Raw genomic sequence first — 116,782 nt, forward strand, 5'->3', positions numbered from 1 at the left:
AAGAGCCTCAGGATCATTCAACCCTGTTTAGGATTTAACAGAAGGTATTAGGAAAGTTACAAGAAGAGATTGTGGTGGCCAAGCATTGATAACCTTCTAATCTACCCATGTCAGCTCTTTTCATCGTTGTGAAGCAGAATTTACAAAGGACTGAATCGTTCACCCACTACCAAGAAAGGTGAGCTGGGTTTCGATTGTTAACGGGTTAGTTGACGGAAGTCATGTAAATACTACAGAGACAGAGAAGTATAGATGATTGCGTTGATAGTGTAAAATGAAAATACCTCTTATGAAGCATAAACATTGGTATGAACTGACACCTATGGAATTAAATTCTACACAATATATAATCACCTCAAAATAATCTGCAGATGCTGTGATCAAAGCAACACTTTCAGTGCACTGGATGAACTCAGCAGGTCGGGCAGCATCAGTCAGAAATGATGAGTCGACGCTTCAAGCTACAAGCATTCTTCAGATCCTTCCCCATCTTTCATTCTTCAGTCCTGACGAAGGGTTCCGGCCCGAAACGTCGACTCATCGTTTCTGACTGATGCTGCCCGACCTGCTGAGTTCATCCAGCGTACTGAAAGTGTTGCTTATAATCACCTCACCATTTCTCCAAGTAGCGACACATAGAACTGCTGTGGTGCCTGTGCAGTTTATCCTCAAGTAAATTGAAAATGATTTTGTTGAATAAAGCTATGCGGTAGAAGAAAAGTGGATTACCAATAAAAGCCATAAAACTATTTTAGCTATACACACAGGTCCAGATTAGGAAGCATTCAACGGTAATTGATTTTTAGAGCAGTTTTGGGTGACACCATTAGTAGAGCTGCTACTTCATAGTTCCAGTGACTGCCATCTGTCTTTGCCCATGTGGACCATGCACATTCTCCTTTCATGGGTTGTGTAGGTAATTGGTAGAACCTGAGGGAGATGATGGTAACATGGGGAGAATTAAATGGGATTAGTGTAGAATTAAAGCAAATAGGTGCTAACAACAGGAATTCTGCAGATGCTGGAAATTCAAGCAACACACATCAAAGTTGCTGGTGAACGCAGCAGGCCAGGCAGCATCTCTAGGAAGAGGTACAGTCGACCTTTCAGGCCGAGACCCTTCGTCAGGACTAACTGAAGGAAGAGTGAGTAAGAGATTTGAAAGTGGGAGGGGGAGGGGGAGATCCAAAATGATAGGAGAAGACAGGAGGGGGAGGGATGGAGCCAAGAGCTGGACAGGTGATAGACAAAAGGGGATATGAGAGGATCGTGGGACAGGAGGTCTGGGAAGAAAGACAGGGGAGGGGGGGGGAACCCAGAGGATGGGCAAGGGGTATATTCAGAGGGACAGAGGGAGAAAAAGGAGAGTGAGAGAAAGAATGTGTGTATAAAAATAAATAAGATGGGGTATGAGGCTCCATCCCTCCCCCACCTGTCTTCTCCTATCATTTTGGATCTCCCCCTCCCCCTCCAACTTTCAAATCTCTTACTCACTCTTCCTTCAGTTAGTCCTGACGAAGGGTCTCGGCCTGAAACGTCGACTGTACCTCTTCCTAGAGATGCTGCCTGGCCTGCTGCGTTCACCAGCAACTTTGATGTGTGTAACTCATCTATATCCTGTTGAATCCTTTGACTCTGTCTACAATAGTATCAATCTTTATATCACCTACAAACTTACAAACCCACCCATCCACATTTTCATCTGTCATTTATAAAACAAACAGCAAAGGTCCCAGTACAGGTCCTTGTGGAAAACCACTAGTCACAGACCTCCAGCCAGAATACGTCTTATCGACAATTACCTTCTGTCTTCTAAGGGTAAGCAAATTCCAAGTCCAAATGGCCAAGTCACTGTGGAACCCATGCATCTCAGGACACACAAAAGGAGACACAACAAAGTCAAAGTCCACTCTGTAGTGAAAACAAACAGCAGTCACAGGTCCATACAGCAGTTGCAGATAGGATTATTCTCTGTTTCCTGGATCACCTGCAGATCAATCTATACCTGGGCTCATGGATGTCATTACAAGGTATCAGATTGATCAAGCTTCACCAAGTCTGTCTTCTGTCAGTGAGATATTGTCACTTCATTGCCCTTCCTGTGGACTGTGGATGGATCTTGAATTGACATGCAGATGACCTGATGCATGCACTCCACATGTGAAACTCGCAAGGGTTTGGCACCTTCTGCTGAAATTGCAGGCAGTTTCCCACAGGGTGATCAATTGCTCACAAAAAAATGGCAAAAAAAATCTCAGGTTTAGCAAACATAAAACTGGCTCAATCATTATTCTCAGCTGGAGTCTATGATGTATAAAGTATTATCAGGTCATGAGCCTGATAGGAAGGCATCTTGTTATTCAAGATTAAAAGTTGTTTTCCACTGGTAACAGTTCCAATTTTGCACCAACTATCTATATCAAGTAAGAATATGAGATGAGATAGCAGAAGTGATCCACATTGCCCAGAGCATCTTTATGAATATCATTTCTTAGGATGGGATGCACAGTAACATTACAACTGCTTCGATGATGCAGTCAAGCTGAATTTGGCGCAAACAAGAGAGGATTTGTATGTTGTGAGCTATAATTCATCCAATACGTTTAAGAAAAATGCAGAATCAGATGCACATTGTATTTCCCTCATAATCAACTGGATGGTATTTTTTAATCTAAGATCATCTGACTTTGCGCCACCTGTTCTCGATCTCAGTTCAATTTGTACTCCAGACTGATTGGTTTGAAAAGCACATTTGAGAAGTTCAGAGAAACAATTCTAAATTACAAACTTACTAAAATCCAGCTTTGCTACTTGGCAAAACAATGCGTATTTTAGATGATGTTTCATTCTTAGAAGGGATGCTTGACTTTTATCCCATATGGGGCCCTTTGAAAAGGGACAGCACTTAGATTGAGGCTTATAGACAAACTGGCTGGAAGATTCTATGACTCCTGTACAAATTAGGTTCTCAACAGATTCTTGTAGATTTCATTTCTACTATGTCATTGGCTTACTACAGTCAACAAATTCTATGTAGGCAGGTGTCTGGTATTCATACCATGTTAATTCCAAGAAAGAAATAAAGGTCATGGAACATTCATCTCTGAATCTATACCGGCCTCAGCAGGGGCTTGTTATATAAATCAAACGCAAGCCACAACACGCTGAGTCTGGAGGTAAGGAGAGGTGTGCTGTGTGTTGATCCATTGTATTCAATCTATCCTTACTGATCTCAGTTTTATTGTCACCCAAATTTATATCATTTGTTAGATGTTTTCTGAAATTTTACATTCCATTATTAATATTTCTCTAATGTTTACTCCTCTTATATCAATGCCTTTCTGAGAAACATCGTCAGTGTTCAATGGCAAAGCTCTGGTGCTGTATTCACGCATATGTTGTCTTTATACAAGCAAAAATGCTCTTGAAAATCTCGGTAACAACAGGAATTCTGCAGATGCTGGAAATTCAAGCAACACACATCAAAGTTGCTGGTGGACGCAGCTGAAAAATAGCATAATCATGCTATATGTTTCTAGTTCACAAGCATGCTACGTGTACCTGAAGAAGGGTCTCGGCCCGAAATGTTGACAGTTTATTCATTTCCATAGATGCTGCCTGACTTGCTGAGTTTGTCCAGTATTTTGTGTGTGTTACTTTGGATTTCCAGCATCTGCAGTCTTTCTCGTGTTTACTAACACCTCCAATTAGGATATTCCTCTGAATCTGAATTCTCTGCAGCAGCATAAAAGAAGAAAATGAAAACAAGGAACAGAGTGAAAAAAAGAAGATAATATTGCCAAAGCAAAGATAATGAGATAATAAGAAGCAGAAGTAACAGAGGGAATTACTAACAGAAAGCTATGCAAAAACCATTTTAACATTTAGATAGAATGATTGAGATATTATAACAAAACATTAAAACCAAGCATCTGAATTCCAGGAACAATGATATTACTGTAATAGATAGAAACCTAGACAACAAATAATCTTTCTGCCTTGATGTCTTGACAACTTCTGACTCTAATGTTGCCAATGTCTGCACCTACTTCAAGTCATCTGCTGCTGAAGTCCTCACTCACGCACTTCTAACCTTCTGAAAATTTTCCAGTGCTTTCTCAGCCGACATCCTAACTGCTAAACCTGAGTTGATACAAATAAAAACTCGGTGACTATTTCTGACCATCTTGGCTCGTCATGTAAAGATTAATGATGGAGAACACCAACTACCTTATAGATAGAGTTATTCTATATAAGCGGTCGTCTTGATTGTGATTAAAATAGACAGCAAATGGAGGTCCTTCCTCTTTGCCTATGACTTTAAGAAAGTTATGTATTTATTTAGAGATACAGCACAGAATAGGCCCTTCTGGCACTTTGAGACGCACCGCCAGCAATTTACCAATTTAACCCTAGCCTAATCATGAGATTATTTACAAAGACTAATGAGCCGACTAACCAGTGTGTCTTTGAACGGTGGGAGGAAGCCGGCGCACCCGGAGGAATCCCACACGGTCATGGGAAGGACATACCAACTCCTTACAGATGGCGCCGGAATTGAACTCTAAACTCTGATGCCCCAAGCTGTAACATTGTCACACTAAACGCTACACTACCATATTACAAGTCTGTTCTTGAACAGCTTTGCAATTATCCTTTAAACATATTACATTTTACATTTTCTTTTGTAGAAAAAAATCTGCCTACTTATTTTGGTAACTGATTTTCAAACATGAGATGAGTCATGGGCATTCATGAGCGATATATTCTTCTTACAATGTTCTCTTTTTCAACTACGGTTTACAATGTAAAGGCCACTCTGAATGTTAAATGATTTTGGTCAGAATTAAATTAATTTACAGCATTTCACTTGGAACTAATATATTTAACATACCACACAATTTTCCCTAGACACAAACCAACGTTCCCCTTGAAATCTTTTCTTTCATTATAATGCAGCACAATCCATCTCAGTATTGTCCATTGTTGTCTAACCTCATCCCTCATTCGGTTAATGTGTCTCACATGCTAATGACGAACAGGCTCAGATGCATGCTCATTAATACAAAGCGTCTTCCATGAAATGAAAAGCGAAATCATGGGAGAATAGGGCTAACCAAAGGCAGATGGTATAATGCCAGAATCAGAAAAGGAGAGGTTGATTTTATGATAAACTTCATTTTCTCTCCATAAAGACGGCATCAGATTTGGAAGAAATGATTTGTATGCTATTTGTCTCCAGAATAAATTTTATCCTATCTTTAAAAGGGTTCAGAATGTAAACAAAAACATAGGAATTAATCTTTATATCAGCCTCCATTGCAAAATGAGGGTGGTTTTCCTCAAACAACCTGGATAAAACAACAGTATGGGCCTGAATTTCAAACGTTTCCATTGGATCTTTGGCTTCTTTCACACAGAATCCTACAACCCAAAAGCAGGAAGGCTACTCAAACTGCACTGACTCTGAATCCAATTAGTTCCAGTCCCTGATCAGGCACTCTAACTCTGCAAATACAGTGCTATGAAAAAGTTTTAAGCACACACACACACATATATATACATGCCTAAAGCTTTTGCAGTGTTGCATTTGTCAATTTGGAGCAGAGAGCGAGTTTGTAAATCTACCAGAGGAGAGGTGTGGAACAGACGGCAGGGAAGGAGTGCCAGGGCAGGAGGGCACAAACACACTCAGCCCTGAGACACCAGGCAAGGTCATTTGATTTGATTCCAAACAATTGGTTTATTGATCATTTCAGACTGTCTCTCTGATATATATAGCGCGCACCTATATATAGCTAGGACGCCTAAGACTTTTGCACTGTACTGTATTTTTTATGAAAGTAACTCCTCAGTCTTTTTGAGGTACCCTTTCAGATAACAAAAACTTAAGGTCTGAAAATTGGTGCAAACACCTTTACTCCTGCCTGGCGATCTCTACTGGCTGCATTACAATTCTCTGGTATTTGGGGCCTTCCTCTCACAAATAGATCAGGTATGTTAGCTTGAAATCACTTGAGATTGTGGAAACAGTTACTTGTGGAGTATAAAGCCAGACTTTAAAAGCAAATGGGGCCTGTTGGCACTTTCTGTAGAGCTTGAGATCGTTCGATTTATTCGGCACTTGGCAAGTCCAAGGAAGTTGGACATAAGCGGAGCAGCCATTCCATGAGCAAGATACAGTTAGAGTGTGGTACTGAGGTTTTGGCTCAAGAGGCTTTAGTAGTGCCTAGCTGGAGTAGAGTGGAAAATACCAAGTCAGGAATGTTTTCCTCATGCAATATGAAAGACATCAGGGAGACCTCCAGTCTCTCTGGTTACTTGAGCTGCAAGAAGTACATCTGAGTGCAAACAGTGTTAGAGAAAAGAAGCTGGAGCTGGATGATCTTTGGTTCATTCAGGAGAAGCTGAGCATGAAATTGACTCCCAGATGATATATTGCCTCCCAGATGCCAGAGTCAGGAATGTCTTATTATGGGTGCACAGCATTCTTAAGAGGGAGGGTAAGCAGCTAGAAGTCGTGGTACATATTGGAACCGATGACTTAAATAGGAATAGGGATGAGGTCCTGAAGAGGGAATAGAGGAAACTGAAATGTAAGGCCTCCAGGGTGTGGTTGAAGAATTGGTGGAGGTGGCAGGCTTTCAGATTGGTGGATCATTGGGATCTCTTCCAGGGAAAGTATGATCTGTACAAAAAGGACGGGTTACACCTGAACTCAAGAGGGGTCAGTATTCTCGTGGGTAGGTTTTCTAGAGCTGTTTAGGAGAATTTAAATTAGTTTGGCAGGGGGGTGAGAACCAGAGTGCTAGGTCAGAGGATGGAGTAGTTGGTGTAAAGGTAGGTGCAGTGTGTGGAGAGACTGTGAGGAAGGATAGGCAGTGAATAGGATATCACTGTATTCAGTTGGATGGGTTGAAATGTATCTATTTTGATGCAAGAAGTATCAGGAACAAAGCTGATGAACTTAGAGCATGGGCCAGTACATGGAACTCCAGCACTGTGGCCAGTACAGAGACTTCATGTTCACAAGGGCAGGGATGGCTGCCAGATATTCCACATTTAGATGTCTCAAAAGGGACAGAGAGGGACGTAAAAGAAGCAGCATTGCTAATCTGAGAGTGTATCACAGCTGCAGAGAGAAGATGTCATGGAGAAATTGTCTACTGAGTCATTGTATGCTGGAAACAATCGCCCTATTGGGAGCCCTCCCTCATCCCTCACCACCCACGTGCCCCCCCACACCACTTTCCCAAATAAAACAGGACACTGAAAAGCATATAAGAAGGCAGATTTTGGAAATGTACAAAAATAACAGGTCAACTCCCAGACATTTAGCATAGCCTTGGACAGGGATAACAGCAGGCGGTATGGGAAAGTATTTAGTGGGAGAGGACAGATTATGATGCTATTTTGCAAGAACTTGGGACAGTAAATTGGGAACAGATGTACTTAGTAAAATGCACGACAGAAATGTGCAAGTTATTTAGGGACCACTTACATAGGCGTCTGGATAGGTTTGGCCCATTGAGGCAAGGAAAGGATGATAGGCTGAAGGAAGCATGGTTGACAAGAGATGTGGAACATATAGTCAAAAGGAAGAAAGGTGTATGTTCTGTTTAGGAAGCAAGGATCCAACATGGCTGTCAAGAGTTAAAAGGCCAGAAGGAGCTTAAGAATGGATTTAGGAGAGCAAGAAGGAAAAAGCCTTGGTGTGTAGGATTAAGAAAATCCCAAAGGCATTCCACACATATCTGAAGAACAGGAGGATGACAAGAGTGAGAGTAGAACAAATAAGAATGAATGAATGATCTCTATTGTCATTATACATAGGTACAATGAAACTCTGTTTGGCTTCCTCTCAGGCAATTAAATAAAGTGGTAGATAAAAACAAGACTGTAATAGAAAAACAGTATTAAATAGATAAGTAGCAGAAAATAAGTTGCAGCAGCACCAGAATATCACAGTAATGCACAAAGTGCCGTTAGTGTAGGTATTTGAGTCCCTGTGTCTATGCATGTGTGTGCTCACAGTTTCAGTCATTGTTCTGTGGGAGTGGTGTGATGGAGGCCGCGGCTCTGGGATAGAAGCTGTTCCTCAGTCTATTTGTTCTGGCTTTTAGTGTCCTGAACCTTTCGCTGGATGGCAGCAGGTCAAACAGGGAGTGGCCGGGGTGTGTGGTGTCTCGGGTTATGCTGACTGCTTTCCTCCTGAGTCTGCTGGAATAGATGGTGTCCAGTCCTGGGAGCTCCATCCTGACAATTCGCTGGGCCGCCTTCTCCACGCGATGCAGGTCTTGTCGCTCAGGGATAGAAGAGGAAACGTGTGCCTGGTGTCAAAGGAGGTAGTAGATGGAGCGTGTTCTGCCTAGAGTTCAGTGACTAGTGGTGTTCCACCGGAATCAGTTCTGAGACTTCTGCTCCTTGTGATTTGTATAAATAACATAGATGAAGAAGTGGAAGGGGGGGGTTAGTAGGTTTCCAGATGACACAGAGGTTAGTGGAGTTACAGATAGTGTTGAAGAGTGGTGTAGGTTACAATGGGACATTGATAGGATGGGATAGTTGGGCTGATAAGAGGCAGGTGGAGTTCAATCTGGAAAAATGTGAAGTGATGCATTTTGGAAGGTAGAGCCAGAAGGCAGAGTACAGGGTTAAAAAGAAAACAATCTCTATTACAGGGTAAAGAAACAAACATTCTCCCTGATGACTACATCTACAGGAAGTGCACCCAACTTCAGCTCCTGACCAACCACGTCAAGGCACTGGAGTGGGAACTGGATGTACTCAGGACCATCTGGGAGGCTGAAAACCTCAAGGTGAGACTTTTACTGAGGTGGTCACACTCAGGATTCGGGATTTAGATAGTAGATGGGTAGATGGGTGACCACCAGGAGAAGTAAGGGGAGTAAACAGTCAGTGCAGCATTATCCTGTGGCTATTCCTCTCAGTAACAAGTATAGCCCTTCGCCTAATACTGGGAGAAGGGGGTTGACCTATCTGGGCAATGCAGCAGTCAAGCCAGTGACACAGGCTCAGCAGGGAAGGGTAAACTCAGGCTGAGCATTAGTGACAGGAGGCTCAATAGGTAGGGGGATGGACACCAGGCTCTGAAGGAGAAGCCAGGATGGTGTGTTACCTCCCAGGTACTAGGGTCCAGTATGTCTCAGAGCAGCTGCAGAAGATTCTCAAGAGGGATTAGTGAACAGCTTGAAGTTGTGGTGCACACTGGCACCAACAACATTGGTAGAAAGGGGGAAGAGGACCCGAGCAGTGAGTGTAGTGAGCTAGGGTTGAAGAGCAGGGCCTCCAAGGTAGTAATCTCTGGATTACACCCAATACCACGTGCTAAACAGGTCAGAAATAGAATGGTAGAACAGATGAATAAGTGGCTGAGGAAGTGGTACAGGGAGCAGGATTTCACAATTTCACAATTCTGGATCATTGGGATCTCTTCAGGGGAAAGTATAACCTGTACAAAAAGAATAGGTTACACCTGAAAACAAGGGGTCCAATATCCTTGCGAGCAGGTTTACTAGAACTGTTGGGGAGGGTTTAAACTATTTGGCAAGGGAAAGGGAAACAAAGTGATAGGGTGGAGGGTGGGGCATTGTCATACAAGTTGATGCATTATGTAGTGAGACTGTGAGGTGACAGGGTAAAATTGCAGTCAGTGAGATGAGTTGAAGTGTAACATGGGGGCAAAACTAAAAAGGGTGATGAATACAGAACTGAAGTTGTTATATTTGAAAGCACACAGTATACAGAATAAGACGATCTTGTAGTGCAGTTAGAAATTAGCAAGTATGAAGTTGCTAATCATTGAGTCATGGCTGAAAGAAGTTCATCGTTGAGAGATTAACATCCAAGGATATACATCGTATCTAAAGGACGAGCAGGCTGGTAGAGGGGTTGGGGTGGCTCTGTTGCTTAAAAAAAAGAAATCAAAGCCTTAGAAAGAGGTGGCATTGGATTAGAAGATGCAGAATCCTGTGGGGTAGAGTTAAGAAACTGCAAGGGTAAAAATACCCTGATGGGAGTATTATACAAGCCTTCAAACAGTAGTCGGGATCTGGGATGCAAATTAGAATGGGGGATACAAAGTGGACATAATAAGGGCAATGTTATGATAGTCAAGGGGGCTTTCAATATGCAGGTAGTTTGGGAAAACTAGGTTGGTGCTCGATCCCAAAAGAAGTAATTGGTAGAATGATTATGAAGTGTTTTTTTAGAGCAGCTTGTGGTTGAGCTCATTGGAAAAAGTCATTCTGGATTGGATGTTGCGTCATGAGCAAGATTTAATTAGTGATCTTAAGGTAAAGGAACCCTGAAGAGGCTGTGATCATAATCTAAAATAATTCATCTTGCAGATTGAGAGAGAGAAGATAAAGTCAGATGTACCAGTATTAGAGTGGAATAAAGAGTATTACAGGGGCATGAGAGAGGAGATAGCCAAACTTGATTGGAAGTGGACACTATCAGGGGTAATGGCAGAACAACAGTGGCTGGAGTCTCTGGGGGCAATTCAGAAGACGCAGGATAGATACATCCCAAAGATGAAGAAGTATTCTAAAAGGAAGATGTGGCAACCGTGGCAGTCAAGGGAAGTCAAAGACAGCATAAAAGCAAAAGAGAGGGCATATAATATGCGAAAAATTACTGGAAAGTTGGAGTACTGTGAAGCTTTTTAAAACCAACAAAAGATAACTATAATAGCCATAGGGAAAGAAAAGATGAAATATGAAGGTGTGAGTGAGTGAGGCCTCCTTTGGTCAGGGTCGACCATGGATGTTCTGTCCTAGCTGTCTAGATATGCAAGCCTGGATAGGACAATATGGAGAGCCCATGTAGCACGCTCCCCTTCACCACGCATCAGATCCACGCATCTGGTGAGCCCAAAGTAAGGGCAGAGACCAACACGGCTAGGTACCAGCAATATTGCAGGAATTGCCAATCAGCGTTGAACTCAATGTAGGAGAGCTTTGGGGGCTCCAGCTCCCGATTTTTCCCTTGGGGTTTACTCCCAAACCATTCCCCATTAGTGGGTATAACCACAAGGCAGCGGAGGTTTGAGATCAGAGCTTTCCTTTTCCTAGATGAGCTACCAACCATGGCTGATGAGCCCCATTGCTTGATGTGACTGGCTTTAAGGTGCCTGTAACCTGCCTTTGCCTCTTCTCCTGTAAGTAGAAATGGTTCCACCAGGCTCAGTAACTAAGCCACATGTGAAGGCCAGGAGCTGGACTTGGTTGTCACAGGCTATTTGAGGCGCACGCCATCGGGACCCTTTAATAGGTAGTGGGAGCTTGTCCCCATTACCACCCCCTGGCTATAACAGCCATCAGGAACTTTAAGGAAATATGAAGGTAAGCTAGCCAAAAAATATCAAAGAGAATACTAAAATGTTTTTCAGATATACTGTATAGAGTAAAGGGGATGCTGGAGAGGTAATAATGGGGAACAATGAAATAGAAGATGAACTTAATAATCAGTTCATTATTAGTCAGCCTTCACTGTGGAAGACATCAGTAATGAAATTCTTTGAGGAAATAACAAGCAGGATAGACAAAAGGAGAGTCAATGGATGTTGCTTACTTGGATTTTTAGGAGGCCTTTGACAAATGAGACTGCTTAACAAGATAAGAGCCCATGATATTACAGGAAAGATACTAGCATGGATGGAAGAGTGGTTGACTGGTAAGGGGCAAAGAGTGGGAGTAAAAGGGACCTATCTAGTTAGCTGTTGTTGACTTGTGGTGTTTAACAAGTGTTAGAATTGGGACCGCTACAGGGGCACAATTGAGAGCATGCTGACCAGCTGTATCACTGCCTGGTATGGGAACTGTACTTACCTCAATCTAGGTCTCTGCAGAGAGTGGTGCAGACAGCCAAGCACATCTGTGGATGTGAACTTCCCAATATTCAGGATATTTACAAAGACAGGTGTGCAAGAAAAAGAGTCCGAAGGACCACTGGGGACCAAAGTCACCCCAACCACAAACTGTTTCAGCTGTTACCATCCAGGAAATGGCACTGCAGCATAAAAGCCAGGATCAACAGACTCCGGGACAGCTTCTTCCACTAGGCCAACAGACTGACTAATTCATGCTGATACAATTGTATTTCTATGTTATATTGACTGTCCTGCTGTACATTCTCTTTACTATAAATTACTATAAATTGCACATTGCACATTTAGACAGAGACATAAAGATTTTTACTCCTCGTGTATATGATGCAAGAAATAAAGTCAATTCAATTCAGTTCAATTGTATTTTCAATTTTGATGATGGAATTGATGGTCCAGTCTTCAGATGAAACAAAGATAGGTGGAGGGGCAGGTAGTGTTGAGGAAGCAGAAACTATAGAGAATTGTGGACACATCTCAGCATATCACAATTGCCAGCCACCATTTTGTAGACTCTATCTATACTTCTTGCTGGACCAGGGAGAATGAAGCATAACCAAGACCCACCTTAGGCATTCTCTCTTCTCCCATTGTGCAGCAGATGCAAAAGTCTGAAAGCAAGTACCACCAAGCACAAGGACAGCTTCGATCTCAGTGTTATCATACTCCTAAACAGTCCTCTTGTATGATAATATGGACTCTTGATCTCACAGTCGACCTTGTTATGATCTGTACTTTATTGTCTATCTGCACTGCACTTTTCCAGTAGTTTTTACAATGTATTCTGCATTGTTATTGTTTTACCTTGCTCTAGGTCAATGCACTGTAATGATTTTGATCTATATGAACAGTATGCAAGACAAGCTTTTCATTGTATATTGATATATGTGACAATAATAAATTAGTACCAATATCTTCCAGTCTTCAGAAACGTCACCACTGGCTGACAATGATACACATATCCCTGCAAGCCACACGAGCTCTTCTCTAGCTCCCTACAAAGTTGGAGGATGTAGTTGGTCAGGCCCTGGGAATTCATCCACCTTAATGTGCTGTGAGGCTACATGTACCTCCTCCCTGGCAATGTGGAGCTTCTCCAAAACCTTTCCACTTGCTTCCTTTCTCTCATGAGCAACCATGACCAACCTTCTCCTCAACATGCAGCAAGGATTATATTTGTTAGAAATCCCGTCTACCTCCTGTGGTTCTACTGATCTCTAAGAGGATCTTTTCTTCCAGTCACCACCCTTTTACACAGCAAATTCATTGAAACTCCTGGGAATTTCCTTAACTTTACCTCACTTTGTCCTCCTGATTTCCCTCGTAAGTGTTTTCTTTTTATAGTCATCAAGGGATTCACTCATCCCCAACCTCCTAAAACCAAAAACTTAAGAGATTCTGCAGATGCTGCAAATTCAAAGCAACACACACAAAATGCCAGAGGAATTCAGCAGGTCAAGCAGCATCTATGAAGATGGCTTTATCCCCTTCTTTTCCAGTCGACTGTTTACTTCTCTCCACATTCTCCACATTCTTGTTAATAAAAAGCAGGTGTTAACTCCATTATGGACAGTCCCAAACCAGGCTGTGAAAGGAGGAGAGTTGAGCATGGGGCTAGCAAACCCATCCCATCATCATGCCAGCAGAAGCTCCAAAGGCCTCATCCTTGGGAGAGGAAGGATCTTCACCTAGGCTTAAAGATGGGCTACACCTGGACTTGAAAGATTGGCCCAGGACAGAAGACTATGGCAAGTTGCTGTCTGCAGTAGAGGTGATAGGCTTTTAAGAAGAAAAAGCAGGTGGCTGTAGTGTAATATCAATCATAAGAGTCAAACAAGCAGAAAGAAGCCCAATGTTCTTTCACCTTTTCTTAAAATAAATTGATTAGTGTCAATCACTTGTTTCTTTTTTTCATAAGCCTTCAATGAAATGCAAGGGATCTAGATATTTTTGGTGAAGGAATATCGATTGATGCCCAGACCAGACTGATGTGCACCTTAAGGGACTCTTAGGTGTTCCTACAGCAATACCTTCCAAGGCCCCAGAGGAATGTCCTACCCGTTACTAACAGGTTTGATGCTTGGCAGTATTTAAGGTTCAAGGTTTCAGGTTCATTTTATTATCAAAGGAAGCATGTAAAACGCATGAGAAATCAAGAATGCAGGAGCAGCATGTTCCTATTAGAGTGAAGGGTAAACCTGGCAAGTTTAGGGAACTTTGGCTGACTAGAACTATTGAGGCTGTTGTCAAAAGAGGAAGTAGGGTTTCTGTTATTTTAAAAAATACTGCCAAAGGATACATCATTTTGCAGTCTCTATATGGCATAACTACATTGAAATTGGGAAAATAATACACACACATACAAAGTTGCATAAACATTAAATTTACTGGCATCCACAAGGTCACTTGTGTCATTCCATTGATCAGAGCAATCAATAAACAAAAAGAATTTGTCAGTAGTCTATAAATCCCTTTTCCAAACATGCCAAGGTAAGTAACTGGTTACTGTAAATTACCCCTCAGTGTACTGTAGCTATATGGCAAAATAATCATAAGGGAAGCTGACAAGTACTTGCAAGAAAATACACCATTTTCAAAACTACAGAGGAATAAGTAGAAGAAATGAGACAAATCAGATTACTCTGCAGTGAGCTGGCATGGACACAATAGCCTCTTTCTGCATCATAGTAAGTAACCTTGTAGTAATTCACATGTGATGTTCTTACAGCAAAGTGGAAGTGCAAGGTTACAATCTATTGCTACCATAGAAAAATATGATTTTTCAGGTTGGCTTTTGAGGATATTTTTGTTTTTATCAGTTCGAATCTGAGTCCTGTCTTTAGTTCAGCAAACACTACATGGCCTTGTTCCTCCTAATCTTGGTATTATGATCAGTTCAAATCACTGCATTCCTCTCATTCTGACCTGCTGTCATCAGATTTCCTTTGGCCTTCCACTGATGGCTATTTTATCGTCCTCCCAGCTCCTATCCTCTGCAAGTCCTCCTGAATCTCTTTGCCTAGACCTCTTCTTTTAATGATTCTTTAAAACCCACCACTTCGATCAAGCTTTTGATTATCTAACCCAACATGTCCTTTGGCTCTGTGACAATTTATTTACATAATTCCTGGGAAGCGATCTATCGTTGTAAAGCTACCACACCAAAAAAAAACAAGTTGCTGCTGTTAATCATTATGTTAGAGCAACAACCAATGATAGAAAAGCAATAGACTATTGTCATGGTATGAACAACTGGAGTAATTTCATTAGTTGCACAGGAGGAAAGAAATGTGAATGTCCTTATATTGTACTAAACAATGACAAAGCACAACATTTGGAACCCCACCTGCTGTTGCAGGAATGATAACAAGTGCATTTACTCCTATCGTTTCTTATGAATCAGGTTTCAAATCAGAGATGGAATCGTCAAGTTACAGCTTAAAGTCAGAATAGGGGATGAAGGCAGAATCAATTCTTCCTGCTCCATGGCATCGTACAAAAACTGGTTTGACAAGAATGATAAAAAACAGAAAGAGGGGAGTAGGTTTTCAACCAGCTCTCTCAGCTGATTCAATGGGATCAGCTGATTAATATGAATATAACAAGGTTTCCTGAAAGCTATTACCCAGCCTCTTGTTTCTACATCTTTCTTCCACTATTGCTGAAGCAAACTTCTCTTATATCGGCTTACTGCTTTGATATTTACTTATTTAAGGGATGTGGAAGCCAGAATTAATTCTTTATATCTAACTGCTCATGAGTAGACTTTGGTGACAAAATTATATATTGACCTAATGATTATACCACCTCAACAGAGTTCCCCGTGTTCTTATCTTCTACCCTACCAACCTTCATATATTTCCTTCATTATTTATGATCCTGCCAGGCACTTTATCCCCACCTTCTGCTTCAGGAAGACTCCCTCTGGATGCTTTGGTTCACTCCCCAATCACTATCAACATGCTTTATACTTTATTGTCGCCAAACAATTGGTACTAGAACGTACAATCATCACAGCAATATTTGATTCTGTGCTTCATTTAATTTCTTCATTTTAATTTCTTAATTTGATTGATTCTTAATTTCTTCTCTGTACCCAAACTCATCATTACCCAAGATACGGCCTACAATTGTTGTGTCATCAGCAAACTTATACATTGAGTTTGATGGAAACTTGGCTACACAATCATGGGTGTACAGTGAGTACAGCAGGGGGCTGAGTACACAGCCTTGTGGGGCACCGGTGCTCAGAGTGATTGTAGAGGAGAGCTTGTCCCCTATTTTTACAGCCTGGGTCCTGTCTGTGAGGAAGTTGAAGATCCAGTTGCAGACCTGAGTGCTAAGGCCCAGGTTCCAGAGCTTAGGAATCAGTTTATATGGAATGATGGTATTAAAGGCAGAGCTGTAGTCAATGAAAAAGAGCCTTACGTATGCGTCTTTATTCTCCAGGTGTTCTAAGGAGGAATGTAGGGCCAGAGAGATGGCATCTGCCGTTGACCTGTTGCTCCGGTAGGCGAATTGCAAAGCGTCGAGGTTGACCGGTAGGCTGTGGTTGATGTGTGCCATAACCAATCTCTCGAAGCACTTCATACCAATTGATGTCAGAGCCACAGGTCGATAGTCATTCAGGCATGCCACCTTGCTCTTCTTCAGCACTGAGATTACCGTTGCCTTCTTAAAGCATGAGGGGACCTTAGACTGAAGCAAGGAGCAGTTGAAGATGTCAGCAAACACTCCAGCTAGCTCGCTTGCACAGGCCCAGAGAACCCGTCCTGGGTCGCCATCTGGGCCTGTCACCTTCCTTGGATTTATCTTCAGGAAGGCCCTTCTAACATCCTCCTCGGTGATGATGAATCTCGATGCCACCAGGTCCGGTTCATCCGGAGGAAGCGAGACACTGCTCTTCTGTTCGAATCTTGCATAGAATACGCTAAGTTCGTCAGGAAGAGAAGCGCCACAGTTATTGATACTCCCAGCCTTTTTTTTGCCCCCAGTGATCTCATTTAGACCCTGCCATAGTCTACAATGCCCCAGACGCTTCCCCGGAGCGACCACCGTAAAGCCCCGTTGGTGGCCATCCACAGCTGCCGGAAGTGCGGCCTCCGCCGCCGACCTCAGAAATCGAGCCCGAGGCTCGACTAGAGCAGAGGCCTCCGCAACTGTGACTCAGCTTAAGAGCTTGTTTCAGCCAGGAGCCCGGCCATCCGGGATTAAGTGTCGGCTTCGGGGCCTGACCCAATCGACAGCCCAGGCCCCCGGCAGCTGGAAGTGGCAGCGGAGCCTCCCCTGTTACTCGGCCCGACCCGGAGCCCACGACGACGCGACCCACCAACATCAAAGCGCTGACAAGAACACACTGCATCGATGGAGACCTGGAAGGATGCACTACTTACCGAGGAAGCGTGGGAAAAGAGCTGGGCTGCTGGTCAGATTGAAGCTGAGGGGCTTCAGGGTCCCTATGCCCACCAACCTACTAGCTAATGTGCAAGCCATAGAGAACAAGGTGAATGATCTTAAAGGGAGACTCACCTACTGCAGGGAGATGCAGAACTGCTGTGTATTCTGTTTCACAGAGACCTGGCTCTCCCCTGCCACCGCCGACTGTGCCATCCGACCGGAGGGATTTTCGATCCATCGGATGGACCGCACGGCGTCTTCGGGCAAGACGAGGGGAGGTGGTGTCTGCCTACTGATCAACACTGCATGGTGCTCGGACACAGTGACACTGACAAGCTCCTACAGCCCGGATCTGGAACACCTGTCGGTGAAATGTCGTCCCTACTATCTGGCACAGGAGTTCACCTCGGTCATAACTTCCCTTTCCCACGGCGAGCTCCTGTGCAGCCACAAGAAATGCAGTATCTGCCCCTTTTCCTCCTCCATTTCCACCATATAGATCCCTACACATGCTTTTCAGGTGAACAAATAATCTAGTTCCATTTCTTTCAATTAAATGTACAAAATCCACTCTTTGCAATATGGCAAATTGGGTAATAGTCCCATTCAGTTCACAAGTGTGACCTCCAAGCTTCATGTCACCTGTCAGCTTAATCCTACCTCCCATAGTTACTATCCGAAGTGCTCAGCATTGTTCTAACAAAGTATAAACATAAGCTCTGAAAAAAGTTCCTCACTGTTTCACTGTGTTCCAGGCATTGATCGCATGGATAGTCAGAGGCTTTTTCCCAGGGCTGTAATGGCTAACACGAGGGGGCATAAGAACATAAGAAATAGGAGCAGGAATAGGCCATCCGGCCCATCAAGCCTGCCCCGCCATTCAATAAGATCATGGCTGATCTGTCCGTAAAAAACTCAGCTCCATCTTCCTGCCTTTTCTCCATAACCCTTAACTCCCTTACTATGTAAAAACTTACCTAACTATTTCTTAAATATATTTAGTGAGGAAGCCTCAACTGCTTCCCTGGGCAGAGAATTCCACAGATTCTCCACTCTCTGGGAAAAACAGTTTCTCCTCATCTCCATCCTAAATCTTCTCCCCTGAATCTTGAGGCAATGTCCCCTGGTTCTAGTCTCACCTACTAATGGAAAGAACTTTCCTACTTTTATCTTACCTATCCCTTTCAAAATTTTGTATGTTTCTATAAGGTCCCCTCTTATTCTTCTGAATTCCAGCGAGTATAGTCCCAGATGACTCAGTCTCACCTCATAGGTTAACCCCTTCATCCCTGGAATCAACCTGGTGAACCTCCTCTGCACTACCTCTAAAACCAGTACTTCCTTCCTCAAGTAAGGAGACCAGAACTGCACACAGTACTCCAGGTGCAGCCTCACCAGTACCCTGTATAGCTGCAGCATGACCTCCCTGCTCTTGAATTCAATCCCTCTAGCAATGAAGGCCAACATTCTGTTCGCCTTCTTAATAACCTGTTATGGAGAAGACTGCTTTTGTTATGGAGAAAACTAGGAACAATCTTCTCCTATCTCTCCCATGGTAAGATACTTGTTGCTGCTTTTGTTTAGGACCTGAGCATAACTTTCCTGGACTCTGATATGCAAATGTTATAAGAACTGAAACTTACTTACTTATTGCCCTTTACACCACTGGCACTTAGGGCAGCAATGAAGATCCTCCATCTCTGTCGGTGTTCAGTGTTTTTTTCATCATGTCAGTAGCTTGCTCTCGGTTTTCACTCCTGTCTGTCATGCAAGTCCAATGTGGAGACTCAGGAATGCCATCACACTCAAATGTAGAAGGCTTTTTCATTGCTGTTTCCATAACAACTTTGTTTTACCAGAGCTGAACCCCTGAACCTGGAGGACCAGTGAACCACTCTTAGCCTAGCTTTTACCCTTTGACCTGTTTGGCATGAGTGACCCTATCAAGAGCCAAATCATAAAGCCCTGACTCCAGCCAACATAGCTCTCCGGCTCATTGAGGAATGTAAACCTCCAAACCATGACAAGGTAGTGGTTCACTAGGAGGCACAACTGAAAACCTACAATATAAAGTAAAGTATGTGACCCAACCACAACTCATGTGCTGAACCACTGGCAAAACACCATCTGATCTCTTGATATACAGATTGATCCAAGCCTAATGCACAAATCATCACAACACTGATCCCTAACTGAAATAAAACATTCTACATTTCCACCTCCCTTCCAATGACAATCCTCCTTATTTCTTTGTGATTTTTTATTACATTTTACCATATTAATGATGCTATAGAAATGTAAGCTGTAACTTCAAAAGCAGATTCAGCTATTTTCATTGAAACAATGTCAGCTCATTGTCCCATGATCCTCTCGTATCCCTTTTGCCTATCACCTGTCCAGCTCTTGGCTCCATCCCTCCCCCTCCTGTCTTCTCCTATCATTTTGGATCTCCCCCTCCCCCTCCAACTTTCAATCTCTTACTCACTCTTCCTTCAGTTAGTCCTGACGAAGGGTCTCGGCTTGAAACGTCGACTGTACCTCTTCCTAGAGATGCTGCCTGGCCTGCTGCGTTCACCAGCAACTTTGATGTGTGTTGCTTGAATTTCCAGCATCTGCAGAATTCCTGTTGTCAGCTCATTAAAACTTCGTACTACAGTCAAGCAGTCTATAACAGCACAAGATAGTTGAAAAATTTAAGCCCAGTAACCACAATATATGCTGTATGTCACATTACAAGAATATGCTGCATTAGAGTTGGCTATCAATTTGATATAATAAAATGTTGGCAACTAAATAGCCTTTATGAATAGGAAAAGTGATACCTGTATGTTATCTAACATGGTTCTGCAACACAAATGTACCTCCCCTAGTGTAAACCTACAACCTCAGAACTAAAACTGGCTTGGAATTGGTGAAACTATTATGTTCAGTTAAACAGAGAAATATTCACATTCCTCAGAACTGGTATTTCTCCTAGTTACATTTATTCTCTCTTATTCATGCCAAATTTCATACATAAAATTCACAACAGTATGAAATTAATTCATTGTGATCTACGGTATGGAAATAAAGCTTCAAAAATAATGGCACTTCATATGAATCAAAGCAGTGCATTGCGAGAGGTGAGATGTAAAAGGAGCACACTTAGAAACAGAATTAACATGCCAATATATTCATTGAAACATATCTGGCCCTTGAGAAATCATGAAAAGAATGATCCCATTATTGTGAAATTATTTAACACAAAAGAAAATGCTGATTTTTTTGGTGGGTTGGACAACAGAATGACTTACATTTACCTCCATCGAAACCAATGAAAATAATGTTTAACTAGTTGGTCATTATAGCCAGAGCATATCCAAAGGTAGAGGCCAAAGTCTGTTCTGTACAAGGAAGTAAGATCTGCTTGGTCATTAATAATAAATTCACAGAGACATAAAGGGCTCTTTGTACAATGACTGACTGGAGCTTTGAGTTTAATCAATGCATGTATCTCCTGGAGAGAATTAACTGTGTTAGAATTATATTTCATATCTTTGGCTGAACATTCTCTCAGTGATGCCATGAGATTTGAAGAGATTGAGGTCAACAGTTCAATTAGTATTCAACATATGAAGGAATTTGCTATTTAATAAATGAATGAGATTTTAGAATGTATTGGTCTAAATTTAGTAAGTCAAGCAGAAAAATTATTCTTATCAGCTACTGAAGTAGTTAGTGGATTCCAATTAATTACATTGACAGTCCTTCTTAAGCCTCCTCCTTTCTTTGGAGTCTTAAATCATTGACATGAAAACACTTTGAATAATATGAAGGGCTGCTTTGCAATTACACCCCTGACAGTTGACATTTAGTGATAAAGAACATGATTTAAAAAATCAGATGAGTTGGCTCCTACTGTCCGGGACATAGTCCTTAAAAATTGGACATGCTAAGAATATATGCATATTAATTTAATCAGAATATCAAACAGTGGTGGTTGCCCATCGTGTCTGCCGATAACAGGAAACATGTGGGGGAGAGTTTTTAATGTGGAAAAGCCATTGCACTGGGCGGTTCCACTCTCTCAACCTCAGGTCCAGTGGTACAAACATGTGTCACAAACTGGGGTCTTACTCAGTGGCAATGGAAGATCACGACCTTTCATGTGCTTTGTCATGCCCTTCGCTCTCTCTGGAGCATTGCAGTACCGCCTTCCTAGCCTATGGATCTCATCTGCCCAGTCCGCCAGAGCTGGCTTCACATGCTAGGGCAGGCAGGTTCCTATCTCCCCTCACCTGGTTTAGCCTGCCTGTCGGTGCAGTGTACCAGGGTGTGTCCACTGTGCCATGCAAACAGCTACTTGAAGCCACACGTTAATATCCATTAGGAGCCAAAGGTGAGTGAGCGGCCCTGGAATGGACACGACAAGCCCCTTCAACAGAGATGCTACCCTTCCATGGGCATCCCACATTGAACAGTAGAGCATAGGGAAAGGCACTTATGCTGAACTTTATAAATTAGTAATCAAATGTCCAATGAAACTAATCCCTTCTGCCTACACTATGTCTATATCCTCCCATTTCCTGTGTGTTCATGAGCCTCTTGAATTCCTCTGTCCTATCTAACTTCACCACCACCCTCAGCACCACCTTCCAAGTACCCAACACTCTCTGCGCAAAAAAACTTGCCCTGTACATTTCCTTTGATCTTTATCGCCTCACAGCTTAATTGCATGCTCTCTCATATTAGACATGTAACCCTGCAAATAAGATACTGGCTGTATACTCTATCAATACCTTTCATAATTTTATAAACCTCTATCAGATTTCCCCTCAGCCTCCAACACCCCAGATAAAACAACCCAGGTTTGCCCAGCCATACTGATTATTCATCATCATGCCTTGACTACCAAGTGATGGTGAAAGCTGTCCTTCAGAATTCCCTCCCATAACTTCCCTACAGCTAAGACAGGCTCCCCAACCTGTAGACCCCCGGCCAGTAGATACTTTCCTTCTTGAAAAATGGAACATTAGCCATTCTGAAAGTTCACCAGTGACTAACAATAAAGCAAATACCTCTGCCACAGACTCCGTGATTTCTTCCTTGGCCTCCCAAAAGATCTGAGGTATATTTGATCAGGCTCTGGGGATTTGCCCTCATTAATGTGCTTCAGGGATGCAAATACCTCCTTCCTCAAAATATGCACGTGATCCAGGATCTCACTACTTATTACCCTAATTTATTTGCCAGCCATAATATTCTCCTTCATAAATACCAAGGAGAAATAGATATTAAAAATCTCAGCCATCTCCTGCAGCTCTACACATAGGCGGCCCCGATGGACTTCAAGAGGACCTAGTCTCCCTTTTGCTGTTATTAGAACTGAAAAACCTCTCGGAATTATCTTAAATCCCGCCTGCAAATCTCATATCTTTTTATTTGCTCACCTGATTTCCCTTATAAGCCTTGTGTTAAATATTTGAGACTTATCAAGCGATTCATTTGAACCCAGCTGCCTAGATGTGATGTACACTCAATTTAATTTTCTGGACAAGCCTTCAATGAGGGACCTTGTCAAATACTTTTTTAAAATTCATGTAGATAACATCCACAGTTCTACTACTATCATTTCCTCAAAAGAGCCTTGCACACAAAGCTATGTTGGTGGTCGCTAATTAGACCATGGTTTGCCAGATGCTCGTAATTAGTTAGTATCCCTAATAATCCCAACACTGAGCGTCATAGGAAGTCATTCCTGGCTGTGGCCATCAAACTTTACAACTCCTCCCTTGGAGGGTCAGACACCCTGAGCCAATAGGCTGGTTCTGGACTTATTTCCTGGCATAATTTACATATTACTATTTAATTATTTATCGTTTTATATTGATATATTTATACTCCGTTCTTAGTTGGGGCAACTATAACGAAAATCAATTTCACTCGGGATCAATAAAGTATGACTATGACTACGACTAATCCTCTCCAGTAATTTCCCTACCACTGGCTTGAGACTCACTGGTCTATAGTTTCCAGGAATATCTCCATCACCCTTGTTAAATAATGGAAAAACGTTAGCCAGTCCTCTATTACTCTGCCTGTGGCTAGAGCTGACATGAAGATATTAATCAAAGTCCCAAAAAATCTTACTTGTTTCCTCTCTTCAATAATCTGGGTTTATCCCATCAGGCCCTGGGGACTTGTTCACTTAAGTGTTCCTTAAGAGACCTAACACTACCTCTTTTTTATCTTCAAATGACTGAGCGTATTAGCACACTCCACACTTGATGTCCCTATCCTCCACCTTCTTTTCTTTGGTAGCTGTTATCCAACAAAACTCTTATATTTACCTGGAGCATTTAATGTAGCAAAACCTCCAAACGAGTTTAATATCATTATCTATCAAGACATGACATTGAACTACCTGTGGAGTTATTAAGGTAATTAACTAAAAATCTAACAGTTTGGTTAAAAATCTGCTGATTTTTATATAATGAATTAAAAAGAAAGGAGAGATAGAGAAGCAATGCCATCAGGGATGAAATTGTAGTGTTTAAGAAAAGAGATTAACTCTAAGGGGATTAGAATTCACAGAACCAAGCAGCTTGGAAAGCTGTGGGGCCGGAGGAATTTACAGTTGTTACGGGGTGAGCAAGGGAAAACTACGGGAGTGACTTAGAACAAGGATGAGAATTTTGAAATGTAAATTTCAAGCACAAGGATGATGGGTAAATGGGACTTTACAGAAGTTAGAGCATTACCAGCTGAGACTTGAAAACCTTTAGTTTACAGTAACGTTATTAGTTGACCAGAGTGCATTGGATCAGGCAAGATTGGAGGTAACTGATACAGGGATCAGGGTTTCAACATCAGATGAGCAGTCAGAACTAGATTTAGACAATGTTACGAACAAAAAAACAGCCTTTGGCCAAACAAAAAATCACGCAAGGTGAAGAAGGGTAGCACTGAAACAGAAATGGGCATTATCAGAAATGACACGGAAAGTAAAGCTGACTCTTTGGATGTTGACACTCAGAGAAAGCAATGTGATAAGAAGTAGAAAGGGCCAGGAGTAGATTATTGGGAAACACCAGTGGTAATGCCATTGAAGCAATAAAACAAGAGATTCTAGGGGATTCACCGTCTAAGGACAAAAGGGAAGAGTAGTCCATCCAGTAACAAAGGCAGTAGATGATAATGGTATAGTTAGCAAGTTCAAAGCTACAGAGAAGAAATATGAGGAGATTTGGATTGCTTTTCCAATTGACACATACTGTACATCTTCATTCCTTGGGAATCATTTTGCTATTGTGGGAAAGACAGAGATCTGATTAGAGCAAGTCAGATTAGGTCAGAGCAACATTGTGAGTCAAAGGACCTGTTCCAGTGCTGTATTGTTCAATGTTCTATGCTCAAAACTGAAGCAGGATACTCTGGGAAAATATTTTATGAATTTGGAAAGGTATGGCACACCAGGACTGAAGAGGGAGAGAGATATTGGAGATGAGGTGTCAGTTTACTGGAACAGAAAGGTCTGTTTTATGAAGGATGGGTTCTGTGATGGCAGGTACATTACCTGAAGAGAAAGAAGTGATCACAATGTCAAGTGGGTGAGGACAGGCAATTGCATCCCTCAACACAGAAAATGCTGGCGGAAATCAGTGGGTGGAAAAGGAACCGGCAGCATTTCAGGCCATAGCTATTCATTTTCTTCCATTGTTGCTGCTTGACTGGCTGAGTTCTCCCAGCATGCAGTATGTGTTGATTACCAGCATCTGCAGTCACTGTTGTACCTCTGTTATATTCCTCATTCCTGAAGAGATGTAAGGCAGAGAAAACTGTGTGTTGCAATAAATGTAGACATAATAATTTCTAGTGTGAAAAGACTAATTTTAACAGCACTTTTGTGTGCAGTAGACTGCTACTTTAAATACAGTAAGTTTCTAAAGACTTTGAAATATAGTTTTGCCTTACATATTAACATTGCTGGACTTGCAAAACTGCATTTCATTGTAACATTTCTTCAAAATTTCCAAGGTTTTAAAATTAAGTGTCATAAAACAGGTAAATAATTGTTGACAGCTCACTAAATATACACCTATGTAGAACCATTTAAAGACGAAGCAATAAACCTGGGCTAATCTTTGAAGGCTACCGTATTGCAGACTCTAATTTCCCCTCAAAATAATAACTCTAAGTACTCTTCACTTTTCAATTGTAAAACTATCCCAGCACATTCTAGGCATTTATCTTTAGATAGCATCAACATGATCAAAATGCATCCAAAGACTTGGTTGGGGGAAGACAGAACCCTCAGAAAATGGATGATCGTTCCGACAGCAAAGTCACACCAGTATTGGGAATTATCCAACAAAACTCCCTTGACTTCATAAACAGAAACAGAGATGACAATGACGATCACAATGGTGATATGCATGAACTGCAGCTTTCCTCTGAACTAAAGATAATATGCAGAAAGAACTGGAAATTCCTCAATCACCTTCACCTTTAGTTGAATGCCATGGTTACTCCAAGCTCAGACACTGAGCTGCACATGATGCTTGTATCCATTAACTGAGTCTGAGCTGGAAGTCATCTAACTCATTCACCTAAACATTGAGGAGAAAGGGCCTTTTGTTAAACATTCTTTGAGACAAGGATCCTCTATGAAACCATCCTTGCTGCATAACACAACCCCCTACGGTAGCTGTCCACAACAAAATGTAAGAGTGGATCACATTGAAAGGCATGGAAGTCACTTCTCAGCAAAGGCAGACATCAATGAGGAAATTCGCCACCACTCCAAGTGCGCCTTCAGACATTTGAGAAGGTTGTTTGAAGATCAAGACCTCAATCCAAGCATTAAGCGCACAGTCCAGCATGGGGGAAAGCTTCTCATTTTCCTGCATGCTACCAAGGAATTCATTATCAACAGCAAGCATTGGAAGTGTATCACCAATCATTTGTCTACAAAAGCCTCTAAACTTTTGACTCACAGGCCAATAGTAAGGCAACATCCCTGGTGCTTGGATTCCCATCGTTCTCAGCTCAGTCCAATAGGGAAGATATAATGTATTGTAGAAACCAGTCTCCCAAAGTTAGTATTCTACTCTGCTCAATGATGTCAGAGAAATCGTTTCAAAGATGCTCCCAAACTTCCCTAAGCATATTTAACATTGTCACTAACGTGAAGCTAATCATAATGGAGAATAATCACTCACTCTCAGAGAGCCGACAATGGCCAACAGGCCATTTCACATGCTGTAAAGACTCCAAGAAAACCACGGATTATGCCAAAGTAATAGCAATTGTACATACATATTGAGCTGTCCGTTGTCAGGGTCACAATAATGGTGTAAAGCTGGGGCTATCAGGAACAAAATCATAGATTTAAATGCTGTAAAGTTATTGTACTCACAGAAAAAAAAACAATGAAAGAAGAAGAAACTATAAACAGCTTCTACAATTTTGCCCAGAAAAGTGAACAGCTGAGTATTTCCATTTTAAATCTTTTTATTAATTATTATTGAAAATCAACAAAAAAATACATTAAAGTAATCAAGTCAACATATCAATATGTACAATAAGAGTTAAACTATCAACCAAGCTAAACAATATATCAATAACAATAAGAAAAAACAAAATGTTAAAGCTTTTTTTTGGAAAAAAGAAAGAAGGAAAAAGAACCCCTACTAATTAAAACAATAAAAAACCCCTACTAACAAAAAAAACGAAAAATAAAACCCATTTGGAGCGCAAACCCAGAGCTATCCGCCATACAAGCTTCCATGAAAGAAAGGTTTCAATCCACCAACCAAATCCATTTTCCCAAGAATCAGAAGGGGACCAGCTTAATTAACTCAAATCGAATGATAGTAGCGGGCAAAACAGCCCACCTTTTCTCAAAATCAATTCGAGGATCAAAAGTTTGACTTCTGATTTTCTCCAAACTAAGACATAACATCACCTGAGAGAACCACTGTATCAAAGTGGGAGCAGAAGCATCTTTCCATTTTAATAAAATAGCCCTTCTGGCCAATATGTGAGAAATGCAATTACATGTTGGTTTGATATAGAAACACTGTGAATATATTGAGGGATTATACCGAACAAAACTGTCAATTTATTAGGTTGTAAATTAATTTTTAAGGCTTTAGAAAATAGATTTCGAAAACTGTTTCAATACAGAACACAACCAAAACATATGTGTCAATGTAGCTGTCTCAGTTTTACATGTATCACACTGACTATTAACATTAGGAAATATTTTAAACAGTCTCTCCTTTGTCAAATAATAACGATGTACAATTTTAAATTGAATTAGAGAGTGACTGGCACAAATCAAAGAAGAGTTAACCAACTTCAAAATTCGCAACCAATCCTCTGTTATCAAGGTCATGTTTAGTTCTCTTTCCCAATCTTGCTTAACCTTAAGTAAAGGATAATTATCCTGTTGTAATAGTAAATTATAAATTTTCCCAATGAAACCTTTCACTGAAGGATTCATTTTTAAAATAATGTCTAACAGGTCAGAATCTTGTATATATGGAAAATTACTGAAATATTCTTGTAAGAAATGCCTGACCTGAAGATATTGCAAGAAGTGTGAGTATGAGAGAGAATATTTAGTTACTAATTTCTCAAAGGACATCAATTGGCCTTCTTGAAACAGATCCATGAAGGAATAAATTCCTTTATTCCTCCAAAGAGAAAAGGTAGGATCACTAAGTGAAGGTTTAAATAAATCATTTCGATAAATTAAACTAAGAAGGTTACATTTTTTAAGATTAAAAAACTTACGAAACTGATACCAAATTCGTAATGACTGCTTAAACATAGGATATTTATTTAGAATAGAAATTTTGGCTAATTGTACAAGTAAAGAGGCTCCTAATAACGAAGTTAAGTAAAATTGTTTCACAGCTTTCAATTCCAGATCAACCCATGGTGGTCATTCATTTTTATCAGTCCAATATAACCAAGAACACGCATAACGTATATTAACCGCCCAATAATACATTCTTAAATTGGGCAAAGCAAGACCTCCACCCTTTTTTAATTTTTGTAAATGATATTTTCCAATTCTTGGTCTTTTATTATTCCAAACAAAAGATGAAATAATAGAATCAATCTGATCAAAAAACTTCTTAGTTAAAAAAACAGGAATATTTTGAAATACATATAAAAATTTCAGTAAAATTTAATTTCAGTAAAATCATCATTTTAACTGCATGAATTCAACCAGCTAACGAAAGTGTGAGTGGATTCCATCTAGAAAATAATTGCTTCATAAAATCCACCGAGGGAACTAAATTAGCTCTATAAAGGTCTTCATCATTTTTAAAGATGATAATATCTAAATATTTGAAAGAATCCGTAACTTTAAAAGGAATGTCATCATACATAGAAGCAGAATCATTTAGAGGAAATAATGCAGCTGAGTATCTCCAAAATAATCATTAAGTTTGACTGACAGGCTGATTATACTATCATTGCAATGCTGAGAGACAGTAGATGATGCAACTGGATCCAGTTTTTCTGGGAAAGATGGATTGCAATACAAATAGCAGCATATTATTCTTGCAATTACGTACATGATATACTGCATAATAGTTTAAGCTATCAGTTGGGACATGAGATATGCTGCATATTTTTACAAAAATTTTTCTTTGTCCGAATTACAGTGATTTATTATGTTACAGCTACACTTTCAGTTGCCTGAAGCAAAACAACAATATAGCAGACGAAATATAATAAAGGGAACTCGGAAGAGAAGCATTTTGGTGTCAAGAATAAGAAGAGGAACTGGGTATTAAATTACTCAGTTCTATAAGGCAGTGGTCCCCAACCTCTGGGCCGCGGACCCAAACCGGGCTGCGAAGCATGCAGGGGTGCAGTGGTAGCCAGAACACACTCAGCACATCTTTAAGAAGAAAAACCTAAATAAACAAGCTAATTAATTAGGTGCCGCCCGGGAAGATAGTGGCACGACACAGCTCGCAGTGGCCACTCCGGTGGTGATATCTGTTATTTGTCAAGTAGGGTGCCGTGCACAATCCTGATTTGACGGAGACAGACGTGAGAGCATGGAGGAACATCTGGAGAAACTTCTGAAATGCCTGCTTTGCTGCTGCTGCTACTGTGTGGTCCAGAATCTCCGGAGGAGAAGGCTCCGAGTCCTCGGCTTTGCTTGTTGCTCGGCAGCCGGGGCGGGGTCAAAGCGCTCGGCAGAAGATGGTGCTCGGAGAGGCTGTGTTGGAGGGGCCGGTCGTAGGCCCGAAGTTTTTGGACGGACTCAGAGTCCGCTGCAGTCGGGTGCTTCCAATGGTGCTGCATCGGCAAGTTGGCAACACTTGGCAGTTCATGGCGGGGAGAGTTCCTTCCTTCTGCCACCTGTGTGAGATGATGAGTCTATCGGGACTTTGACACTTTTTTTTTACCATGCCCATGGTCTGCTCTTTATCAAATTATGGTATTGCTTTGCACTGTTGTAACTATATGTTACAATTATGTGGTTTTGTCAGTTTTAGTCTTGGTTTGTCCTGTGTTTTCTTGTGATATCATTCTGGAGGAACGTTGTATCATTTTTTAATGCATACATTTCTAAATGACAATAAATGAGGACCGAGTGTCCTCATAATCTAATCTAATCTAAATGTCAGCCCAGATCACAACAGACTCTGGAGTTTACAAAGAATGGTGCCAAAAACAAAAATAAAAATCCAGCGAGTGGCTGTTCTGTGAGCAAAAACATCTCGTTAAATCCACTCGCTGGATTTTTTTTTGTTTTTGGCACTATTCTTTGTAAACTCCAGAGTCTGTTGAGCGTAAAATTCCCAGGATATCAGCAGTTTCTGAGATACTCAAATCACCCTAGGTGGCACCTGGTTAATTAGCTTGTTTATTTCAGCTTTTTTCTTAAAAATGTGCCGGACGTGCTCCGGCTAGCACTGCACCCCTGCTGACAAGGGTAGACAAAGAGAGCAGAAAAGCAAAAGAGAGGGTATATAATACAGCAAAAAATAATTGGAAGCCAGAGCATGAGGAAGTTTTTAAAAATCAACAACTAAAAAAGCGATAAGGAGAGAAAAGATGAAATATGAAGGTAAACTAGCCAATAATATAAAAGAAGATACCAGAAGATATTTCAAATATATAAAGGGTAAAAGAGATGTGCTATAGGTATTAGACTGCTGGAAAATGATTCTGGAGAGCTAGTAATGGGGGACAAAGAAATGGCAGATGATCTCAAGAAGCATTTTGCATCAGTCTTCACTGTGGAAGACATCAGCAATGGAATTCTTTGAGGAAATAACAGGCAGGACAGACAAAGAAGAGTCAGTGTATGTTAACAACAGGAATTCTGCAGATGCTGGAAATTCAAGCAACACACATAAAAGTTGCTGGTGAACGCAGCAGGCCAGGCAGCATCTCTAGGAAGAGGTGCAGTCGACGTTTCAGGCCGAGACCCTTCGTCAGGAAGTCCTGACGAAGGGTCTCGGCCTGAAACGTCGACTGCACCTCTTCCTAGAGATGCTGCCTGGCCTGCTGTGTTCACCAGCAACTCTTATGTGTGTTGTCAGTGTATGTTGTTTACTTGGATTTTCAGAAGGCTTTTGACCAGGTGCCACACAGGAGGTTGCTAAACAGTCTTAGAACACACTGTATTACAGAAAAGATACTAGTATAGATAGAAGATTGACTGACTGACAGGAGCAACAGTGGGAATAAAGGCAGCCTTTTCTGGTTGGCTGCCAGTGACTAGTGGTGTTCCGCAGGGGTCAGTATTGGGACCTATAGTGGGGGAGTTTAGGATCAGAGGGCACAGCCTCAGAATAGAAGAATGTCCCTTTAGAACAGAGATGAGGAGCAATTTCCTTAGCCAGAGGGTTGTGAATATATGGAATCCATTGCCACAGCTGTCTGTTGGGGCCAAGCTGTTTGGTATATTTAAAGCAGAGGTACTAGTTTAGTAAGGGCATCAAAGGTTACGGGGCGAAGGCAGGAGAATGGGGTTGAGAAGCATAATAAATCAGCCATGTTGGAATGGCAGAGCAGACTTGATGGGCTGAATTATCTAATTATGCTTCTACGACTTATAGTCTTATGGTTTAGGTACACAAGTATAGAAGAGTTGAAAAACCACTTGAGAAGGCTATTTAAAAGGAATATGGACTCCCTCGTAATATGAAGAAAGGCATTGAATACTAAAGGTTAATATTTATACTAAATATTTAATAAAATGCAGTTTACACCCTCGCTCTTGATAAAAGTCAAAACTGGCCACAGTACTTTAGGCAAAATGTATGTCAAGGTTAAAAATGTATTGGCAAGATTACTGGAACGGTAATAGGATGCTTTATATAGAGGAACTCAGAATGTTCTTCTTAGCCCAGAGATCATAATTTGCTGCCTGTTCATAATCCTGAGACCTTTTGATAGGTTAGATCAGGAGAATTTATTTACAGTGACTAAGAGCCAGAGATCACACGAGGAATCATTTTTTTACATGAGTTGTGATCTGTGATGAACAGCCTGAAGCAGATTCAGTAAAATCTTTCCAAGCAGAGGAGAATAAACACAGTAAGTGAGGACTCACAGAGATAAGAGGAAAGAGCTAGTAAAGGTATGACGGACAGAACCTCCATGCGCATTGCATCATTCTATATCATATTATCTGGTTTTCCAGTAAGTTTCAGATGGATTGTTTTGAAAACAAGTCATTCCCTGCCTTAAAAATGTACTGGATGTTACTAAAAGTGAGGGGAGATTGCCAATAGACCCACAGCACACCAAGCAATTCAGCTTTGAATGGAGTACCATAGTTTGGCTATAAGAATGAAATACAGACATATTTTTTTGCTCAGTTCCTGGGAGAATTCCAACATGCCCACAAACACGTCTGTAATTCATTCCCTAGCTATCTGCAGTTCTTTATCATCAAGGATTCAATGTTTTGCACTGTTATGAAACCAGTCACCAAAATGAACTCTGCAACAAAAGTGGCATCATTGTTGAATATAGCACGGGTATGTGTCAAGATAATTCAATATGTCAAGGCCTTTTAGATGAATACTTTAGATGCCTGAATGGAATCTTTACCTTCCCATGCCAGTGGATGTTTGCATAATGATTAAATGTAGCAGTTGACATTTTGCTTCATTTGGTGCATAGACTAATTTATAATCCTGTCAAACCAAATATGTGCTTCCTTTTCATTCTACCTCATCCGGAATATACACATTCAATTTTAACCCTTGACCTGATTGATAGATATGCATTTTTATACTGATTATTCATCACTGGTACACTTTATGCACTCCACAAGCCACATATGACTCTTGTCAGAGCTCTGTCACCGATCTTCAAAGTTCAAAGTACATTTATTATCAAGTATGCATACATCATACAACCTTGAGATTCATCTCCTTACTGGCAGCCACGAAGCAAATAAACCTCAAAAGAATGCATTAAAAAAAAGACTGTCGTATACCCAGTGCGCAGAGAAAGAAAAAAAAAATGTGCAAATAATAAAAGTAGGCTAATAGCTTCAGAACTGAAGTTTTATGAAAGATACGAAGCCAGGCGTCACTGCAGTCAGAGTAGGCCCCAGCCTCAGTTCATCACAAAGGTTGTTTGGCTTATCAAAGATGCTAAACAAACACAATGTAATTGATTCAATCTGGAGCTAAGTTATCCTACAATGTCCAGCAACCTTGATTACAAATTTCAACCTCAATAACAGAAGCTTTCATTCTCAAAAAGAAGTATTCAAGAGAACATAATCTACTCAGTTACAATGTCAGGAACAGATGCTGAGATGAGTAAAGATCTGCATGTCTTCTGATAATCAAGCGGTTCAGGGAAGTTACATAACTAACAGAATATCTCTTGCCACATCCAGAGCACAGTTTTGCACCCTTACCTAAGAAATTACAGGGCCTTGTTTAAATATTTAGCCCCAAATCCTTTGTTCACATAATTGAGTATTGCAACCAGGGATTTTGATTAATTTAACAGAATTTTTATTTGTAATTTGCATGTTCCTTGTTTCACATAGATCTCAAAAACAGGGAAAATTGTGAAGTATGACATCTAAAACTTGAAAAACTGAAACATCAGCAGGTCAAAAATATCCATCCCCTTTGCTCAGTCCTTAATGGAACCACCTCCTGCAGCTATTACAACCAGTAGTCTTTTGTGCTGAATCTCTGTTGGCTTTGCGCAACATGATGGAACATGATTTGCCCATTCCTCCTTGCAAAATTGCTCAAGTTCTGCCAGGTTAGTTGGGGAGCGGCAGAGGACAGCAATCTTGAGGTCTCGCCCGAGAAGTTCAATCGGACCAAGGTCAGGATTCTGACTGGGCCACTCAGGGGCATCAGTTTTCTTCATTTAAAGCCACTCCATGGTTGTTCTAGCAGTGTGCTTTGGGTCACTGACCTGCTGAAAGATGAACTTTCTCCCCAGTTTAAGCTTTCTGGCAGAGGCTAACAGGTTTTTAATCCAGGATCTCTCTGAGTTTAGCAGCATTCATCTTCCCGTCAATCCTGACCAGATTTACAGTCCCTGCTGGTGGAAAGCATCCCCATAGCATGATGCTGCCTCCAGTATACTTTACAGTAGGAATGGTGTTACCCGGCTAATGTGCAGTGTTAGATTTATGCCACATGTACCACTTAGTGTTGAAGCCAAAAACATTCCATTTTAGTCTCATCCAACCACAAGACCTTCTTCCACATCTTTACAATACATGTATCTTCTAAGGGGCTCTTTGCAAAGTCTTTAAAGGCAAGGATACATTTTTATTTTTAGCCATTGCTTCTTCCTTACCACTTCCATAAATATCTTTTAGTGCAAGGCCTTAGAGATTGTGGAGCCATGAACTTCATCTCCAGTTGCAGGCACTGACTTCTGCAGCTCACTCAGAGTGACTGTTGGTATCACAGTAGCCACTCTTACAAGTGCCATTCTTCTCCGGCAACTAAGCTTATAGGGGCACCCTGACCTAGGCAATGTCGCTGTGTTTTCATATTTTTCTACTTTTACGTGTTGGACTGCAATGAGGTCCGAGGTATGTTCAGTGCTTTTGAGATAGCCTTGTACCCTTCCCTAGATCTGTGCTTCTCTATTATCATTTCCCTGATTACCTTGAATGTTCATTTTGTTTGTTCTACTGAAAATCTACCATACTGTTGGACGTTACAGAGAGGGGGAGTATTTATTTTGGTGATCATTCAATTTTCTACATCAGCAAATTGGATGAGTTGGTAAGCTAATATACAGCATTGCAACTGAGGAAAGTTTGCATAGTAATTACAAAGGGGATAAATACTTTTTCAGCCTCACTGTTTAGTTTTTTTTATCTTTAGTAAATTGTGGACAGGTTCTGGATTACTTTCTTTTGATTTGACATGATGCACAATATTTTGTAGATTAGCTCAAAAAATCCTACTTCAATATATTTTAAATTTAGAAAATGGGACAGTAAAATGTGAAAATAGTTGTGGGGACTGAATAACTTTTCAAGGCACTGTGTATAATGGCATTGGATGTAATCCAAAAAAAGATTCACTAGACCACTTGCTGGAATGAGAGAGGTGTCCTATCCAGAGTGACTGAAGAAAGTAGATTTACATTCTCAGGATTTTTGCAGAATATGCAGTTATTTCATTGGAACGTACCTTGAGGGTATGGCAGGGTAGAGGGTCAGTCTGTTTCCACTAGTGGCGGAATCACGATTGAGGTGACAGAGTTACTAGATTAGGGGTCAATCAATTAAAACTGGCTTGTGTAAGAACTTCTCCTAGAGGGTGTTGAATCTGTGGAATTTTTAACTTAGAAATTTGTAAAGACTGGATAATCGGGGTACTTAGAGGAAGTAGGTACATTTTTAAAATGTAAGGTAATTGGAAAACTGACACAGATGAAGAGGTGGAGCTTGGGGCAGATTAGCCATGGTCATATTGAAAGGTAGACCGTGCTATTGGAGAATGAACAGCAGAATAATATTAGAAATACAGCAGGAAAACCTGCCACATTTGATACAAGCAGAGAAAGTAAGCTTCTTTAAGTTATTACATTGAAATTGTTGAATGTGATATTGGTTGCCGAAGACATCGATGCAGTAGACAAGGAGCTGTTCCTCAAGCCCTGTTGTAACAGGACAGGAGGCCACAGACAGGTAGGACAGCATGGCAGATATCCCACCTCTCCCGGAAGTTCCGAGAGTCTCCCGCATATTGATAACGGCTCCCTGACGCCCGCAAATTATATACAATATCCCAGAAATCGATTTTTTGAGAGCGAGCGCTCACAAGAGAGCCCAATACATCTCATGTGTGAAAGAGAGAGAGAGAGAGAGAGAGAGAGAGAGAGAGAGAGAGAGAGAAAGAAAGAGAAAAACACACCATGGCAGAGTGTTCCAAAAAAAGAAAATATAAAACCTACTTCACCCCAAACTACACTAAAGTGTACCCCTGCCTAATAGGGATCAAAAATAATGACAGTGTTGCTCGCTGCACTGTTTGCAACGGTGACTTTTCTATTGCCCACGGTGGGTTAAATGACTGTAAAAGACAAGTTGAGGTGAGTTTAACAGGTGTCATTCGTTTATTAGCACAGCTAACGTTATTTAAACTAGCTGGCTAGCTGCTAAGGAGCTACTCTATTGCAGACATCCCACCTCTCCGGGAAGTTCTGGGGGTCTCCCGGAAATTGATGGTGCTACCTCCCTGAAATGAGTTTTTGCAGGGTGGGATGAATTATTAAGTGATAGGAAAGGGGAAGTGTTGCCACTGTAGACTGAATGCAGGTGTTTGACAAAGCATTCAGCCGGTCTATGATTTTTTTTCCAAATGTTGGATATCACACCATGAGCACTGAATGCAGTACACTAGACTAGAAGGATTTCAAATGAATTGGTTATTAAAATGTTAAAGAAATTGAGCATACATTAACAGCCAATTCACAAGATGAGAGGGCACTTTGCTTCACTTCAGCAGTACAGAAGTCCAAGCATTGGGATGTGAGCCAGTTCACAAGGCGCATTCTATCAGAGTTACAAGAAGCGTGCTCAGGCACATACCTCTCTACTTATTCTGATCCACCTGGCTCAGTACCAAGACGTGTACTGTACTACACTGAACTTCTCAAATTGTATAGCTGAAATTTTTGGCTTAAGGAAAAAAATGGCTAGTATATACCTCTACAGATTGAATTTATGGTACTAATGCAAAATGAAAGATTGAATGCCAAGACTTTACAGAATTCAAACATACCTTTGAATTTTAAAAATCCAGTCCCAATTGGATGACAACTAATATGCACTTGATTTACATTTTAAAATCATGTTTAATCCATATTTTACCTTCTTCTTAAGCAGTGCTTCACGGTAGAGAATTCTGAGGTGACAAATTAATTAAGCATCCACATAGGCTGCCTCCTATTGGGGATGTATGGTGGGGAGTGGGTGGTTCGACTTAGGCATTCCTCCTGCTGTTTCCGCTCGGAGCCTAGACCTGCCTTCTTTGTGAAGACTCACAATGTGTTGTGTCTTCCCAGGGCTTCTCTAACAATTTGAATGGTCAGGCCAGAATCCTGTTGAGTCGGTCAGCGATAATGCATATTTTCCAAGGAGGCTTTGAGGACAACCTTGTTATGTTTCGTTTGTCCGATGGAAATCTTTTGCAGTATTGCAGCTCAGTGTGAAGTACCCATTCATGTAGTTAGATAGTAAGTGGGTGATTGGTTTACCTGGGCACATTGAAGCCAGTGAGCGAGACCAGACCTTGAAGCTGAACGCATTGACCCGAGGGAGGACACTGACATTGATTGCCCAATTTGCCTATGTATTTGGAGGAATGAATGGGGATAGTACCGATGATAAATGTCTACTGCTTAGATTGTACACGTCTCTGAAGATTACAGGGGGACGGGATCACGGCTGTTCTTTTGATTATGCGCTAGTTTGGCTTGCAGTCTGACACTTTTCTTCAGATTCCTGCATGGTGTTTTGGTGAACTAGAAGCCGTATTATTTCTGTTCAATAAACCGGATTAATGTTGCAACTCCCACCAATGACCTAATTGCAGTAACTGGATTGAATTTACCTCTGCTGTTAACATGCAGGAAAGTAGAGTGACAGATCCGAGTCGAGAAAAATATGGCTGAGACTATTATGTCAGTGCAGTGGGGTTCGTGACCTTTGCTAAAGATTCTTCCAGCATGAAAGCTTCGTTGCACTTTAATCTGTGCCATGACGCGATCAATTGTCCTTTATTTCTAAGGTAAATCCCTTGCTGTTGTGTAAATACTGCAGCTTGCAGTCGAAAACACATACTGTTCGGGGCCCACAAAGTACATTTTAAGAGTAAATAAGCAGTTAATGCAGACCCGGTGTACGGAATGTAAATGCCCCGGTTAACTTGTACTTTTGTTACCGACTCCGTCGGTGCCTTGATCGGGAGTTTGCCATGAAACGTGCCCACGTCAATCAGCAGAGATCCCGGCCAATGGTGCAGCTGGTTGCCAATTGCTTTGTGGGTGGGAGGAAGAGGCGGAGGCGGGGCTGGTGTGAAACTGACAACAGCTGAATCACGCGGAGTGGTGGCAGTGCACAGAGAGAGCGGTGGTGTCCGAATCCTTCCCTGGGAACGGGACTTATTGTGTCCACATCGAGGAAAGGGGCTGGGCAGAAGGAATACTTAACAGGGCAGCAGATACAATGCCCCCACACTTTCTCCTGCAGTCCAGGCAGACCCTGATGTTTAAGTGTTTGGGGAGAGGAGCCCGCTCCTGGGCAGTCGGCGCAGCTGTCAGGGAAGGAGCTTGCACCGCCAGAGGGGATCACAACAGCCGGCGAGCCCGCACCCTGACACCGGGCTATGCAGTCACGGACAGATGGTCGGAAGCTCGCTTCGGTGCATTGAGAGGACTGTGCACGGTGAGAAAAGCGGTCATAATCCTTGCAAAGCTCTCGCTATCACAACTCCACTGTCTGTGTTCTAGGCAGTGGTCTGCTGGCCACTAAACATAGCGAAGGGTGTCAAACACTGCTTAACGTGTGAGAACCCTCGGGTGGGAAGTTTGTTATTTTTATTTTGTAAACGCGGCGGGATTGATCTTTTGAGTTGCAGTCAGACATGTGCTTCCAACAATTTTCGGTTTGCTTCGAGCTTGTCTTTTGGCTGCTTTAAAAATAGTATTAAAGCAACAAAAGGCAAAAAGGAACATATGAAAATAGTCCGGCTGAGTTCTTGGTGTGGTATTTATTAGTTGTAAAATGCTGCGCATTAGCTCGTCCAAGATCAGCAGGGAAATAGTGAGTTATATGTTCCTAGCGATTTGAAAGAGGCGCACGGATGTCTCTGGACACCCCTCAGGTCCGTCCACAGTCTGTCAGTTACGAAGCCTGAAGGAAAGCGGAATAGGGAGGTGAGCTGAGAGGAGTGCTTGTTTGTAAATTAAGGTGTGGTTTAGTTCACTGTGCCTCATTGTTTCAAAATAGAACCAAACTTTTACCAACTAATACCCAGACATTGTTTGCATCGCATTGAAAAACAGTAGCACTGCACGTCATAAAATGTTTGGGTATGGAATTTGTATATACTGTAGTTTAGTATCTAGAATTTCAGATGTTTTCAGGTCTTCTGAAATAAGTATCAGCTGTAACTGACTATATAGTCTATAGTCCATCTATTTATGAAAATCATAGCAGAAACCTGACGAGTATTTTCTTCTCAACCACCGTCTGATTATGGGGAACTTTTTACTTAATGAAATATACTTTTGTGAAATATACTGCTTTGGCACAGAAGTTATCTGAAACTCATTTAAGATCCGAGAGTTTACAGATAATACAGTAAGAAAGGAATACACCGAACAAGATGGTAATAGATTCATTACTGAAGGTTGGCAGATGTGACGTGTTCCTTGTCCCTGGGTAAAAATGAGCGAGGTGACAGCACAACGATTATTAAAGGAATTAAAGCACATAACTACTTAGTTTTCTCAAAACAGTATGATTCATTCTTGACAGAGTCATTGCTTTTTCTTCATCTGATAATAAGCAATTCATAAAACTCTTTAATTTGGCCTGTGAAAGTTACTAATTTGTGTCACGTTATTACGAAAAGGAAAATTTGTGCTCCGGTGACAAAATAACACAATGAGTTCATAGACCTATTGCCACAATAGGTCTACAGCAGATCAATCTCACTGGCGGTGCACGGGCCTTGGATCACCTGGACAATAGTAATACTTAGGTAAGGCTGCCATTTACTGATTACAGTTCAGCGTTCAATTCTTCAGTTCTGTACAAAAAGCTCCAAAACCTGGGCCTCTGTTCCTCTCTGCAACTGGACCTTTGACTTCCTCACCAGAAAACTACAGATCGGAAATAACATCACTGACAGTCAACACTGGTGCACCTCAAGAATGCATACTTTGCCCACTGCTCTACTCTCTCTACACCCACAACTGTGTGTCTAGGGACAGCCCAAATGCCATCTATAAATTTGTCTATGACACAACTATTGTTGGCAGAATTTCAGATGGTGACAAGGAGGATCAGCTGTTTGAGTGGTGTAGTAACAACAACATAGCTCTCAATAGTAAGACCACAGAATTGATTGTGGACTTCAGGAAGGGGAAGTTGAAGGAACACACACCACAGTCCTCATTGAGGGATCAACAGTGAGCAGTTTCATGTTCCTGTGTGTCAGCATCTCTGAAGATCTATCTTGGGCCCAAGGTATTGAAGCAGTTACAAAGAAGGCACAACGGTTGGTGTATTTCATTAGGAGTATGTCACTAAAGGCATTGGCAAATTTCTACAGATGTACTGTGGAGAGCATTCTAACTGGTCGCGTCGCTACCAGATATGGAAGGGCCACCACACCAGGATCAGAAAATAACTCAGCCAGCTCCATCATGGGCACTAGCTTCTCCAGCATTGAGGACACCTTCAAAAGGCAATGCCTCAAAAAGATGGCATCCATCATTAAGGTCTCCATCACCAAGACATACCTCTTCTCTTTGCTATCATCAAAGAGGAGGTACAGGAGCCCGAGGAGAGACACTCACATGTCAGCAGCAGCCTCTTGCCCTCTGCCCAGATTCCTGAACGGACAATGAACCCATGAACACTACCTCACTACTCTTTCCTCTCTTTTTGCACTACTTATTTAATTTATATAGTATATTTATTTATTGCAATTTATAGCTTTTTTATTATATATTGCAATGTACTGCTGCCACAAAACAACATATTTTATGATATATGTCAGTGATACTAAACCTGAATCTGATTATGATTTTTCTCTTCTGCTGAAAACACTGATGGCCTTTTGCTCCTGTTTATATAACTTGCTCATTTATTTTTGCTGTCCCAGATTTTCCAAGTCTTTGCATTGATAATTCTGAATGAAATTATTTAACCAAGGGCTGGTAGTTCTATGTGAAACTTGTGACCCATGAAATTGATTTCCCTTGTCACATGAAAATTATGGTCAGGGGATGGGTCTCAAACAGAAACAGTTAGTCAACTGTGGTGTGCTGCATCTTGGTAAATCAGAGCAGAGTACTCCAAGTTGAAACCGGCTACAGTTCAGGATGAACTAGGTCCTTTAAAAGAGATGCCTGCAAGACACTGGAGGCTAAGTACAGGATGTAAGCATCAGCAAAGTGGAAGCAAGGATCACACCCTGCAGCCCTTCATGCCTTGTACTATGGGATTGCTGTCGCTGAGTTTAGTGTCTGTTAGGGCTAGGGCAGAGTGAAAATTTGAATCCTGACTTCAGGTCACCATTTGGTCATAGCTCCTAATACAGACTGCAATCATAGAATGCTAATACTGATCCCACAGTATTGGTGATGCCCGATGTAGATTGGGGAACCACTTTGAGCATCTTCGCTCTGTCTGCCATAACAAGCGGGATTTCCTGGTGGCCACCCATTTTAATTATACTTCCCATTCCCATTCTGACATGTCGGTTTATAGCCTCTTCTATTGCTATGATGAGACCACTCTCAAGTTAGTAGAGCAACACCTCATATTCTACGTAGGTAGCTTCCATTGATTTCTCTAACTTCCTGAAATTTCTCCTCCTCCACTTTTTTTCCATTCCCCACTCCAGCTCCCCTTTTACCCCTTTTCTCCTCACCTGCCCATCGCCTCCCTCTAGTGACCCTCCTTACCTTTGTCCCATGGTTCATTCTCCTCTCTTATCAGATTGCTGCTTCTTCAGCCCTTTACCCTTTCAGCTTCTCACTTAATCACCCTCCCCTTTACCTGATCTCACCTATCTACTTCCAGGTTTTGCTACTTTCCTTACCCAACCTTTCTATTCTGGCTTCTTCCCTCTTCCTTTCCAGTCCTGATGAAGGGTCTTGGCCCAATACTTTGAGAATGTATTGCCCTCCATAGATGCTGACTGACCTACTGAGCTCATTCAGAAATTAGTGTGTGTACTCTGGATTTCCACCATGTGCAGAATCTGTTGTGTTTATAATCCTACAGTAATGTTCTTTTTTTCCTCTCCGTATTTCATCAACTTCCTTCAGTTTTACCTTTCTCCTACACACAAGGGCCTATTTACAGTGGCCAATTAATCTGTCAGCAAGCTCCATGTAGTACCAGAGGTCAGGATTGAATCCAGTCTCTGAAACCGTGAGGCAGCAATTCTTAACTGCTGTGTCACTGTGCTGCCCTGATCTGATCTTGTCCTGACCTGATATCTCAGTACAGTACATGCTTAGGCAGTGGATCATGGCAGGACAAACAACATGACATATTTCTCAAATGATGGCTGCATTGAGTAAGGTAGCTCTGCTATTCTTTTGACAATGATGTACCCTACCTAGGATAGAAGCATAGCAAAATTGCAAACTTTTTTTTTTCCAAACCTTTGGACTCTGATGCTGGAGGAGCTCGGCAAGTCAGGCAGCATCTGTGGGTGTCTGTATCTGCAGAATCTCTTATGTTTTGGGCACCACGGTAGTGTAGCAGTTAGCACAATGCTATTACAACTCGGCTGCTCTGCATTTCGAAGTTCAATTCCAGCGCTGTTCTGTAAAGTCTCTGCATGTCCTCACCTTGGATCACATGGATTTTCTCTGGGTCATCTGGTTTCCTCCCACAGTCCAAACACATACTAGGTAGATTAATTGTCCCGTATTTAGGTTAGGGTTAATTGGGGTTGCTGGACGGTGTGTCTCGAAGGGCCAGAAGAGACTACCCTGTGCTGTATTGCTAAATAAATATAATGATGAATCAATCTATTCACATACAGGCATTTTTCCCACATTCTGTCACCGACTCAGGAGTAGCTTTGTGTATTTATGATGGCTGAAGCAAAAACACAGTAAGACAGAGTGGGACATTTGTTCCGGAATGAGGGGCTTCTCATGCACCGATGCAGAAAACGAGTTAGCTGGCAGGTTATGTTTGGTCGCTGTTTTATTATAGTATGTAACTCCCACTACCAATGTAGCATTCCACACTACATCAAATACTAAACTATTTGATAAACAGAGTGCTGACTAATGTGTAGTGAATGTTCTTCCATGAGAAAAGTTGTGTCTTGCTGTATTCAGCTAAACCTGACTTTTTTTTAATAGAGCATTTATAGAGATGTCAAATAAATATCTTACACGCAACACACATAAAAGTTGCTGGTGAACGCAACAGATAAATATCTTAAATGAAATGACTCAAAAGCAGGCAATTATATCAGAATGTGTGTAATTATTTTGTGAAATGCTCCATTTAAAGTTAATATTTCCTTACATAGGCACTTCTGTTTCAATGCTGTCGTTGTGAAGTTCCCTTTTTTCTTTATAGCTGGAGTGATATGCTTGATTTGCATTGAGTTTGTTATGCCTGTATATCTTGATGTAGCTCAGTATGTGGTCACTTTGAGATAAGAAAGCTAGTCAGGAGTCTTTATTCTTCTATGCTGATTCCACCTCCCCCCCACAGTGGAAAAGTGCCCTTGTTTCATAAGTTTCTTTTCTATAGTGAGAGTTGCCATTGGTGCTTGATAATAAAGCAGTTTCGCAGGATGTCAGCCACTATTTGGGTGCTCCACTTTTGCCAGAGTCAAAGGTGATAAGGACCAAAAACATAACTGGGCTGGTACACTGGGCTTTTGGATTAAACATTAAATTCTACATCTGATATGTGGGTAGATCCTATGATCCTATCCTCAGAGAAATGGGGTGCTCTGTGAGATTTATTGGGTCTCTTGACTATGAGTTGGAAACTGCAATGGGTTGGTGACGTAATTTTTTATGTTAGTGCTTGTTAGATGCAAATTGTCTGTTATGCTGCATTAAAACTGTAACTTGGTGGATGGAACTGGGACTTGCTTAGCTATAAAGTGCTTTTGGACATCCTGAGGCTGTGAAATGAACAATATAAATGGAAGTGTTCTGATGTCAGAAAGAAATGTGTGCACACGTTGCTGTGAAGATTGAATTGCCATGAAAATCTATTTCTTGCATGATGTAGCTGGAGTAGTTGGGTATAGGTACGATGTTTACCCTTGAGTAAACACAGAAACTGGGTATAGTTGAATCATAAAAGGCCTACATTGAGGATGGAGATTGGTATGAACTGTCCAACTGATTCATTCTTAGCTATGTGAGAATTGCAACAATTCTACTTCTTTATTTGCAACCAGTCGTAGATAAGATCACAAATCCACAGAAATTCTGCAGCATCTTTCTAAAGAATTTGGTCTGTTTTCATCTCTCAACCAATTTGACATAAAATAAGATTACAGATTATGTGTGGGGTGGGCGGGTTATCACATTGGTCAAGGGGTTTTTATTGCACACAAAACCAGATTTTTGTGTTTCGTATGTTAATTTAACTAAATTTCAAAAGGGTATAGAGAGAGTGAGCAAGGGTTCAGCACACGTGTTTCTGAGACAGCATGTGTGGGGAGATTGAGTCATCTTGATCTCCTATTGTATAGTGTTGAGAAGAATGAGAGCTGACTTCATTGAAAGGTTAAACAAAATTCTGATAAGGCTTTATAGGGTAGATACAAGGACAATGTTTCCTTTGCCGGGTGGTTTAAAAGTGAATGAACAACTTCATGACATGAAGTGGCCCATTTAAGGAATAGCTTCATTCACAAGGCAATGAATTTGCTACTCACTGGGTACTAGAGGTTCAGTTATTGATTGCATACAAAATGTGTAGATCAGTGGGTATTAGAGGATTCAAGGGCACAAAAATGGTGTTATGAGGGATAGTCAACATGGTATCACGAGGTCATGCCTCAAGAGCCTGATTAACTGTTTGAGGAACAAGAAATCATATTGATGAAGGCAGAGCAGTGGATGTGGTGTACAGGTTTCCCCCACCATCCGAAGGTAGAGCGTTCCTATGAAACGGTTCGTAAGCCGAAATGTCGTAAAGCGAAGAAGAAATTACCATTTATTTATATGGGAAAATTTTGTGAGCGTCCGCAGACCCAAAAATAACCAACCAAATCATGCCAAATAACACACAAAACCTAAAACAACAATAACATATTGTAAAAGCAGGAATGATATGATAAATACCTAGCCTATATAAAGTAGAAATACTTTTCCACAATCATTACTGCACTGTTCTCCGTACCGAAAATCTCACGCAAGCGCCGTCAGCAGAAAATCTCATGCAAGCGCTGTTGGCAAAAACACGGCGCAAGTGCTCTCCAGTAACCTTTAAGCTATGAAGCTGCCAAATCATACCAAATAACACGTAAAAATACACAGCCTATATAAAGTAGAAATAATATATGTACAGTGTAGTATCACTTACCGGAATTGGTTCAGCGCCGAGCACACTGATGGTGTGTTAGACTGAATCATCGCAGGTTGGGTGGTGCAGTGGCCCCCATCCTCCAGGCCGCCGAGCGATACATTGCCGCGAAGCATGCAGGGTGCAGTGGTAGCCGGGAGGCACACAGCACATCTTTAAGAAAAAAGCCGAAACAAGCATGCTAATTAATTAGGTGCCACCGACACGTAATTATCGGCCCAGATCAGTGCCGATTTCCGATTGCGTCGTCTCTGATCTAGGTCGACAATTATGTGTCGGGCGGCACCTAATTAATTAGCATGTTTATTTCGGCTTTTTTCTTAAAGATGTGCTGTGTGCCTCCCAGCCACTGCTGCATTCTCCGCGAATCGGTACAGTATCTGTCCGCGGCCTGGGTGTTGGGGTGGTGGGACACTGAGAGGTCATCTCGTCATCGTCTGTTTCCATTAGGGCAGGCAGCTCATCTTCTCCTATGACTGCCCGCCTCGATATTGAAGGTCGAGGTTCGTCGTCTGCTGTGGCAGGATTCTCAGCAGTGTGGAAGAACGGGGAATTTGGGGCACATGTTCAGAGATCCCTCAAAGTTACTGCACAATTTGTTAGGGTTGATAACGAGTACAGTTTGTTGGCCATCATTTGTCAGGGAGGGGGAGGTAGGGGGTGTTGAATGCAAGAGTTGCAAAGTAATATTGCAGCTCTGTAAAATTTTGGTTAGACCTCACTTAAGAGTATTGAGTTCAGTTTTGCTCGGCTCATTGTAGGAAGGATGCGGATGCTTTAGAGAGCGCAGAGAAGATTTGCCAGGGTGCTGCCCGGATTACAGAGCATGTCCTATGACGATAGGTTGAGCGAGCTAGGGCTTCTCTCTTTGGAGAGGAGGAGAATGAGAGGTGACTTGATAGAGGGGTACAAGATGATAAAAGGCTCAGAGAGTGAACTGCTAGAGATTTTCCCCCAGGGTATAAGTGGCTAATATGAAATTGCAGAACTTTTAAGTTTTGGAGGAAAGTATAAGGGGAGGTCAGAGGTAGGCTTTTTACACTGAGTGGTAGGTGCATGGAACAGGCTGCCAGGGTGGCGGCAGAGGTAGGTACATTAAGGACATTTATGTAACTCTTAAATAGGCACATGGATGAAAGGAAAATGGAGGGCTCTGTGAGAGGAAAGGATCACATCTTGTAGATCCAAGACAACACACACAAAATGCTGGAGGAACTCAGCAGGTCATGCAGCATATAAGGAAATGAATAAACAGTAGACTTTTGGGGCTAAGACTCTTCTTCAGGTCTGAAAAGGAAGAGGTGAAGTCAGAGTGAGAAGGTGGGGGGGAGGGAAGGAAGAAGTACAAGGTGGCAGATGGAAGGTGAAGCTGGGTGAGGGGGAGGGGTGAAGTAAAGAGCTGGAAGTTGACTGGTGAAAGAGAGAAAGGGTTGGACTGGAGGGAATCTGATAGGAGAGGGTGGATGACCATGGAAGAAAGGGAAAGGGGAAGAGCGCCAGAGGGAGGTGATGGGCAGGGAATGTGGTAAAGTGAGAGAGGGAAATAGGAATGGGGAATGGTGAAGGAGAGGCAGAGTGGGGGCTGTTACTGGAAGTTTGATAAATTGATGCTCATGTCATCAGGTTGGAGGCTATCCAGACGGAATACGAGGTATGGATCCTCCAACCTGAGTGTGGCCTCTTTGCAGCAGTAGAGGAGGCCACAGACTGTTATGTCAGAATGGGACTGGGAAGTGGAATTGAAATGGATAGCTACAGGAAGATCCAGCTTCTGGCGGATGAAGCACAGGTGCTTGATGACGCAGTCTCCTAATCTACTTCGGGTCTCACCGAAATACAGAAGGCCTCACAGGGAGCACCGGACACAGTATATGAGCCCAACAGACTCGGAGGTGAAGTGTCGCCTCACCTGGAAGGACTCTTTGGGGCCCTGAATGGTAATGAGGGAGGAGGTGTTCTGCTTGCCAGGTTCAGTACCAGGAGGGAGATCAGTGGGGTGGGACAGTGGACAAGGGAGTTGCGAAGAGAGTGATCCATGCAGAAAGTGGGGGGAGCAAACCTGACACTGCGATTGAGAAAAGAGAGGAATATCAGTAGATAGACTGTCTCCCTCTCTGGAGATAGATGGCATTTTTACAAGTGACAGAGTGGGAAGAAGTATAGTCCAGGTAGTTGTGAGAGTCAGTGGATTGCACGCACAAAATGCTGGAGGAGCTCAGCAGGCCAGGCGGCACCTATGGAGAACGTACTGCTGAAGGGTCTCAGCCCGAGACGATGACTGTACGTTTTTCCATAGGTGCCGCCTGGCCTGCTGAGCTCCTCCATCATTTTGTGTGTGTGTAATCCACTGACTCTCACAACTACCTGTACTATACCTCTTCCCACTCTGTCACTTGTAAAAATGCCATCCCCATTTGTCAGTTCCTCCTTCTCCGCTGCTTTTGCTCTCAGGATGAGGCTTTCCATTCCAAAACCAATGAGATGCCTTTCTTCAAAGAAAAGGGCTTCTTTCCTTCCACAATCAATTCTGCCCTCACCGGCATCTCTTCCATTTCACGCTTGCAGCTGTGAACCTTTCCTCTCACAAGGCCCTCCATTTTTCTTTCATCCATGTGCCTATTTAAGAGTCACATAAATATCCTCCTCTGCCACACCAGGGATAGGGTTGTCCTCACCTACCACCAAGAACACAACTTTCCTACCCCCACGTTCTGCTTTTCATAGGGGTCACTCCCTATGTGACTCCCTTGTTCATTTGCCCCTCCCCACTGACCTCCCTCCTGGTGCTTACCCTTGCAAGCGGATCACGTGCCATACCTGCTCCTACACCTCCTCCCTCACTACAATTCAGGACCCCAAGCAGTCCTTCCAGGTGAGGAGATACTTCACCTCTGAGGCTGTTGGGATCATCTCCTATATCCACTGCTCCCTGTGTGGCCTTCTGTATATCAGTGAAATATGACGTAGATTGGGAGACCACTTCGTAGAGCACCTATACAGCATCCAGCAGAAAAAGTGGGATCTCCCTGTAGGCACCCATTTCAATTTCACTTCCTACTCCCATTCCAACAAGTCAGTCCATGGCCTCTTCTACTACCGTGATGAGGCAACACCTTATATTCTGGGTACCCTCTAACTTAATGGCAAGAACATTGATTTATCGAACTTTCAGTAATAGCACCCCCCCCCACCTCTCCTTCACCATTGCCCATTCCTGTTTCCCTCTCTCACCTTGCCTCATTCCCTGCCCATCACCTCCCTCTGGTGCTCCTTCCCCCTCTCTTTCTTCCATGGTCTTCTATCCTCTCCTGTCAGATCCCCCCTCCTCCAGCCCTTTATCTCTTTCACCAATCAACTTCCCAACTCCTTACACCCGCTCTCCTGGTTTCAGCTATCATCTGCCACCTTGTGCTTCTTCCACTCCTCCCCCCCTGCCCCGCCCCCAACCTTCTTACTCTGCCTTCTCTTCCTTTCCATTCCTGAAGAAAGGTCGCCACCTGAAACATTGACTGTTTAGTCTTTTTCATAGATGTTGCCTGGCCTGTTGAGTTCCTCCAAAATTTTGTGAGGGTTAGATTGACCTTGGAGTAGAATGAAGGCTTGGCACAATGCAGGTGCCGAAGGGCCTGTGCTGTGCTGTGTAGGAACGCTTTTTCATTTGGCTTTATTAGTAATGTACAGTTGAATGACAATTAAACTTGTCCTTGTTCTGTATTCTGCAAATTGTTTGGAAGCCTGAGGACATGAATGTTGCTAAATAAATGCAAGCATTCTTTTTAAGGGAGCAGCGTAGGAGAGAACATTAGCTTTGGGTGGGAAATAATCACGATGTCAGTTGAAATGTATTTCTGCAAATGTGTCCAAACTTGGGTTGTACAACAGCTTTCATAACCTCGATTGTTCTTAAATTTGATTGAATGATGATAGATCCATGGGAATGCCTAAAAAGTATTAACTTGGGATTTAAGACAAAATGACCAGTTTGTGAACAAAAACTGTGGCTGTGTAGTGAAAATGGGGGAGAAAAAGATGCTAGATGAGTTCTTGTACGTTTGGCAAGGAAATCTCCTTGCTGTTGTGTATGACCTGATTCGATACCACTGGGACCCTGTACAAAACGTCATGGAATAAGTTTGAGAATGAGCCTGCTTTGGATTCTGGCAAAGAGCAGTTTGTGACACAGCATTTGGGAGTACTCATCTGTAAACAGAGAATCTGGGTTTGTGTGTAGTTTGCGATATGTTACTACAGTTTGCAATTGATGACAGTGCAGTTGCTGTGCTTATATGTTCAATATGACTTAACCTTGTCCATCATCATAACAAATGTGTTAACCCATTTTAAGATAATTGTCTGAATTATAATTAAAGATCATATTTATGCCAACACAGATCTATTACCAGCGGGGAATTGTGTAGTATCTGCAGTGCTAGGAAATCATAATTAAAGGAAGTAGTAGTTCTAATCTTGAAGCTGCCATAGCTAAGATGTTTGGATAGGAAACCGTGGCTTCATTGGATAGCAAAAGGATCACACTTCACTTGTTTCATCATGAAGCACTAAGTCTGATTGTCGTCATTGTTGGTGGTACTTTCAGGGGCTGCTTTTCTCATGAATATATTTTCCTTGCGTGACATCTTCCTTTAGCTTCTTGCAGCTGTGTTTATGGGTGATTGAGCAAACAGTTTATCAGGAAACTGTGTTTGCTTGGCTACCCATACAATGTCACGTTCCCATATGCGGAGGTTCCTGCATTCTTTTTCGTAGAATTTTGACATGTTTGATGTAAAATGAGACAATGAAGTTCATTATCCATACCTGCTGGCTAAACGTTTAGGCTCATAAGATCAGAATGTAGTGCCAAAGACAGTTATCATTGGCTCGTAATCATCAGCACTGATGAACTGATTATTTATATTATTACCTTGGGAGTCATACTGGACAAATATAAAAGTCCTTTGTCCTGACCAATTCTCTCCCCGTTCACATCAACTTCCAACATGTTTTAGCAGTCACCTACACAGCAGGGGCAATTTACAATGCCCAGCTAACCAACCAGCCCGCACATCTTTGGGATGTGAAAGGACCGGAGTACCTGGGGAAAAACCCCTGTGGTCACAGGGGGAATGAGCACTGAAGATCATGACTTGAGCCCTGGTCATTAGAGACGCAGGGGATTCTGCAGATGCTGGAAACCTTCAACAGCGCACACAAAATGCTGGAGGAACTCAGCAGGTCAGGCAACATCTATAGAAGAAAATAACCAGTTGTTGTTTCATGAGTCTTGATGAAAAGTCTGTGCCTGAAACATCGACTGTTTATTTCCTTCCATAGATGCTGCTTGACAAGATGAATACTTCCAGCAATTTTTTTTGTCCTGGTCACCGGCGCTGTGAGGCAGCATCACTGCACTGCTGTGTTGCCCTTCTTATTCTATATATGATGGAAGGTCACCACAGTGTTTCAGCATGATATAATGATGTCCTCAGATTTTCCTTATATGCATTTCCCTACACAGCCTAGACCAATCTATCATGGTAAAATTCTGCACTGGCACGCTTAATGACTGGAGTTCAAGACGTTAAAGTTCAGATTATAAATTGTTTTCTGGCACTTAATAACGTATAGTCATTTTTAATGGAACTGGGTTATGAAATTTAATATCAGATGCATTCCATTTCCTATCTAATTTATAAGTCTAATGTACAGAAAAAAAGTTGATAGCAGCACAGGATGTATATGAATAGTGGTGGAACAAAGGAAGAATATCAGCAGTTCACGGTAGTTCACTGTAAGCATTCTGTTTTATGAAGCCCATTTTTTATTACAATGCAGCACAATAATTAGTCAGTCAAGAAAAGCTTGTCATAACATTCAAGGCTTTGTTGGACTAAGAGATCTGGCAAGCTGAAGTCAGGCCTTTCACACTTGGCTGTCCGAATAATAGAGTTAGAATTACCGTTAGGTTAATGAGCAGTGTGGATGAATTCCTCTTCATTGTCCTATGATTAGATGCCCTGGAAACATGTGGGGGACAAAAAAAAATTCTTTTATATTACTAACTGATTGATACCAACAGTGGATCCCAATAAAGATGGCAGTAACTGAAGAAGCTATTCTTCTGTATAGTTTTTGAAATGTAAGGATGTAATTGCTCCTGTTAAGGGCCATAAACTTGATACACACTGCAGACTGTAAAGAAAAATGTGCAGGAACAGTATGGAATCAGAGAACAGAAAAAAAAACGTGCTGATAATCACATACTGTAATACCAACAATGAATTCTTCTCATGAACAATTAGCCTTGTAAACCAGTACTTCAAGAAAGTTTGGTGATACAAATACCAAAACTAGTTTTGTAAGAGCAATCATAATTGGCACTAATAAGCAGCCTATAGTAACATAGAATACCCCAGAGCTGTTAATGGCAAAAAATCAAATCGGGTACTGTAACAAGCAGGAATTTCAAAAATATCATGTCACAGCCATTGTGATGATTAGCCAGGTGCTGACAGTCAACCGGGTATCTTAGCATAAATATTCTATGATGAATAGGGCCAGAACTGTACAAACTGCTTTTGTTTTACAGTGAGAGGGCACTTCCTGGTTCTGTAATGTCCTTATAAACACCACCTCTCACCTGCCTAGGGAATTACATTGAATATTTTTCAAAAATGTAGTCTGTTATTTTGTATTTCTAGTGCCCCTTTTAAAAGTAACCATGCATTTTATTTCAGTGGAGTTATTATTATCAAGGGCTCAAAGTGAGATTGGCTACACCTGTTTCATACCACAAAACAAGTTACAACAAGATGGTTTAAAAATTAAGCTTTATCAAAATGGGCCAAGAGTAGTTTGGGTGATTTATGTTGGTTGATTCCACCGCTGACAATTTAGGGACCTGCTCAGTGATTGCTTGGTGTGAAAGTGTGTTGCATTGGTAATTTGAAGGAAACTGTGCTTAGTGACGAAGCTATCATGGCTGACGTGGAAGTAATTTATCATTCTCCTCTCAATTAAGTTTGGCAAGTTGACATAGGCGGTTAAAATCTTTTATGTATATTATTAGCTATTCTTTACTTTCCTCATCTGTGTAAAGATGTAGCCTTTTAATGACTTACAATGTTTGCTGTGTGAGTTAATGTTTGACGTGAATTGTATGCATAATCCCTTTCAGTGTAGAGACTTTGATGTGTGTTGCTTGAATTTCCAGCATCTGCAGAATTCCCCTTGTCAGTGTAGAGATTGGTGGGTTTTGTGAATAAAGAAATACCAATTTTTCAAGGCAAATTTTAGGTGGGGAGAAGAAGCGTCATTTGATTGCTGATTTTGATGAGGCATAAATAACAACCTAAGCCCAAATTTATCTTTCAATACTACAATAACAGAGAGTCTAAATGAGGCCACAATTTGAGAATCGTGTATAGTTTTGGTGTCCTTACCTTCAAAAAGAGGTGCTTTCATTCGAGGAAAGTGCATTCAAGTTTCAGCAAATTGATTCCTGAGATAACAATCTCAGCAGAAATTGGGGTTAGAGGAGTGAATGGAGATGAAATGCACAAAGTTCATACGGAGCTTGAGGTTCTGGAACTAAGGATTGTAGTCGTAGAATGTGGGGTAAAATATTTAGGGCTGAGATTGGGATTATAGTGAGGGATATGTGATCAGTCAATGATTGTATTGAATGGTGCAATGGGCTCCTTTATACCTTCCTGAGAGGAAGGCAGGTCTCTAATGTCTCAGCTGACAGATCTTGCCTCTGACAGTGCAGCATTCCCTTAGAAACATTACCCTAGTTCAAGTTACAATTTCTGAAACTGGGATTTAAAGCCCTCTTTTGAGAAAGCAAGGTCATTAGAAGTAACCTCATCTCAATGGACTTGGTTCATGTGTTCTCAGAAGCTTGAACTTCCTTTCATCATCCAATATATTCAGGAAAAGAAAACTCTTTGTGGACTATTTTAATGAATATGAATAAATTGCTGAATAGCATCTTGGCATGGCTTTGATAAAAAGTGAAAAGTAAATTATTGCTTATCGTGCATGATTTTTATTTTAATGCCCATTTATAGTGAATAGAACTGTTTGCTTCTAAGGAAATGGTCTTCACACGTAGTTACTCCTGGATGAGGTAAAGGCATGGAATTAGCACTGCTGAATGCAGAGATCTATTTGGGAGTCACTCTGGAGACTAACAGAGAATGTTAATTGAATAAGCTTGAAATTAGTGGCATTGCAATACTCAAAGATTTAGTGGATCTATTTGCAGTGATAGGTATGGCATGCTGTACCTTGGAGGGTGGCTCGTCCTACGTATAGAAGAGATTCTAAAAACAGTCTGAATGTAATTGCTATAACTGCTTGCCTAATGGCTGCAATTAGTGCAGGTTCTCTGTATTATGCTATTGGAATCTGTAGGATTTTAAAAGGAAGATTGAATTGAATTGACTTTATTTCTTACATCCTTCATATACATGAGTAAAAATCTTTTGTTACATCTCCATCTAAATGTGCAATTTATAAAAGCATAATTTGATACTGTCAGTCATAGTATGTACGAATTTTTGAATATTTTCCAGGATTTTATGCTTCTTAAATCAGTACAATGTAGGGCATCCTAACTGAATAAGCCTACCTTCAGAAGAAAGAACATTTCTATATTTAAGATATTTCCATTGAGTTTTCCATTGAAAACAATTACCTTTATCTTAATCTTTTATTTTTAATTATCTTAACATTCTGATCTGTCTGCCCTTATTTAAGTCTGCATCATCAGTTCCGTGAGTAATTAATCATATGGAACAAATGAAGTACTTGTTCACAGTAGAATTACTGTTTGTACCCTTGTTAAATGTCTCTGAAACTGTTGGTTAAAGACAACATGGCTAATCAAAAGTCACCAGTGCTAAAAGTGAAAACTGGGGATTGGAATTTCAGTTGCAGGGAGTTACTTCCTTTTCCTCCTTAAACAGTGAAGAATTTGAAGTGACCTAGATCTTGCAGCTAATTGATAGAAGTTTTTAGTATATCAAAGAGATAATTGTGTGGAACATATACCAAAACTTGAAATTTCAAATCAAGTAGATTGTGAGAATGTTACCATCCTTAAGAGAAATACAGTTGTGACCACTTTGTTCATCAAGGAAGGTCAATAAAGGTGACATTAAAAATGGATTCAGGGGAGAACGTCACTGAATTACTGAAGGCAGGCAGATATGTTGCACTGAACTATCATCAAGGATTTGTTTTTGCAACAATAGAAAATGTGAGCGATTAAGAACTTTGATCCAGAATTAGAATTTTTAGTATCACAAAGATGAATTAAAATCTCTGTTTAATTCACAAGGATAACATGAAGGTAGGTGAGTTTCCAATAGTATTTTCATAAGTTACAATGGGACAATGAGGGATGCAGGGCTAAGAAATGGCAGATGGAGTTAAACTCAAAGAACTGTGAAGTGATTCACTTTGGAAGGTCGAATTTGAAGGCAGAATATGGGATTACTGGCAGGATTCTTAGTGGTGTGAAGGAACAGAGAGATCTTGCGTTTCACATCCATAGATCCCTCAAGGTTGACAGGGTGGTTAAGGAGGTGTATAGTGTGTTGGCCTTCATCAGTCAGGGGATTGCGTTCAAGAGCTGCGAGGTAATGTTGTACCTGTGAGGGGTCTTGATAGAGATGTACGGGATGATAAGAGGCATAGACAGAGTGGATAGCTAGAGACTTTATCTCATGGTGGAAATGGCTGAGATAACTTGAAGGTGTTGGGAGGAAAGTATAAGGAGGATGTCAGAGAGTGATGAGTGTGTGGAATGCCCTGTCAGTGATGGTGATACATTAGGAACATTCAAGAGATCCTTAGATGGGCATATGGATGGCAGAAGAGTGAAGATCTATGTATTAGGGATGGGTTAGATTGATCTTAGATAGGTTAAAAGGTCGGCACAACATTGTGGGCCAAAAGGCCTGTTTTGTACTATAGTGTACTATGCTCTAAGGAAAACCAGAGGGGGAAAAATGAGTCTGTTTCAGAACATGGATGCCTAAAAATTTACCCCAGCAGCTAATAGACTACTGGGTTCTTTGTATGGAAGACAGCTTCTCTGAGATCAGAGCTGCTAACAGATTCTATGATGGATCGTGGGCGCAGCTAAACCTCTATACTCATCTGTGTGGGTAGGTGCTGGTTGGTGTCGGGGGGGGGCGTTTGCCTTCCCCTTTAGAAGGTGAGGCAAGACTGAGGAGGAGAATATGTGTGGGCTTTGGAAATATATGACACATTTCTGTGGGGGTGTAGAATTGTAAGGCAGTTATATATGTCTGGGGTGGTTTATGTGTGTGGGCATGGAATGGGGGGAGGCTGTTACATACCTGATTAGCTCATCGATCATGTATCTTGTAACAGAAGTTAATCTGTCACTAGGAACGGTGAAGGGCAGAAACAATGAAGCCACTTAGGGAAATCAGATACATAGGTAGGAAACTTAATTTTTTTAAAAACACAAATAAAAAGCTACACTATCCAGCTGTCTTTCTGCGGTGAAGGTATAGTATAGCTGCATAATATCAAAGTTTTTGTTGTTGTTGTGATGTGGTTATGTATCACGTAATAAAACCAAAACTGCTGGCCTGTCTTTTAAGATTGAGGTTGTGATAAGGCTTAACAAAACCTTTTCTCCTATGGCTCTGCCCACCTGTGAAAGAGGCAGTGTTCTTTTTCAGGGGTGTGTACTAGCGCCAGTGCTCTTTAACATCTTCCTCTTGTGTGTCACCAAGCTTCTCCAAAACGAAATTGAAGACAGCAGCGGTGTGGCAGTGGACGTCAGATTAGATGGCAACCTCTTTGATATCAGGAGGCTCCGCGCAACCACCAAACTCCATAGAGAGCGGGTCTTGGAGCTGTGGTATGCAGACGACTGTGCTCTTGTGGTCCATAGTCTGGAGGACCTTCAGACTGTCCATGTTGTGGCGCTGAGAGCGTACAGCAGGATGGGGCTGACTGTTAATACCACCAAGACAGAAGTGGTTTGCCAATGGAATACCAGTGTCTCACCCACTCTACCCGCCTTCACTGCTGGTGATGAAAAGCTGTCAGTAGTGCCATCTTTCAAATATCTGGGGAGCATTCTCTTGAGGATAGCGGCATTGACAACAACATCCAGAGCCGCATTAAACAGGCATCAGCTGCCTTTGGGAGACTTCGGCGCAGAGTCTTTCAGAACGGGAGCCTTCGTCCCTCCACAAAGGTCGCCGTATACCAAGCGGTCTGTGTCACCACCCTCCTTTATAGCTGTGAAGCTTGGGTAACCTACAGCTGTCACATCAAGTCCTTGGAACACTTCCACATAAGCTGCCTCCAGCGCATCCTGGGAATTACCTGGCGTGAGCAGATGCCTCACACTGAAATACTTGTAAAGACCATCTGCAGGAGTATTGAAGCCACGATCACCCAGCGTCAGCTGCAGTGGCTGGGACACGTGATAAGGATGCCCCAACATTGGCTACCCTGCAGAGTGTTATATGGCCAGCTACATCATGGTCGACGCTCAGCTGGAAGGCCGAAGAAGCACTATAAGGATCAGACGAAGAATGCTTTAAGAAAGTGCAAGATCAGACCCGAGGACATGGAGGATGTTGCCGCTGACTGTACCACTTGGCAACAGCTGTGTAGGGACGGAGTTCGTATTCTGGAGATGGAAAGAACAACCAGAAGACATCAAAAGAGAGCCAGGAGAAATGTACCCATGGTTGCCACCGCTACCACATATACATGTCCCACCTGCAATAGAGCTTGTGGGTCCAGGATAGAACTGTATAGTCATCAAAGATCTCACCATTAAAGGAGTGGACGTCATCATTGGATTTCGATGGACAACCGAAAAAGTTCTTTTTGTTTGAGCTTCCTGGTACCAGTTCTTCCCAGCTGGCTGAAGAAAGTCCAAACCCTTAAGCAACCAGTAAACAGAAATTTAGAAAGCAACAGGTCATTTAAACAACACAATAAAAGTTGCTGGTGAACAGCAACTTTTATGTGTGTTGCTTGAATTTCCAGCATCTGCAGAATTCCTGTTGTTTGAGGTCATTTAAACAATTTGTTTTGCACTTGATTGGTGTTGGGACATTTTGTTGTTTGCCTTGTACACCTTGAATGAGAATCACACAATGCTGGAGCAACTCAGTGGGTCAGGCAGCATCTATGGAGCAGAATAAACCATTGATGTTTCAGGTCAAGCCTGACCTGCTGAGTTCCTCCAGCATTTTGTGTGTGTTGCTTTGGATTCCAGCAACTGCAGAATTTCTCTTGTTTATGTAGTATAGTTAAGTTGCTGATGACACAATTGTTGGGGATGCCAATGAGGAGGATTGTTGCTGAAGGACCAGAGGGACGTAGATCAGCTGGAAAGTTGGCAGAGTCCTGGCAGGTGGAATTCAGTCCAGACTAGTAGGAGGTAATGCATTTTGAGTTGTCTAATATTGGCTGGACAGGTGTAGTAATCAATGTGGACTTTAGAAGCATTGATGTACAGGGGGAATTCGGGGTCCAAGTTGAACGTGGAGTCACAGGTGAATAGAGTCTAAAACTAGAGGACAGCTTTAAAGCAAGAATGGAAAGATTCATGGAAGATCTGAGGGTTAAGTTTGTCCACCGCAAGAGGGTGCTGGGTGTATGGAACAAGCTGCCAGAGGAGGTGATAGAGGTAGGTGCAGCCACTACTTTAAAATCCATTTGGATTTTTTTAAAAAAAGAGCAGAGGGATATTGGGCAAATGCAGGAAAATGGGATTAATGTAGATAGGAATCTTAGTCACAGTGGACAAGTCAGACTGATGAGTCTGTTTCAAATCTGTACGTCCCTGCCTCTAACTTATCTAGGAGAAAAGTATTTAATCTTTATAATGGCACAGGTTTGTTTGTATGTGTGTGGAGTGGTTGTTATGTAGAGAGCAGGGAGGGTGGAGTGAAGGAAAGGGAAAACCAAATGTAGAGTCACTCGGTGTGGAAAAAAGGCCCTTGGGGGGGCCCCCGGAGCCCACAGCCATATACATTAGTTTGTTCATTATGTGCTGTGTCGTATGACGTGGGTGATCATGGTCCTTCCAGGACCATGATTATCCTTGGCCTGTTTTTCTACAGACGTGGTATGCAATTGCCTTCTTCCAGGCAGTGTCTTTACAAAATGGGTGACCCCAGTCATTATCAATACTCTTCAGTGATATACATCAAAGTTGCTGGTGAACGCAGCAGGCCAAGCAGCATCTATAGGAAGAGGCGCAGTCAACGTTTCAGGCCGAGACCCTTCGTCAGGACTAACTGAAGGAAGAGTGAGTAAGGGATTTGAAAGCTGGAGGGGGAGGGGGAGATGCAAAATGATAGGAGAAGACAGGAGGGGGAGGGATAGAGCCGAGAGCTGGACAGGTGATGGGCAAAAGGGGATACGAGAGGATCATGGGACAGGAGGTCTGGGAAGAAAGACAAGGGGAAGGGGTGACCCAGAGGATGGGCAAGGGGTATATTCAGAGGGACAGAGGGAGAAAAAGGAGAGTGAGAGAAAGAATGTGTGCATAAAAATGAGTAACAGATGGGGTACGAGGGGGAGGTGGGGCCTTAGCGGAAGTTAGAGAAGTCGATGTTCATGCCATCAGGTTGGAGGCTACCCACACGGAATATAAGGTGTTGTTCCTCCAACCTGAGTGTGGCTTCATCTTTACAGTAGAGGAGGCCGTGGATAGACATGTCAGAATGGGAATGGGATGTGGAATTAAAATGTGTGGCCACTGGGAGATCCTGCTTTCTCTGGCGGGCAGAGCGTAGATGTTCAGCAAAGCGGTCTCCCAGTCTGCGTCGGGTCTCACCAATACATGAAAGGCCACGTCGGGAGCACCGGACGCAGTATATCACCCCAGTCGACTCACAGGTGAAGTGATGCCTCACCTGGAAGGACTGTTTGGGGCCCTGAATGGTGGTAAGGGAGGAAGTGCAGGCCCTTGCACTTCCTCCCTTACCACCATTCAGGGCCCCAAACAGTCCTTCCAGGTGAGGCATCACTTCACCTGTGAGTCGACTGGGGTGATATACTGCGTCCGGTGCTCCCGACGTGGCCTTTCATGTATTGGTGAGACCCGACGCAGACTGGGAGACCGCTTTGCTGAACATCTACGCTCTGCCCGCCAGAGAAAGCAGGATCTCCCAGTGGCCACACATTTTAATTCCACATCCCATTCCCATTCTGACATGTCTATCCACGGCCTCCTCTACTGTAAAGATGAAGCCACACTCAGGTTGGAGGAACAACACCTTATATTCCGTGTGGGTAGCCTCCAACCTGATGGCATGAACATCGACTTCTCTAACTTCCGCTAAGGCCCCACCTCCCCCTCGTACCCCATCTGTTACTCATTTTTATGCACACATTCTTTCTCTCACTCTCCTTTTTCTCCCTCTGTCCCTCTGAATATACCCCTTGCCCATCCTCTGGGTCACCCCTTCCCCTTGTCTTTCTTCCCAGACCTCCTGTCCCATGATCCTCTCGTATCCCCTTTTGCCCATCACCTGTCCAGCTCTCGGCTCTATCCCTCCCCCTCCTGTCTTCTCCTATCATTTTGCATCTCCCCCTCCCCCTCCAGCTTTCAAATCCCTTACTCACTCTTCCTTCAGTTAGTCCTGACGAAGGGTCTCGGCCTGAAACGTTGACTGCGCCTCTTCCTATAGATGCTGCTTGGCCTGCTGCGTTCACCAGCAACTTTGATGTATGTTGCTTGAATTTCCAGCATCTGCAGAATTCCTGTTGTTTGCTCTTCAGTGATAATCTGCCTGGCGCTAATAGTCGCATAACCAGGACCTGTGATATGCAAACATGAGAAAATCTGCAGATACTGGAAATCCAAACAATACACACAAAATGCTGGAGGAACTCTGCAGGACAGGCAGCATCTATGGAAAAGAGTAATCTATGTCCCCATCCAAATGGATTTTAAAAACAGTGATTGCACCTGCCTCTACCATCTATGGAAAAGAGTCCTGATGAAGGGTCTCAGCCCGAAACATCGACTGTTTACTCTTTTCCAGAGATGCTGCCTGGCCTGCTGAGTTCCTCCAGCACTTTGTGTGTGTTGCTTGTGATATGCTCATAGGACCATCCTGCTCCCATGGTCTCATGTGATCTTGATTGGGGAGGCCAAGCAGATGCTACACCTTGCCCAAAGGGTGACCTGCAGGCTGGCGGAGGGAAGCAGCATCTTACACTCCCTTTCGTAGAGACATACCTCCACCCCGCCACCCACATTTACATGAATCCTATATAAATTCCAATTTATTCTCTGCACATTTCCATTTGCTCCCTTGTTATCCACCTACATACAGTAGACAATTTACAGAAGCCAATTAATCTTTCAGCCTGCATAAGTTTGCACATGGGAGGAAACTGGTCACATGGAGAGTGTGCTAATTCCACGCAGACAGTGTCGGAGGTCAGGATTGAGCCCAGCCTCCAGAGGTGTGGGGGCAGCAGCTCTGTTAGCTCTACTGCTGTGCCGACCTTCCCCCCTCTGCAAAGGTGCGCGGCTAGAAATGGTACATCCTGGTGAATCTCTTCTGCAATCTTTAAAGTGCTGCCACAGGTTGTTCAAAATAGTGTTTGTCTTTACTTATGATTTTTAATTTTGTTTTGTATTTTTATGATTATATTAATTTATTTTTGCAATCTATGTAAAGCACTTTGAGCCTGCACCTTAATGTATGATAGGTGTTGTATAAATAAAGATTATTATTAGTAAGTCGATATTCTCCTTTCTATAGTGTGGCGACTAGAACCACACACGATATTCAAAGTGTGACTAACCGATGTCACGATGTGCCAACTCTTGTACTTGGTCCTGCCTGTGAAGTAAGCAAACACCGCCTTCACTACCCTATCCACCCATTTTTGTGAAGCCATGAATTTACACCCCAAAGACAAGCACCAAGCAAATTTTGTTTTGGTCCACAATGAGGTTATGTTCAAGCCGTAGACAAAAGCAAACAAGAACCCAGACAGTGTCTGATAACAGGTTCTGCACTATTAGTTCTGAAGTCTTTGAAAATGCTAATTGGCACAGGGCAGTTCAGAAAGCAAAGGAATGGGGTGTGGTGACAAATACTTGCTGGAGGCAGACAACGCAGGGGAATATTTGAGGGCTGAGCAATATGAGAGCAGCATGTGGAATACGTACTAAGCATATGAACGACCCTCGTTTCTTTGTCCTCACCAATATTACATTCCAACCTGATTGCTAAAACAGATGTAAAGCTTTCAGGGACAGGGTTCTTTTGATCATGTTCCAGCATACAAGTTCTTATTTATTTTAAGTATAGGTTACACGTCCTTAAAGGTTGTCTGTCAAGTAAGAATAGCATGTTAAACTATATAGAAGTAAATTTGTTATTCTACAAGCAACACACATAAAAGTTGCTGGTGAACGCAGCAGGCCAGGCAGCATCTCTAAGAAGAGGTACAGTCGACGTTTCGGGCCGAGACCCTTCGTCAGACCTGACCTTTCTCAGCCAGGGAAACATCCTCGGTGCATTTGTCTTGGAATTTTGTACACTTCTATAAAATCACCTCACATTTTTCTGAAGTCCAATGAACAAAGGCTTTGTTTATTAGACTTCTAGATCTAAAGGCATAAGGGACTGCAGATGCTGGGATTTGCAACAAAAAAAGACACCTGCTGAAAGAATTTAGCTGGCTAGGCAGCATCTGTGGAGGGAAGTTGACATTTTGGGTTGAGAGATTTTACAGGACTGGATTGGGTGAAGGGCCTCGACCTGAAATGGAAACTGTCCATTTCCTGCCATATATGCTGACTGATCACTTGAGTTCCTCCAGCAGCTTGTTTTCATCCCAAAGATCTGTCTGGTCAACATCTGTGGCACTCACTCCACAGCAAATAAATCATTTCCAAGGATCACAGGGAATTTCCTAGGTTGACTTCCTTATTTTGCCATGGTTTAAGTACATTGCTGCTTTTCTTAATGATCTTTCTTATAATAAATGAATCGCCTTTATATGCAAGATGACCTTTCAATGAGAATATTTTTGTCTTCAGGCCCTGAATACATACACCTCTCAATTGCTGCTACCCCTCACTATTTCGACACCCCACTCTCACTCTCTCCCTCCCTCTCAGGCTCAATTTGTCCTCTCTCTCTCTCTCTCTCTCTCTCTCTCTCCCTCTGTATTACCCCCTCTCTGTATTACTTTCTCTATCTATTCCTCCCCAAATATTTGCAATGATTGCAGCCCACCAAAAAGTTCTGAAAGGCCCTGAGCTGTTCTTAAAATACACACTCTCTCTTCCTGCCCCCACTTCTCCCACCCCCCAACCAGCTCTTCCTCCCAATTAGTATTTGTCATAATTCTGAGGATCTTTATAATTATCAATTATTGCAAATATCCTCAGAATTATTACTCCTTTTACTGTATTTCTCTTTTACTGTTTCCTCATTTTACAGTTTCCTTTTTGCTCTCCCCATGTTTCCATTGTCTACGTCCTGCTCTCCCTTCTGACTGGGAGTGTTTGGTCAATTTTCCTGCAGCCTCTCTTCCAGCCTCAAGGTTGCTGAAAACACTTCTTGACTGGTGACTATATTTTAACAACACTCCTCAATACTCTTACCATAAAGTTGGCACTGTAACTAATTTTTTGTCAAACATGTCAAAGGCAATCTATGTACATGGCAGACTATGGGAGGTGAAGATTTGTCACTAGTTTTTGCTGGGATTACCTGCTGACACAACAGACCAAGTTAAATTATATCCCTCTGGTTTATAGATAAACCTTATAATGTGCAGAGAAGGTTCATTATGTCCAGTGTGTATGTATTGGGATCCCAAATGTACCTGCTTTTGTGTGGTCCATTTTTGTACCCTTTCAGTTAATGAAACACCCCTCTACTTTGTTTAGCTATTTTTCATTTTAGTAATCTTGGAAGTATGTTCAAATGTAAGGTTTTTGTTTTGTTAATGCATTTAACTGTTCTACCTTTCTGCCTCAACCTCGGATATCTTGCTGATTTTTGCTATAAATCTGTAGCAAATGAGGCCTCAAATTCACTCTGCCGGCTCCTTTTTTTTCTGGTTGATTTTGGACCTGATATTTTTAATGTTGCCTGTATTGTCTCTTTCCTCTCTCCAGCTGCCCAGTATTAAAATTCCATCTAGATTGCTTTGAGTAGTGTCTCAACGGACTCTCAGAGAGTCTCATTATTCTTGGAATACTACTAAAGTACATATTAAGATTCAAGAATGTTTAATGTTATTTCCAGTATAGAAGTGTAAAGAAGAACCTGTGTGCCTACAGCTTTCTTTCTTTCTAAAGCCTTCAACTTCCACTGGAGTTGCTTGTGATCTGCCACCAATCATGGTCTCTGTTACAGTGCTGGAATAATCCACTTAATCAGGCGAGAGGAGAGAGAGCAGCGCGCCTGCGTGTGTGCATCCCTCCGGTGAAAAATGATATCATATCTGTTAAATAGAGGCCGTGGACAATTCTGATTTGATGGAGAATGGACATGAAAGCACAGAGGAACATCTGGCGAAATTTCTGAAACGCTCGTTTGCTGCTGTCGTTACTGCGTGGTCGGGAATCTTTCGGAGGGTGGGCCTCAAAATCCCCGGCTTTGCCTACTGTTGACGACCGAGGTTGAGGTCGAATCATTCGGACAGAGATGGCGCTCAGTACTCGGTATCGGAGAGCTGATCAGAGCTCGAAGTTTTCCGATGACTCAGAGTCGGACTGTGGTCGGCATGGCAGGGAAAGTTTTTCTTCCTTCTCCCGTCTGTGTGAGATGTGGGACATTTGAGAGACTTTGAACTTTTACTGTGCTCATGGACTTCTTCATCAAGTTATGGTATTGTTGCACTGTTGTAACTATATGTTATAATTACGTGATTTTGTCAGTTTTTTCAGTCTTGGTCTGTCCTGTGTTTTGTGATATAACACTGGAGGAAATATTGTATAATTTCTTAATGCATGCATAACTAAATGACAATAAAAGAGGACTACGTGTCTTCATAATCTAATGTCAGACTATGTCCAGTCCATCTCTCCTGAGACTGTAGAAGTATGAACACTGAGGTCAGGGAGCTGATTGTTCTGTGGGTAATACCTTCTCAAGAATTATAGTTTGGCTATATTCTGCACCACTTGATTACTATGTAGGTCCCACCTATTCAACCATCAACCATAGTTCAGACAGTATTTATTCAATGGATCCCCTTGAAACCAGCTCACCCTTGTCTCTCTGAGAACACTAAGGTCGATTGAGAATAGAACACAAACACAAAGTTTTATTCAGATTCCAGCATTCAGTTGATTGCTGAATGTTGCCCAGTACAGTCATTATGCACCAATTCACCAGTGGTGTTGGAGTATTTTTGAGCTGCACCTCTACATGATGACCTACCATGTCGAGGCATGGTAATGTCCTGTGGCAACAAGTATCTGTTTTTTTCCTTAGAACTCTTCTAGCAACTGTGGTATCAGGTTTCTTTGTTTATTAGAGCTCTGTCTTCGATCACATAGACTCAGTGGCCACTTTATTAGGTATACCTGCATACCTCATTAATCCTTGTATCTAATTAGCCAATCATGTGACAGCAACTCAATGCAAGATTCAGAAATAGTGGACAGCGAGGAAAATGATCAAAGCTCGCAGGTTCTGAACCAACTGGAAAATTTTGTTTAAAAATGGCAGATGGAATTTAATGCAGACAAGTGCAAGTTGTTGCATTTTGGAAGGACAAACCAGGGCAGGGCTTACATGGTGAGCGGTGGGGCTCTGAAAAGTGATGGAACACAATGATCCAGAATACACATCCATAAATTCTTTGAAAGTGGCACCACTGATAAGGTCGTAAAGAAAGTTTTTGGCACATTGCATTCATAAATCAAAGTATTGAGTACTGAAGTTGGATGTTCTGCTCAAGTGGTATAAGACATTAGTAAGGTCTAATCTGGAGTATTGAGTGCAGTTTTGGTCACCTACCTACAGGAAAGATGTCAAATGGATTGAAAGAGTACAGGGAAAATTTACAAGGATGTTACCAGGGCTTGAGGATCTGAGTTATAGGGAGAGGTTGAATAGGTGAGGACTTTATTCCCTAGAGCGTAGGAGAAGGAGAGGAGATTTGAAAGAGGTGTACAAAATTATGAGGGGTATAGGTAGGGTAAAAGGAAGCAGGCTTTTTCCACTGTGGTTTTGTGAGACTAGAACTAGGTCATGGGTTAATGGTGAAAGGTGTCATGTTTAATGTGAACATGAGGGGGAACTTACTCATTCAGAGGGCAGTGAGAATGTGAAATGAGCTTCCAGCGGAATTGGTAGATATGGGTTCGATTTCAACATTAAAGAGAACTTTGGATAGGCACATGGATGGAAGGGATATGGTGTAGGTGCAAGTCAATGAGACTAGGCAGATTAATAGTCCAGCATGGACTAGATGGGTTAAAGGGCCTGTTTCTGTGCAGTGTTCGATGACTCTATAAATTCAATGCCATCTTCAACTGTCCATTTGGTTTTGTAACACCAACAATCAGCTTTGTGTTTTGTCTGGTTCAGTGCTCACAAAGATGCAGGATTTAGGTTCAGGGAAAGCTCACAGGAACAGTAAGCACAGAAGGAGGCCATTCAGCCAATGTGACTGTTCAGCTAGAATACGTGACCTTGATGACACTCTTGTCAGTCCTGACTCACTGTGTGAATTATCATTGTTGAGAGCAGAACAGGCCAAAGATGACATGTGGCAAATGATTATCTTTTCATGCTAACCTTCTCTAGCTATGACAAGTTCTGTCCAGGATTGTTCTCCCACAGAGCAGAGGTGGTCTAAATGCTGAGCTCAGCAAGTAAGAAAGCCATTGCTTGGGTCAAGAGACAGATAAGTAATTATCGACATGTGTAACCAATGTGCACATGAAGTTAATACACAAATGTAACTTGATTTTGTTGCTGATTTTAAGTTCAGAGTTGGTTCTTAATGTTCCAGCTCATTCTTACTATGGATTTTCAAAACTCTTGTGTGTGTTGTGAAGAATTTGGCTGTTTTTTTCCCCGCCCCCCCCGGTGCCATCTTGATGATATGTTTTCCATATCTGCTCTAAGGCGGTTTACGTGAAGGCTGTGAGAGTAGATAAGGATGCTTGCTATTTTCCAGTGCAAAAATGGAACAAGATAAGAGAGCAAATGGCAGTCTATGTTAACTTCAGTGCAATACAATGCATTGTCGCTTCATCCAGGCTGTGAGGGTGATGCAGAAAACCACAGTATGAAACGTATGCGACCCAGAACAATTTAGAGAGGAAGACAAGAGTTGCATTAAATTAATAACAAGGAAACCACATCAAGTTCCATACAATGATTTCTGTTTTTAAGGAAATGAAATGAGGTTTTCTGATATTTTGTTTAATTTAAAATATATTTTCTGATTGCTTTTGATGGACCCCAACAGTGCTGATATAAGCCATCACACCCCTAACAGCCCAGTGTCCCACTAGAGCATTCAGTCTCCATATAGTTGTTCCATTTCACAAATCTCAGTAAAATTGTCCCAGATTATAACAGATATCCAGTTGTTTTAGATATCAGTTTGGTTGGGATACTGAACAGCATGTGAGAAGGGTTTTGATGTGGGTCTTATAAATGAGAAACAAGTAACAGAGTCCAGGACATCCAAGAATATGGGATATTGTGTGAATTGTTTTGTGTTTCTATTCCCAAGTGGTGAGAAATCAAACTCTTAAAATTTGGAGTCAAGCATATCAAAAGCTGAAAGTTTTCCATTACTCTATTATTTGGCTAACTTAGATCAATGTTACACCAGTAGCAGTTAGTGCTGCCGTCTCACAGCTCTGGGGACTTGGCTTCAATATGCTGCAATCTGTGTGGAATTTCCATGTTTTCTCTGTAGCTATTCAAGTTTCTGCAGGTGGTCAGTTTTCCTCCCACAAGTTTAAAGATGTGAAGTGGATTAGTCAGCAGCAGCACATAACCTTTTTAAAGTAGGCAAGTAGCAGAAAAATCAAAGAGGAGTTGATAGGCACATGAAACAGTTGTAGAATTACAGGGGGAAAGGAAAATGGGACAGACAGAATTGCTCTGATGGTTGCCAGCATGGTCCCATTAGGATGAATGGCCTCCTGTGCCTTTCAAAATGAAGTATTCCCAGAAGAGTCATTTATAACTAATTTGATATTGGGAACTTGACTTCATTCACAAAGTACATACTATCAATATTTTAAGGAATTGCTTGATTGACCCATGTGTCAAACCAGTTTTAAGTACACATTTTTGTTTAAAGCCACAAAAATGATGGACTGAATGGCCTCATTCTGCTGTAGTCTCAGATTCTATTATCTCTAGGATTTAATCAATAGGATTAAGTACAGTACCTAGGATTTAATCAAACTGCATCATTGCAACCTGTAATTTCTATTGCCTGTACATACCCTGGTGCAGACAGCAGTTTTGAGTTTGTTTGATTAAGAAAACCTTTTCAAGGTAGATTATGTTCCAGTTTTAGAGCAGTTGCGTCACTTGGTGCCTTTTGGGATGGTGAGACATGGATGCCCTGCTGATTCTCAGATTACACTATGTCAGGGAGGACCTTTGCATAATCCTGTTCTATCCTATCGACGGTCTGCTCATTTCTTCACCCCGTTCTGGCAGCAGCTGGTACTCTTGGCTGAGCAGCTCTTGTTATGAGAAATTGCAAAGAAGCAACGTTGCCAGGTATGGAGTAGAGCACATACGGGCAACTGGGTCACCTGCCGTTCACTGCTAATGGCAGCAGCACTGATCTGATTCTGCACTTCCAGTGTAAACTGCTGACAGAAGTCAAACACAATTTGCAGTTATTGTTACCAACTAACTTGGTAAAATCTTTTATCTATGAACAAAATCCTGCAGATGATTTCATTTGTAATCTGCATAATTCTCCCTGCTTTCAAATGTCAGCTCAGTGATACTTTTACTAGCATTCACAAAGTGTACTTAAGGTAAAGTTGGATAAATATTTCAGGGAATATTTCAAGGAGATCAGCCATGATCTTATTGACTGGCGGTGCAGGCTCGATGGGCCAGATGGCCTACTCCTGTTCCTATTTCTTATGTTCTTATGTAAGAATTGAGAATTATGGGGAATGGATATGGAAGAAATCCAGGATAGACTAACCATGATCTTGTTGAATGGTGAGGTGGGTTTGAGGGGCTTAGTGGTCCAATGCTTCTCCTTTTCTCTTCTGTTAACAGGTTCTAACATGGAGACATGTGCTGTGCAGCTTAAAACAGCCATAGATGAAGACTTTGTGGTGTTTGTGATGGGCCAGTTTATGTTCTGCACTGTGAAGTTTAACCACTTAACCAGTGTTTTTGTCAATGTAGATGGGTGGGTTGGTTGCGAATAATACTAAGATAGGTGGAGTTGTGGATATTGTAGAGGAATGGCAAATAATACGGCACAGTATAGATCAGTTGCAGATGGGGGCTGAGAAATGGCAGATTGAGTTTAATCCAGACAAATGTGAGGTGTTACACCTTGGTAGGGCAAATGCAAGGAGACAAGTGTACTATTAAGAGCAAGGTCCTTAACAATGTTGCTGAGCAGAGAGATCTTGGGATCCAAGTTCATAGTTCCTTGAAAGTGGCTACACTGTTCAATAAGGTAGTTCAGAAGGCTTATGGAAGGCTTGCTTTTATTAGTCAAGGCATCAAGTTCAAAAGTTTGGAGATTATGTTGCAACATTATAAAACTTTGGTTAGACCATAGCTGGAGCATTGTGTACAGTTCTGGTTGCCACACTATAGGAAGGCTTTGGAGAGGATGCAGAAGAGCTTTACCAGGATATTATCTGATTTAGCGGGCATGTGCTATAAGGAGAGACTGGATAAACTTGGGTTGTCTTCTCTTGAGTGCCGGAGGCTTTGGGGAGATGTGATAGAGGTTTACGAGATTATGAGAGGCATAGATAGGTGGACAGAGAGTATCTATTTCCCAGGGTTGAGATGCCTGATACCAGAGAGCATGCATTGAAGGTGAGAGGGGTCAGGTTCAAAGGGGGTGTGAGGGGTAAGTATTTTACTCAAGGGTGGTGGATGCCTGGAATGTGCTGCCTTGTATGGTGGTGGAGGTAAATACATTAAAAGCTTATAAGAGCCATTTGGATAGGTACATGGCTGTAAGGAAGATGGAAGGATATGGACATGGTGTAGGTAGGAGGGATTAATGTTTGGGTGTTTTTGGTTTGCCTTTTAGCAGGTTCAGCACAACATTCTGGGCCAAATGGCCAGTTCCTGTGTTGCACTGTTCTATGTTCTATGAATCATGTCACTGATCGCCCACCAATCTTCACTGGTGTCTGGTATACCAAGGAACAGGTGAAGCTTGGTGGGCAGGAGTAAGCAGCTCAGCCTCTTTAAGCCTGCACCACCGTTCAATATTGTTGTGGCTGACCCACCCAAGATTCATGATTTGTGTTTGAAATCCTTCTCTTCACATTTAGATCACATTGCGGTCCCTTTTCCCTTTCCTTCTTAATCTATTTCATTTGTTCTTCTAACCCTGGCCCTTTGGAGTATTTGGTTGGTGTGTGTGTGTGTGTGAGAGAGAGAGAGATTTTGGCTGCTTAAAATCTCAGCTTAAAAATCCTCTGCATTTTCTTTTAAGATATTCCTTAAAGTCTTCCTCACATGCCATGATTTTAATCAAGGCATTCTTGAGTTTGGATGTCAGTTTGGACTGATACTCATTCACTCCTGTGCAGAGCCTTGTGTGTGTTTGCCAGATCATTCCAGATGGTTGATCAATAACTAAACTAGGTGCATGCAGGAAAATACATGTTAATCAAATACATGAAAACTGATACTACGGAAAGTTGGTGGTGAATGCTGTCTTCAATTTCTTAGTTGTGGAGAAAGAAGAATTAACTTGAATTGGACTCTTTGAAGTAAAAATCCAATAAGGGAACACATCTTAAATAGAGTATGCAATTAAAGTGTAAATTGGGTATCAAAATGATTGACATGTTTCAGCATGCATTGTGGATAATGAGATGTTAGAAGCTGTTAGTGCAAGAAAGTAGGAACAGGAAGGGATCACCTGGCTCCTTAAGCCTGCCTTGCTATTCAGTATGTTCACAGCTAGTCTACTCCAAATTTCTCTTCCGGGTCACCTCCCTATCACCCTAAATTCCTTGAAGTACAGTATATAAAGATAGATAAATCCCTGGAACCTGACCAAGTGTATCCTAGGACATTATAGGAAACAAGGGAAAAAATTTGTCAGGGCCCTGGCAGAAAATTGTTGTACCTTCCTTAGACATGGTGAAATACTGGAGGATGTCATAGAGTCACAGAGCAATAGAACATGGATTTAGGCTCATTGGCCCAACAAGACCATGCCAACCTTAGTGCCCACCCAGTCAGTCCAACTGTCTTGTATTTGTCCGATATACTTCTAAAACCCATCCCTTCATGTATCTATCGAAGTGCTGCTTAAATGATACTATTGTACCTGTCTTAATTATATCATCTGGCAGCTTGTTCCATGTACTCAGCAGCCTCAGTGTGAAAAATCACTGCTTCTAAATGCTTTTTTTCACCATCCTGTCAACCTCTAACACTGCTTTCAGCAAACTGTGGACTTGTACTCAGAGGTCCTGCTGCTCCATTACACTCCCCAGTGTCCCACCATTCATAGCACAAGACCTATACTGGCTTGGCTTTCCAAAGTAAATCACCTCACACTTATCGGTAATGAAATCCATTCACTACTCCTCAGCCCATTTCCTTAACAGATCAAGATCCCCTGTAATCTACAGTAATCTTCTTCACTTATCAAAACATTTCCTGGTCATTGACAAAATTACTGATCAAGCTTTGGACATTCACACCAAATCATTTAGAAGTTTCGAAGTTCAAAGTAAATTTATTATCAAAGAACTGAGAAGTAGATGCCCTCAGTGAATTCTTGATGTCCAGTGCAGTATGTATATCTTGGTACATGAGACATGAGAAGTTCCCACAAAATGTATGTCATTCATTTAAGGCTTGTCATAGATTTCCTCAGACTCGCATTGAATACATTTGCAACCAGACAGCAATTAGTCATATGAAATTATCCTTAAAAGGAGGTCAGCCTTGAAGTAGCAATCATTGTTCAGAACCAAGTTTCCAGATGCCATGTATGCTTTGAATGTTGTGCCTGTGGGAAATTGGTATCACCAGTGGAAATGGGTCTGGTGGTACTGTATGTTATTTTGTCGTCTGTTTCTATAAACTGTTCAGTTTTAAAGGTTGCATCTTTAAAAAAGCTGGAACTAGTCTTTGTACATTCGACTGAGGATCAGATGTTAAATATGTTATCCACCCTTTTTAGATTATGTGTGTTAAATTTTGTAACTCCAGAAAATGATCAAAAAGAGAAACACGGGAGCCTGGGATAACTTGTGTACTTTGATTTTTTTTAGTGAGACACTCAAATATGACATGGTATCTTATGGTGTATGTCATTCCTGTGCTTCTTACAGATGACCCATAATAAATTATGTAAACAACAAAGAATGCTTAATCAAGCAATATATTGAGAATATTACTCAAATATTATTAAAATATTAAATACACAACACTCCTCCCTGCTCAGCTATAAACTCCAACTCAACTCAATATGAAATGTATTGTTCTCTAGACAATAGTATATATTACAACTACTATACAGACATCCACAGCATAGTAAATTTTAAATTGTCCCACTCGGGCCTAAAGATTTAAACACTGTGGAGGATTTCTTACTCTTGTGGGATAACGTTTTTCCTGACAAAGGGGGAATCACTTTGCTTGGCAGGTGAGACTTGTGAATGTGAAACTATCTCAGATACTGGGGCTTCCTCTGTGGTGGTTGTTGGAGATGACGCTGGGACAGCAGAACGTGTTTCTAACAGCTTTCTTCTGGACATGACGGGATCCCGACCAATGCATGGGAAGCTGCTCGATCTGCTGATTTATCCAGGCCACAGGGCAAAGCCTTAAGCCAATGCTTTCATATTGATCATGCCTAGATGATTGGCATATAGCACCTCCAACACTTTAGCTCTCAGCTTGGATGGTACATCAACTCTCAATCCCCACGTAAGGCAACCCCCACCAAGGGACGGTTCATTCCAGTCCTGGTAAAAATGGGGAAACTGAAATTTCTGCTGCATATTCCAGCCAATTTAGGTGGTCATGTAGACCTGAGAGTGTGCTGTCTTTTCTGGTTTCCCTTTGGATCATCTTTGCCGCATTAGGGAGATTTTTGATTTGCATTAGTGAGAATATGTCAAGAAGAGTGTCCACTTAAACGGGGCAATCCATCAGCATTTCCATCATTAATTATCCTCTTGAATTTGATCTTGTAATTGTGTCCTTCACAAAACAGAGCTGCTGTTCACGCTGCTGCTGTTAGTGGAACAACCTTCTGTGGATTGAAAATGGACACCGGTGGTTGATGATCAGTAATCAGGGTAAGTTCCCTCCCATACAAGTACTGGTTGAAACCGTTTACAAGCTCTTTCAGTCTTTTCCGATGCCTTAGAACTCATCTTGCAAACGGCTGCTCACAGGCACATGTTTAAGCAATGCCGGCGAGATTGCAGTTCTAGGGGAGAGCGGCTGCTCGGGGTGCGTGGCGCGCTGCTTTTTTTCGCATGCTGCTTTTTTTCGTAACAGTGAAAACACCTTCTGTTAGTGAAAACAGGGAACTAGTGTAGGTCTTTTGTAACACTGAGGTTTCATAAAGCGAATGTTCAAAAAGCGGGGGGACACCTGTATATGAACCTGTGAATTTCATTGTTTTTCTGCCTTTTTTAACTCTACCATCTCTCTCCCCTTCAGAAATGACACATGCTGTACTTTTTTTGTAAACTCAAACTTCTTCCCCTTCCCAAGAAAAAATGTTTATCCTTTAGTAAGGTGATTGTATATAATGTGGTGTAATGATGTATGCCATTCATGTACTTCTTACCTATAACGCATAATGAATTATGTAAACAAAGAATGCTTTATCAGACACTATACTGTATTTACAATATTACTGTAAAATTATAAAATGATTACTATACATTGTGCAATTTTATGTATTGACCCAGGCTTGATGCAAATAGATTTATACCTATTTATATAGTCTCTCCCACTACATGAATGGCTCCAGTCTTCCCTCAGAAAGCCATTCCTTCTGATATAGAAAGCCATTTCATCCATTGAGTCTATGCTAGTTTGTATACAGTACTCTTAAACTCAATTTAAACTCTTCACTACATTAACAAAGAAGGTGAGAATAAACATTTTCTAAAAATCTTACATGAAACAAATAAATAACTTCCTTGTCTTCAGGGTGCCTAGTGTGCATCACCATCAGTGACAGATTTATTAAAAGCAGTACAGCTGAAGATCTTCAGTTTGAAAGCATGCAAGTTTTATGAAACAGGTGATTCTTCAGGAAATATTTATGAATATTAGCAAGTCAAAATACATTTACTGTATTTAGTTTTTGGAAATGTGGATATAGTTTCACTGCTTATTTGTTTAAAATGCAAATAGCATTTAAAAATAGCACAGCTATTAAAATTGTCATACGTAATAATCCAATTAACTGACAATCCCTAACTAAATTGCATGGAGCTATTCTACTATATATGGTTTGTAGGATCTGTTACTAATGCACAACAATGTTAACTTGTTTTAGTAGCTGAATATTATAAGCATGCAGATGCTGGAAATCTGAAGTAAATACTGAGTGTTTACAGCACACTCTGCTGGTGAGACTGCATTTATGGAGGGAGAACAGATATATTATTTCAGGTTAATGACCTATGACCTCTGTTTCCTTCTGCATAATTGCTGCCACACCTCATGAGTATTTCTAATAATTTCAGATTTTATTTCTATTTTACAAGTGGTTGGGGAGTTAATATTAGCCATGAAAGTGACAGGACTTTTCTGCTTAAAAAGACATCCTGGTTGGTAGTACAGGTTGACCTTCACTAATCTGACTACCTGTAATCCGGTTCCTTCGGTAATCTGGCACTGATTTCAAATTTCCCGGGCCACCGTACCAGTCTGCTGCACATTGCTTTGGTTGCACTAGATCTGTTCACGTGTTGGCGTGCTGTTGTAAGCACAGACAGGCAATTCCTGCTTGCTTTCCTGCATTTATTAATATAATTTGCTTGAGGCGCGGCTGCCCAGTACCTGCCCGTCTCACCCGCCAGTGGCGGGTTGCTGGTGTGCGCTGGGCCGGTTCGCCTGCCGGCAGTCGCACACTGCTCTCTGGCGTCACCCGGCCGGCGCTCCGTTCTCTTCTGCCTACGACCTCAGATCAGACATGGCGACCCGCTGAATTTAAGCATATTACTAAGCAGAGGAAAAGAAACTAATGAGGATTCCCTCAGTAACTGCAAGTGAAGAAGGAAGAGCCCAGCGCCGAATCCCCAGCCGCTTGGTGGTCGCGTGAAATGTGGCGTATAGAAGACCTCCTTTCTCCGACTTCTGCTTCTGCTCACCCAGATGTGCTGCCACCAACATCAACAGTTTTTGAAGAAACTGTTGTGTCAGTTTCAGCACCAGTTCCTGATGCTTCACTCATTTTTCAAGATGAAGATGTTGATGATCCTGACAACCCCACACTTGCAGACATGTAACTTTGCCTGAAGGTATATTAAATGTCTCACTTTAGAAGCAGAAATGCTCAACTGTTCTATATAAATTAATTCCTGTACATTTACCTGTACCTTTTATTTTATCTGTGCCTGTACTGTATATAACTTTATTAAAATTTCACTTGCTACTCATTTAATATTTCTGTTTCATTATTATCTAACTTGTACTGATTTACATGATATTTTAAAGGTATGATGAGGTGGTTAGTTATTGCTTAATGTGATCCTTCTGTAATTCAGCATTTTCACTAATCCGGCATTCCTCAGGTCCCAATGGTGCCAGATTAAGAAGGTCGACCTGTACTAACCATGTTATGCAGTAGCAACTGTGTATTCTACTTCTCTACCAAAATTCAATTCCCTGGACGTGATTAAAGCCTAATTTTGACAGTGGTATACAATGTGGCTACAGGGTAGGAATGAATTGCCATGCACTCTGCTTCTTTTGAACAACATGAAACAGAATTGTACAGCACAGGAACACACTCTTTGGTCCATAATGTTGTACTGACCTAATTAAACTAGTAATTAAAAGTCTAATTAACTCATCCCTTTTGCCTGCAGAAATATTACCTTGCCATTGTCATATTGCCAGAGGGTGGTGAATTTGTGGAATTTGTTCCCACAGGCAGCTGTGGAGGCCAGGTCATTGGGTATATTTAAGGCAGAGCTTGATAGGTTCTTGATTGGCCATGGTATCAAAGGTTACGGGAAGAAGGTCGGGGAGTGGGGTTGAGCAGCGGAAAAAAGGATCAACTATGATTGAATGGCAAAGCAGACTCAATGGGCACAATGGCCTAATTCTTCTCCTATGACTTATCGTCTTATTGGCTTATATTCGTGTGATTCCCTAGAGCCTTTAAACAAGTCATATCATATTTGTTTCCACTACTACACCTGGCAGCTTATTCCAAGTACCAACTAGTTTCTGTGTAATAAATAAATAAATAAAACTTTGCCTTGCATAACTCCTTGGATTTGCCTCTTCTTATCTAGAATGCATGCCTCTAGTTTTAGACATTTCCATGGAAAATAGATATTGGCTGTCTATCTATACCCTTCATAATCTTATAAACTTCTGTCAGGTGTCTCCTCAGCTTCTGCCTCTACACAGAAAACAATGCAACCTTGTCCATTTTCTCTTCCTGGCACATGACCTCTGATATAGGCAAAATCCTGGTAATTTCCTTTGCACCATCTCCAATGCCTCTATGTCCGTCCTATAATGGGGTGACCAGAATTAAATGCAGTACTAACCAGAGTTTTATGAAGCTGCAGTGTAACTTCCTGACTCTTCAGCTCAGTGCCTGGACTAATAAATGCAAGGAAGCTGTATGCTTCTTTACTACCTTATCAACTTGTGCAATCACTTCAGGGAATTATGAACTTGACCACAAGATCCCTCTATACATCATGCTGTTCAGGGTCCATGTACTGTCCGACATACAAAATGATGGCAGAGCATTTTCCATCACTATCTAAGGGAAGACAGGATTTTGGTTAGTTCCTCATTTGAAAGAGGGCACCTCCAACAGTGTAGAGTTGCTCTCAGACTGAATTCAGAAATATTTGACTGTCCTTCATGGCCAAATAGCAAAAGAAAACCTTAAAGTTGACCAAGTTAATTCTGGCAATTTATCTCCATCAAAATTTGTTCAAAGCAGTCATTAAAACAGTGCAGGGCATTTTCTAAAGTCTGACTTTTGCCCTTATAAAGAAACATGCAGAAGTGTTCATGATGCCACTGTGAGAATACTGGTCTCTTGGTCATTAATGATTTGGCTTGATCTGCTTTTCTGCTCCAGGGATCAGCAGCATGAAGTCACTGTAGGCAGCCTGCACTGCTCTCTAATGCATGCAAGAGCACTTATCCATGGGTGAGATCTCCCCAAGGCCATTTTAGGATTTTTACATAGCCCCTTGTGGAGCAGTTTAAATGGGGTGTTTGCAGGAGGTACTGTGGAGAGGAATAACAACAAATGTATTGGATTTTATTGTCTTCAAATCTTCTAAGTTAAAAGTTGTCTTCCCATCTTAGAAGTTGGGCATCACACATAACAGGGATCATGAGCTTTAATAATGTTGAAACCATTTAGCTATAAGATTCCAAAGGAAAATTAAAGGTTAAGTATAGACTCAGCACTCTGCGTACTTTGACCTTCTGTTAGCTGTCTCAGGAGTCCCAACACAGGCTCAGTTCTGTATAAACATTATTCTCAAAATACCATTGGGTATTTATGGGAGGGGAAATTTTTTTGGCATGTCTGAATAAGTAGGGCTCTTAGGTGTGGGGCTTGATGGATTTGTAAAGACCAACTTCAGTTTTTAAGTAACAAATGTGGAAATTACAAAGATATTTGGATTCCAAATGATTAATTTGGTTCATTTGGGTGAGGGGGGAGTCACTCTCAGTTTCTTGTATGTTCGTTTTCTTGTTTTATTAAAACAGGAAATGTAGGAAATATTAAGCTAAGTAGATCAGAACTGCTGAGAGAGACATTTTTTGACAATGATCTTTTAGTAATATTTCACATTTGCTGTAAATTTCTTGAAATTGCAATATTTTTGTTTGTGTTGGATTCTGAGATGGGGAATACAGGATACTTTTATTTGACTTTGCATTTAATTGGGTGCTTTGCAGGACCTGTGGAGTGTTACCAACTTCTTGTTTCATTATTCTCCCTGTCCTCACTAATGCTAGACCTTGAAAGACAGTGCCACTGTGTGGAAATTAAAGCGATCTTAACTGTTAACAGTTTCCTGTGGTTTAAAGATTCACTAAAAGCGGTAAGTTACACAATGGCATCACTGTGCTAACCTACCTCAGTTAAACTCTGAAACCACAGAAATAATTTTAACTCCGTGTTTTCAAACAGATGTTGGGGTTTGTAAAATAGGATTGATTTGTAATGAGACAGATCCCATACAAGCCTCTAGTCACCCTCTTGAGTCAGATATAGTCAGATCAGCCATGATCTCATGCGATGGAATAATAACTCCACCTTCCTGTTGCTGACAAGAATCTATCAGATTTTGCCTTGAAAATTTTTGACTCTCTTCCTATTGCCCTTTGATAAGAGATTTTCCCCATCATTTTTTTACAAGACAAAAAAAATCGTGTCAGCTTTGTCTAAAGTGAGTGACCCCTGATGTATAAGTAGTAACCCCTAGTTCTAGGTTCTGCCACAAGAGGAAACAAACTTTTCCCCAAAATTTAAAATTGGGCTTGAACAATCCTCCACAGCAGTAAAACAGGATGTAATTATGTTTATAATGTACTAGAATAACACTGAGGTCTATTAAGTTGTACTGTGATATTCTGTTCTCTAACTTTCAAGGGAACTATAGGGTCTTTTCATACACAAACTGTCTTATTACTTACCCGTGAAAGGTAAAGCAGGATCTGTCGTATTGCATGTAGCCGATTAGACATCTCCTTACTTTGGAGTAGCAAGAGCAACATCTATGTAAGAGCAGAAACCAGTGAGAATAAAGTAGGTCTATTGTGTGTGAGTTTCACTTGGGCCGATAAAAAGAAGTGAGCTTCAAGCATAGCAGCCTTTTTGGTAGTGGATAGAGTTAGTGTGGGGAACTGAGGCTTTGGTGCAGGGGGTTTTGGCAAGAGGAGGTGGAGTCAAGGCCCTGGAAGCAATGTTTGGATCGGCCATTATATGAGTTGACCAGTGTAGGAGTCTCTATCTTTGAATCGAGAAGCTTCGGCAAAGAGGCATAGGTGAGTAGCAGGTAAGTACAGGTAAGTTTTTTTTCGTAGTTGTGAGCTAAAAATGTACCAAATCACAGCAAATGAAATAAAATAGGGATTCAGAACTGGATGATGTGTGTAGCTGCATGATATGGGAGCTAGTGGACCCCATTGTGATTCCTGGTGACCATGCTGTCCAAGGAACTCAAGCTCAAAGCTGGGGACAGGAATCTGAGTTTCAAACACTGCAATGTGTCAGGGAGGAGGCGAACTACCGAGTCACTTTGTTTCAGGAGATAGTCACACTGATTAGATTCAAATTCAGTCTGTGGCCAGGGACAAGAGGGTGTGAAGTATAGGGATCCAAAAGGTAGTAATGGAGGAGGAGCCTCAGCTCTTGATTACCCAACAGGTCTGAGATTCTCATCTTCACAGTGAGGAGCAATGGAGTTGAAGGAAGGATAAGCAACTGAACCATGGTTCACATAGCTATTTTAAGTGTGGGGGGGGGAAGAGAAATGTAGTTATAATTGGTGATAGTTTAGTCAGGGGATAGACACAACGTAGGGAAGTGTGTGGTCGTGCATGCTGGTAGAAGAAATAAAGGCATAGACTATTTTTGAAACAGCGAATCAAGAAATTGGAGGTGCAAAAGGACTGGGGAGTCGTAGTGTAGGAATGCCCAACTTCTAGCTTGCAGGTTATGTTGATAGGCAAATGCAATGTTAGCATTCATTTTAGGAGGACTAGAGTACAAAAATGATTATGTAATGCTGAGACTTTATAAGACAACGGTCAGACTGCATTTGGAATATGGTGAACTGTTTTGGAGCCCTATAACTATGAAAGGATGTGCCAGCATTGATGAGGGTTCAGAGGAGGTTTGAGAATTATCCTAGGAATGAAATAGTTAAGCTTTGAGCAGTGTTTGATGGCTCTGGGCCTGTACTCACTGGGGTTTTTAAGATTGAGGGGATCTCATGAAAACCTAACAAATATTGAAAGGTCTGGATAGAGTGGATACGGAGAGGATGTTTCCTATAGGGGGAGAGTCCAGGACCAGAGGACACAGCTTCAGAATAGAAAGTCATCTCTGTAGAAACAAGACAGGGATGAATTTCTTTAGTGAGGGGCGGTGGATCTATGAAATTTGACACAGATGGTCATGGAGGCATGTGATTGGGTGTATTTATAGCAGAGGTAGATAGGTTCTTGATTAGTAAGGGAGTCAAAGGTTATAGCCAGAGGGCAGGAGAATGGGTTAGAGGTGGAAAATAAAGCGGCAATGATCAAATGGCAAAGCAGACTCGATGGACTGAACGACTGAATTCTGCTGCTATGTCTTTTGGGCTATGCTTTCAAATTAGGTTGAAGTGTTGACATTAGGTAGCTGACAGGCTGATCAATGTCTTAATAACTTAATTCAATGAGATGTCAGTGCTCTTTAACCCAGCATTAATGAAGCAGTCATGATTTTGTGTGACAGGTTCTATTAAGCTACTCTGCTTTGTTCAACGGTAGGAAACCCGTACCGTGGCAGAAGCGCAATCCTCCAGTCATTGACAGCTTTCAAATGCAACTCACTTCCGAACTTCTACCTGCAGTGTTCCAATCTTTAGAATTTTCCACCTGTAAAATTCACTTAGCTTAAATCTCTGCAGTGAATCAGAATTGGGTTTGTTATCACTGACATACATTGTGAAATTAGTTGTTTAGTGACAGCCGTACAATGCAATACATAAGATCATACTACAAGTTACAATAAGAAAGAGTACAAAAGAAGTAAGTAGTGTAAAAAGAGCAAAATAGTGAAGTAGTGTACATGGATTCATTGACTATTCAGTAATCTGATGGCAGAGGGGAAGAAATTATTCCTAAAGCATTGAGTGTGTGATTTCAAGCTCCTGTACCTCCTCTCTAGTAGTAATGAGAAGAGGGCATGTCCTGTGTTGTAGGTGTCCTTATTGTTGGATGCCACCTTTCTGAGGCATTGTCTTTTGAAGATGCTGAGAAGTCTAATGTCCATGAGGGAGCTGGCTGAGTTTACAACCCTCTACAGCTTTTCCCAATCCTGTGCATTGGCGCCGTCATACCAGACGGTGATGCAAACAGTTAGGATGCTGTCTACATATGTAGAAATTTGCTAGTGTCTTTGTGACATACCAGATCTCCTCAGACTCCTAATGAAATATAGGTATGTCATGCCTTCTTCGTAATTACATCAGCATGTTTGGCCCAGGATAGATCTTCAGAGATTTTGACACCCAGGAACATGAAACAGCTCACTCCTGAAGCTTGAAGTGTATCAGACATCTGCTTCACATTCAAAGATGATTGCTTCTCATCTGCAAATTTGGTTGAACCATTTGTGAACAGAGAACCAATAGCTGTCCTGTTACAAAAAGAACTTCTACTTCCTTGCAACACAGGAGGTAATTCAGCCCATTGTGTATACAGTAGTTCAAGATATAGACCTTTCCATTGCCTGTCTTGTTATGTACTCTTCCTGTCATACTCATCAACTTCTCACTGGGGAAATGCGTGCATTAGTGTCACTATGTTTATTTTATTCAAATGAGGCAGCAGCAGGAATTGAACCTGGGTCACTGGTACTGTAAAGCATTGTGCTATCCATTATGCTACACACCACCCAATTAATGTTTTCCTTTTAAAAGTGTAACTTTCATAATGTATTTACCCTGCTATCCATCTACTCTAAAGAAAAAAATTACAGTGGCCAGTTAATCTTCCATCATATTTAAGAGGAAACTGGAGCACCCAAGGGATACCCACCTGTTTCCAGGAAGATTGTGCGGCCTCCACACAGACTGTACTTAAGATCGGCATGGGATCTATGCCACTGGAGTGCTGAGGCAGTTATAACACCACAACTAACCGTACTAATTAAGCATGTTTACATATTCCCCTAAATTAATCCAGAATCTTCTTAAAGAACTTAGTGTAAGTATCCTCCACTGTCCTCGCTAGGGTCTTTAGAGCCTCCAACTTCCTCTCACCCCACCTTACCTGAACATCCTAACCCTCTGCCCTCCTCTGACACCTCCAGTTCTCCTCCCCCCGCCCCCCAACTCAATCCCAGCTGTAATCTCTGCTGTGTCTTCACCATTCTGCCACTGAACTTGTGTCCTCATACCTTGACTGTATTCTTTCCCCTTTGGTTCAGCTCCTAGCCACCTATATCCACAACACTTCTCATACTCTCACTCTCCTTAGTAACTTCCAATTCCCTGGCCCTGACTGCTTCATTTTCACCATGGATGTCCAGACCCCATACAATTCTATCCCCCATCAAGAAGGCCTTGAAGCTCTCCACTTATTTCTTAATGAAAGAACCAACCAGTTGCTTTTCACCACCACCCCTTCTCCGTCTGGCAGAACTGGTCCTCACTCTTAGCAATTTTTCTTCCAGTTCCTCGCACTTTCTCCAGACTCGAGGTGTAGCCATGGGCGCCTGCATGGGCCCTAGCTATGCTTGCCTTCTTGTTGGCTATGTAGAACAGTCACTGTTCCAAGCCTTCCCTGGTAATGCTCCCCAACTGTCCCTCCGCTATATTGATGACCACTTGGTACTACTTCGTGCACCTACGTTGAGCTCGACAATTCCATCCTGCCTTCAAATTCACAATCTCTGTCTCTACCTCTGGAAACAGTTGACCAAAATCTTTTATAAACTTACCGATTCCCATGGCTATCTTGACTATACCTCTTCCCACTCTGTTTCCTGTAAAGAATGCTATTCCCTTTTCTCAGTTCCTTCGTCTCCACCACATTTGTTCCTGGAATGAAGATTTTCTTTCCAGGACATCAAAGGTGTCCACCTTCTTCAAAGAGCAGGTTTCCTTTCCTCCACTATTCATGCAGCCCTCAGCCACATCTCCTCCGTTTCCTGAACATCCATATTTATCCCATCTTCCTACCACCTTTAACATGGATAGAGTTTCTCTTGTCCTCGACTACCACCCCAGGAACCTCTGCATCCAACACATCATTCTCCACAACTTCCACCATCTCCAAAGGGATGTTATCGTCAAATACTACCTTCCCCCCCCCCCAGCCCCACTATTAGCTTTCATGATCACTCCCTACATGATGTACTTGTCCATTCATTCCTCCCCACTGATCTCCCTCCTACCACTCATCTCTGTAAGTGGCCAAAATGCTATGCCTGTCCGTTCACTTCCTCCCTCATCTCCATTCAGGACTCCAAACAGTCCTTCCATGTGAAGCAACACTTCACCTGTCAATCTGCTGAGGTTGACGTTTGTATCTGCTGCTCCTGGTGTGGTCTCCTTTACATTGGTGAGACCCATCATATACTAGGGGACCGTTTTGTTGAGCTCCTCTACCCTAGCCACCTAAAGGGAAACTTTTTAATTCCAATTTCCCTTGCTATTCTGACATGTTGGTGGTTTCCTCTTGTGCCACAATGAGGACACCTCAGGGTGGAGGAGCAACATCTTATATTCCATCTGGGTAGCCTCCAACCTAATGGCATGAATATCGATTTCTCTTTCTTGTTTTTAAAAAAATGTTTCCCTTTCCCTTCATCTTCTTCTACTCTTTATTCTGGGCTCTTACCCCTTCTCACCTGCTATCACCTCTGCCTAGTGCCCCTCCTCCTTCCCTTTCTCCTGTGGTCCACTCTCTTCTCCTATTAGATTTCTTCCTCCCTAGTCCTTTACTATTCACATCCACTGGCTTCATCTATCACCTTCCAGCTACCCTCCTTCCCTCCCCCCCCACCCACCTTTTTATTCTGGCATCATCCCCCTTCCTTCCCAGTCCTGATGAAGAGTCTTGACCAAAAATGTCAATTGTTTATTCATTTCCATAGATGCTGCCTGAGCTGTTGAGTTCCTCCACCCTTTTGTGTATGTTGCTTTGCATTTCCAGCATCTGCAGAATTTCTTGAGTTAATGCAAGTTTTCCACAACCATTATTGCTGGTGAAATTACAGTGGTTCTTCTGATCTTGAGTACAGATTAACTAGACTGATGTAGGAGTTAAAGCTGAATCCCTTACGGTACTGTTAACAAGCAGCAGTATCTATTGCAGCAGTGCATGCTTCCTGGCTTATGGCCTACTCGTACTGAGTACGTTTCCAATAATAAATCTTCAGAATCTTGCAGTAATTTCCTGGTTTGAAGTCCAGTGGTCTCTGTATATTACTGAAATGTTGTCTAACAAGAGAACATACACTAAATGTCTTCCCCTCATAGCCTTTGACAGATAAACACATTTATATATTATTACCTTATTAAAGACTGATATCTCCCACTCTTTCTATCATTGTGCTGGGGCTGCACATGCAGCACTACCTCTTGTGGTTTTAACAAGTTAAATTGTAACTTTGACCACTCACGGGGAGATTTTGTAGCCCATGTGGTAATCCTTTCTCCCCTCTGCCCTCTCTCAATAAGGGAGCTGCTGTCACCCACTGGACTTTATCTGAAAGGATTGTACTGACAGCCTGTTCCTCTGGGGCTAATTGCAGTATATATGCATGACTACTTTCTAGCATTATTTGATTGTGAAGTAAATCTGTGTTCTTCCATTGCCCCAGGTTGATTGAGTGAGTATTGTGCATCCATTATGTTAATCCAGTTTAATAAATTGTTCAGCATGTTGTATGTCACCCTGATATTACACATTACCTGATTTCCTTGCTCTCTCAAATCTAAATTTTGCATTGGATTTGCTGTGCTTATTTTTCTTCACTGGCATTAAAGTTGCTTGCTTTTTCTGTGTTCCTTTGATGCCTTGCCAGTGCATTTGAGCATGTGCACTCCAGTTGGTCTCCTTTGTTGCACAAGATTTCATGCGTATGGTTACTTGCAATAGTTGATAAATTGAGAGTCAAGGTGGTGATTGATGTGCAGCATGCTAACTTGTGACTTGTGGAGGCATTTCTAGTTAATACAGCTTTGTACAGTTTGGTTAGAACTTCCTCTTTGTCAATGCATATTTTCCATGTATAATCGTATACTGATGGTGTGAGCCAGTTTTCTTTTAACCTTGCCTTTACATGGAGATTTCACTCCCTACATGATGTACTTGCCCATTCATTCCTCCCCACTGATCTCCCTCCTACCACTCATCTCTGCAAGTGGCCAAAATGCTATGCCTGTCCGTTCACTTCCTCCCTCATCTCCATTCAGGACTCCAAACTGCTGTTCATCATCCATGTTTATTTTCGGAAATGCCTTGAGGCATTTTGCTAGATTGAAACACAATACAAATACAAGTTATTTAAAAAGTCCCAATTTCTGTTTTCAAAAAAGATTATTTTTAAATAATTCACAAACACAACAAAAAGTATATGGCAGTGTTGTACAGTATTTTTGGAGGTAGGTTATGTTCTTAGTGTTTTATTCCAAGATGAGGAATAAGTTTCTTACTCTTAAAGTTTTTTCCTGCTACTTTGATCCTAATGGTGGTGAAAATGTTTAAATGTATGTCTACTGCCCTCACTGTGCATTTGTACACAGATATGCAGTGAGCTAAACAACTTTGCAAAAATCACCCAAGACAGAAGCTTTCTTCAGGGTTTTTAATGACATTTCTTTTCTGCGAAACTTCAGAGTTAAATAAAATACATATTAAATTCAATACAGATTCTTTACATGCCTGAAAATTCTAATACTGTTAATTATTCTCATAGCAAGTGTTAACCAAGGTAGTATTTGCAGCCCTCCATAACTATGCAGTGTGAACAAGAATAAATTTGTGGCACAACAATAAACTTAATTGTAATACTTCAAAATATTTTTAATGTTTACCAACATGACCAAAAACTTAATACTCACAGATATTGCTGCTTCAAGGGCAAGTAAAGAATGAATGGAGATGTATGCCTTTCCACCATATGCTTTAAATAGAATAAAAACTAACCCACACAGGAATTGATAGAAAAAAAAACAGCTTATGAATAGAAAGTAAAGTTCAGACAAAATGAACTACTCCTCTAGAAGCCAGAACAGTACGTATTTTTTCCAGCAGCAGTTTTGCCTCAAAGCATTGACTTCTTCTGATAGATCTGCAGCTAAAAAGTACGTAGGCTGAAGGAGGGGGAAGAACCAGGAATTCAAAAGTACCAGGAAGAGCAGTCCACCGTTTTGAAGATGGGTTGGTGAACAGTGCTCAAAGAACAGATACCTTTCTTATTAAGGCAGGTTACTCTCACTTGTCTGCACATTACATGTATGGAGTCTGATTAGGAATGGCTCTGAATAGATAAAGTTGTTTACAAAGTAGAATTACATTTATAAGGTCTTGCTGAAAGTTGCAGATATGTTTATTTGAACTCTGGTGATACTGAGTGATTTATTTTTCTGTCCCAGTTACTTGTTTCAAATGTTTGTGCTCTCCGTGGTTCTGTGTTCTTATTAGGTGGTAGATGATTGCTTGCGATTAGGGACGATTCCTATGTTGAGAGCTCAAAGCTGTCCAATGAAGTCACTGTGACATGGTCTCCTTCACAGATAGGGCAGGTGGGTGGGTAACTTGTCCTGCGGAGGCACACCCCTCTTGCTGCTGATGGCCCGGTCTTTGTGTGCTCCTTAGGAATGACCTCAAGATTCTCAGTAGCATTCCCAGTGCTCCTTCTGGTACCTCATGTGCCAAGATGTGGCACTGCGATTTGATCTGGTGTATCTGAAGACTAGACAGGAAGTTGTATTTAAAGTGGCTCATTTTAAAATTCTATTCTCATATTTCTTGAACATCTGACTATCTGATCAGGTTTTCAATCGAGTACAAATTCCCTAGAGCCAAACAAATTCCATGGTACAAACACAAGAGCACCAGTAATGAAAACAGTGAATGTGGGACATAAATAGCTTACTTGTCCATCCCCAGAGGGAGAAGTGTCAGGTAACCAGGTTTTGAAGATTCTTTTTTGTAATCAGCTTGAAATGTATGGGTACAAATTTCTCTGCAGGGTGCTTCTGTCACATTCTGCTTTTCAATCATCTAACAGTACAGAGTGAAATCCTTTGTCCAATTAGATCTATGCCACCTCCTGGAAATGCAGTTCCATGTTGCGATCAAACCCAAGCTCCAGAAGCAGTGACTGTTGGATGTCTTGGCCTCTCCTTGCGTGTCACATCACTTTCATTTTTCTCTGTCCCTTTCTGAGTTGGTGATTGATGTCTGCACCGAGCCAGCAAATCCTGAACCAGAATGCTTGAGTCCAAAATATGTTGAGAAGAAAATCTTCTGGCCATTTGAAGTACTGTTTTGATATAGGTTGAACCTACACAAGGCTTTCTTCCAATTTCTGAAATCAGGATGTGATTCCTTATTATGTCTTTTTGTTATTCCCCACAAGAAAAGCTTCTTTCATTTATGGTGTAATGACTTAATGACTAAATTTGTCTGAGGGAATCTCATTTTAGGTGTGGATCCTTGTTGCTTTCTTTCTCTGTTCCAGCAATAACCTTCATTCTCACTCTGTCTCTCCCCCAGACAGTTTGCAGAAACGGAACAAGTGGGAATGAAGTCAGAAGATCTGAGAGCGGTGATTGTAAAAAGCTCAACAAATCCCAGCAGCTGAAACAAGTCTTCAAAGAATACGGAGCTGTAGGAGTGGTATTTCACACTGGGATATCACTGGCTTCACTTGGCATCTTCTATCTAGCTGTTTCAAGGTGAGTCTTAAAAAGATCATCAGATTCTAGTGAGTTAAGATCATCTGTGAGGGAGACTTCCCACGGCCACACCATGCTAACCTTCAAGTGACCATTTACATTAGTCCTACTCCTCACTTTATTCTTCATGCATTTACCCCACCCCTAATTATTTTCACATACCTACATAAGGAGCAATTTACAGAGGCGTGTTAATTTAACACACACATCTTTGGGACGTGGGGAATCCAGGGGATCTGGGAGGAATCCACAGGGAGAATTGTGCAAATTCCACACTGATAGCCCCAAGAGTCAGAAACGAAGCCAGGTTGCTGGAGCTTTGAGTGGCAGTGCTGCCACCCGTTAGGCTCCACTGCCTTTGACACTGTGTGTCTGCTGGAAGCTCCTCTTCCCAATACAGGCAACACTTCAGAAGTGGACATGGATATCTCGGGGGTTCTTGTCTTATTTTCTACACCGCACGCATTGGCCTACCAGAGAGAGCTTCAACCCTGATGTGCTCAATTGATGTTCAAAGCTTCATGTTAAAGTTGAGATTCTAAATTATTGTCTTGCACTTTCTGGTAATTGTTAACTGAAGTGGGACTAGGGATTTGATATCAGATGCATTTTTTGACCTATCCAATTCAATGTTCCATTGTTTATGTGTTGATAACAACACGGTGTATGAGTGTTCGTGGTACAGAGGAAAAGTTCATACTGACTATTATGAAGCTGTGAGGCAGCTGTGCCATGGGGAATAAATTCTGGATTTCCCCTATGCGACTCAGATATTCTTGATATCTTTCCATATGTTCCCCTCGCTCCCTTCTCCAACGGGCACTGGTTTGCTGTGGCACTGATGCCAAATAGCTTGGGTAGCCATGCATAAGCTCCTTCAGGCTGCATGTTTGAATATTGTGTAAACTGAAGTTGAAACTGATCCGACCCTCACCACCGATTACATGGCGGGATACACTAGGCAGTAATCTTAGCTGTGTTTAGATAACGTAGCTAAGGTAACGGTCTTGTTTTGGTAGTTGTGGTACAACTAGCTGCAGACAGCACCTGCTTGCATACACGGACACTAGGAAAAGCCAGGAGCTGGCTCAAGTTTGTTGCAGAGACTGGAGCTTCATTTGCAATTGTAGAATGGGGAGGTGACAAACAGAGATTTGGAGCAAGATGGGATGAGATTCAGTCTGTGAGTTGAGAAAATAAGGGGAAGTGGAGCCTTCGGGAGAGGTTCAGAAAGGTGACCTAAAGTGACTTGAGGGTAAGGATTTATGGAAGAGGTGATGTAAGGGCTGTATCCAGGGCAGTCAGATAGTGCAGAGAGTTGGATCAGCAGGATTACACCTGAACCTGAGAAGCACCAATATCCTTGCAGACAGGTTTGCTGGAGCCGTTGGGGAGGCTTTAAGCTAATTTGACGTGGGAATGGGAACTGGAGTTATTGGGCAGTTGGTATACAAGTAGAATGCAGTGTGTAGTGAGACTGTGAGGAAGGACAAGCAGATGAAGGGGCAAAACTGCAGTTAGTGAGGTGAGTTGAAGTGTAACGTGGGGGCAAAATCGAAAAGTGTCATGCAAACAGGACTGTGGGTGTTATATTTGAATGCACGCAGTTTACTGAATAACTTTCATGATCTTGTAGCACATTTAGAGATTGACAATTATGACACTGTGGGTTTCACTGAGTCATGGCTAAAAGATCATAGTTGGCAGGTCAACATCCAAGGATACACATTGTATCGAAAGCGCAGATAGGCAGGTAGGGGTGAGGTGGCTCTGTTGGCAAAAAAACTAAATTTAAAAAAAAAGAAGTGATATTGGATCAAAAGATGTAGAATCATTGTGGGTAGAGTTAAGAAACTGCAAGGGTAAAAAGACCCTGATCGAAGTTATATACAGGCCATAATACAAGCCAGAAGTTATATACAGTACAGTAGCCAGGATGTGGGATACAAATTGAGAGGTACAAAAGGCATGTAACAAATACAATGTCAGTGATGGTCATGGGGGATTTCAATATGCAGGAAGATTGGGAAAATCAGACTGGTGCTGGATCCCAAGAGATGGAATTTGTAGAATGCATACAGGATGGCTTTTTAGTGTAGCTTGTAGTGAAGCTCACCAGAGGAAAGACAATTTGGGATTGAACCAGATTTGATTGGGGAGTTTAGGAGATGGTGATTGGAAGATGTTAGAATCCATTAATAAGGATGAGGTTTTTGGAGGCACATGATAAATTAGGCCAAAGTCAGCCGGACAGATCTGTTGGAATTCTTTGATGAAATAACAGGCTGGATAGACAAAGGAGAATTGATAGATATTGTTGACTTGGATTTTCAGAAGCCCTTTGACAAGGTGCTGCACATGAGGATGCAAAATAAGATTAGAGCCCATGATATTACAGGAAAGATAATAGCATGGATAGAAGATTGGCAATCTGGCAGGAGGTAAAAAGTGGGAATAAAGATGGCCGCTGACTACTGGTGATCTGCTGGGGTGGGAGTTGGGACCGCTTCTTTTCACGCTATAAGTCAGCAATTTGGATGATGGAAAGCAAAGTTTGAAGATAATACAAAGATAGGTGGAGTGGCAGGTAGAGATGAGGAAGCTTTTCCCAATAGTACCATAGTTTCTCATGGCCCCCTTAGATAATGTACCCTTTCATTGTTTGAATTCAGTCTCCATGCCCAGTAGCGGTAGGACCTTAGACTGTCCTCTTTTGCACAGAACCTTTGCATTAGCTGCATTCGGCTTCAGTGCATTTATCAGCGTATACTCCTGCAGCTCCGTATGTGCTGTATGGCAGCATTCCCTTATGGACATCTTGCAGTCTTGAAAACCTGCAAACTTTAGGCAGACCAAAGACTGTCTTTCACTGAGTTAACGATCTAGAAGCACTTGACGTCTGCCTTAGTGTGTCCATCTATGCTTACTGTCTCTATAGTAAAATTATCAGTTCACTAGCTTGTTTTGGCACAACAATAATTGTAAAACAAGCTCCAAAAGTCTGTACTGCAGAGGGAGGGTTAACTTGAAAAGATGCATATTAGTTGTTCCAAAGAATGCAGATCTATTTACCAAACTGGTGATTTTTTTTTCCCACCTTCTTTCTTGTTGAGTCTATCAGTGCAGTTTTGCTGAGCAGAATTTCAGGAAACTGGTGGCCATTTTTGGTGGGGTGAGGATGGTAATTGTCGCTTTCCTATCCTGCTTAAAAATAATGTATGTTGTTGTCTTCACTCAGGTAGTGGAAGGATAAAGTTTGCCTCCTCAGTCAATTGTGCTTCTGTGTCTTACAGTTTATTTTCTTAAGAGTGGTCAATTCATTGTGTCTGTCCTTTTTGGACTTTTTAACTGCTATTTTAACTTTGATTTTATAATATCTTCCATTTGGCAGACAATGGTTGTTTCACTCCTATCTGTTTACTCCTGTTAAAACAAATGAGGGTTGGTTCAGGTAGGAACATATGTAGTCAGTATCGTGATGCTGTGAAATTCTGCTGTTTCTGCTGTTTTGCAGGAAGCCTGATTTCAATCAGAGGAAGATTTGTATTGTTCCTGGCCATTGTGCAATTACTGTACTTTTTTCACCCCGGTCTAATTTACATGAGTTTTGACTTTAAGAGTGCTGCGTGTAGTTTTTGTAGGTACAGTAAATAGCACTAGAGTGAATCTAATTAGGGATCATACCTTTCTGAAGAATTGCCACTTCTTATAGATTTTAGGTCTCAAAGTATCAAAAATTATTTAATTGGAACAGCATGGTTGCTTATTTTGCCGCCTTAATTTTCGGCTTGAGAACATTTCTGTCAATCCTCTGCATTGTTCCTCTCTGTTACCAGACCATGAGGGTGGTGCTTGGGAATCATTGCCAGGTGCTTGTCAAAGAGCAAAGATTGCTCCCCCTACATTGATGATCCAATTCACACTGTTTTGAGTGAGTTCAGGTTTAAAAACTATATAATCACAAGGCAAACTAAACCCATGTCTATGTGTCTTCTATAGCTTGGGGTCCCAAATCCCATGCTGTCCCAGGTCCATGGCTATCCAGTGATGACTGAAATAAAAGATGTTCATGCTTAGTAGGACCACTCAAGGATAAAGGGGAGAACATCTATCTAGATATGGGTGAGGTCCTTACGGAATACTTTACATTGACATTTACCAAGGAGAAGGATGTGAAGGATAGGGAGATCAGTGCTGAGCGCTAGGGCATTTGAGGTAAAGAAGGAGGTAGTGTTGGGTCTCTTAATGATCATTTAAAGTAGATAAAATCCCAGAAGCTGTTGGGATATACCCACGTTATTTACAGAGGCAAGAGAAGAGATTACTGGGGCCTTAACCAATGTTCTCTCTAGCCACAGGTGAGGTCAGACTGGGGAGTAGCTAATGTTGTTCCATTATTCATGCAAAGAACCAGCGATAATCCTAGAAACTATAGACTGGTGAGTTTTCTGTCAGTGATAGGGAAATTACTGGAGCTTAGGGGTAGGATTTAAAAGCATTTGAAAAACCATGGCCTAATAAGGGAGAGCCAGCATAACTTTGTGTAAGGCAAGTCATGTCTTATTAACTTGATTGACTTTTTGGCGAGATGATAAAGGTGATTGGTGAAGGCTATATGCCTCCATGGACTTTAGTAAGGCAATTGACAAGGTCCCTCATGGGAGGCTCATCCAGAAGATTAGATGTATGGGATCGATGATGAATTAGCCATTTGATTCAGAATTAGCTTGCCCATAGAAGATAAAGCGTAATGGTTGAAGGGACTGGAGGTTTTTGATTACTGATATTTTGCAGAGATCTGTACTGGAGACTCTGTAATGTATACAAATGATCTGGATGAAAATGTAGATGAATGGATTAGTAAATTTGCAGATGATATGAAGGTTTGTGGTGTTCTGGATAGCGTAGAAGACTGGCAATGAATACAGCAGGGTATAGATCATTTGCAGATATGGTGGAGAAATGGCAGATGGAATTTAATCTGGACAAATATGAAGTGTTGCACCTTAGTTAATGTAAAGAGACAGGACTGTTAAGGGCAAGACCTTTCAGTGTTGAAGAGTGTAGCGATCGTGGGGTGCAAGTTCATAGCTCTCTGAAAGTGCCTACATAGGTTCATAGGGTGGTTAAGAAGGCACATTGCCTGCTTGCCTTTATTTGTCAAGGCACTGAGTTCAAAAGTCAGGAAGTTATATTGAACCTTTAAAAAACTAGTTCGGCTGCATCTGGAATACTGCATACAGTTCTGTTTGTCCCATTATAGGAAGGATGTCAAAACTTTGGAGGGGGTGGAGAATAGTTTACCAGGTTTCTGCGTGGATTAAAGGGTCTGTGCTATAACAAGAGGTTGGACAAACTTGAGTTTTCCCTGGCGCACCGGAGGCTGAGGAGAGATCTGATAGATGTTTATAAGATTATGAGAGGCCTAGATAGAACAGACAGACAGTACCTTTTTCTTAGGGTTGAAATGTCTAATAGCTGAGGGCATGCATTTAAGGTGAGAAGGGGTAAGTTCAAAGGTGACGTGAGGGGCAAGTTTTTTTACACAGTGATGTGTGCCTGGAGTGCACTCTCTGAGTAGAGGCAGATACGTTGGGGACTTTTAAGATATGTGTAGATAAGCACATGAATGTGAGAAAAAAGGAAGGGTGTGGGCATTGTGTGGACAGAAGAGATTAGTCTAATTGGCCATTTGATAACTAATTTAATTGATTCGTCACAACATTGTGGGCCAAAGGGCCTATTCCTGAGCTGTACTGCTCTGTGTTCTAATTAACGCCAGTAGGGTTGGTTAGTACCATCTAAGGGAATAATGCTCATACTGTAGTAATTTTTGGCAATGTATACATCTCTAGAGTTAGAAAATATGTGATAGCATTGCACCAGTGGTCGTACTACCCTAAAATAAACATTTCTGAAAAGTGGCCAATATAAAGTATAACCTAGTGGTATTTTGTCATCAGTGATCCCGCAACATTGAAATTTGTCACAATGATAGCTGAGTTCAAACACTTATCATCAAATGTTGTTATAAAATTCTACATTGAAAACTATGCCATTGGTGGCACTCGCAGTACAGTGCCCAATTTCAGTAGAGTGACTCATTTCATTTTTAGAAAAATATTTGTCTGTTGCTTATTTTGGACAAGTCAATAAAAACCCTAGGACACACATAATCACATGGGTTTGTAGAGAATTTATTCAGAAATTCAAATAAGTAATCACTTTTTGTATATATTCCATATTAACATCAGTACAGCAGAAAATGTTACCCCCCCCCCCCCCCAAAAGGTTAAAAAACCTCATTTGGAGAGATTTCTGGAGTTTTATCAATGTCATGATATTTTCCATATTGTATCAAATCAAAACAATCTTAAGCTTTTGTCATAGCATAGAGAATTACGGTACAATAAGTCCCAAGGCAGTGGGCAACGTTCCACATCCACATCTCAAAAGTTGAGTCAACGTATTGGGTAGGTCATGACAGCTGAGATCGGCCCCTGTGGCACGTGGGAAATCAGGGATACTTCCAGTGTCCCTGACGACTCTGTTTGCAGGAAATGTGTCCAGCTGCAGCTTCTGGCAGACCGCATTGAGCAGCTGGAGCTGTGATCGGATTCATATTGGAGCATCCGCGATGCTGAGAAAGTTCAGTGAGTTGGCCACACTGCAGGTAAAGGCTACACAGGCAGAAAGGGAATGGGTGGCCACTAAACAGCGTAGCAGTAGGCAGGTAGTGCAGGAGTCCCCTGGGGTCGTCTCCCTCCTAAACAGATACACTGTTTTGGATACTGTTGGGGGAGATGTCTCATCAGGGGAAGGCAGCAGCAGCCAAGTTCATGGCACCATGGGTGGCCCTGCGGCACAGGAGGGAAGAATATAGAACATAGAATATTACAGCACAGTACAGACCCTTCGGCCCACAATGTTTTGCCGACCCTCAAACCCTGCCTCCCATATAAGCCCCCACCTTAAATTCCTCCATGTACCTGTCTAGTAGTCTCTTAAACTTCACTAGTGTATCTGCCTCCACCACTGACTCAGGCAGTGCATTCCACGCACCAACCACTCTGAGTAAAAAACCTTCCTCTAATATCCCCTTTGAACTTCCCACCCCTTACCTTAAAGCTGTGTCCTCTTGTATTGAGCAGTGGTGCCCTGGGGAAGAGGCGCTGGCTATCCACTCTTATCTATTCCTCTTATTATCTTGTACACCCCTATCATGTCTCCTCTCATCATCCTCCTCTCCAAAGAGTAAAGCCCCAGCTCCCTTAATCTCTGATCATAATGCATACTCTCTAAACCAGGCAGCATCCTGGTAAATCTCCTCTGTACCCTTTCCAATGCTTCCACATCCTTCCTATAGGAAAAGGAGTGGGAGAGCTATAGTGATAGGGGATTCGATTGTAAGGGGAATAGATAGACGTTTCTGCGGCCGCAAACGAGACTTCAGGATGGTATGTTGCCTCTCTGGTGCAAGGGTCAAGGATGTCTCTGAGTGGCAGCAGGACATTCTGGAGTGGGAGGGTGAACAGCCAGTGGTCGTGGTGCACATAGGTACCAACGATATAGGTAAAAAACGGGATGAGGTCCTATAAGCTGAATTTAGGGAGTATGGAGATAAACTAAAAAGTAGGACCACAAAGGTAATAATCCCTAGATTACTACCAGTGCCACGTGCTAGTCAGAGTAGAAATCAGAGGATATTTCAGATGAATACGTGACTTGAAAAATGGTGCAAGGAGGAGAGATTCAAAATTCTGGGGCATTGGAACCAGTTCTGGAGGAGGTGGGACCGGTACAAACAGTCTGCACCTAGGGGGAGCATTTGCTACTGCTGTTCAGGAGGATTTAAACTCATGTGGCAGGGGGATGGGAACAAGTGCAGAGTGACAGAGGGGTATAAAATGCGGGTAGAAGCAAAAAGTAGTAAGGTGAAAAGTAAAAGTGGCAGGCAGACAAATCCAGGGCAAAAATTAAAAAGGGCCACTTTTCAACATAATTGCATAAGGGCTAAGAGCGTTGTAAAAACAAGCCTGAAGGCTTTGTGTGTCAATACAAGGAGCATTCGTAACAAGGTGGATGAATTAAAGGTGCGGATTGTTATTAATGAATATGATATAGTTGGGATCACAGAGACATGGCTCCAGGGTGACCAAGGATGGGAGCTCAACATTCAGGGATATTCAATAGTCAGTGGGATAGACATGAAAGAAAAGGAGGTGGGGTAGCATTGCTGGTTAGAGAGGAGATTAACGCAATAGAAAGGAAGGACATTAGCCGGGAGGATGTGGAATCGATATGGGTAGAGCTGCATAACACTAAGGGTCAGAAAATGCTGGTGGGAGTTGTGTACAGGCCACCTAACAGTAGTAGTGAGGTTGGGGATGGCATTAAACAGGAAATTAGAAATGCATGCAATAAAGGAACAGCAGTTATAATGGGTGACTTCAATCTACATATAAATTGGGTGAACCAAATTGGTAAGGATGCTGAGGAAGAGGATTTCTTGGAATGTATGCAGGATGGTTTTTTGAACCAACATGTCGAGGAACCAACTAGAGAACAGGCCATTCTAGACTGGGTATTGAGCAATGAGGAAGGGTTAGTTAGCAATCTTGTCGTGTGAGGCCCCTTGGGTAGGAGTGACCGTAATATGGTGGAATTCTTCATTAAGATGGAGAGTGACATAGTTAATTCAGAAACAAAGGTTCTGAACTTAAAGAAGGGTAACTTTGAAGGTATGAGACGTGAATTAGCTAAGATAGACTGGCAAATGACACTTAAAGGATTGACGGTGGATATGCAATGGAAAGCATTTAAAGGTCGCATGGATGAACTACAACAATTGTTCATCCCAGTTTGGCAAAAGAATAAACCAGGGAAGGTAGTGCATCCGTGGCTGACAAGGGAAATTAGGGATAGTATCAATTCCAAAGAAGAAACATACAAATTAGCCAGAAACAGCGGCACACCTGAGGACTGGGAGAAATTCAGAGTCCAGCAGAGGAGGACAAAGGGCATAATTAGGAAAGGGAAAAAAGATTATGAGAGAAAGCTGGCAGGGAACATAAAAACTGACTGTAAAAGCTTTTATAGTTATGTGAAAAGAAAAAGATTGGTTAAGACAAATGTAGGTCCCTTACAGTCAGAAACAGGTGAATTGATCATGGGGAACAAGGACATGGCAGACTAATTGAATAAATATTTTGGTTCTGTCTTCACTAAGGAGGACATAAATAATCTTCTGGAAATAGTAGGGGACTGAGGGTCTAGTGAGATGGAGGAACTGAGGGAAATACATGTTAGAAGGGAAGTGGTGTTAGGTAAATTGAAGGGATTAAAGGCAAATAAATCCCCGGGGCCAGATGGTCTGCATCCCAGAGTGCTTAAGGAAGTAGCCCAAGAAATAATGGATGCATTAGTGATAATTTTTCAAAACTCTTTAGATTCTGGATTAGTTCCTGAGGATTGGAGGGTGGCTAATGTAACCCCGCTTTTTAAAAAAAGGAGGGAGAGAGAAAAACCAGGGAGTTATAGACTGCTTAGCCTGACATTGGTGGTGGGGAAAATGCTAGAGTCAGTTATCAAAGATGTGATAACAGCACATTTGGAAAGCGGTGAAATCATCGGACAAAGTCAGCATGGACTTGTGAAAGGAAAATCATGTCTGACGAATCTTATAGAATTTTTTGAGAATGTAACTAGTAGAGTGGATAGGGGAGAACCAGAGGATGTGGTATATTTAGATTTTCAAAAGGCTTTTGACAAGTTCCCACACAGGAGATTAGTGTGCAAACTTAAAGCACACTGTATTGGGGGTATGGTATTGATGTGGAGATTGGCAGACAGGAAGCAAAGAGTGGGAATAAACGGGACCTTTTCAGAATGGCAGGCGGTGACTAGTGGGGTACCGCAAGGCTCAATGCTGGGACCCCAGTTGTTTACAATATATATTAATGATTTAGACAAGGGAATTAAATGCAGCATCTCCAAGTTTGCGGATGACACGAAGCTGGGCGGCAGTGTTAGCTGTGAGGAGGATGCTAAGAGGATGCAGGGTGACTTGGATAGGTTAGGTGAGTGGGCAAATTCACGGCAGATGCAACTTAATGTGGATAAATGTGAGGTTATCCACTTTGGTGGCAAAAACAGGAAAACAGATTATTATCTGAATGGTGGCCGATTAGGAAAAGGGGAGGTGCAACGAGACCTGGGTGTCAGTATACACCAGTCATTGAAAGTGGGCATGCAGGTACAGCAGGCGGTGAAAAAGGCGAATGGTATGCTGGCATTCATAGCAAGAGGATTCAAGTACAGGAGCAGGGAGGTTCTACTGCAGTTGTACAAGGCCTTGGTGAGACCACACCTGGAGTGTTGTGTGCAGTTTTGGTCCCCTAATCTGAGGAAAGACATTCTTGCCAGAGAGGGAGTACAAAGAAGGTTCACCAGATTGATTCCTGGGATGGCAGGACTTTCATATGAAGAAAGACTGGATCGACTAGGCTTATACTCGCTGGAATTTAGAAGATTGAGGGGGGATCTGATTGAAACATATAAAATCCTAAAGGGATTGGACAGGCTAGATGCAGGAAGATTGTTCCCAATGTTGGGGAAGTCCAGAACGAGGGGTCACAGTTTAAGGATAAAGGGGAAGCCTTTTAGGACCGAGATGAGAAAAATCTTCTTCACACAGAGAGTGGTGAATCTGTGGAATTCTCTGCCACAGGAAACAGTTGAGGCCAGCTCATTGGCTATATTTAAGAGGGAGTTAGATATGGCCCTTGTGACTAAAGGGATCGGGGGTATGGAGAGAAAACAGGTACAGGGTTCTGAGTTGGATGATCAGCCATGATCATACTGAATGGCGGTGCAGGCTCGAAGGGCCGAATGGCTTACTCCTGCACCGATTTTTATATGTTTCTATGTTTCTATAATTCAAATGTGGGGTTCCACACGGCCATGACCTAGGCCCCATTTGGTTGTAAGATGAATATATTTAATCAAAGACTGCTTTCCATACTTTGTTTTCCATACTTTCATAACCTATTAATAATCATAATAATTTTCCAAGTCTTCCATTTCTTCATCTGAACTTTACACACTCTCTGAGGTGGATGCCTGGTTCTTACAGTCTGCCAGACTACACATGTCAGTACACCTGAGGCCATTTGCAACACACATACATCTTGGGAGTGAACAGTTTGTTGGATAGTTACAGGCCAGTAGATCCAGCTTCCTCCTCTCTCTCCATCTTCCATCCTCTGCCAGCAGGGCTTGGCACTTGTGGGTCCTTCTCTAAACATCTTCTCCACATACCAGCCTGGTAGTTGGCTCGCTGTGCATGTTTTGTTAAGCTGTACTTGAATGGTGGGAGTTGATGACTTTTGATTTCACCTTTGTTTGGCACAGAAAAGATAATATCTGAACTCATTGACCTTAGTGGTCGATGCTTTTGGGGCATACAGGAGACATGTAAATGCCTCCAGTTTGTCCATCAGTTCTGGGGAGAGGTCCCATTCCTGACCCAACTCTAAGAATGTGTCCCGAGTTTCCCTGTTGCTGGTTAGAAGTTTTAGATTAGATTATGAGGACACACAGTCCTCTTTTATTGTCATTTAGTAATGCATGCATTAAGAAATGATACATTATTCCTCCGGTGTGATATCACAAAACATAGGACAGACCAAGACTGAAAAAACTAACAAAACCACATAATTATAATATACAGTTACAACAGTGCAACAATACCATAACTTGATGAAGAACAGGCCATGGCACAGTAAAACCGTTCAAAGTCTCTCGAATGTCCCACATCTCACGCAGACGGGAGAAGGAAGAAAACTCTCCCTGCCATGCCCGACCACAGTCCGACTCTGTCGTTCGAAAACTTCGAGCCTCCGATGAGCCCTCCGACACCAAGTACTGAGCACCATCTCTATCCGAACAATTCAACCTCAGTCTCGGTTACCAGCAGCAGGCAAAGCCGGGGATTTTGAGGCCTTCCCTCCGGAAGATTCTCGATCGCCCAGTAACAGCGGCAGCAAACCAGCATTTCAGAAATTTCTCCAGATGTTCCTCTGTGCTTTTACGTCTGTCTGTATCAAATCAGAATTGTCTACGGCCCCTATTTAACGGATACAATATCATTTTCACCGGAGAGCTGCGCGCGCATGGCGCGCTGCTATCTTCTCCTCCCGCCTTTTTTAGGGCACTTGTCTTCCCTTTGCCTGCAAAAGCGCTTATGCTGTCACATCCTGTATATGCGTGCAACCCAATGAGAGCCCTACAAACCTCTATGCCAACAGTGGCAACAACCTTCCTGATGTCTGCAAGCCTTGCACGGGTTCTAGTTCCACACTTCTGGGACAATGGGGCCTCAATCTTGTCACAGAATGCTAAAGCCATGATAAAGACATCTGTGTCTTCTGAGCAGATCACTACAGATTGGTATCCCTCTCTTGTGGCATGGGCAGCATGGAGAAGTAGACGGCCATCTGCTTCTTGTTGACACTGAAGAGCTGACACCTCCTCATTGTCTTGAGATGTGATTCTGTAACATTTGTCATTCACAGTTGCATGTTGAATCTTCTCCTGTAGCTTTGCTCTGTACTCCACCTTCCTCCATTCATCTCCCTTAACTGTCCCAGGAATGCACTGCGGTTCTCAGCTGTTATGTAGTAACACTTGATAGCTCCAGCATTCAGCCTGAACCGTAATGTGCCTCCAGGAGTCTGTGTGTCTTTGTTTACTGTGGCTTCAATAGCCTGGTCCACAGGGATCTGCCCAAAGGGGTTGTTACTTGACAGCTGCACTGAGAATTGGCCTGTCTTGAAGACCTTATACACAGGATCCTTCTCCGGGAGGTTCATCATCTGAGCAAAGTAAGGGGACAGGTACCTGGCATAATTCATCTTATCATAGGCAAAGCACCATGGGATCATGGTTCTTATAGCATGGAGGTGCAACTCCCAGTCCCCTCACAGAAAGCTACCACCGCTGCAATGCTATCACATATTTTCTAGCACTAGGGGTGTATACCTTGCCAAAAATCACTATAAGAATTATTCCCCCCAGATGGTACCGGTGGCCGACATTGGGGGGCTCACAGACTAAGTATTGGCAAAGCATTTTATGTGATTAATTGATGTAAAGTGGAATTGGTTGGTTCTTGTATCAGAGAATTCCCATAACATGCTCCTATCAGCCTCTTTCAGTTCTATGTTTTTCTCATGTTCTCGCGCATTCTTGTTGCCAATTGGCGGACTGGGCGTTTGGGTGATCTATTAGTTTTTATACAAGGGAGTTGTTGGGGATGTTTGGTGCTTGCAAGCTTTCGTTCCTTTTTCTTTTCCTGCTGGGCTCAATTCCCACCACTGCCTGTAAGGAGTTTGTACATTCTCCCCATGACTGTGTGGGTTTCCTTCGGCTGCTCTGGTTTCCTCCCACAATCCAAAGACGTATTGGTTGGTAGGTTAATTGTCCATTGCAAATTGTCCCGTGACTAGGCTTGGATTAAAATCGGGGGATTGATGGGTGGCGCGTCTGGAAGAGCCAGTTTCATGCTGTATGTCGATAAATAAATAACTACACACAAAGACTGTCAAAACAACCAATGTATAAAAGACAAACTGTGCAAATACTTAAAATATAACAACAAATAAATAATGTTGAGAATATGACTTGTAGATTCCTTGAAAGTGAATCCATGGGTTCAGGAATGTGTTCGGTGTTGAGGTGAGTGACGTTATCCACGCTGGTTCAGGAACTTGATGATACGGTCTGGAAGGCTGGAGTTAATGTGTACCATGACCAGCCCTTTGAAGCACTTCACGGTAATGGATGTCAGAGCCACCGGGTGGAAGTCATTGAAGCATGTTTCCTTGTTTTTAAGTACTAAAATGATAATGATAGTTTTAAAACAGATGGTAACTTCAGATTGAAGTGAACAGAGCCTATAAAGGTCTGCAAATACCCCTGCCAGCTGATCTGTGCAGAATCGAAGGGCACGGCCAGGGACACCATCTGGGCCAGTTGCTTTTCAGTTCACTCTCCAAAGATTGATCTTGCATTTGGAACAATGACTGTGGTTTCAGGTGCATTTGAGGCTGTTGGGGTGGGTGACATTCCAATCCCCTTCTGCTCAAAACACCCATACAATAAAAGAAGCCTATTGGGGAGGAGTGGACTGTTGCTGATGCTGCCTTACTGTATTTTGTGGCCCATTGTAGCACATGCTTGCCAGCTGGTCTGGTACTCTAGTTTGCACTGGTATTGTCTTTTGATATCTTTGAGAGCTTTACAGAGGTGGTATCTCATTTTCTTGTAAAGCTTGGGGGTCACTTGATTTGAACACTGCAGTAGGGCGTGGATGACAGCAGAACAGCAGTGGCTGGTGTTTCTGTGGAAAATTTGGAAGGCACAAAAAAGATACATCCCAAAGATGAAGAAGTATTCTAAAGAGAGGATAAGGCAACTGTGGCTGAGAAGGCAACCTAAAAGCAAAAGAGAAGACATATAATCAAGCAAAAATTAGTGGGAAGTTAAAGGATTAAGAAGCTTTTTTAAAGACAACAGAAGGCAACTAAGAAAGGCATAAGGAGAGAAAAGATGAAGTATGAAGCTAAGTTAGCCGATAACATAAGTGGATACCAATTTTTTTCCCAAATATATAAAGAGTAAAAGAGAATGGATATCGTACTACTGGAAAATGATGCTGGAGAGGTGGTATGGGGAGGAGAGACAAAAGCAGATGAACTTAAGTACTTTGCATCAGTTTTCACTTCTGGTATTCTACTAGGGTGAATCCCCAAAGTGCAAGAGTGTCAGGGGGCAGACATGAGTGTTGCTATTACTAAGAACATGCTTGGGAAGATGACAAGTTTGAAGGTAGCTAAGTCACCTAGAAAAGATGGACCAAACCCCAGGGTTCAAAAAGAGGTAACTGAAGAGATTGTGGAGGCATTGGAGGAAGATCTTTCAAGAATCACTAGATTCTGAAATCGTTCTGGAAGGCTGGAAAATTGCAAATGTCACACCACTCTTCAAGAAGGGAGGGAGTCAGATGAAAGGAAATTAGAGGCCAGTGGTTGAAAAGATGTTGGAGCCTATTATTAAGGATGAGATTTTGGGACACTTGGAGGCACATGATAAAATTGGCCAAAGTCAGCATGGTTTCCTCAAGGGGAAATCTTGCGTGACAAATCCTTTGGAATTCTTTGAGGAAATAACAAGCAGGATAGACAAAGGAGAGTCAATGGATATTGTTCATTTGAATTTTCAGAAGGCCTTTGACAAGATGCCACACAAGAAACTGCCTAAGAAGAGCCCATGGTATTACAGGAAAGGTACTAGCTTGGACAGAAGATTGGTTGACTGGCAAGAGACAGAGTGGGAATAAAGTGGCCCTTTCCTGGTTGACTGCCGGTGACTAGTGGTGTTCCGCAGGGATCAGTGTTGGGAGCCCTTCTTTTCATATTATACATCAATGATATGGATAAAGAATGAAGGCTTTGTGGACAATACAAAGATAAGTGGAGGGGCAAGTATTGTTGAGGAAGCAGGGAATCTGCAAAAGACTTAAACAGATTGGGAAAATGAGGAAAGAAATGGCAGGTGGAATATAACGTAGGAAAGTGCATGGTTATGCACTTTGACAGGAGGAATAAAGTTATGAACTATTTTCTAAATGGGGGAAAAAATTCAAAAATCAGAGGTACAGGGAGGCTTGGGTGTCCTCATGCAGGATTCCCTTAAAAGTTAACTTGCAGGTTGAGTCAGTGGTAAGGAAAGCAAATGCAATGTTAGCATTCATCTTGAGAGGGCTAGAATACAAAGCAAAGATGTAATGCAGAAGCCTTTAGGGCATTGGTCAGACCGCAATATGGAGTATTATGAGCAGTTTTGGGCTTGCTATCTAAGAGAAGATGTGCTGGCATTGGAGATGGTCCAGAAGAGGTTCATGAGAATGATCCAGGGAACGAAAAGAGTAACAAATGAGAAGTGCTGGATAGCTCCAGCCTGAACTTACTGGAGCTAAAAGAATGAGGGGGAACCTCATTGAAACCTATCGAATATAGAAAGGAACACATATAAAAGTTGCTGGTGAACGCAGCAGGCCAGGCAGCATCTCTAGGAAGAGGTACAGTCGACGTTTCAGGCCGAGACCCTTCGTCAGGACTAACTGAAGGAAGAGATAGTAAGAGATTTGAAAGTGGGGGGGGAGGGGGAGATCCAAAATGATAGGAGAAGACAGGAGGGGGAGGGATAGAGCCAAGAGCTGGACAGGTGATTGGCAAAAGGGATACGAGAGGATCATGGGACAGGAGGCCTAGGGAGAAAGAAAAGGGGGAGGGGGGGAAACCAGAGGATGGGCAAGGGGTATAGTGATAGGGACAGAGGGAGAAAAAGGAGAGAGAGAAAGAATGTGTGTATATAAATAAATAACGGATGGGGTATGAGAGGGAGGTGGGGCATTAGCGGAAGTTTGAGAAGTCAATGTTCATGCCATCAGATTGGAGGCTACCCAGACGGAATATAAGCTGCTGTTCCTCCAACCTGAGTGTGGCTTCATCTTTACAGTAGAAGAGGCCGTGGATAGACATGTCAGAATGGGAATGGGATGTGGAATTAAAATGTGTGGCCACTGGAAGATCCTGCTTTCTCTGGCGGACGGAGCGTAGGCGTTCAGCGAAGCGATCTCCCAGTCTGCGTTGGGTCTCGCCAATATATAGAAGGCCACATCGGGAGCACCGGACGCAGTATATCACCCCAGCCGAATCACAGGTGCAGTGTCGCCTCACCTGGCAGGACTGTCTAGGGCCCTGAATGGTAGTGAGGGAGGAAGTGTAAGGGCATATGTAGCACTTGTTCCGCTTACAAGGATAAGTGCCAGGAGGGAGATCGGTGGGGAGGGATGAGGGGGGATGAATGGACAAGGGAGTCGCGTAGGGAACGATTCTGGCGGAAAGCAGAGAGAGATGGGGAGGGAAAGATGTGCATAGTGGTGGGATCCCGTTGGAGGTGGCGGAAGTTACGGAGAATTATATGTTGGACCTGGAGGCTGGTGGGGTGGTAGGTGAGGACAAGGGGAACCCTATTCCTAGTGGGGTGGCGGGAGGATGGAGTGACAGCAGATGTGCGTGAAATGGGGGAGATGTGTTTGAGAGCAGAGTTGATGGTGGAGGAAGGGAAGCCCCCTTTCTTTAAAAAAGGAGGACATCTTCTTCGTCCTGGAATGAAAAGCCTCATCCTGAGAGCAGATGCGGCGGAGACGGAGGAATTACGAGAAGGGAATGGCATTTTTGCAAGAGACAGGGTGAGAAGAGGAAAAGTCCAGATAGCTGTGAGAGTCAGTAGGCTTATAGTAGACATCAGTAGATAAGCTGTCTCCAGAGATAGAGACAGAAAGATCTAGAAAGGGGAGGGAGGTGTCAGAAATGGACCAGGTAAACTTCAGGGCAGGGTGAAAGTTGGAGGCAAAGTTAATGAAGTCAACGAGCTCAGCGTGCGTGCAGGAAGCAGTGCCAATGCAGTTGTCGATGTAGCGAAGGAGAAGTGGGGGACAGATACCAGAATAGGTTTGGAACATAGATTGTTCCACAGATCCAACAAAAAGGCAGGCATAGCTAAGACTCATACGGGTGCCCATGGCTACCATTTCACACACATCTGCTCTCACTTCATCCTCCCGCCACCCCACTAGGAATAGGGCTCCCCTTGTCCTCACCTACACCCCACCAGCCTGCAGGTCCAACATATAATTCTCCGTAACTTCCGCCACCTCCAATGGGATCCCAATCTCTCAAATCTCTTACTAGCTCTTCTTTCAGTTAGTCCTGACGAAGGGTCTCGGCCAAAAACGTCGACTGTACCGCTTCCTAGAGGTGCTGCCTGGCCTGCTGTGTTCACCAGCAACTTTTATGTGTGTTGCTTGAAATTCCAGCATCTGCAGATTTCCTCATGTTTGCGAATATTGAAAGGTCTGGATAAAGTGCATGTAGAGAAGATAGTTCCTATAGTAGGGGAGTCTAGGGCTAAAGGGCAACACTCAGAATTGAGTGGTTAATTTAGAATAGAGAATAGGAAAATTTTCTTGAGGCAGAGGGTGATGAATCCATGGAATTCATTGCCACAGACAACTGTGCAGACCAAGTCATTGTGTATATTTAAAGAGGAGGTTGATAAGTTCTTGGTTAATCAGGGTGGCAAAAGTTATGGTGAGAAGGCAGGAGAATAGGGTTGACAGGGATAATAAATCAGCCATGATGGAATGACAGAGATGACTCTGGGCTGAATGGCATAATTCTGCTCCTATGTCTTATGGTCTTATAAAAGATCCTTTAATCTGTTTGAGAAACTATACACTAAATTTCAGACCTTTTGGCTATTGTATTCAGAGAAATAAAAACAATGTTCTATCTGATGTGTTGTTTTCTCTCAATGATATTTTAATGATTTCTATGGATGATGTGTTTCCTTGGCATTCTGTTTATAATTTTACTCCATTTTAAAAGTTATTTAATTTGTACTTAATCTCAAGCTGGGTAGTGGCACCCTAACATCCATTTAATATTTACCTTTTCCTCTCTCTCTCTATTACAACTTCCAGAAAGTAAGCTTGAGTTTACACCACTTATCAGGAGCCTGTCAGCTACTTTTGAATATGTGGGCCTTTATTACTCAATTGGAGGTCTGTGCAGGATTTTGTGGACATACAAGCGCCGTTCCATGATTTCAGCATAACCCAGACTGCAATGCAATAATGAGGGAGTGCCCCTGTAACTGAGAAGCTGTCTCAGGGGAGTGGTTCATCTCATTACAAGCAGAGGTCTGACAGCAATGTTTAACTTTCAGATCTTATAAGTACTGCATTAATCACTGCCGTGCAAAAATTGGCGCTGAGATTTTCTTGTCACATCTAAGTTGAGGCTGAAAAGGTTAATTAAACATCCAGATAATAAAGCTTGCATAAAGGGTAGAACGCTTTGATCAGTGGCCCACGAAGCTGGTAAGCAGAATAAATTAGCTCCAATTCAGATTAATTTAAAGTCTATAATGAAAGTATTTGATACTTAATCTTTGTCATAGATGATTACTGTAGTCCACTGCTTTCAAGCTATTTGATAATCATCCTCTTATTTCATTTCAGTGGTGTGGATATGACTGCAATCCTTTACAAGATGGGATTTAACGAAACAGTGGTGCAGTCCAGGATGGCAGCTGGTACCAGTACCTTTGTAATAGCATATGCTGTTCACAAAGTCTTTGCCCCACTACGGATAAGCATTACTTTGGTTTCTGTGCCTCTTATTGTGAGGTACTTTCGCAAAATGGGGCTTTTTAAAACTTATCCATCAAAACCATGAAGAAGTACTAAGGATCCTCCTTTAAGAACCCAAGGAGAGAGATGAAATATGAGTACAGTACAGTGAAACCTGAGAGCTGCTGGTTGATTGAAGCTTGCTGGCATTAAATGCTGAAATTGTCTTAATTTCCACACGGTGCAGAAGGTGCTTTGCAGCAGAACAGTATGCCTAACTTCCAGCAGCAGCTGGATAAATTTATTCCTATTGACATTTTTTTTGTGCTGCAATTTTCAGATTATGCTCACAGGGCAATATGGTTTGAGAGCCTATTTTTAAAGTTAAACAAAAGACACTGTAATGATTACAAATGGCAAAAAGATAATCTTAATGGAGAGAACCAAATTGCTTGCTTTGTCATGATTCTTGAAAGCTAAGGAAATCACATTTTGTTGGGCATGTCAATTATAACTTTTTAATTCATATTTATTCACATACGCACTAATTGGGGTTAGTTAATACAAAACCATATTACTCATTTGTCCAATAGTAGTTTATCTACTCAAGTACCTCTTACTGATGAGCCAAGTTCATGGTAAACATGCATTTGGACAAATGGTTGTGGCTTTTCCTCGTAATTTTCCTACAGCAAGTTGTTCATGTATCTATGGTACTTAAGGGAAATTAAATGAAGTGGTGTAATTTTCTGAATATCAGGATATCTAGATGTGTCAGGCTGTTTAAAATTCCCAGTTATGTATGGGCAAAATTATGTTTGTTGGGTCAAAATACTAGGGAGCATGGGGGAAATTAAAAATCTAATGTTCTCTATAGTGTTATCTAGAGATATACAGTATAATCATGTTCAATAACCTTTGATTCCAAAAAAATAATGAAGGGTTAAATGCTGCTGCTAGCATGAGCAAGCTTTGTACCATGTCATAGTTTGATTACATTACAGCTTTCTGTTTCTTAAATGCTCCAAGGAGAATTTTCCGGAAAAGATTCAGCTCTCCGATGCAAACAAACTTGAGTAAATAAGTTACTTCCTTTCTGTTCAGCTTTGGCATAATGGCACTCTTTGTAATTCCATTGTAGGGCAGGTTAAATATGAGAAGTTAATTTTAAAGTTCAATCACAATGCCAAATGAGAATGCAGTTGGGCAAAATATGAAATCTTGGAGTACTACATAGTAAAGCGCCAATTGAAATAAATACATTTCCATGACGAATCCACACAGGCTCCTCACCCAGGTTCCTGTATATGCATCTGTTTTGATTTTTTGAATAATCTGAAAGATCTGTAGATGATTGAGATTTGTCAGAAAACTGTAGATGACTTATGGAATTGTGTGTACAGAATGAGTTAAATTAGCATAACTGAAAATGATGTTTTATGTAATTGTTAACATTAATTAGTTTCACCACAATTTGGTGGTCTGGAAAAGATTTAATATGTTACAAATTTCTGACCCATATGCACATTTTACTACTGTATATTTGTTTATCCATTGATGTAGGAGAGCAACTGATTCGTTTTATAAATCAGTACCAAAAATAAAATCAAACAGTCAAATACAAATATACTACTTGATTGAGCTATTCTTAAAATAGATGTCTGTTTAAATTACGGGATTAGCACCCACTATTCTGAACTACTGATCCAGAAATACATAAATACAGACAGGGCTGCTGTTCAGGGAAAGAAACACCTGCTTTGGTCTATATGCAAATTCAAGACCGTCCAGATGGTTGACTCTATCTTTCTCTCAGTTCAGGGGCAATTAGTGATGGATAACATTGCATCACCTGAACAAAATGTGCCCAATTATTTTAAGGAAGATTAAGAAAGGTACTACAATTGCCACCCTCGAGGTACAAGTCTTTCAGCTATTAATATAAAACCACTGATCTTCTGAAATTTCCCCAAGCTAGACTTCATCTGTTTTATGCTTTACCACTCCTAAATATGGAAATATGCCAAGAGAAATTTACAAGGTTGAACGTAATGCTGGTTAATAGTACATTTATGCTAAATCTTCCTTGTGGGTACCAGCCTGACAAACATATAACAAACAAGTGGCAGCAGTTACCATGTTAATACTCAAATATTTAACAGACCACAACTAAATCTGCAACATTTCAGATATTGACCTTGAATTTGCTTTCACTGCTTGCTATTGCATGACATTACTGAAGTTCATACTTGCTGAACATTTCTTCCCCAGGGAAGATGTAGAAAGAAAACTCCACAAAGCAACAGAGCCATGAAGTCAGAAAAAGCCTTGCCAAGCTATATTGAACCTTAACATATTTAATGTCTAAAGGTAATAATGTTTAATCTTAAATACAAATGAGCAAAAATGTAGCAAAGTCCCTTCAAGTCATTTCCCACCATTAAAATCAATAAAGTAACCCTAACCTGGCAGTTGGTTCCAGCATCTAATGGTAAACAGTCCATTCACACTCCCTCACTTTACTATTGCAAACAGCCAACTGCACTAAAGTTCCAAAGTTACAATGCAAATGTTAGCAGTTCAGTGGAGAAACTCGAGAACCCAGAAAACTTTCTGTCGGCAGCTAATGCATGTATTTAACAGGAATGGTGTTCTGGCTTCAAGTTTTAATAGGGACTCATTCAGCAGCAGACTGTTCAGATCTTGGACCCTCTAAAACCCTTTAAGAACTGTGCATAATTTTAAAAGATCTTTACATCTCAATTGAATTAATGCCAAAAAAAGTACGAGTCAGTACATAAGGAGTTTGCCTTCATTCTTTGAAAGAATTCTCATCATTTAATTAACTAACCAGCTCATATAAAGTTTCAATTGATTTGAAGGACAATTTTTTATTCCCCTCCCCAACCAGCTTCTCAGCTGAATATCCAGATGCTCAGGATTTGGTCCTATCATTGCTGCTCACCTCAAATATAATTTCAGCCCACACTACACTAAAGCAAACATTCACAATAAAAAATATGTATCATGGGATAAGAAACTGAAAGATTCCATGCTAATATTTGTAGGTCTAAAGCAGCACTAATCTCCAAGTTATTAAATAATGTCATAACATCTAAACTGATTTAATTCCATGAAAATATTCAAAGGATTTAATTGTATATTTCAAATAAATTTAGTGTTATGAAACTTCCAAATTAGGGTGGCTAGCCGTTGAAGAATTTTATTAAGTTTGGCATGTTAAATGCTTAGAGCAATAGTTACAAACCATTGGAACCACATTTCTCACCTACCACCCCATTAAACATAGAAACATAGAAAATAGGTGCAGGAGTAGGCCATTCGACCCTTCGAGCCTGCACCGCCATTTATTATGATCATGGCTGATCATCCAACTCAGAACCCAGCCTTCCCTCCATACCCCCTGACCCCTGTAGCCACAAGGGCCATATCTAACTTCCTTTTAAACATAGCTAATGAACTGGCCTCAACAGTTTGCTGTGGCAGAGAATTCCACAGATTCACCACTCTCTGTGTGAAGAAGTTTTTCCTAACCTCGGTCCTATAAGGCTTCCCCTCTATCCTCAAACTGTGACCCCTCGTTCTAGACCTCCCCAACATCGGGAACAATCTTCCCGCATCTAGCCTGTCCAATCCCTTTAGGATCTTATACGTTTCAATCAGATCCCCCCTCAATCTTCTAAATTCCAACGAGTACAAGCCCAGTTCATCCAGTCTTTCTTCATATGAAAGACCTGCCATCCCATTAGTTTCCACATCCAACACATCAACCTCTGTAACTTCCGCCATCTTCAATGAGGGCATACCACCAAACACGTTTTTACCCGCCCCTTCCGCATGGATCTCTCCCTCTGTGATTTCCCCTGTCCATTTATCCCTCCCCACTTACCTCCCATCTTGCACTTATCCCTGCAAGTGGTAGTCTGACTTCCATTCATGGCCCCAAACAATCCTTCCAAGTGAGGCATCACTTCACCTGCAAATCAGTTGTGGTCACCTTACTGTATCTGGTGCTCCCCAATTTGTACCTCTTTTACATTGGTGAAAGCCCACAAAGATTGGAGGACTATTTTGTTGAAAACCTCCACTCCGTCTGCAAAAAGTGAGATTTCCCAGTGGCCAAACATTTTAAATCTAATCCTCATTCTGACACATTGGCCCATGCCCTTTTTCTTCTGCCGTGATGAGGCCACTGAAAGTTCAAAGTAAATTTATTATCTAAGTACAGACATGTCACCACATACAACCCTGAGATTCAATTTCTTGCAGGTATGCACAATAAATCGATAATAGAATCAACGAACGACCGCACCAACTAGGGGGTTCAACCAGTGTGCAAAAGACAACAAACTGTGCAAATACAAAATTTTTTAAAATAGTAATAGTAAATAAGCAATAAATAGAGAACAGGAGATGAAGGGTCCTTGAAAGTGAGCCCATAAATTGTGGGAACATTTCAATAAGAGGGCAAGTGAAGTTATCCACTTTGGTTCAAGATCCTGATGGTTGAGGGGTATAACTGTTCCTGAACATAGTGGTGTGAGTTCTGATGCTCCTGTACCTGATGACAGCAGTGTGAAAGAGAGCTTGTCCTGTGTGGTGGTGGTCCTGATTATGGATGTTGATCCCCTGCTACAGTGTTTCATGTAGATGTGCTCAACAGTGAGGAGGGCTTCACCTGCGATGGACTGAGCTGCATCCACTACTTTTTGCTTGATTTTCCATTCAAAGGCATTGGTGTTTCCATACCAGGCTGTGATCCAGCCAGTCAATATACTCTCCACTACTTATCTATATAGAAGTTTTGGGTGTCGTGTCAAACCTTCGCAAACTCCTAAGGAAGTAGAGGCGCTGCTGTGCTTTCTTCGTAATTGCACTTATGTGCTGGGCCCAAGACAGGTCCTCTTGACCTTGAGGAATTTAAAGTTGCTAATCCTCTCCACCTCTGATCTTCCGATGAGGACTGGCGCATGGACCTGATTTCCTCCTCCTCCTCCTGAAGTCAATAATCAGCTCCTTGGACTTGTTGACATTGAGTGAAAGGCTGTTGTGACACCACTTAGATTTTCAATTTCCCTCCTACATGCCAATTCATCACTATCTTGGATCTGGCCTACCACAGTGGTGACATCAACAAATTTGAATAGAGCATTGGAGCTGTGCTTTGCCAGACAGTCATAATTGTACAGACTCGGGTTGCCGGAACTGCACCTCATATTCCACCTCGGTAGCCTCAGACCTGATAGCATGTACATTGATTGTGGTTTTCTGCTCCCCCTTCCCTCTTCTTCAATTCCCTACTCGAGCCTCTCATCTCTTCTCAGCTGCCTCCTCCTTGTGCCCCTCTTCCTTCCCTTTCTCCCATGCTCCATTCTCCTGTCGAATTAGATTCCTCCTTCTCCAGCCCTTTACCTTTTCCATCTATCACCTTCCAGATTCTTACTTCAACACCCCCCGCCCCCACCAACTTGAATTCACCTATCACCTTCTAGCTTTTCCTCCTTTGCCTTCCCCTCCCACCCACCCACCCACCTTATTATGTCCAGTCCTTTTGAAGAGTATTAGCTCAAAACGTCAACTGTTTATTCATTTCCATAGATGCTGCCTGACTTGTGGAACTCCTCCAGCATTTTGTACAAGTCATAAACCATTGTTTATAAATTTCTTGACTGAATTGGCATCCAGTGAAGCTGTTTATATTTTAAAAAATGAAGACAAAAATGCTGTGTTACTCAAATCAGAGTTTTTTCCCCAAAACTTGACTGATTTAAAATAAAATTAACTTATGTCCAGCAAGTTTATATCGGGAACTGTACAAGTCTGAAACAAATTGATTACCTGAAAATAAAATTATCTGTTCTTCTTCATGAAATAATGATTAGCTAAAGTTGATCTGATAATAAATCCTTATCAACTGAGGAAAGGTTCTGCTTTAGTCAAGGTGGTTCAGTCATTTAGCATTCAGGATGAGGTAGTAATTGGATTAGACACTGGTTTTTGGTGCTATATGATTGCTTCTCTGCCTAGAGGCCCGTGACTAGTGGTGCACTGCTGGGATTGGTGCTGGGTCCATTGTTGTTTGTCATTTGTATCAACAATCTGGATCAGCAAATTTTCTGATGACACCACAGTTGGGGGCATAGTGGATACATAATCAAAGCTTGCACTGGCATCTGTATCTACTGAAAAACAGATGGAATTTAATGCTCACCAAGTAAGTCTCCCAAGCTGAGAGGTAAGGCCCTAAGGAGTGTGGTTAAAAAAAAGAGGGACCTGGGAATATAGATCCATAATTCCTTGATAGAGGCATCATATGTAGGTAAGGTCATAAAGAGCTTCTGGCACATACAACATAGAAATTTACAGCACATTACAGGCCCTTCGGCCCACAATCTGCTGACCATATAACCCACTCTGGAGTCTGCCTAAAATTTCCTTAGCACATAGTCCTCTATTTATGAATCAAAGAATTGAATATAGGAATTGGGATGTCATATTAAAGTTTTATAAGACTATGAAGTTTCCTACAGGAAAGTCATCAATAAGGTTGAAAAAGAGTGCAGAGAAAATTCACAAGGATTTTGCCAGGAATGAGGATCCAAGTTGGTTGAATACATAGAAACATAGAAAACCCACGGCACAATACAGGCCCTTCGGCCCACAAAGCTGTGCCAAACATGTCCTTACTTGAGGAATTACCAAGGGTTACCCATAGCCCTCTATTTTTCTGAGCTCCATGTACCTGTCCAGGAGTCTCTTAAAAGACCCTATTGTATCCTACTCCACCACTGTCGCCGGCAGCCCGTTCCACGCACTCACCACTCTGCATAAAAAACTTACCTCTGTACATACTTCCAAGCACCTTAAAACTGTGCCCTTTCGTGCTAGCCATTTCAGCCCTGGGAAAAAGCCTCTGACTATCCACACAATCAATGCCTCACATCATCTTACACACCTCTATCAGGTCACCTCTCATCCTCCGCCGCTCCAAGGAGAAAAGGCCGAGTTCACTCAACATATTCTCATAAGGCATGCTCCCCAATCCAAGCAACATCCTTGTAAATCTCCTCTGCACCCTTTCGATGGTTTCCACATCCTAACTGAAGTGAGGCGATCAGAACTGAGCACAGTACTCCAGCTGGGGCCTGACCAGAGTTCCATATAGCTGCAACATTACTTCTCAACTCCTAAACTCAATCCCATGATTGATGAAGACCAATGCACCATATGCTTTCTTAACCGCAGAGTCAACCTGCGCAGCAACTTTGAGTGTCCTATGGACTTGGACCCCAATATCCCTCTGATCCTCCACACTGCCAAAAATCTTACCATTAATACTATATTCTGCCATCATACATGACCTACCAAAATGAACCACCTCATCCTTATCTGGGTTGAACGCCATCTGTCTCTTCTCAGCCCAGTTTTGCATTCTATCAATGCCCCTCAGTAACCTTTGACAGCACTCCACACTATCCTCAACACCAACAACCTTTGTGTCATCAACAAATTTACTAACCCATCCCTCCACTTTCTCATCCAGGTCATTTATAAAAATCACGAAGAGCAGCAATCCCAGAACAGATCCTTGAGGCAGACCACTGGTGACCAATCTCCATGCAGAATATAACCCATCTGTAACCATTCTTGGCCTTCTGTGGGCAAGCCAGCTCTGGATCCACAAAGCAATGTCCCCTTGGATCCCATGCCTCCTTACTTTCACAATAAGCCTTGCATGGGGTACCTTAACAAATGCCTTGCTGAAATTCGACTACTACTCTCATCAATGTGTTTAGTCACTTCCTCAAAAAATTCAATCAAGCTCCTAAGGCATGATCTGCCTTTCACAAAGCTATGCTGACTATTCCTAATCATATTATGCCTCTCCAAAAGTCCATAAATCCTGCCTCTCAGGATCTTCTCAATCAACTTACCAACCACATAAGGAAGACTCACTGGTCTATATTTTCCTGGGCTATCCCTACTCCCTTCCTTGAATAATGGAACAACATCCGCAACCCTCCAATCCTCGGGAACCTCTCCCATCCCCATTGATGATTCAAAGATCATTGCCAGAGGCTCAGCAATCTCCTTCCTTGCCTCCCACATTGGCCTGGGGTACACCTTGTCCAGTCTTGGTGACCTAACCAACTTGATGCTTTCCAAAATCTCCAGCACATCCTCTTTCTTAATATCCACATGCACAAGCTTTTCAGTCTGCTGTAAGTCATCCCTACAATCACCAAGATCCTTTTCCATGGTGAATACTGAAGCAAAGTACTCATTAAGTAACTCTGCTATCTCCTCCGATTCCATACACACTTTTCCACTGTCCCTCGATTGGTCCTATTTTCTCACATCTTATCCTCTTGCTCTTCACATATTTGTAGAATGCCTTGGGGTTTTCTTTAAGCCTGTTCGCCAAGGTCTTCGTGGCCCCTTCTGGATCTCCTAATTTCTTTAAGCTCCTTCCTACTAGCTTTATAATCTTCTAGATCTCTATTATTACCTGTTTTTTTTTAACCTTGACTAGATTTACAACAGTCTTTGTACGTGGTTCCTGTACCCTACCATCCTTTGTCTCATTTGAACATACCTATGCAGAACTCCATGCAAATATCCCCTGAACATTTGCCACATTTCTTCTGAGATTTCCGAGAACATCTGTTCCCAATTTATGCTTCCAAGTTCCTGCCCAATAGCCTCATATTTACCCCTTACTCCAATTAAACACTTTCTTAACTTGTCTATTCCTATCCCTCTCCAAGGCTATGGTAAAGAAGATAGAATTGTGATCACCATCTCCAAAATGCTCTCCCACTGAGATCTGACACCTGACCAGGTTCATTTCCCAATACCAGATCAAGTCCAGCCTCTCCTCTTGTAAGCTTACCAACATATTGTGTCAAGAAACCTGCTTGAACACACCTAACAAACTCCACCCCATCTAAACCCCTCACTCTAGGGAGATAATTGATATTTGAGAATTTAAAATCTCCCACTATGACCCTGTTATTACACCTTTGCAGAATCTGTCTCCCTGCTGCAACTGGGTGGTCTTTATATTGAAAAAAAGACTCAGTAGGTCCTAACTTCCCAGTAGGTTCCTGTTCCTAACTTCCACCTACAGAGACTCCATAGACAATCCCTCCACATCTTCCTCCTTTTCTATGGCCATAACACTATCTCTGATCAACAGTGCCACATCACCACCCCTTTTATCTCCCTTCCTGTCCTTTCTGAAATATCTGAAACCTGGCACTCAAACTAACCATTCCTACCCCTGAGCCATCCAAGTCTCTGTAATGGTGACAACATCTTAGCTCCAAGTACTGATCCACACACTAAGCTCATCCGCTTTGTTCATAATACTCCTTGCATTAAAATAGACACATCTCAAACCATCTGTCTGAGTGCATCCCTTCTCTATCATCTGACTATCCTCTCTCTCACACTGTCTCCAAGCTTTCTCTATTTGTGAGCCAACTACCTCTTCCTCTGTCTCTTCAGTTTGGTCTGCACCACCCCCCAGCAATCCTAGTTTAAACTCTCCCCAAGTCATATCAAACCTTCCCAACAGGATATTGTTCCCCCTTGGATTCAAGTGCAACCTGTCCTTTTTGTAGAGGTCACTCCTGCCCAAAAAGAGGTCCCAACGATCCAGAAATCTGAATCCCCGGCCCCTGCTCCAAGCCCTCAGTCAAGCATTTATCCTCCACTTCACTCTATTCTTATACTCACTGTCACATGGCACAGGCAATAATCCCAAAATGACTACCTTTGTGGTCCTGCTTTTCAACTTCCTTCCTAACTCACTGTGGTCTGCTTCCCCTGCCTATATCGTTGGTACCAATACATACCATGACCTCTGGCTGTTCTCCTTCACACTTCAGGGTATTGTGAACACAATCGGAAACATCCCAGACCCTAGCACCTGGGAGCAAACTACCATCCATGCTTCTTTCCTGTGTCCACAGAATCACCTGTGACTATAGAGTCCCCTATCACTGCTGCCATCCACTTCCTTTCCCTACCCTTCTGAGCCACAGGGCCAGAGGCACAGTTGCTTCCCCCAGGTGGGCCATCCCCTCCAACAGTCCTCAAGCATGAGTATTGTCAAGGGGTATAACCATAGGAATGCTCTCTAGCCTCTGACTCCTGCCCTTCCCTCTCCTGACTTACCACTTGTCTGTCACCCCAAGCCCTGGCTCTTATCTATTCGCCTCCTCAGTTTCCCTGACCAGACGAAGGTCATCGAGCTGCATCTCCAGTTCTCTAACCCGGTCTCTAAGGAGCTGC

General features: G+C 42.0%; 1 protein-coding gene across 1 annotated transcript; it reads left to right on the forward strand.

Annotated features, from left to right (window-relative positions):
* Positions 1–37,866: 37,866 nt before the first annotated feature.
* On the forward strand, positions 37,867–108,075 carry fam210b (family with sequence similarity 210 member B). The gene is made up of 3 exons (XM_063041497.1): positions 37,867–38,228; positions 87,020–87,201; positions 106,352–108,075. Exons 1-3 carry the CDS (start codon positions 38,010–38,012, stop codon positions 106,566–106,568), a joined length of 618 nt encoding a protein of 205 aa, XP_062897567.1. The 5' UTR covers positions 37,867–38,009; the 3' UTR covers positions 106,569–108,075.
* The last annotated feature ends 8,707 nt before the right edge of the window (positions 108,076–116,782 follow it).

This window comes from Mobula hypostoma, chromosome 2, assembly GCF_963921235.1.
Source record: "Mobula hypostoma chromosome 2, sMobHyp1.1, whole genome shotgun sequence".
Classification (NCBI taxonomy): Eukaryota; Metazoa; Chordata; class Chondrichthyes; order Myliobatiformes; family Myliobatidae; genus Mobula; species Mobula hypostoma.

Bases quoted from the DNA above. Each gene is read 5' to 3' on its own strand.
- fam210b (XM_063041497.1), top strand. From the start codon at position 38,010: ATGCCCCCACACTTTCTCCTGCAGTCCAGGCAGACCCTGATGTTTAAG. The intron at 38,229-87,019 runs GTGAGAAAAGCG...TCTCTCCCCCAG, and splicing joins CATTGAGAGGACTGTGCACG to ACAGTTTGCAGAAACGGAAC. The intron at 87,202-106,351 runs GTGAGTCTTAAA...ATTTCATTTCAG, and splicing joins TTCTATCTAGCTGTTTCAAG to TGGTGTGGATATGACTGCAA.